This window comes from Paralichthys olivaceus, chromosome 22 (genome assembly GCF_024713975.1).
Source record: "Paralichthys olivaceus isolate ysfri-2021 chromosome 22, ASM2471397v2, whole genome shotgun sequence".
NCBI lineage: Eukaryota > Metazoa > Chordata > Actinopteri > Pleuronectiformes > Paralichthyidae > Paralichthys > Paralichthys olivaceus.
Window position 1 is genome coordinate 1,797,970 of NC_091114.1, and position 124,783 is coordinate 1,922,752.

Genomic DNA, 124,783 nt, shown 5'->3' on the forward strand with positions numbered 1-124,783 from the left:
AGCTGTCCTTATATGCTGAGGAACAGCCCTGAGGGGAGCCAGTGCTGAGTGTCAGAGTCGAGGAGCAGATGCTGGTACTTGCTTACCATGCTGTGAATGGATTGGGTCCAGTCCACATCCATGACATTGTCAAGCCCATCCACTCCGCTCTGCATCTGCCAATCGGCTTACTGCTCCCTAACTGCAAGGTAACCACTCAACAAATCATGACTGTTTGCTATCCTGGTTCCTAAATGGTGGAACGAGCTCCCCATTGACATCAGGACAGCAGAAAGTCAACACATCTTCCACCTCAGACTAAAGACTCATCTCCTGGAATACACCTTGGTTAAAAAAAACAACTTTACTTTCACTTATATGGCACTTACATGTGGCACTTGTAGTTTGGCTTTTTTGAAGTTAATTGTACTTACTTGATTTTTATTGTTCTGAGTTTGTACCCTAATGGTTGATTGCACCTATTGTAAGTCGCTTTGGAGAAAAGCATCAGCTAAATGAAATTAAATAATGGTTAGCAGAAGGCTAAAGGATTTAGATAAAAAACAGAAGAGCTGGTTTATTTGCATGACAAGATTAAGAACTTATTTAAATCCTCACATGATCATCTGAGTTCCTTATTTCTTGTTTGTCACATCTGTCAAGTCAGTAGTCACAATGAACAAAAAACATTTTATAGCAACTTCTTTCATACCCCTGATTGTGGAATGCACACAAATCATTTCTTAATTTTTTAAAGGTTTTCTCCATTTATATTCCTTATGTAATTGTATTATTTGAACATTTCAAACCTGTTTGTTTATTTTCATTTTCAATAAGATTTGCTTTGTTGTTACTTCCTGTGAGTAGCCAATGGTTATGTTTTCCCTCTGTATTAACTGATCTTTTCTCAGGATGTGTGTGTCTTGGACAGGAAACTTTACTTTGCAAAGTTTTGTAGGCTCAAAGTACAAAAAGTACAATAAAATCTATACATATCTTCTGTTATAAATTCAAAAGTTGTATTGAAAAAAGGCTGAGTGTAAGTGGAGTCAAATTTTCTCTGCACAATAGTTCTCCTTTCCTAACGATTTCACGATGTCTCCTTCAATGTAACATTTGGATCATGCAGAATATACTAATTGCTGGATCTTTCGACATCCTGTGAAAGAGAACGGGCAATGAGATTCTGAAAAAAGATTTCTTACAAAAATAACAAAGATTCTCAGGATATTTTCATCTCTGGACCACTTACAACCATCACCAAAGGAAATTAATTGAAAAATGAATGAAATTCAGTTGACTCCAAAACATAAATATATATACTCAAAATCAGCATGCCTCAGGCATGTCAATTTATTGACAATTTTAATGTTTTCGGGACCGATTTCAACATGATGGTGTACATGTAAACTTCAATGGATTCAGACAAGTCAGCGGCAACCTGTGTCATGTCCTTGGAAGACCCTGTGATTAGCTTTGGTGCCAAATCAAAACAAGATAAGGGCAAAGTCCTCTTGTCACCCAGGCAGACGGTCTGCATCTGCATTCTTGTTACGTTTTGGAGGGAGCAGGTAAGGGAGCAGGTGGACCCAAAAAGGCAGAACAAAAAGGTTTTAACAAAAAGTTTCCTTTAATAATGAAGGCAAGGCTTTACAAATCAAACAAACAAAATCCAAAATAACAGCAACTCAAAAAGCTCTTCAGCAGAAAAGGGGAAGACGCAAGGAGACACTAGAGAACTTAATGGAGGGAGTAGAAACAATGATGAGTGGTGAAACGACACAAGGGATGACATGGTATGCCAACGAACTGACAAAGACCAAGGCAAGCACAAAGACTTAATCACACACTGGACTCATTACAAACTAGATACAGGTGCCACAGGACAAACAGGTGAAACTGATGAGGGCAGGAAATCCAGGGGGAAAACACACAAGGAGCAGAAACTACAAAATAAAACAGGAATAAGAGAGGAACAAACACAGGGTGAAGCGCGTGCTTCATGGTGAAGGACACAGGGTGAAGGACACAGAGTGGGACACGGAGAGGGACACAGAGAGGGACACAGAAAGGAACAGAGTGGGACACAGGAGAGGGACACAGGAAGCAAATCTTAAAACACAAATCCAAACATAAGAAAAACACAGTCCATAATTGAAATGAAAACTGTCTTTTATATAAATGAGGACCTAACACAGGAGATATGACAGATTGTAGCTGGTTGCAGATCCCATCCCAAGCATAATCCAATGACCCCAGCTCCCCCACTGCACCTGTTCGCGGCCGCAAAGGACCAACAAAGCTGTTCCGGCTCCACAGTCAGCGTTGAAGCCGACAACCCCCCGCTCCTGATCCTGCTCCTTTTCCTGTCCCTGTATCTGCTTCGGCTGTGACATTGGCAACTAGTCCTGTCTCCGGATTTGCATCGGCTGTGACGTTGATGACTGGTCCTGTCCCTGGATCACCGTTGGCTGTGATGTCGAGGGTGCTGTTCCTGGTTCTACTGGTCCTGCATCCATCCAGGTATAACAGCACCTGTGCTGCTGCGCAAAACTTCTCTTCTCTAAGTTCCATGGGACCTGTGTGGGGATGAGGAGGTGGGGGTAGGTCTGAATTTGGCAATAGGGGTATTTGGTCATGGAGGTGGCTCAGAGAGCACCTCCAGGTGAACCAGGGAGAAGTGATGGGCACAGCTGAGACTAGTTGGCCAATCAACTCTCCCTGGTTTCATAAGGCAGCAGATGAGCTGCCAGAAGAGAGACATGAGAGGAACACAGAGACTTGAATAGAATGGACAGAGCCAAGCTGCAAAGCTTAGATTGTTAACCAATTTAAGTTGAGTTGATTTAATTAATTTGTTTTTTTTAGTAAAATTAAAAAGAATGCTAAAACGCAACATGTTTGTCTCTAGTTGTTGTGGTAAGACCCCGCCACACAGACATTTCAATGCATCTGTCCAGAAGCCTGCCCCCTATAGATCCAAGCTCTAGTTTTCTACGTTCTAGCTCTCTACTAAAACTAGACCCTCCAATTAAATATTTGGAATCAGCTAGGGCTTACATAAGGAAAGGATTGACAACTTCTACTTTAAAAACCTACAATTTTGCCTGGAGCCTACTTGCAGTTTTTTTGCTTCTATTTTCTATATGCCTTTCAAAAAACCCATTCACATAAACACATTCTGTTCCTTCATTTGTTATTGTATGGACGTCCAGCACATTAAATTTCATATGTTCATGGACTACTTGCAGGGATTCAGTTCAACGCAAGATGTCATGACCCTTCTTTACCCAGTTTATATTTACTGTATATCCGGCAGTTAAATTATTATTAATTCCACATAATACATACATTGTTTAACATGCACTATATTAATCACTGGTTCTGGTTGTGGAAGTAATATGAGCAACATTTCCATTTTCAATATGCACTTTCTTCAGATCTTCACATTTGGTCACCCCCCCACACTCATTGCATACATGGTCTTCATGACCTTGCATGGTCTTCGGTCCCCATACAGTCTTCGCGACGCATGCATTGCGCAAATTTTACTTTTTGTTCGTCGAGCTGAGTTAATTTCTGTTCAGTTGCTGTTTGGTCCTTGCCAACCTTTTAATTCAATCGATTTTCTATGTAGAGTGCCAAATCATAATACACATTATCTCAAGGCACTCAACATAGAAGGTCAAAAATCTTAGAGAAACCCAACAGTTCCCACAATGAGCAGCACTATGTTGACTGTAGAGAGATAAAACCCCTTCATTAACTGGAAGAAACCTCTAGCAGAACCAGACTCAATGTGGGTGACCATCTGCTTTTGACCGGTTGGGGTGAGCAGAGAAAAGTTTTATTTCAATAGCTTCCATGTCATGAGGCCCAGTGACCATAATTCCATGGTAAACTGTAGTGCTTCTTTGGACAAATAGAACATACCTCTTTGTATTGGATTTTAGGACTTCTTCTATTTGATATGAAATATTGTATCAGAAGTCAATACTTTTCTTTCAAAAGCTTCATTGTCATGTGGCCCAGTGACTCCAAATTAAGGCCGAATTGTATTACTACACTTAAAAAATAGAACACTTTTTGTTTTGGATTGTTTATTGCTTCTTCTATTTTATATTAATGTTTTTATTGACAAATAAGGCTTTTTTCAATAGCTTCTGTTCGGACCTAGTATTTGTGAACCACTTCACTGGACTTCAAAAAACAGATCAAAAAGGACATTTCCCACTTTTTCAATGGACGGGTAACACAACTGAGCTTTATTATTACACTAGGCTAAGCAAAGGACTGTTTAATTCTATTTCATGTGATGTTTATAAGTTTGACTTGTGTTGTTGTGATATTTGGTAATGTTATTTGAAAGCTAATGTTAGTTCTGTTATGCTGTTCAAAGAATCAGACTCTTTCTATGCATGCAACTAAATACTTTTTCTAACCTGGCACCAACACCTCCCCCACTCATCTCAATAAATGTTTTTCTTAACACACATGTTGTCTTTAATAATGTTATATATATGTAAAAACCTCTACACTGTCAAGAACAGTAAAATATGTTATTTTTCATAGCTTCCATTGACTCTACATTAAAGCCAAATTATAATAATACACTTGAAAAATGCAATACCCTATTTTGAATTGGATTTAATTGCTTCTTCTGTTTTATAGTAATATTTTTATTGAAAGATAATGATTCTTTCATGTCATGTGACCTAATGACTCTTAATCAATGCCAAATTGTATTACTCTTTTAGTAAAATAGAACACACTTTGTTCACACCTCTTTATATTGGATTTTAATACTTCTATTTTAAATTAATAATTCTTTAGCACATGTTTGTAGTTTTCTTTCAATAGATTCAATTTCATGTTCAGTCTTTTGCAGTGGCCCTAAATCAATGGTAAATTGTAGTGCTTATTTTTACAAATGGGACACACTTTGTATTGGATATTAGTACTTCTTCTATTTGTCATCAATAATTGTATCATAATTTCACGAATTTCTTTAAAACAAATTCCATGTATTGTGACCCAGTGACCCTAAATCCGACATCCAATAATACTATGGCTGAGACTTCTGAGTTTCTGTGGATGTCATTTAAGACCTTAACAAGAGCAGTCTCAGTCTCTCCAAGATCCAGACTTATTTTTAGTAATTCCTTATTATCATGCTGTACCAATAAGTCTTTCAAGACTCTGCAGCTTGTCCAAATGCTGCAGTACATGTCCTGACAAGAATCAAGAAAAGAGATCACATCGGGTTCACTACACTGGCTTCCAGTAAATTTACATAAGATGTGACAAACAGAAGAGAAAAGAAAAAGTAATAATACAAAACAGGATCAAATTTAGCAGCAAGGTGGAGCATTAACTGAGGCCAAAGGCCTTAGTGAAGGATTGGTGCTTGAGGAGTTTTTGAAGATTTCGACAGATTCAGCATTGCATATTTCGGCAGGGAGAGAGTTCTAGAGGGTGGGGGCTGCAACACTGAAAATTCTGTCTCCAAAAGTTTGGAGTTTGGTATTGGGGATGGAGAGCAAACCTGAGTTTGATGATCACTGCCTTCTGAGTGGACTGGAGGGATTTGTAAGTGAGAAGGAGTAATTTGTAGTTAATGCAGGCCTTTATAGGGAGCCAGTGGAGGTAAATGAGGGTTGGGGTGATGTGCTGCCAGGGCTTAGTGCGGGTGAGAACCCTGGCAGCGGAGTTCTGTACATATTGGAGTTGTTTCAGTATGTTGTCAGGGAGAACGAACAGAACTCTATTGCAGTAATCCAAGCGGGAGGTGATGAAGGCATGGGTAAGGGTTTCTGCCACAGAATCAGGAAGTGAGGGCCGGAGTATGGAAATATTTTTGAGGTGGAAGAAGACAGATTTGATGTGGGATTTGAAGGAGAGGGTGGAGTAAAGAATAATGCCCAGGTTGCGGACCTCTGGGGATAGGGAAATGGAGCAGCTGTTGATGTTGAGGAGGAGACATCCAAGCTTCTGGAGAAGAGCCTTGAGGGTCACAACCATGAGCTGTTTCTTATTACCGTTCAGTTTTAGGAGGTTTGATTTCCAGATTTTGATGTTGTTTAGGCAGTTGACTATTGACTGGTAGGGGGAGCTGAGCAGAAGGATGAGGGCTTAAGTAGAGATGGGTGTCGTCAGCGTAAGAGTGGAAGGTAAGGCCATGTTGGCAGATGATACGACCACGGGGGAGCAAGTAGATGGTGAAAAGAAAGGGGCCCAGCATTGAGCCTTGCGGCAAAGGTAAGATTGGAACCATGTGAGAGTTGTTCCAGTGAGGCCAAGGTGTTTGGATAGGTGATTGAGGAGGATGGTGTGGGAGATTAAAGGATATCTAAGGCCAATACTGGTGTCAGGACCTTTCCTCTAGCTGTGCTATAGGGGGCTGGACCAAGACATTCAGGGGCTAAGAAAATATTAATTTTCAGAGTTAGTTTAAGAAGAAGTTCTCATTTTCCCTATAAAAAATAGTACACAAACAATTGATATAGAAATTGTTTTTAATTGAAGTAGGCCAAACAATATTCAACAAACTATTAGTAACCACAAGGAAAGGAAAACAATGTCCTAGAATTCATGAGACAAACACATCTGTGGAGGTGGTTGCAGCTGCCTGATTGGTGAAATGGACATGGTACCTATGGAAGCCACTACCTCCGAAAAGTAAGGCCATGTCCAGCATGACAGAGAGATAAACATCTCTCTCAGATCTCCTAGTGGGAAAAGCCAAGCAAATGGTGTCTCAGTAGATTGAGAAGGCGAGGGCAAATTCGGCTAGAGTTGAGTCCTTGGAGCTAGAGCGGACTGGATTCCTGTTTGGTGGCTTATCCAAACCAGACAGTGACGGATGTGCAGATAACAGATTGGATGGTGGCAGTGTAGAACTGGATCCTGAGGCAGGAATTGAAGGGTTGTACTTCCTGAGCTGGCACAGAAAATACATCCTCTGCTGGGCCTTGTACATCCTCTGCTGGGCCTTTATTCATAGTTCTGACAATGATGCTCATTATTAATGACTTTGTCCCTGTGACCTTACGCATAGCTCGTAGCAGTGAACAGTTGCCTATAGAACCTGTAGAAGCTACTGGCCAGTGAACTTAATTTCTTGCTGCATTCACTTGTACTTGGACATCATTGGAGTTTCACTCTTGTAAATTTCCAAACATCCCAAAATGATCCAAAACTGTGATGGTAGCTGGGGTGGCAAGGCATTCCCTATGCCTTCCTGAAAACACCACGTTATTTGATGTGTCATATTTATTACATTTTTAAAACCCCATGTTTAACCCTTCGCCCCGAAGGCTGGCCAAGAGCCACAGCTCTATTGAACCAACAATCCCATTGTCATTGAGCAGCAATGATTTTATTCACTTAAAATCCTGATCAGAGAGAAAATTCACCTTTACTCCCCAAACACTCAGTCAAAAACTGTCACCTATGAAAAAAGTGTAGACCTAGACTCACGATTAGATCAGTTCTCCCAAATAACCCTTTCATAGTTATCTTCAATAGTCTCATCCACTAAAACTTCAACCTGCTTGCTGGACCCCATCCCTACTCAGCTCTTTGAAGTCGGCAGCACTGTATTCAATATTATCATTAGCTCTTTGTGGGATTACTCGGCCCACTCCGGGAAAGTACGGGAGGAGAGAATGGCGTTTTAATAGTGTCCTTTTATTAATTGTCCGCCTCGTCAGGCCACCACACAAATATACACAGGCTTGTCTATCCACACACGTCTACACGGCTGCTCCAGCTTCCCGAACCCAGCCTACTGCAAGAGAACAGAACCAGGGTACGTAAGAGCGTGCTCTTACTGATTGCCTGATTACCTGATTCTGCACAGCTTTCAGATCACCGGCTGAGCCACTCCTCACTGTTGTCCAGCAGTTGGCGCCCTAACCACACCCCGCCATCATACTCTTTATTAACTGGCTATGTACCACAGGCAGTAATTAAGCCTCTGCTAAAGAAGCCTAGTTTAGATGCAGGTATCTTAACAAATTACAGACCTATATCAAACCTCCCCTTTACTTATAAGGAGCTGTTGTAAATCAGCCCTTCTGTCACCTCCAGAGAAATTACCTGCAGGAGGCCTATCAGTCTGGATTTAGAATGCATCATAGTACAGAGTCAGCACTTTTAAAAGTCTCAAATGATATTCTCCTAACCTCTGACCAGGGACTTGTCTTCATGCTGATCATGTTAGATCTCAGTGCTGCATTTGACATCATTGACCATGACATTCTCCTTCAAAGATTAGAGCAAGAGGTGTCATGCACAGGACTAGGAGGAAGGACTCAGATGCAGAGTTAGAAGAAGCTGATTCAGCTCAGGTATTTATTGTCACACAAATACAATAACTGGAGAACAGAGGGCGCCTCGATAAAGAGGGAATGATTACAAAACTTGCAAATAAAAATCCTACCTTCCGTGAGGGGATAAGGGAAGGAAAAAACAACACTTAACTAAGATCTACTCTGAAGGGGAAAAAAGCTATGAAAATTAGTTACAAATCAAATCTCCTCCGGAGAGGGAATAAACTACAAACAAAACTCCTACAATGAGGGATAAGACTTCTAATATATATAAACAAAAATCTCCTCCAAAGAGGGACTAGATCTAAAGATAGCTATATTTATCAATTAGATTCCACTTTGTTCATGTTAATAATGAATACTCATCATACACTAAAGTTAATCATGGAGTTCCACAAGGTTCGGTTCTTGGTCCAATACTCTTGTTGTGCACAAGAAGGAGCAGGTTTGATAATTGGCAAAAATATAAATAATCATAAAATATGATTATTGAATAATAAAGTTATTAATTATCATTAATAAGATGGGGCACCACCCTGGTATCAGGGACCAATAATCAACCTGTAAAAATCAATTTTAATTTGGGAAAATTAAATTAATAATCAATATATGTAATATTAATGATTTAATCAAACAATGAAGGTTTGAGTCCAAGCACTGACTATTATAATCCAGCTGTATTCATAGACACATACACAAAGAATCCAATTAAAGCTAGTTCCTTACAAATAATTTATTCAACATAGCAATATCAATTCACATCAATAATACTAGTTCAACAAACAAACACACATGTGGCACTGTGTATGCGTGTGTGTGTGTATGGATATGTGTGTGAGGAAGGAAAGGGGGGTGAAGTAAAGATGGCGTGCCAGGTCACGTTGGTGACGTTGTATCGCCAAATCCAAAATGGCGGCAGTGCCGCGTGATTCAAAAGAAGTAGTGGTAGAAGAACAAAGGATCAGATGATCTTGTGACTCTAATCACAGAATGGTGATCTATGACGTGGCTCAATCCTACTATATGTCCCCTGAATGTATACAAATGTGACTTTGTATTTATCCGTGTCTGAGGGAGTGTGTGTAGGGGGAAGAGAAAAGGAGTTATAAAGATGGCATACAAGACCACGTTGGTGATGTCGTGTTGCCAAATTCAATATGGCGGTTGGACCACGCGGTCTAACAAAGGTTTAACAAAGGGGAGGTCGAGAACAACAGACAATGTGACCTGAACCGTGGCTTTAGCCGCGGGAATGGTGATCGATGTGTGTGTATGTGCGTCTGAATGTGTGTGTGTGTAGTGGGTTAGTGGAGGAGAAGAGTGAGAGGAAAGAAAACATATAACAAATAATCAGAGTATATCTAATCAACCCTGTCAGTAATATGCTGTGATTTTACCACACAGTGATGGAGGTCTGTCCAGCTTGACACCGGTCTTTTAACAAGTAAAATCCCAGCTATGTCTCTAACGGTAACAATCACAGTGCATAGGCGCTGTGTGCAAGCTCGTAATCTACACACGGAGCAACAAACAGTAAATACGACGTAATAACGAGGTCCGACACAGTACGGTATTCAGCAAAACTGTTAACTATTAAACTAGTCTCTGCCCAGACATAGGCCTCTTAATTGGCGTGGCTCTGCGTTTCGTCTGTGCGTAATTGGCGCGGTCCATGAAAGCAGGCGGGGGCCGTTATCTCGTTCTGAGAGCGGCGGCGATGAGCTGGTTTCCTCACTGGCAGCGGTGGGGAACAGCGAAGTCGACAAAAAGGAGGGAATTCTGTCCGTTCTCCTTGACGAAGTCTTTCGTCCTTCTGCAGCACAGATGACTGTACGTAGCTGGCGGTGGATCCTTTGGTAAAAGTCTGTAAACTCGATCCACGAGTGAAAGACGTGTGGCCTAGGTCTTTAAAGATAAAATAAAAATAAAATAAAATGTACTCAAAGTAAAACTAAGAATAAAACAAACGTTTGAGGAGTTGCTCCCTTTTAGCAACCATGTCTCATTGGTGGTAACAACGGCGCACGGGAAAAAAGCAAAGGAGTTGCGGAGCCTGGTCCATTTTATCACCTGAGTGACATCACGGGCCGTTCCTGGGGGGCTCCAGGATGGTCTGTTGGCTCTTAGCCAATGAGAGGCTAGAATTGAAATTCAGCCAGCAGTTTACAACTTCAGGGGGGGTCTAAAAGGAATGCGACCACACCCTAGCCTAGCCTAGCTATCCTGCATTGTATTCTTTGTTCTTGCCTGCCTGTTCCTGACCTGACTGCTACCCCGTTTGGATTTTTGATTCCCTTCTTGCCTGCCCCTTTGGATTTGTTTGCTGTATGGACTGATATCCTGGTTTTGACCTCTGCCTGTCTTTTCTCTGCTCTGTCTCATCACCCTTGGTGATGAGACCCACCAGAGTTGTGTCGTCCGCAAAATTCACTATGTGGTTGGTGCTGTAGGATGTTGTGCAGTCGTGTGTCAGCAGGGTGAAGAGCAGGGGGCTGAGCACACAGCCTTGGGGGACCCCTGTGTTCAGTGTGATGCTGCTCGAGGTGCTGTTGCCGACACGTACTGCTTGTGGCCTCTGAGTGAGGAAGTCCAGCAGCCAGTTGCAGAGGGAGGTGCTTATCCCAGGTTTATCCAGTTTGCAGATGAGATGTTGTGGGATTATGGTGTTGAATGCTGAACTGAAGTCTATGAACAGCATTCTCACGTATGAATCATTTTTGTCCAGGCGGGTGACGGCTGTGTGCAGGGCAGAGCAGATTGCATCCTCTGTGGATCTTTTGGCTCGGTATGCAAACTGGAAGGGCATGAGTGAGTTTTTCCCAGGTCTGTGAGATGAAAGACCTAACATTGGTTATATTTCTTAAATGATAAAAACACGATTGCACAACCTTCTTAATGTGGGGTTCAAAGCACAGGTCAAAGACCAAAACCAGATTTCTGGCTGAGAACTTGATAAATGTAGTTAACCAAGAATGTGTTTTAATTTATGCTGGAGGTGGGACCAAAGACAATTATATCAGATTTGGAGAGGTTTAGTTGGAGGAAGTTGTTTACCATCCAGTGTTTTATTTCAACAAGACACTTGTACAGAGTTGCAAAGTTTGATTGGTCATTAGGACTGATACGAATATAGAGCTATGTGTCATCAGTATAGCAGTGAAATTGGACATTATATTTGCAGATGATGTTGCCAACAGGGAGCATATTAATGGAATATTTAAGGGCATGTGGGTGATTCCTGACCACTTTTCCAGTCTGTCAATGAGTATCTAGTGGTCTGCAGTATCAGAGCAATGCTGAGGTCCAAAAGAACTAGGATGGAGGATTTACCTGCACCTTTAGTCAAAAAAAGGTCATTGCAGACTTTTAGAAGCAAATGGATTGGAATGTTTCAGATATCTAATTGTGTTTTGGGTGTGGTACTAATGGCTTTTTTGGATAAAAAAAGTGAGTTTTGAAACAAGTCTGTAATTATTGAGAGAGGAGGGGCCTAGGTTGGGGATTTTCAGGAGTGGTTCAAGTTTTGATGAAGCCATAAGTCAGGGAGGTGCTTATATTAGCTAAAATAAAAGACCAAAAAGTAGGCAAAGTCCTCTTCAGTAGTCTGGTAGGAACTACATACAAGTGGTAAGTAAATAACTACATGTGCTGAACTAATAATTGAGTTCAGGTAGAGTCACTGGTGAAAAAGGGCTGACGGATGACACAAGAACTGATCTAGAGGTTGAAGACTCGGGAACAAGCAGGTTATGGGAGGGGCTGCTGTCAGTCATGGATCGAAGTTTTGGAATTTTTCTGTAAAGAATAGCCTGTTATAAAATGTTTTCAGTTGTCAGGTATTGCATGCAAACAATTGTTTGTTGGGACTCCCAAATTCCAGTCAGGTATTTTAAAGAGCACTTTTGAGTGTTTGGCTTTCTAACAGATCTAGGTGAGAGAGTAGTTTGTCCATGCCACTTACACTGCAGCATTGTATTTTTTCATTAAGTCCTTCCTTAAGTGTGCAAAATAAATATTTTGTAAAGCTCTACATACCTGCCTCTTTAGAGGGTTTAATGTAATCTTTAAACCATGGTGTCAGATTTGAGACTGATCTAATTCTGGTTCTGATTAGGGCAAATTAATACAGTGCTGCAAGGCAGATGTTATATGAAAATTTTAAGTAAACACAATACTTAAGAGAGCAGTTACATAGATATTCCATACTGTCGATCTTCAGGCCATAAGATAAAACAAGATCGAAAACATGGCCCTTTTCATGGGTAAGCCCAGTGGGTTGTAAAACAGAAATACAAGACTCTAAAAGGTAAAGAAATTCCCCTGCCAGAGTATCCCTATACAACACATGAATATTTTATCACCAATAATTCATCTAATCATAGTTAGGCAGATGTAGAGAGAGCAGATCTGAGCATTTAGAGAGACTACTGGCATTGGGTTTGAGAGGCTGATAAACTAAAAGGAATTCAATAGGAAGATGTTTGTTAAGACAAAATTTTAGGCTTTCAAACTAAGCAGATTTTATGGGTACATCTGGAAGGGGAGGAGGCAGAGATTTTGGGGGAAAGTAAATTAAAATATGCATATTGACTTTTCCTACTCGTGAAGGCAAGAGTATGAGCCCTGAATATAACACTTCACAACTGAACATCAACCAGTGGTGAATTTGCGCAATCACGCTGGCTGTGTGACGTGTGGAACATCTTTGCTTTTCATTTCAGCTCCAATTTTATCAGATAACATTGTCCACACTGCCTTGGCGGGCACCAGCTGTGTTGTTGTTGTGAACACGTCTGACTAGAGAATCTCCTGCTAGTAGTTTCTGTCACTAAGCAAGCAACTGCAGAGTAGACAATCTGCTTCCTGTTTACACTGGTCCAGTGTATGTAACTGGTCTCATAATAAATGTTTTCAGCAAGACATTTAATCTCAAAATGTTATTGTATCATTTTCCTGATGTGTCTAGGCTGATATAAACTGAATTACACCTGACACTATCAGATATAGGCTAGTTGACTGCAGTTAAACTTTTAAAGTAAAAGTACTCATTTGCCAAATCATTATATATTTCACTTTAAACCGTTTTATAAGAAAGGGTAAAAATATTGATAAAGTGTGAGAGCTTGTTTCTCTCTTTGATTTGTGGTAAGGTACTGGATCATTAAAGCATTTGAGAACGTCAGAGGGAAAAAGATTTTAACAACTCAGACATTTGAAATAACAAAAAAAATTCTGAAAATAAATGTAGTGGAGTGTAAAATACAATAATTATCTAAATACTGATCAGAGTAGAAGAATAAAGTAGCATAAAATGGAAATACTAAATTACAGGTTTTATATTTTGTGAAATAAAAAAATCTATATTTGGGATTTACAGTATTTGTGACATTGTGCAGTGTAAGCTGACCAGCCTGCAGAAGAAGAGCTATCATGTATATCTTGGGGTGTTCTTCTCTTAAGTGGGCAACAAAATAGGCTTGTTAAGTGTATAGATAAGTTTATTAATACAATAACAAGCAACTGGGGCCAAAATATTGAAATCTGCATTTTTGAATAAATAAATCCTGGGCATGTTGAACTCACTCAGTAGTAATCCTGGAAACAAACAAACACAAATGCAGATGAAAACATAATTTCCTTGGTGGAGGTAATGAAACCTCAATGTGAGTAATAAATACAAACAAATATTATAGCGTACTAAATTAAGTGTCATCCCTAGGAATATTATAAAATAATAATACTGCCCAACTGCCTTGTCCGTGCGGTATCTCAAAAGAGAGAGAGGGGGGAGGGGGAGGGGTGCAAAGATGCTGAGCCCTTCCAGTGAGGCCAGTATGAAAAGCCTTAACGCAGGAACTGGGAGAGGCGGGGCTTGTGGTTCGTGTTGAATCTCCCGTGGATTACTGACAGTAACGGTCTGTCTGTCTTTCATTCATCGCCGGAACTGTGCACACCGTACATCAGCCGTGACTCTTCGCACGATCCCGTCTCCTCCAACCACCGACATCAAGGACACCACCACCGGCCATCATTCCCGGTAAGACCTGCAGCGCACACGGCGGGAGAGCGTTACATAACGGATGGTTCAGTGTGTCCGATACGATGTCTAGAGGAAAATTACCAGCCTGCGGCATATATGATGGAGGGAGCGCGTGCGGTGCTCAGTGGTGCTGAGGGCCCGTTGTTTTCATTGTCACGGATCAGATTAATGCTTAATGTTAATTTCGCGTTATGCAATATTATTAAAATGTGATGTATGCTCCTCAGTAATGATGATATGGGGATCTTGTTGGATTGTTTCGTCTCTTTTCCATCTGCTGTGCTCATTTATCTCGGTGGTATCACTAATGACGACATAGACCACTGCTGATCAGGCCTATGGAGCTTAAACCTTGAACCATTCTCACACCATGATAACTGTCCCTGCAAAGACAGCCTGTCCCGCCACAGTCATTTGAATGCGGCGATAAGCATTTTTAGCATTATGACATTGCTTAAAGGTCATTTTTTTCAGCTGTTCCTGTAACAGTAGGACAGATGACATTAAAAAACACACATTCAAAACAACATCATACAATATTTACGTAGGTTACAACATTTTTCGATGAATTTTGATTTTGTCAGAATTGTCTTCTGGTGCTGTAGTGTGTACAGGATAACATTTTGTGTTTTGTACATTTGGATTCAGATTAGCCTCATCGGATCAATTATTTGACTCATTTTGGAATGGGAAATTAAACACCAATACATACCAAAACATAGAACAACTAAAATTTAAATATATTTGGTTTATTCAAGACTGATATAGTTACACATTAAACATTTTTGAGGTTTGGACCATTGATAAGACAAAGCCTGACCTTGGACTGAGAGAAATTGTGATTGCACTCTTTTTTTTCTATAATACTGCATCTAGTCAAACAATTTTCAAATAATACTGTAAAATGTATGGCATTAATGTCCTATCTTTATTCAAGTTAAATTGTCCTTCAAACCTCTGCTCTCTCTCTCAAATAGCTCCTGTTTAAGTGCAGATTTGCTCTTCCCCTGTTCTACACTGTCAGTCCACTATCAGATATACTTCTGTCCTCTGCTTCTGTGTGTTTGTGTGACTTCTACTCTTGTACTTGGATTTTTATGACATTACCCTGTCCACAGTCCTGAAGAAGCAGTATAATATGTACTGATATGAAGGCTATTGTCTACTTATGGCTGGTTTTTAACGATCCATCATTTATGTAAAAATTATCAGGATGTAGTGAGGTTAACAGTCTAAACTCATTAATGATATGAATCTGTGTTCATATTGATTATATTTTCTGAATAAACCCAGGCAAAGAAGGAGTTTTGGTGTGTTAGCAAAATATTTGGTATTGGTACATTTCCCATTCATTACCCTGAAATACGGATAACTAGAAATATGTTGTTTGTTGCCAAGCAACGGTCTTTGCATAATTAAATGGATGCAGTTATCAATCCATCATGTTATATGACCAAAAAAATCTGAAGAAAGTAAACAGAGAATTAAAATTAAAAAAATATGAGTTATGTTGATGACTGATTTGCTGAAATTTGGTTTAACTGTAACTGCCTGAAAAGAAAGCTGTAAGAAGTAAAATCAATCCACCTGCAGTGAGATATAGTGGTCAATGCAATACCTGACTTTCTATTGGTTTTAACAGGGTAATTTCACAAACATCTGTTTGCAAGAGCAGAAATGTGAGAACAGAAGTTTGGTGAGTGCACAGAAGCAGCCTGAGAGTTAGGGAATGAGTTAAACTGAAGCTCAGGGCATTTGTGCAGCAAAAGTATATCTGAGTGCAGACAGTTTAGAGAAGGAGCAAAGCATATTTGCACCAGAGAAGGGGGTCTGATCGAGAGAGGGCAGGGTTTGAGGTAAACCCATTTCAGAATCTGTAGGCTGAATTGAAAAAAAGAATGCCCTCAAAATAAAAAAACATGTTCTTGAATTAATATAAGAAAGAAAATCATATCAACAGTCCTAAAGTAAGTCTAAATATTATGCTATTACGTTATATTTCTTATAACGTACATTACGTAATTACGTTATATATTTTTCTGATTGTTTATTTAGCACCTTTAATGAATATACCTTATTACTGACATGAAGAACCAACACTGATTTGTCTGCAGTGATTTGAGATTTATGAACCAATCTGCTTATCTTGATTCAGAACCTCTCAGAGGAGGATGAACACCTATTTAGCAGGACTGGACATTTCCTTAAATTAGGACTGTGGCTATTTATTTTCCCTATCAATTTATTAGTTGATTATTTGAAGGGACTAGTCAGCGGGGCGATACAATTTCAGAACCTTAGTTATTAGGGAAACGCGTCCAAGAGTTTATATAAAACTATGTAGATGACCAGAGAAAAGCAAGAAATAATCGCTGGAAAAGCTGGAACCAGAACAGAAAACAATAAATGATGTGAACACTACATTTCTGTGCCAGTACAAATTAATGTATTGGATATTTTTAATCGATTCAATAGCTTATTGATTAATTAATATTATTATTATAATATTATTAATATTATTGTGGATTTAACCTAATCCAGATCATACCAGATTGGGATTTCTAATGACATGAAACATTTTCAAACTTTTTCAAATCAGAGCTACTTCTTAATTTCTGTCGATTAACTTAATTGAATAATTGACTCATTCATTTTTGTTTCAGCCATAGATAACTTAAATACTGTAGACACAATATTTGTATATTTGAGAAGCACACAGGATAAACAAACATTTGCAGTCTGGTTTTGATTAAGACTGCTGTTTGATTTGGATCATTTATTGAGTCATGTTGACCTGTTGTGCTGTAGTACTTGGACTTAACTCTGAATATTTAATTTTCCCTTTGAAACTTAATGTAAATTGATTAAATCGGTATAATCGACTCTCAGCATGGGCACCAAGAACTAGCCTGTATGGAGTCTTGCTGGCCTTTAGAGAGTTATTACAATGGATTTCTAGTCATTATTTTGAAAAAGGACACATTTAGAAAGTGATCTATAGTTTTAGACATTACACCTTGCAGATGTGGTCATTGAGGAATGCATCTGCTCACATAGAAAACAAGCACCCAGTGAGCGTCAGACCAGAGGTAGAGCTCTATTAGCTGTAGTGCCACCTACATATGTATGTATGAACCTCAAAAAACAAGGAAATACCTATGTAAACAGATTAGATGATGAATTTCTGATATCTGCAAGTGGTGGTTCTATCTTATACTAAGAGTGCAAGCAGATATATTAGACTTGTGTCATTTAAAATGGATCATATCTTATTGCTATTCCTGTTACTCTATCACCTGTCTCAAAGTGATCGTGTAGGGGGGAGTTACAAGGGCCAGTGGGGTCAATTTGCAATTATGAATTAAGATGTCAATTGCAGTAGTGATATTTGAACATTGCGTAAGTATCACAGCTGCGAAGAAGCTGCAGTTGTTTGGTATCAAATAATGATTCAAATGAAATTATCAATAACATACAGACATTTAACAAAAGTAGTTTTACATTAGTAAACAAGATTTTTACACTTTTCAGTTCCCTTCTTTTATATATTTTTTATTTTTAGATTATCCATTTTAGGTCTTCACTGACCACCTGGTGTGATATTGTGTTTTGCATTATCTTTTGTGGAAAAGAGAGCTTGGTTAATCTCGGCCCTTAGACAAATGGCTGATTCGTGTTTATATACAGTGAAGGAATCTTTTCCATGACCACTATAGTATACATTTGTGCCATTTTAGAAGATTTCAGATTTCCTTTTCTGTTTTTCTTCCTGACAGAGTTGAACATCACAGACTCATCAATTTCTTTAAACGTTTTCATTGCCTTACAGACGTCTCTGGCTGAACAGAGCCAGGGCAATGTTGTGTTACCTCACCTGACTATAGCTCAATAGTTTCCTGGGGTTGTTTTCAAGAACAGTATACGTTTGCTGCTATAAAACATGAATTTGATAATAATAATTGTTGGGTTTGACCAACAGTCCAACCCAGGGTCTTATTCTGACTATGGTTCATATAGTAGTTTGCACCTAGCCACATTTACATTGGGGAAACTCACACACACACACACACACACCATCATCATATTGCTTACATTACATGATAACTAAGGAATTAAATACTTTCCACTGTCATGAGGGAGAGAAAGTGAGGTAGAGATTTTGGCTTTGATCTGATGTCTTTTGACAGTTTGGTATTTGGAATTGAAAGCATGGCCTTATTGTATTAATCATGGAAGGGAGAAAAAAAATAGGAAAACACAACAGGGAGATCCTATTCTTTTCACACTGTCAACACATTTATTCACACAGTCCAGTCTCTCTGTCTTTCTCATGGGCAGCTACGGCTAAGGAGGTAAAGTAGGTCGTCCACTAACCAGAAGTATGTCAGTTCGACCACCTTATACCTCATTTCGATGCAGAAGTGTCCTTGGGAAAGGTACTGAACCCAAAATTGCCCATAATGGCTGTGCCCACTGTGTGATGTTTGAAAAATGTGTGTGAATGGGTGAATGGCAATGGTAATGTAAAGTGCTTTGAGTCATCATTTACTATTTACAATGCAAACACAAGCAGGATAACATGCCATCTATAAAGACATGGGATGGGCACATCTGTGTCTTTTTTGTGTTTTAACAATACAAAATCTTGATTGATTTGATTCAGATTAGATTAAACTTTATTGTTATTGCACATAATAGTTAGTACAGATAAAATGAAATGCTGTTTTACATCTAACCAGAAAGTGAAAATAGTAAATTTGTATTTAACAATACAAAATCTGGTGTTATAATTATCAGAATTTCCCTGTTGGGTGGCGTCTGAGACGACATTGAATGTATATTATTTTCACACATTCCTATGTTGTTAAAAGGCACCTTGAGGGATTAACCGCATAAGCGATGGAGTTTGTTGAAGGTTCCTCATGACGCTATTCAGACTGTGTAAATAATACAGTTTCTCTAATGCTTGGACAGCCCACACATATTGTGCACCAACAGCAGAGTTGAAAAGCTGCCAGAAACATGCTACAGGTGTTGGGCCCTCCAGGGACACTCTTGTTTTGTCTCCTCCAGTCGTCACCATCCCTCTTTTCTATATGTTTATGTGTATGAAGTCAGAAAATGCATCACTCTCTGGAGCTGATTTGAGTCATGTTTTTAAGCAACAGTGTTTTTTCTGCCAAAGAAAAGCGTTTAAGGTAGACTGTAGAAGAAGTGGAAACACCCTCTTTAATGTGACACTGCTGCCATTTCCCCAGGGGGTTGAATCCAGTTGTATTTCTGCAAATTTGGAGGAGAGGATCAGTTTCTTTGTTTGACAGTCATCTCATAATGTGCTTCACACACTGATGTTTGCAGATGACTAGGATCCTTTTTAGGTTTTCCATAATTGACTGCAGTTGCTTTCACATCTTCCAATGTGACAGGCTTAAAACACAAACTAAACGTATGTTTACACACTGTGAGATTAAATAAGAAGCCATTTTAAAATCTAGATCAGATCACAGTTTGGTTTTTTAATGTCTGAATAAAAAGTATGTTGTAAAAAAAATAAAGCAACAGCAGTATCAAGTGATTTTCTCTATTTTATACTTAGTTTTTAACTCTTCTCAGTTGTTAACCCATGTGTTGACTTTGCTTTACCTTTGCTTTACATCAGTATGTGATGTTCCCATGACAGGACACAGTTCTGGTCATTTATCAAATATTGAGACTCATGATTAGCACCTGAATCTTGAATCCGATCTGAGGGGGTGCTGCTTCCATATCCTATCATTGTCAAAATCATCTCGTCAACAATTATGTCCTTACGGTGGAGGGGCTTGAAAATGGATCAGTTTGACAGCAAGGTCTATGAATGTTGAACATCTGTAATAAACAAAATCAGAAAATGGTAATCTTAGGTGGAAAAGGGGATCCAGGTGGGTGGTTTTTGCTCTGTAAAGTCTGCAATCCAACAAGAGAGGGGCCAACCTTAGGGTCGGAGCAAGGTTTTCTTTTTGAAAGGTTTTCTTTTTGATGTAGAGATAGAATCGAAATGACCGGTCTGTAGATGGACCAAGAGGGAATAAGAACTGATGTGGACAAAGGTTAACAAAGTTTTCTGTATGATAAGAACATAGCAAAGACACACAGAGAAGGTGAGTAAATATGGAGTGTGTGAATGGAAAAGGTTACAGTGTTTCAACCAGGAAATTATCACAAAGTATCATGATTCCGAATCATTTTGGGTTGATGACATTTCTAACAAGTGACAAGACGCAAAAATAAAAAAACAATAGGAATACAGATTTAGTAAGCTTGCTTTCATTGTCAATGTTAAATGCCTCCCTAGACAAGCTGCAACACATTCTGAACAAAACACACCCTTCTAATAGCACTAAAACCTCAGAGATTAATGACTATGTTGGTGCTGCAGTGCAAAGAGAAGGCCAGGAGAGGAGGACAAAGGAGAGAAAAGAGAGACGGACAGATTTAGGAGAGCGGGGGGGGGGGGGGGGGGGGGGGGGTCTAGAGAGGCTGGGAAGAGGAGGTTTCGGGTTTGAAAAATGAATGAGGAAGTTAGGATATGAGGAAGGCTTGAATTAAAATAGAGGGAGGCAAAGAGGAGAGGTCAAGAGGAGGCTTGGAGAATAGTAGGTGGATATTGTCTGGTTTAGCAGACAGCCATCTACTACTGCAAAGCCAACAAGGGCTTTGTGTGTGTGTGTGTAAGAGAAAGAGAGAGAGGAAGAGAGATAGAGTCAAAGAGAGTACCTATAGTAACAAAAGGAGAAAATCATATATCATAAATATTTTTTTCATATCAGTAGATATCGATATAAATCAAATAACCAGAATTTATTTTTTTGCGTATTTGTTTATATGTACAATGTTCTTCTTATGTACAAATGTTTTGTCTTCAGCAAAAAATTATTTTACTTGCTCATGCAATCATCCTATGCCAATGCACATTTCTTAGAAACATGTCATACAAACTACTACAGTGAAATTGTATATATATATATATAAGCATTTTTTCTTAAAATGTTTTTTTCATATTGCCTCCTTATATTTATTTTGCCTACTGCTGTAACAACTGAATTTACCAGTGTGTGGATTAATATAGTTTTATCTTATCTTAAATCAGCGTCACTGCACTGAAGCACATAATTTTACTGGTCTATTGAGGAAAAGTTATATCACAACAATTATTGATATCGTTTTATCGCCCAGCCATAATTAAAAGACGCACTACAGCAAGCTGTGATGATTTTTTATCCTCCCTCACTGTTTTATACTGTGTGCTATGAACACCCTTCTTAGTACATGCTCCTGGTTTACATAAATGCTACTGACCCATAAATTCACTCATTATCCAATCCACTAAACACATTTTTAGTTTCAGGGGTAAACAGCATTGCAGACAAATCCAATGCAATTGAAATAAATGGGGACCCCCTATGTCAAATTTCCTGCTGCTTCCACCTCCCGACAAAATTCTAGTACAATGGAAACCCCTTATAGGGATCATGTTTTTCCTGGACCAAATTCATTATTATAGGTGGTTGATACTATAAAGAATTGCCTAGCTTCTGTATGATAGTCCCTTGAGGGTAAGGTAATGCGCACACATACACACACTAGAGCTGCAGTATAATAGTAAAACATGCGATATGCAATATAATTTTAAACAAATCAACTTTTAAACTGTAGGATCAGAGACGTCAACTGAGTCTTTGAGAGAGAGAGAAAGAGAGAGCAAGCAACAAAGTCAGTGTATGTGTGTGTGGTACTTCCCTCAGGTTCTGGGAATATCATAGGTAAGCTACGCAATTCTTCAATATCATCTACCACTCATGGTGATAAATTTGACCGTGATCATAAGAAGTTTCCTCAGCGGAATTTAGTCGGGAGGAGGAGCGAGATTTGACGGAGCCTACTTGCAATTCTCTCTCTATTCTCTTCTTCTGACAATTGACGGAAAAAACCCGTCCATGATCGGAATATCTTTTTCTTTCTATTTATTATCTTGGGTAGCAGGGCTCCATCTGATTGGCCAAATATACTGACATGCAGAGTGTGAATTCATGGCACATGGAACACCATTTATCTCAGTTCAAGCAGTCTTTTGCGATTATATATATTATATCGCGTAGGTTGATATCGAGATTAGAATACATTTTGCATATATCGTGCAGCCCTCACACACACATGCACACACACACACACACACACACTGTTCTGACTGTGTGTACTGATCAGAACTACTGTATTATTACAGCTATATACACAACTAAATGCCAGGACTCTATAAAGCTGTGCTTCTTCCAGTCCTGCAGTTACAATTAAAACCTTGTTTAAAATTAATAGATTCAGTCAACAGAAGTGCGAGTGCTTATACTTGAAACAGGTAAAGGAATTATTGCAAATATTTATATTTGTGACATAATCGACAAATAGACATTAAACCTGTGGTGAAAGATCATCTTCACTGTCTATTTCAGCAGGCAGTGTGGCTGCTCTAACCTGATAACATGGACACTGAAAAGAAAAGCATGTTTTTCCACATCGTACATGTGCTGCTCAGGCAGCAAGTGTGGCCCAGGTGGGAGATGGTTGTGAGACACGCCTGAGACATGATGCTCACACAATGTAGACACTCTGATCAGATAACATGGGCTGAGGTATGGGCCCCCTCATACCTCAAAAACTATTGACCAAAGAATGCAAGTGTGCATCTTGCGAGAGGTCATACTGCTGTTATGTGAAATATCTGTGTAGCAGCAAGCATGCTGCTAACCTCTAACATTACCCAGAGAATGCAGGCACGTGTTCTGCAGAGGGTCATACTACAGTTATGTGAATTATCTGTGTGTGGCAAGCATGCTGCAGACTTCTAAGGTTATGACTAATGATTGCAGACAGGCATTCTGTGAGATGTCATACTACTGTTAAGTGAAATGTCTATAGCAGCAAGCATGCTGCAGACATCTTCGAGAAATTGTTCTACAGTTATGTGAAATATCCATGTGTGGCAGCGAGCATGCTGCAAACCATAAATTATTTACTCAGCAGAACAATGCACCCAGCCATCCACCTCCATCGTTGCAGCATTTATATGACTAAAAATTTTGCTGCTCAGGCATTAGCACTCATGGTCTTTTGAGCTGAGATGATGAAGCCCGGGGACTATGAAGTTTGCTGAAGACCAACGACCCATGGCTTTTACTGTGGATTCAGTGACCAGGGCAACAGCGGTGGTAGCAGCACCGATGTGAAGGGAGTGCGAGGTGTACTGCTGGGACCCCAGTCTGGATAATTTGCAGGGTTGGCGAAGGCGAGATGTGAATCAACATCCTGACGTGGCCTTTCCTTTTTTAGTCGGGAATAAGGGTACATTTTGCTTTGCTTGAGGGTGCCATTGGCAAAGGTGTGTCCCTACAGTTCATAAGAACACCATGGCACTCCAGCAGAAGGTGGATCAGCATGTCTGCAGCTGTCAGCTCCTGTGCTGATCCACACTCATCTCATCAAAAAGTGTCTGAAAACATGAACAAAGGAGGAACTCAGATAAGGCTTCATTATTAGCTCTATATTATGTTGGTTATATGATAATGTCAGTTTTTAGGGGTTGTAGGCTGTAATGTTTTTTTATCCCACATATGCAAAACAATAACAAAATATTCCTGTAACATACAGTATTCATATAATAATTGTTCAGTGGTGTCTCTGAAGTTTTGCAGTCAGTGACTGACGTGCACTGCACAGCTAATGTTACAGTAACATTACTCAGTAAGATGTGAACACAGAGCTGTGGTATAGAAACACTGTGTTGTGTTGTTCTTGTTGATATCAAGCAGACCATAATATAATGAAAACACAAACCTGTAGCTTCATTCTGCTCCCAGTGGTTCAGTCTCTCCTCCTCCTCACTGCTGCAGCTCCAGGATCTCCCCCTCTTCTCTTGCTCACCTCAGTACAGCTCGCAGCTGTTTCAATGTGTAAACAGAGAAGACACATGTCACCTGCTAACGCCGTCTCCCTGTCAGGCCTGCATTAGCATTCAGCTAATTCAGCTACCTAACATCAGTAATAAAGCACTACTTTTTACCCCAGGAAAGGCCCTTTATATTTAAATACTTTACATCGAGGGGTCCTGTCTACGGTCCACTCTAAACCTATATTCATTGTTCTGTGATCAGCATAACTTAACTTAACAGAATTTTACTTTAGAAATGCATTCCAATGGCATTCTTTATAGTCAAACCTTACTGTTGGTAATATATTTGGTAATATTTTTAATTTGATGCTGAAACAACAAAATTATTTAATAAATAAAAGACAAACACAATTACCTCATTTACACCTGCAGAATGTTCTCTGGGTGATCAGATAAAGAAATGATAGAGCTTGACCACATCAATAAATAAATGCACCCAAGATACACCGAGAACAGATTATGATCTGATTGCCCAAACCACCTCCCGTATACTTTGTGACCACATTAAACACAAGTGTAAATGTAGCTGCATTGTCAATCCACGTGGGTGAAAATAATTACCCCAAATGACGAAACAAAATCATTGCGGTAGCAGCTGCTAGGCAGCTAGCAGCCATTCATTATATAAAACGCAGCTGTCTCCTCCTTAGTCATCACATTATTCAAGACCCCTGTGAAGTAAAGACGCTCAAAAAGCAAGAAAACACAATAGCACAGCTTTGTGAATGCTACGAATAAATCCACCATACAAGAAATCCACTGGTAAGCCTATATTACTACTATTTCTATTCTGAAGTATACATACTGCATTTGCTATCGTCAAGAAAACCATATTCATGAATTGGAAAACTAGATATAATGTTAGTATGCCATTATGGGTCAAGCTAATTTACAGAGCACATACTGTATGAAAAAATTATAGCGTCTATAAAAAAACATTCAAAACTATTTCTTTTACTAATCTGGAAAACCATTTTTATTTGTCAAGCTCCAGTGTGTAAGATTTAGTTGAAAGGGATTTTTGGCAGAAATTTAATATGAAATAATCCTAGTAATGTTTTCACTGGTGTGTAATCATCTAAATTGTATGAATTGTTGTTTTCTTTACCATAGAATGAACCTTGATATCTAGAAACTTTGTATTTACATGGAGGGGGGTCCTCTCCATGGAGCCTACCATGTTTTTTACTGTCATCCAAACTGGACAAATTAAAACCGTTTTAGTTTTCATCCAAACTGGACAAATTAAAACCTTTTGAGTTTTCATGATAACTGAAGTTCACCACAGGTTCTCTCTCATGTTTGGAAGGGGAGGGTGAGATGGGGGTATCCGACTGGAACATGTAACTTCACCACTAGACGTCACTAAATTCTACACACTGAACCTTAAAACCTTCTTGTGAGCTGACCTCACTGCTAACACACCCATGCCTATGCAGACACACGCACATAATAACAAATAACCTGACTCTCATACATCTAGGCACAAACACAGCACTCAGCACTAACCCATTCTTATACAGTCGACACAATTCATGCAATCATTCTATTTATTTCATTTTAATTACTTATTTATTTCTCCTTGAACTTGCATTTGAAATGTCAAATGTATACGTATAAAGATGTCCTCCAAAGAGGGTTGGGGTGGCGGGTTATTAAAAAAAAGAAATAATAATCATCCCATGCCTTACTGTTTGTTTGATTGGTAAGTTAGGATAAGAATATTAGAGTAGAGGCCCAGTGGGAAAAAATATCACCTTTCCTTTACCTGAACCACTGATTAACAGAACTCAATTAAGAAAACGCAACTAAATTTGGATTCTGATGAAATTCAAATAGGAAGCGAACTACCTAAACAATAGTTTCACCAGATGTTTCATGACGTTCTGCTACCTCTGTGCTGCTCGCCAGCAGCTCAAGTAGTGATGGTAGTTCAAAAGTACGCAAGTACACACACTGTCCCCAAATCCCCCACCCCTGTCAGAGAGGATGCTGATGGTGACACAGATTCTACCTCTTTCATAACAATTTAAGGTGAAGACGTCAACTATGTTGAGCACTTTTTAATGGCAGAACCGTGTAAAATAATCTGAATCAGAATTAGAATCACTTTTATTGCCAGGTATGTGAACACACACAAGGAATTTGACTCTGGTTTTACTTTGCTCTCTTAGTACAAACAGTTAAAAAAAAAAAAAAAACATAGAGATAAACAAGAATGAAGACAAAAACAAAAGCTATGAACATATAAAGCTATGCACATATACAGTGTGCGCAGTATATTGGTATGTACAGATGATGTTACTGATATTTGAGTCCGGTTTTAGCTGTTTGACACAGAGACAGCCTGAGGGAAAAAACAGTTCTTATATCGGGATGTTTTGGCGTACAGTGTTCTGTAGCGCCTTCCAGAGGGGAGAAGTTTAAACATTTTGTGTCCAGGGTGTGATGGGTCTGCAGAGATGTTACCTGCCCGTTTCCTGACTCTGGACAGGTACAGGTCCTAGATGGAGGGCAGGCTGACACCAACAATTTTCTCTGCAGGACCTTATTGTCCGTTGCAGTCTGTTCTTTTCCTGTTTTCTGGCCAATCCAAACCAAACAGTGATTGAAGAGCAGAGAACAGACTGAATGATGGCAGAGTGGAATTGTGACAGCAGTTCCTTAGGTAGGTTGAGCTTCCTGAGCTGACGCAGGAAGTACAACCTCTGCCAGAGCCCAGAAACTTGAAGGTTTCAACAGCAGTCACAGTGTTGTTGGTGATGGTGATGGGCGACAGAGGGGGGGGGGGGCGTATCCTAAAGTCCACTGTCATCTCCACAGTTTTGAGCATGTTCAGCTCCAGATTGTTCTGACCACACCAGCAGACCAGCCGTTCAACCACCCATCTGTAAGCAGACTCGTCACCGTCCTGGAGGAGGAGTTTAACAGACGGGTCTTTAGAGGTGCAGTCGTTGGTGAAAAGGGAGAAGAGCAGTGGGGAGAGCAGGGGACTTTGCACAGTTCCAGGGATCTGTTGAAGATCTGAGTGAAGATGGGAGCCAGCTGGTCAGCACAGACCTTCAGACAGGAGAGTGACACACAGTCTGGGCCGGGTGGCTTCCTGATCTTCTGTCTGTGGAAAAGCTGACATGGTCTCCTGTAGTTTGTGATGTTCTGCAGGCCTCGCCACACTGACGCCGGATCGTTGACTGAAAGACTGTTTTTGATCTTTTCAGCGTGGCTCCTCCTAGCTGCTTTCACCTCGGTTGTCAGTGTGAACCGGATTTTGAATAATAATAATAAAATAGTTTCACCTTTATAATTGTAGCACATTCTGGCCTACAGTGTCTGTTGAAAATCAACTGATTCAGAGTTTACAAAAGAAACTACTGGCCCATAGACAGCAGAGTTGACTCAAAATGCATCATCTTATACCTGCATCACCCTGAAGATTGTGGTCCAGTATTGATGCAAAATCTGCATATCTAAATCTGCAGAAATGAAATGGCATTTTGAATTAAACATGCAAGAGTAGTCTTACATGTTACTGTTTATATCCTTTGCTAGTACGGGCTGAGAAAAGACTTCTCCAGGCACCACTACACTGCTTATCCTCTGGCTGATTCACGATTTCACTCTCATCACTAACTTCTGTCAAAACCAAATGTCAGTTAAGGTAAAAGACAACATGGGGACCACAGTTGTGGATTAAGGAAACAAAAGTTAAACAGTTTTTGTTTTCAGTTATGATTGTTTAAAACATAAAACATAAAATGTAAAAAAAATGCTATAGCTTTTAAATTTGAAGAGGCACTATAATGTTCATTTTGAAAAGGGATAATTACATTTTCAACAATTGGGAAACTTTATGAGTTCATTTCAGCAGCAGGGACTCAGCACACTATGACCTAATTAACAGACTGCTGCAGAGTAAGAGCCAGTATTGGCTGGCCTGGCATGCCTCACTTGTCATTGAAGGTATTGATTTACAGATGGTACATAAAGGTCACTTTCCGTTGGATTAAATGGAACTTATAGTATATCACATAGATGTTGTTATATCTACACTTGGATCTAACCACAAAAGGTAATATATATATATATATATATTTATATTAAATTTTTTTGTTTGTTTTGTTTTGAACATTAAACAATCAGTGCTGTGAACAATACAGGTGTATGTGAGACTCACAAGGTGTAACAGTTATAACATTTTAGAGTTACTATTTAAAATGTTATAATAATAATTGAAAAATAATCAATTAAAAATAGGACTGTCAAAACTGACCCATATTTTGGATGAAAAAACATCTAACATAAACTCATTTTTTTCCTCACTCAAACTGAGGGTCTAAGGACAGAGGGTGTCACTCCATGTACAGATTGTAAAGCCCTCTGAGGCAAAATGTGTTTTGTGAATTTGGGCTACGCAAATAAAATTTGATTTGATTTGATTTGATATATATCACAGAACTGGGTTATCCATGGCTGAGGAAGTAGAGTGGGTCATTTACTATCGATTGTGGTTTTGTCCCCAAAGAAGCGTGCTTGGGCAAGACACTGAACCTTAAATTGCCTGTGACAGTTGCAGTGTGTGAATTGTATAATAGAACAGCAATGCATATAGAACCACTGTATGAATATGGGTGCATGGGTGAATATGTGTTTGGAAAAGTCTGGAAAATTGCTACAAAAATTGAGCATTTAACTTTATTTTAAGGTTAAAATGAAATAAGCTTGCCTTTTCTAGAAATCAGTGGTGAGTCATCTCAAGGAGAAGGAAGGAGAGATTTCAATACCAGTAAATCTATTGGTTAGCAGTAACAATGACCTCTGTCCTCATAATGTCAAGCTATGGAGACCATTGCTTTATTTTATGTCAGGTAATAATTAATCAAAATGCATTTAAGAAGAACATTTGTCATGACAACAGTTTGGATTTTTTGTAATTTAAGCAAATATTTTCAATATGATTGAGAATAACAGGTCAGATACTGCATATGCAAATATTCGCATATGCATTTTCTGAAACCAACAGTGTTGGGGACAATGTATATATCATATAGTTTTTGCATGGCAACAAGCACAGAGGGATGATTTTCAGATTTACCAACTAATCATTTTCTGGTGCCTGTGTGTCACTGGTTTGTTTCATGTATAGGCGGGGCAGTGAGGGAAAAATGACATGGAGCCTGCTATCACACAACAGGGTGGTATGCCTACTGGCATGAAGCACTGGAGCCAAGGATCTATCCTGGAGACATGAATGATTTTGGTGTCCATGTTCTCATCACTTGACCAACAGGATATTCTACCGAAGACATGGTGTGTTCCTTTGAGTTTTGTATTATTCAGGCACTCAAGAGACTTGTTATTATTATCATGATGGTCTTATCTGTTCTTTGTGAAAGTGGGGGAATACAAAAAGGAGAGCTGGCAACAAACTCCAAATAAATCAAAGTTGGCACAGTAATAGAAACAACATTTTTCATTGATGAGGAATATGTCCAATACTTTCCCCTTCAGATTGGAGATTCTCATGCAATTTGGTGGAAATTTGGTAGAAAACCAATCAATCTCAATGAATCTGAGCTGTTATTTGTGACAAATATATATAAGTTATGGAATTAGTCTTATACAGCCTTCGATCAACAAATGTGGGTATGCAAACAAAATGTATTATTGCCTCTGTCATAACTAAGTATAGTAAATTTTCACCATGAATTTTAACTGATAATCCTGACTGCTATTCATGTGAACAAAATGACCGCGAACGAGAGAGAGAGAGAGAGAGAAAGAGAGAGAAGCAAAATAGCATTGCTCTCATTGGCAGGTCTGGGCAACCCAGCCTGGCAGCTCATCTCAAAGCATTAAAGCATAATGGAAAAATACCAGTGTGTGTGTGTCTAGGTGTGTGTGTCTGCTGTGACCAGACAGTGTTTTCATTACAAATACCCTCACAGCACACATGGCTGATTGATAGATTATTGGACCATGTCTAGCATTTTTGTGTTAGCCTCTACAATTCCCCTAAGGGACTGACTGGCCCCCTCTGATCCTCGCTCTTAATGACATCAAAAGACTGCTTAAACAAACATAGGTAATGAAAAGAGCTGACAGTAAACCATGTTTAGCCACAACTAAAAGTAGAAATACATTGACTGTTGTCCTTGAGGTTGTGTTTACTTTTAATGGTTTTCTTCCTTTTCAGAGACACTATATATCCACGAAGCACTGTACATTTCTATTTCTTTGCCAACCAGCCTAATGGAATAGATGTACTTAGATTTTATTCTATTTTTCTCTCTACACTCATTAAATAATATAATGCACCTCGAAGCTTCACACTACTGTAGTAAACTAATGCAACAACCCAATGCACCATCCCAAAAATTATGTATGGGGTGTATTTTGAAAAAAAAAAATTGACTGTTCTGCTTCAGAGTAGGGCTGCAACGATTCGTCGACGTTGTCGACAAAAATCGATAATAGAAATAGTCGACAATGAATTCCATTGTCGACTATTGTCGCCAGACGTGTTTTTCCAACAGAGTGAGGCATCTCATTTAATTACAATCTCTGCCGAGAGTCGCACATAGCATCACGTACACAGAAATGGCGGCGTCCAACACAGTAGCTACGCATACCAAAACGTCTAAAGTTTGGGAGCATTTTAGCCTGGTTACGGCGAATAAAAAGATAACTTGCAAGGTTTGTAAGGCAGACCTTGCGTATCACGGCAGCACCTCGGTGATGCAGGAGCATTTAAAGAGAAAGCACGTCGGGCAGTTGAACGAAACGGAGTCTGACTCGCCTCGGTAAGATTCAAGTAACATTCAAGCCAATACACGTTTTGTTTTTGATGTACATTGTACATTTTATAAGCATTTTTTTCGCCTGACAAACGTATTTTAAATTAAATGCATGCAGTCCGAAGAAGAGAGCCACCATGGACCCCTTTCTGCAAAAGAGGCAGATGTGCACCCCGCAACGGGCGACTGCCCTCACTGAGTCAGTATTGCAGATGCTGATCTATGATATGAGGCCGCTCTCCGTGGTCGATGGTGCCGGGTTTCAACAGATGATAGCCCAGTTCAACCCAGACTACATCCTGCCATCCAGAACCCATTTCACCCACTTGATGCAGCAGAAATACAGTACAACGTTTCTGAAGGTAATTGTTTAAAATACACACACACACACACACACACACATTTCATAATTTATATAAACAATCACATATATTTCATACAAGCAATCACAAATTTCATTTAAAAGCAATTATATATTTCATTCATATATTATATTTACATATATATATTAAAATAGCTGAAATACATAACTTAATTTTGGTAAAATCATAGAGTAGCTGCAATTATTAAAACAGTAAAACTCGTATGTTGAATAGTTTCTGTTGACATGTAGGTTTTTGCACTTTAAATATTTACAAAAATCAACTTTTGTGTTTAAAGGTAAAGGAGATCCTAAAAGAGGTCAACAGCTCCCTCACACTGACGTCTGATGTTTGGACCAGCCGTGCCACAGAGGCATATCTTGGAGTTTCGTGTCACTTCATCACCAAAGACTGGCAAATGAAGACTTTGAACCTCGCCACTCTACCTCTGGAGGAGAGGCATACTGCTGCGAACATCATGATATGGATGGAAGAGGTGATAGAGAAATTTGACATCTTGCCTAGCAAAATTAAAGCAATAGTACACGACAACGGGTCTAACATGGTGGCGGCAGCTCAACTCCTGGAAGAAAAACACGGTTGGTCTTCAGTCCGCTGTGCTGGGCACACCCTCCAACTTATCGTCAACAGTGCCCTCAAAGAGCCCAGCATCAACAAAGCTACTGGTACTGCAAGAAGCTTAGTGGAGCACTTTAGGAGAAGTGAGCTGGCAAATTCAAAACTGAAGAAGAAGCAGCAGCAAATGAACACCGCAGAGCACAAGCTGATCCAGGACGTCATTACACGATGGAATAGTACTTATTACATGGTGGAGAGACTCCTGGAGCAGCGCTGGCGAGTCACTGCAACTCTCTCTGACCCTGAGGTAACACCGAGAGGCAAGCACTACTTTGACCTGAAACCAGAGCAGTGGGTGCTACTTGAAGAGCTGGTGCAAGGGTTGGGGCCTTTTGAATGTGCTACCGTTTTCCTCAGTGGACAGGAGTATGCTACTGCTTCATGTCTTCCACAGCTGGTCAAAGGTCCATACAGTAAACCCAGTTTGAGATGAGCTCAGGAAAAGCCTTTCTAGCCATTGCAGGAAAAGGAATAAGTGAGAGATGGGAGAATCTTAACACTGTGTCTGCAGAGAGAGACAACCCAGTTGTTCTTGCAGCTGCCATTGATCCAAGATTCAGAAAGATGAAGTTTATCTCACCTGAAGATGGCACAAGGGTGCAAAGTACAGTTGAGGTTCTTGCCATAAAAGAAGCAAAGGCCGAGACTGGGATACATGATGACCCTGAGCTACAGCAGAAGAGGAGGGGTAATGTCCCAGGGGCAAAGTCAGCGCTGGATAACCTTCTTCAGTCTGACACTGACAGTCTGAGTGACGAAGAGGAGGAAACCCAGGAGGACAAAAAAATCCAAATGGTGAGGAGGGAAGTTCAGATGTTCTTCACAGAGGCACCAATAGCCAAAAAGGATGACCCTCTCAGCTGGTGGAGAGAAAATGAGGGGTGATTTCCCACACTGTCAAACCTAGCAAGGTCTCTTCTGTGCATTCCTGCAACATCCACCCCGGCAGAGCGAATCTTCTCAGCAGCAGGAAATATCTGCTCCCAGAAGAGAGCAAGCCTCACACGAGAGCATGTGGATATGCTGACTTTTCTTAGTATGAATAAACTGAATGACATAGCCTGAGCCTCATTTTAAACGTGGTCTGTCCACCTTGACAGGTTTGTGTCCAGGTTGTATCACACAGTCCATGTTTACAACTTGAATTTGGACAACTCTGAATGCTTTATTTTCAGCTGTGTATCTACAAACGTCAGTTGTTAAAACCGTTAGATTTCAAACTGTTGAGAATTGTAAAGTTCTTTTGCAACAGACTGTGCAGTTGACCACTGAATGTACTTCACAAAACGCACTTAATATTTGTTTTATATACTGTTTTACTGCTGCTAATGTGCCTGTCCTTGGTTTACAGGAAAAAATGTTTACTTAATTTTAATTAATTATTTATTTTTTATAAAACACATTTGTCTGTCCTTAAAAAATGGACAGAGGTTTATTTATTTATGGATTTATGTCTATACTGACCGAGCACTGTGCCTAATTGGTTTTAGATAGAACATTTTTATTTACTTTCTGTATGAATCAGCAGCAAAGTTGAATAAAAGATGCATTTTTCATTGAAGTACCCATCTTTCTTGTGTTAATTATCATTTGCCACATAATTAAAGCAACTTCATGCTAAATTTAAGAAAAAAATAATAATTATCCGATTAGTCGACGAATCGTTTCAATAGTCGGTGACTAGTCGACCATTAAAATAGTCGTTAGTTGCAGCCCTACTTCAGAGTGCCATGAACATTGCAGCACCGCTCTAATTGTAGCATTTAGCAGCGGCTATGTATTATCTTCAACAATAAGTTTTTGTATGTCTTTTACATATCATATCTTTTTGATGTAGATATTAATAGATACTGCTACTTTGTAACAACATTCTCAATGACCCTTCCAATTCTTTCTACCAATAGTACCTAGATGATATAACTGTCCAGCACTGACATTCCTCCACTTGATTTTTTCAACATTTTCTTGCCACATTATGCCAGGTCATTTGCCCAGTCTGCACCTTGGGTCCACCATCAATCCCTTGCTTGAGGTCTTGATATTTGCAGTTGCCATGTTCCACATTTGCCATACTAAATGGAAATGTGATGGCTGTTCCATTTTATGTTGATGACTTGTGGATGTTCTTCTTTCTATTGAAGTGACACTTATATATAGTCCTACATTTTCCTTTTCCCATCCTGTCTTAAACTATTCCATGCTGTGGATAGGGACATTACATGTCAGTAGTTCCTTTTCATCATCTATTGTGTCTATACTGGTATACTGTCACCAAATACTCAATTTGCAGTGGCTGTAAGTCAAATGAAGGTACATCTCCAAAGTCATTCTGGTAAAACCAATGGCAGGTGAAAATACACTCCTTGACCATTATTGTGGATATAGCTTAAGTGGAGAGAACAAGGACTGCAGTGCATAGGCAGTCCAACATTCTCACTTGCAAAATGAGCTGAGTTTTTATTTCACTCAATCACTATAAGAAAATGTTATATTTTCATGTGATCAAAGTGTGCCAACTCAGTATTTGAGTTTTTAAAACTATGAACACTATTCAAAACTAGTTTCAATACCCAGCCCTACCAATATGTTATGGTACATTATCATATACTTACATTTTTGTATCTTATCATATTGTATCACTTATCTTTTGTATAATTATTGTGTTGCATGTTTTCTTTCTGCACAAGCTTGTTTTATTGTCACAATATACTGCATCATGTGTTCCATAATTGTGCTTTAACCTAATAAATGCTACACTTATAAGAGTAAACTTTGTTTTTGTTTTCCTTAGTGGAGAGGCCGAACACCTCGCACCTGTAGAGTATTTATTTTATGTGGTATATACACATGTTACTACATTTTGTTACTCTCATAGCACTACTGCCAGAACACATATGGAATTTTGTATACCTACTCCAGTGACCCTCACCCCATTCCAGTATTGAATACACAAATAATGATTGGTATCTCTTATATCCTCATATACCTCACCTAGATGAATTAACAGGCAACATGATGGTTTTAAGGCAAAATTTTGCAATGTAGCAATTTTTGTACAGCTAGCTTTCTCAAACATATCTTGAGTGTCTGAATTTAAATTTTAATTATCTTTTAGCCAAGCTATGGACAAATACTTGTCATGTGGAGTAGGTATCAGAGCGTATTAGTGTACAGATTAGTGGCATGAGGGTATGGATTTACCAGATTAATGGGAAAAAAAGGATCAAAATAGGTGCCAGTCTTCCACTTCCTGTGTCTATTAACTCCGTGTTTCTGTCTCTTTTTCCCTATCTTGTCTAATCTGAGGTTTGTTCTTTGTTTCATTCTGTCTTGGTTTATGGTCTCTCTTCTTCTCCACCCTTTCCCTTCCCTTTTGCCAAGTCCTCTCTTAAGAGAGAAGTATTCAGTAGTTGTATTGGTTGAGAGGGTAATGATGTTTTGTACCCTGTGGCACACATAACACAGCCTTGATTTGTGGGCACGTGGCAGGATTAAGCACTTTCTATCCTGTGTGTTATTCATTCCTTTACAAATCTCATCCCTTTCCGCCATTGGTTTTTCCGTTCCAAGTAAAAGTTGACCTTAAAATGCTCAGGCTCTTATTTTCAATCCTGCCTGTTTTTTGTAATTTGTAAACTGAGGCATTTTTCTCTAAATTGACATTTTACCGAATACACAATATAACCCCAAGCTGAAATGGATGTCAAATACAAATTTGTCCCACAATGTCACCCAAGACTTCGTACTATCTCACTCCTAGTTACCCAATGTTCTCCATCCATCCCTCTAGTATACAATTGTGTAGGCTCAGCATGGATGGGAATGCACTTTGAATATTTTTTCCTTTGCGCCAAGAGCCATCTTTTACATTTTTTGCATTATATCACATAATTTAGCACTTTTTTTTTAAATCGATTATATCACGTGCAGTGGGCAGTTGTTTTTTGTTGCTGGAGTGATTACATCTTGAACAAGCTCCAAGAAGACATTTAGTATCTTTGAGGCTTTGTGTTGCCTTCAATCAATTAATGTTTCTACATCACCAAGAGTTTGCCAACTATCTGCCAGTCCAAGATTAGGACAGCTCTTCAGAATGCCTTAATTCAGGTTTAAGTAAATGGGAAAATGCATTTGTACCACTGTAAGGGCATCCTGCTGTGAGACACAGATAAATACAATCTAAAATAATCTCTCTACCACTTTTTATCTCAGCAGTTGTTTCAAGATGAAAATTGATACCAGCCTGACTATGCCCCAGCTCCCAGAGGCCATGTCCCAGGCTGGCCTACAGTTTGCTGTGGCCACTGAGGAGGACTTTGATGACATCATGGCTATGAGCCAGGACATCTATGGAGGCCTTGACTACTTGCCCACTAGATACACCAGTTGGCTGCAGGAGATGAATCGTACAGTCATATTGGCTCGCAAACATGGAAAAGTGGTAAGTTCAATAAAGAGTTTGAAAATATTGCAAAATTATGTGGTAAGAAAAAGACAAATATTTTATCTTCCAGGATCAAAGTCAGAAACAAGTGTAACCCCCTGAGAATAGTTTATTATGTCATATCTTCTTATTAGGGCCCGAGCTGCAACCACTGCTATTATTTTTTCTCCTCCCAATGAATTGCACATTTGGCTGCCTAAACATGTGTAACTTTTGCTCAAACTTTGCATGAAATTCATATATGTGAGAAATGTAGGTGTCAATTTCTATTGAAATAGTCTGAGTGTGAGGTGTCTGTCAGTAAACCGGCTCCTGTACTTTGATTTGATATTTTTAATCTGTGAAAATGCCATTCCACAGAGGTAAGTGGATCCAAAGCAAGCTCTCACACAAGGAAACTTCTCTCTGATGACAAGTCCCCAAAAGTCACCTTCCCTTGATCTGGCTTTCAGCTCTATGTCATTTTACAAATCTCCACTTGACAAAGCAAATACTTGCTGGAATTTGGCTGCTACCTGTTCTATATCAATGTGCAGGAATGGGTTTGAGAAGAATGCAGCAATATCTGACATGACGTCTAACTCGCCAAAACGCTGATTGAACTTTGTCCAGGTGAGCACAGGAGAAAGAGTGAAAAGCATCCTTTCTTCGATGGCTTGAGACATTTTCTTCAGGTTGGGAGGTTAAGTGTGTCATCCTCCCATTCTTTAGATTTGTGGTCCAAACACTGAGCTTGGATTTGAATACAATCACTTTGCTTATCATGTGGGGCAGTTGTCTGTCTTTTGCTCGATTGAGCTTATCAGTTTGACATGAGAAAAGTCCAAGACCTTCCCAGCCAAGGCCTGCTGATGAATTACACAGTGATATTTTAATTTAAGTCAATTCACTTTTGTTTGTATAGTGGCAAATCATAATATACATTATCTCAATGCTGAAACCAAACAATTTTCACAATGAGCAGCACTTTGCGACTGTGGAGAGAAAAAACTCCCTCATTAACTAGAAGAAACCTCTAGAAGAACCAGGCTCAATGCAGGCGGCCTCCTGTGTCAACCAGTTGGGGTGAGCAGAGTAAAATGGGGAAGAGAGGAGAGATGGGTGGAGAAGAGGGGAGAGAAGATAAAGAGATGTGGGGGTGGGGGTGGGGCAGGAACCGTTGTGTACCATTGTGTTTAAGCTCTGAGAGACTAGTTGATGTAATGAAAACATTAAGAGAGATATTTATGGATGTAAAGATGTAATTAGTGATTATAGCAACAGTTCATTTAATACTACTACTACTACTACTAATAATAATAATAATAATAAATATAGCAGCAAGTGGCAATGAGCGGGTTTGTGCCTTAATTCGCTCAATAGGAGGAAGCGGCACAAATGTCATTTAGCTGATGCTTTTATCCAAAGTGAGTGGCCATTCGGGGGTTCAATATCTTTCCCAAGGATACTTCGACATGGGCCGGGATTTGATCCACTGACCTTCTTGGTGGAGGACTACCACTCTACCCCTCAGTGACAGCCGACCATAGGGGAGCACAATTTGGGGAAGGAGCTCAGTAAGAAGAAGCAGCTCAATAGGAGGAAGCTGCTACATAGGAGGAGGCTGCTCAATAGGACATATTTTGGTATTTTTGGTGCTCCCTATGGGTAAAACTCAAAACACTTAAATAACCATATTTTACAATATGATATAAACATAGTTCATTAGTTTCATGAAGATCGGACAAATATTTAAAGAGTTATGGCCAATTTCACATGAAGCCAAATTTCATGTGAAATTTGGTGAAATTTGGTTCATTGGTTACTGCACAATATATCGAGGGTGATAAGATCAAATACCCAAAAGAAGATGTCACATAACTGTTTTTATTAATGCAAATTAGCAAAAAAATTGATAGCTACAGATTTCTATGGTCCAAGAGGCTTTTTTGTACAACACATTGAGCTGGACTTGTGTGTTGAATTTTAAGACAATCAGTCTTAGGGTGTGAGGGGAATGCCTTCTCATAATTTGCCTTGTCTTTGAGGCCTTATGACAGTGCCACCATGATTGAGCTAATGTTTCAGAAAAAGTTGATGCACATCAATTCCATTTATTGTGCTAAGTTTTGTGTTTCTAGCTCATAACAGCTCACCGGAAGTTGAGCCGAAGCGGCAGACTAAAAATACTAATATTAATAACAAACAATAGGGTTCTGACCTTTCAGGCCTCAAACCCTAACACTAATAGTCATTGTTGTCTGAATCGAGCAGCTCTGGAGTCAGAGATACTTGCAGAGCTCTCATTCTCTCCTTTAACTGCAAGCTAGCTGTGTCCATTACATCCAGAGATTCATCGAAATGATAGTAGTGATAAATATTCACAGTGACAAGTCCTTTAACACTTGTCCGTCTATGTCCTCTGATGGTGACTCAACACTCCTTGTCACTGTTGTAGGCCCAAGCGGTCCACCACGGAGTGTGGTTTTGATGTCATCTTTGTTTTCTATCTTTGTAGTCAGAGGGCGTGTTTGTGGAGGAAGTTGTTATAACTTCAGTGTACAGTATCCAATTTGCACCAAATTTTACATAAGAGTCCCAGCCTGAACAGATCTGCATGCCAACAAGAATACTGGCAACAAGAAATCCCACGATTTATACGTACTATGTATGCTTCCTAGCAGGTTGACCACATCCAGCTGAAATTTGGTCATAATACCCTTAAGACGTATGATAAGTGATGAATCTTATGGATTTGGTTGAATGCTTTTGTTGATTTTAGTTTTTACAAGTTTAATGTTTCGCCTTGAAATACTTAGTTCTTCCAACTTAACTTTATATTGTCGAATCTGCACCAATCTTCATAAGACCAGATCCAGCTAAGTTTGAGTATAAGTTTAAGTCAGAGCAGGCACAGACAACCAAACCTCACAAACATTTAACCTGCGGGCAGCACACTTACAACAGAACCAACCATGATCATTGATTTAGATGGGCTTTGCTCTGTAAGGAAAAAACAGACACTTCCAAACCATACCCGAAATAGAACAACCACAATCAATCTTCATTTTAATCAGCTGCATTATTAACAAGCAGTAGCTGCCTACTAGCTAATGTAAATGAGTCCGAACACACTTAATAATGACAACCATTTGATGACAAAAGAGCACTCACTTCTTTTAATTTGTGTTTTCATAATTGACCAAACAACTCTGTGGTTCTCAGCACAAACACAGGCTTTTTCCTACCATTTTATTGTATGCTGCTGTAACAATAAATACACTTTGCTGCATGTGTAAAACATACCCATGTTTGATTGCCATGCTATTTTCATGGTCTGATCTGCATGTCATGCTGAAAAGTAATACAGCCGCAGTACACCTTTGCACAATTTGATGTTTAATTTCTGCTCGATTTCTGTCATTTCCATGACTTTGTACTTTAACAAACATCTTCTATGGAATAAATCACACCAACCTCAAATTTGGTCAGTGAAAACAAACAACCTGGACAATCGTACATTTTCCTTCAAAAGCATCCCTGTGGGGAATGATGCAGAACCATTTGCATGTGCATTGAGCCTTTACATCAGTAGATAATTTCAGTATCAAGTGTACCTATTATGATATGCAGTGAAGTAACAGATTGGCTTTAGGAGGATGCCTCTTATGATTAAGTTTGACCAAGGTCAAGTGGTTTGATAAAATGTTTTTTTTATTTTTTTTATGTAGTTTGAGGTTGCAGTGGCAGCAGGCTTAGCTCCTTGTATAGGTGGCATCCGAGATGTGATATCTCTATCTCAATTTTGGTTTCCCTGAGTTCACTTCCCAGTTGGATATGTGCAAAATATCTAATAAGATGCTTACCTCCTTTTGACACAAAGAGTAGCAGCTCCACTCCAAGTTCCTTACAATTATTGAATAAAGCTTTGCTTCAATATGACAATCTAGTACAGAAATCTATTCAATACAATTTTCAATTCCATTTTATGTCTATAGCACCAAATCATAACATAGGTTATCTCAAGACACTTTACATAGAAAGAGTAAGACCTTACAAAATTATAAAGAAACACAACAGTTCCCACAAAAAGCGAAGTGTGGAAAGAAACAACTCCCTCATTAATTGGAAGAAGCCTGTAGCAGAGCCAGACTCAATGCGGTGGCCATCTGCCTCAACCGGCTGGGGTAAGCAGAGACAAATGGGGAAGAGAGGAGAAGTGGGTGGAAAAGAGAGGAGAGGTTAGAGAGAGACTAGGTGACATGTAGTAAAATAAATTGGAGAAAGCGAAGTGGTCAGTGCATAATTGGAGTTTGTCCAGCGGTCTAAGCCTCTAGAAGCACATCTACCACCTTTTTGAGTCAGATTGCTCTGCCCACATTTTAGGCATTGGGTAAAGTTCTAAAAGGATAATGTTAAGATGAAAGCTTGTCATTATTTATCTTCATTATTCCTCTGTGACACTTGACAGATTGCTCTGGAGTCGGTGTGTGTGATTGATGATGGGGAGACCATGCTGGTGGAAGGTCTCCGTGTCGCCCCGCAGGAAAGGGGCAAGGGTGTGGCAGGAGTTCTGCTGCGTTTTTGCTCTGACATGGTCAAGTCCAAGTACCCAGAAGTCAAAGTGACTCGTCTGACCCGTGATGATCAGCTGGGACCAAAGGATTTCCAGAAGTATCGTGTTATAACCAAGCAGGTACCAACCACAAAATAGTAATACAACTTTTTGCTAGCAATAATATGCTTTGTAGTGCTTTCTTGTTTTGTAGTTCCTCATCAGCTCAATCACTGGTTCTCTCTTCAGGGTATTCTGCTGGTGCGCTTCAGAGCAGAAGATCTCAAGTTCCGTCTGACTGAGCTTGGTCTGGGTGGAGATACTCTATCCTCTTTGTCCACCTCCTCCTCTGATTGTCCTCCAACACGTCTTGACCATACAGCTATCCACCGGCTGTATCTGACTACTGACCTAATGCAGGGGGTCCTTCCTAATGCCACCATCATTCAAGACTGGCAGCCATTCAAGCCTTTGCCCAGTAACATGGCCATCCTCCTGAAGAAGGACATAGATTGGATGGTGGATGATGTGTCCAACCCTACCGTTGCAAGCCTGTGTACCTTCCCTTTCAGAGTGCCCATTGGAGATGACTGGTAGCTGTCATTTGTTTATTCATACATAATGCACAACAAAAAAGTGGCATGTACGCTGCCTCCTATAGTCTAATTAATAGTAGCATAAGAAGGAGGCAAATAAATAAATTAAACTGTAAATTAATTAGATAACATAAAACATCAAAATAATGACTTTAAGCTACCTACACCATTTAAGAGAGAAGTACATTTTCAGATCAGCCAACCTTTACACAGTGAACTAATAGGCCTATCTGTTTGTTTCAACCAGGTATTACCTGAATATTGACATGTTTGGTAAAGACCTGGACCTGGTTCGGCAGCAGTTCCTGTGCCACCTGCAGCGCCACACCGCCACCCTAAACGGCCATGTGATGTGCCAGATGTTCCTGGACCCACTACTCTGGAAGCCTATGGCCGAATTCTGCCACAACACCTTAAGTTTGGAGCTGGTGAAGGAGTACACTGAGCAGTGTGTGGTGGAGTCAGACATCATTTAGTTACAGAAGGTGGATGGAAAGGTGTAGAAGATTAAGAAACCAGAAAGGAGTAAAGACAAGGGTCTAGACAATAATGAATGGACACAACTTAATCACACTTAAAAGAAAAACACACCCCTTTGTACTTAGGAGACAGAAAATAAGCAAAAAACATTTGTTTTTGCAAAACAAAAATTCTAACAATGCAGTGAGTTAAACTTACAATAAACATGCAAATACGGAGCATGGGGGGGGGGGGGGGGGGGAACATGTAATCAGCTAGGTCTGTGACAAATAATGAATTTGTTCCAGAGATGAAATGGTACATCTATTTTATGTAATATTTTTAAGGCTGTGTAGTTTTGAGGTGTAGTTAAAATTTTGTGCACCCAAAAATAATGAGGAGGGATTTACTAGCACAAATGGGTCAAAACTAATCCAAGTGAAACGACCTAATCATTAACATAAATATCAATAATTTAACTTTGGATTAAATAAAAGGCCTAATCTTAAAATAGCCTTTAAGGGAAGTCATACTAGTTGAATAGACCAGAGGGTATTTTGGTCAGCTGGGTGCTTTTTAGCTGCAAATTATTGAATGGGAAATATTTATATATGCTGATGTGACTGGATGCTAATGCACTCCAGCACCACACTACAAACTATAGCCTCAAAAATGATCACAGACCTGGATCATCATCTTATTAGTTTAGCTTGGACTTAAAGGAGATCTATTATGCTGGTTTTGGGGGTTTATAATTTAAATTTGGGGCACTAAGGTTTACAGGCTCAGAAAATGCTTGAGTTTCTATATTATATTCATTGCTGCAGCAGCAGGAGATTCAGCTGGATTCAGCTCCTGCCCCCCTGGCTAAAAACCCCATTCTGCTCTGATTAGCCAGCTGGTGATGAGTTCCTGTACATCAGGACAAAAGGAAACTGTGAACAGACGACGCTGCATTTATATATATTCATTATCTACTCACCTCTATGATGATGGAGGGGTCGGTGAAGTGTTTGAATCCACAAAACGCTTTTTACACAAATGTAGAAGAACATAAATGCCTCCATACTCCTCCTGTGGTATCATCCAAGTGTCTGTAAGCCCTGACATTCAAATTCGACTCAAAACTGGGTCATTTACACCATGTTTTTAGCCTAAATGTCAGCCAATTTGAGCATCAGGGCTTTTGCAAGTTTTTTTTACGTTTGAAGAATTGGTCACCATTTACTTTAATTGTTTTGGATTTGGCTGCAACACTGTTTACCCCTGAAATTCCAAAAATGTTTTCTTGGACTCAAACACCCACCCCTCCATACTGGTGAGTAGATAATGAGTGAATTTTCATTTTTGGGTGAACTATTCCTTTAAGCTTGGTTGTACTGTGTGGTGTATTTATTTTTGAACAGCACCTGAAGGCAGAACCAAAAAAACGAAACTTAAAGGGATGGCTCACCGACAAATGAAAATGAATGAATTATCTACTCACCACTATGTTAATTGAGGGTTGGGTGAAGTGTTTGAGTCCACAAAACATTTCTGGAGTCTCAGTTGTTGCAGCAGTACAACTGAAGTCAATGGTGACCTACTCTTCAGACGTAATTAAACAGAAAAAACAGAAAATGCCTCCATACTGCTTGTGGGGTGTCCTCCAAGTGTTCGCAAGCCCCCAACATTCATATTTGACTCAAAATGAAGAGATTTACACCAAGTTTAAAGCCTAAAGGTCAACTGTAAGTGGCTGTGCTAGTAGATATAGCTATACAATGGGGTGTTTGAAGGTCTGTGAACGCATCTCCTAGTAAGATATTAGGGGACATTTAGTCTTAAAACATTGTGTAAATGATGCCGTTTTGAGTTGAATATGAATGTTGGGGCTTGTGGACACTGGTATGACACCACATGAGCAGTATGGAGGCATGTTATGTTTTTTCTGTTGTTTAATTACGTCTGATGTGTAAGTCACCATTTACTTCAATTGTATTGCAACGAAGTTTACCCCTGAGACTCCAGAAGGGTTTTGTTGACTCAAACACTTCGCCCACTCCTCCGTCGGCATAGTGGTGAGTAGATAGAGTGAATTTAAATTTTTCGGTGAACTATCCCTTTAACTGTCGTTACAAATGCTGCTGCTCTCTTCTGCCCCCCCTCCTCTCGACCCATCTTAATGACCCATGTTGTGATGTAGATTTGTGGCAGAAGTATTAGAAAAATCGAAGATGAGACACTTCAGCCAGCCTCTGGAAAATTGTTTACTCTGGGAGAGAAGAGCTCCCTCTGCTCTGGACTTTGTGATTTTGAGCCATGCACTCAGAAAGACTGAAAAAGCATAATAGATCTCCCTTCAGTTTTATTAAGTGATTGCTGGTGTTTTTGATAATATGTATGTCTTGGAAACATGGGAAGGTGTAATAAGAGTAGTGGGTCAACATGCAAATCATATTCTCTGAGGAAAAATGAATCTCCATTCGGTCATCCCAAATCTCTCTGTTCTTTCTGTAAATATACAACTTTTAACAATGTACACAAGCTGAGTTACTGGGTTAATTAATCTGCACACCTTTGGGGGCACTTGATCAGAATTATGCAGATGGGGTTGTGTATAAGTTAGGATGAAAATGAGAAGTTCAGAATCCAAAAGGGGTAATTTACAGATCCCATCTCTCTATGCTGTTAACTAGCATTACTTTCGGAAGATCAACAACAAATAACACCTGAAAGTAAAATGAATATGCTCTGCCACAAAATGGCTTTAAGCTGACCCTTCTTTACAGCCACAGTTATGCATTAGGTTTTGTCATTTTGTTTATTATAATCAAATAAAATATAGTAATTGCTACAGTAAAATATTAGCATACATGATTAATAAGGCTGTTAGATGTAATCTCAGTTTACCATTGTATATTGGTAGCCTAATGTCAAACAGAATGTTAATGCTTGAAATTGTTTCACAGACTACTGTGCAGTTAACTAATTGTTTCAATTAATGCAGGGAAAGGTAGTGAAAATATCTGTTCTGGAATTAACAGGAATATAATGCTATATAGACTATGTAACATCATTATTATTACCTGACAATTAATTTTGAATGATAATGTTCCCTCTGTGGCTCAGATTCAGCTATGTTAGAGCAAACTAATCTCAGTTTATTGTCTAGATATGAACAGAATATTTTTCACAAAAACAATGGCCAGGACAATACTAATTTTTGCTCACCTAGAATGTCAATTGAGATCAGGACACTGCTGTGTAGAGCTATAGTCAGAAGTTTGATTAGCAACATTATTGACTGCATTATAAAAAAAAGTAATCAAATCTCAATACCTTAAATAATCAAACATTTGAAATATTGCGCCTTATTCTAAAAAAAGGGGTGCAGCCACAAAATAATTAACAGAAATATATTTCTTTCTTTCTTCTGAAGCATCTCATAACTGAGAATATAAAATACAAATATGAAAACATGCAAATAAAAGTGCATTTTTTTATATTCAGCACTTTGCTGCCATTTTCAACCTCACTACTGTGGCAGATGCAAATAAGCTAAAGAGCACTGCAATGGACATAATTGAACAAAAAGCTTAACCCATCCTTCATATTTTCTACATTAGCTAGCTGAATAACAAAAAGCTGAAAGTTTCTTCAATTTTCAAGTTGTTTAGTTAGTTATAACAATCTAAGTGCATGGCACGAGTGGGTTTAGTGCGTGTCCAAATTCACATGTTGGTTTAACGACAGCAAAACAGTCTCTGCACTAGGCGTATGGTTCAAAAGGGTTGTTCTTAACCTGTTAATGATAAAATGGTGTGTTTGGATGAAACATGCAATAAACCAGAGTGCCATCTCCAACTCCCTTTAAAAACCAGGTAAGCTTGCACTTTGGTGGATTGCTATTATAATGGTGGATTTGCAAGGTAGTAAAACAAAACACATCTCTGCAGAGAAAATAGAAACAGACAAAGAGGTCTGTTGTGCGCAAAGTGAAAGCTTGTGAGCATACTGTGTAACTATAGTCTAATTACATACTTTTAAATCCAGTTTGGGCTGATAATAATTTGTTAGTTTTTATAATCTGATTACATAATTACAGAGACATGTGATCAGTTACAACCCATCTTTAAGTGTTGATCCACCATGAGCCCCCAAATCAGCCTCAGGGCTTATTGTCATAGATTCACCAATTGTATGGTGCTCTACTAGAGTGATAAACAACATTGTACCAGAAATGACCTCATTTATTGGGCGGAAGCACTGTCTGAGACGGCACTTAAACATCCCTCATCTCAATACCTCAATAACTTTTAGATTGTTATTGAATTCAATACGGACATCCTTGGTCCCAGGACAATGAACTTGTTACTCTCATAAGCCCCCCAATACTTTTCATAGTGCCTCAGACACAATTAAGTTTCCATCAGAGTATATTTTAATAACATCGGTTATCCTCTGACTTCAGGTAGCACCATCATCAGGTCACTTTTTCATTTTTTATAATACTAAAGGCCAGCTATCATTTGTAAGTGCTGATTATCAAATGTTAGCGTGTGATGACAGAAAAATAGGATTACAAACATAAATATAAGACAACAAAATAATACAAACCTGTCATTGTGTGCATGATGGCACACTGTCATTAGCAGTGTACAGCCTCACAATCTAACTATGACTAATAGCATTGCTGTTAACCATATAAGAAAAGATGAATTTAACACTTGACTTGACTCTATGGGCAATCTATGAACCATTATTTTCATATACCAGGATACCAACCTACGTATTCAGCTGCTACAAGAGGCATTGTAACAGGCCTAAAATGTTTTGTGTGTAACACAGAGGCATTATTCTGAACCAAACATGAATATCTCATTGACAAAACACCTCAGTTTGTATAGAACTATTTTAGCTTCTCATTGCCTTGGCCAACTTCTTCTGGTGTGCAAAGTGGGGATGACTGGGCCTGTGTTTTGAAGAAATATAAATAATGGGTCGGTTTTTAAAAGTGGTTACAAAGAGAGAGTACATTATAAAACTGATTCCTTTTTAATAAATATTAGTATTTATGGGCCACAATCCTCAACATATTCCAAGGACCATAAGAAAAGAGGAGGCCACTTAACCCTATTGTTTGCAGCCAAAGAAAATTATGACACATCTAAAGTGATGTCCTAATAATTGCTGCCTGGTGTGAACGTGAAAATATGCAATGCTGGAGAGGCCATGGGTGTAATTATTTATAAAAATTGTTTTCTTGTGATTGTTATGATTATGATAATGTATTTATTATTTAGATATCTTGGCAAAACATAACCCAAACTGTGTTGTCATGAGTCTGACATGATCCTTCCTAGATGAGCTGAAAATACATAATGTTCTGGCTCTCTCCGGGAGATTCCACCATCCAGAAGGCATTCCTGATTATAGTGCCTTCTTGATGTCTGAGATTCTCACTGTCTTTAAAGGTTAGACCAGACACTCCACGAAGGAACGTATTTTAGGTTGCTTCTATCTGGCATCATATATGTTTTGGATTATTGATGATTGCTAGTGAATTGAATTCCTTGATGTGTGGCAGTTAATCTCTTTCAACCCAAAGTGAGCAGCAACCATCATGATTTTAGGTGAGGTTGTATCAGTTTATCAACTGATAAATCCAGTGCTCGGCTTCCAAGTTTATGTTACTCTGTTACAGCTTAGTACAGCATCTGCATGACTGTTGTTGGGAGACCAATCTGTGTGTCAATCCCAATTCCATTTTAACCTCAGTTGTAAATAAGATCCCACTGAAACTTAGACACTTGAGCTTGGGTTTCTTGTAGGCAGCTACTGACTCCCAACTCAGACTATTTTCCAGTACCTGACTGCAGACTTGGAGGTGCTCATCAGAAATGAAATATCACATATGTCTTTTCTCAGTTTTTTTCTCATGATCATGAGAAGTCAGTTTGGTATGTGTTGATTATGTGATCACAAGAAAACAAACAAATTGTTATTTCAGGACTATGAGAAAATAAAAAAGACAAAATTCATTATTTTAACCCATGTGCATCTTCAAGGTGCAAGACTTATAAAGTCTTTGTCCAGCAATGAAAAAATTACATATGCACCCCCCTCACACACACATGTGCGCGCACACACACACACATACTGCCATTTAATATAGTGAACTCAGCTCATTAATCTTGTGCAATTAGCTTGTGATCGTTTCCCATTAGAATCACAATGTCTATTAAGTTTGAAGTCAACTTAAAAAGTTAACATAGCAAATAGGGAAGTACATCAAGAGGAATATATAATAACTTATTTTATGTTTTGTCATGATATGTCATCCCTGTAAATACTGTACATTGCACCATACTGTACTGTGCTAAAATAAGAAAAACAACACAAGCACAAAAAAGTGCTTAGTTTAAAGGGATAGTTAAACCCAGAAATGAAATTCATTAATTTTTCTACTCACCACTATGCCGTAGAGAGGTGGGTGAAGTGATTGAGCGCACAAATCACTTTTGGAGTTTCAGGGGTAAACAATGTTGCAGCCAAATCCAATCCAACTAGAGTAAATGGTGACAGATTCTTTAAACAGAAAAATACTGCTCCTTTGGTGTCATCCAAGTGTCCGCAAGTCGACATTCAAATTTGACTGGAAATGCTTTAATTTAGGCTAAAAACATGGTGTTAATGATGCCATTTAGAGTCAAATTTGAATGTCAGGGCTTAGGGATACTTGGATGACACCACAGTAGCGATATATCTTCTTTTGTTTTCTTTCATTTGAAGAATCGGTCACCACTTACTTCAATTGTATTAGATTTGGCTGCAGCGCTGTTTACCCCTGAAACTCCAAAAGTGTTTTGTGGAGTTAAACACTTCACCCACCCCTCCATCGGCATAATGGTGAGGAGTTAATGAGTGAATTTTCAATTTTGTCTGAACTATCCTTTTAAGAGTACTGAGGTTCGGTTTTGACTTTAAATCGTTCAAGTATTTTGTGTACAAAGTCCCTTTGACCTCGAGTTGCTTGGGTAATGGTGGCCTCAATACATTGGTCTGGTCAGTTCCAATCAATGTAGAGTGGCCAGTTTGAGTTTTGTAAACAACTAAAGTTAACAACAAATTATTTTTTGTCTTTACCTGTGTGGGCAGATTAACAATAATCCTCTTGAGTTGTTCGATTCAAATTTGTCCTGTAACTCTACACAATTTATAGGGCATATTTTGTTGAGCCCAAAAATACGGAATACTAATCATCAAGCTTTTTAGACCTCCTATAAATTTGACCCAGTCATCATCCCAAGTAGGTTTCTGTGATCTACAATGCAAAGTGCTTCTCTTACTGAAAAAAGTAAGGAATATACTTCCAAATTTTGTAGATTGAGATTAATTTAAAAAAAAATGATTTCATGAAAATCAGATCCCTTATTAATTTTGAATTAAAATGTTGATAGTTATTACAGAGAAAAGATGTGGATTTAAGCCTGTATTTTGGAGTTTGGAAGTGGATATAATTGCAGTATGGTTTTGTATGACTTTCACATAGCCACAACAGAAAGAAGTGTTAGCCATTTTCCATTCAACATAAGGGATGGCTTTTAAATAGTTCTCAAATTTACCTAATGGCTTTGTTAATATGAACATAAATAGGCCATTCATCAGTACATTAATGTTGTGTTTGTTTGTATGACAGCAGACACAGCTCTGCAGAGGTCTTGGATTAACCTTGGATTAATACCATTTTCAAAAGTTATATTTTGTAAAGGTTTTACAAGTTGCAACTTATATACTTAAAATATTTAAGGTTCCAGTACAAGGGACAGTATTTGAGTAAGAAGATAGTGAAACACACATTTGGTGAAGTTTATCATATTCACACATAATATAGTTTGTGTTTTGAAACTGACCATGTACTCTGTGGAAAGGGACTGCTGCCAATTTAACTGAATTTATTAAAACAATGTTAAGCTTTAACACATAGATTATTAGAAATTGAGGCCTGAGCATGCTTCGCGAAGCTGCCTTTATGTAAAGATACTTGGTTGTCATTTCTTTCATACTTTTTGTTTGCAGATTTAATGTGTTGACCTTTCTGTTTCAAAGGTGGTATCACTCTTCTATACTTAGATCTACAAAGAGGTTTCTGTTTACTTTCACTAATTTATCAACTGAGCGACATCACTAAACCTTCAGCACAGAGATTAAACCTGGAGAAGAATATATACCATCCTATTGCATTTTTCAGAAGCTGATAATCCAAGTCCCCTGCACAATGATTTATGACTGCTTTGTCAGTTTATTAACCTTTAGCAAAGCCATTAGTTTAAACTCGTAAAACTTGGCACTACTGTTAAATTACACATATATAAAGTTTATTTAATAATGGTATGGGCAAGACAGGGATGAGGAAGATGAGAAACTTTTAAAATTGGCTAAATCACCCAGTAGTGTCCCCAATTTGAATCAGGTGAAGTATCTTCTTCTGTTCAGAGTCTCAGGTGTGATTGCAGGTTTACAGACAGTTTGGTACCTGTATTTAATTCAGACTTGTGTATACAGAAAATGATGCACAAATACACTGTATAATATTTTCAGAAGACAACATTAATTTTTGCAGTGTATTTCTTTACTGAAATAGATGGACTGTGTGCTTAAAGAGAACCTCAGAGAAGTGCCATATTCAATTAGTATAAGATTTCCAAAAACACAACATTTCTAGAGTGTTTATTCTCGAACGAATGAGCTTTTTAGTTGAACATGAGTCAAATGTCTGACTTTGTATTTTTACACAGAGGGCCTGTAGCACACAAACAAAACCCAAAGGTGATAATATCAGTGGTTCATTTTGAGAAACATATAACTTTTTTGTCATTTGGTTACTTAGAGCACTTTGTGTTAAAAAAATGTTATGATGGTGTACTTTGTACGAACGTTAATGAAATGCAAACACATTGTGCAAATCGTTTCAGTATTATAGGGTTATATATTATATTATGTTTGTTTTATGAATAACTGTACAAGCCATTGAGTTAGTGGGTACAGCAGCATGCACTTTAGTTGTCTTTGGCAATAATAGATGTGCTCCTTTCTCCTGTAAAGTAGCATCAACTTCAATGAAAATCAAATTCTTGTCACACATCTTGATGTCCAGAAACAATCATACACTTTCATGTGCGATAAGCCTTTCACTGTCATTTTGACAAATGTTTCTTCAAAGCTGAACCATTTTACACATTTGTACATTAATTTACAGTAAAATTGAAATCAACTATATTTTATTTTAAGAACAGACTAACACGATTACAGGTTGTAATGACTGTGTTCTGAAAGAGTATTGCAGGTTATGCTAGTTGAGTTGAGATATGAAATAGTGACTAAGTACATTTAGTAATAGTATTAGTACTAGTTTAAAGTAGTTTTATGTGTGTAATTCCATTTTGTGAGACCTCATACTTTTACATTTCAGAGGGAAATATTGTCCATTTTACTCCACTACATCAACCTTACAGCTTTTAGAAGTTAGAAGTTTTGAAGTTAGACATTTTGAAGACTAACATTGTTACATGTAAAATAAGATGCAATGCTAGACTTCAACTAACCAGTGTGATGATGCATAGGCTTCAAAGATAATTTTATTCTAATATTAAATCAGTGATGCAAAACCTTTATCTCTGTACATTAAATCTCCTTCTGTACTTGATTTGTAGTGACTGCTTTATCATGAATTGACAGGTTATGCCTTGGACCTCCAGAAGGGGGAACATGAACAAACTTTACTCATTTGTTGTATTTTAAGTAAAGGCAAGCAGCAAGTCTGTGTTTTTTGTTTCATAATTTTTCCGCTTTTTAAATGAATACACTTAATCAGCAAGCAACATAAGTTAATGACGTGAGACGGTTGATTTCAAACTTGTTTCACAGCAAGAGTCAGGAAATGTATGGCTAGTCTAGTTTAGCATAAAGACTGCAAATATAAGATCAGAGGTAGCCTGTCTGTGTGACACACTGGAATCACTGATTGTGAATAAATATGGACAACACATCTCCAGGTGGTGATGTCATTTGGAGCCAGAGTCTGTGCAGTAGTAATCATGGAGTGGTAATTAAATATCAACGTCCAACCAATACACCTACCTCACCACCAAAAGTCAGTCTCAGCCCTCAATCATGACATCTCAGCCTGTTTCCTAAGCAGCGAAAAACCAATTGCAACTAAACCTCAGAAACAAGTACACTTGAACATAGGACAAAATATTGATACAGTAATATAGCGCCATCCTGACTGGTGAGATATGACTATCAATATGCTGTCGCTAAATATCAATATTAAAAAAAAATTTAATCTGGTGCTTTGAACCGATTTCTGGCCAGTTTGACTTACCAGCATCACTACTTCATGACTCCTCACTGTGGTGTTTATTACTGGAATAGGGGTAGCGTGATAAAAATTTAACTGACTGAAGAAGTCGACAGTGGGACAACAGCTGTGAAATAAATTTGATGTTGAGTGATGCGCTACTTTCAAGTGGAAAGACTGTGCCCACAAAAACTATGCAATATGCAAGAACTCTCTGGTGAAAGTAAAGTACACTGGCAACACCAAAAACATACAAAGGAAAGGTGGAGGATGCACTCAAGTCTGTAGAGGGTAGACTTCATTGGCCTATGAGACAATCACTGTCCTTTTTATTGTATTCTTTATGGGAAAACATGCTACAAACTAGGGTGATGCACAAAGTTAGTTGTAGTTAGTTGTATGTGTACAGGATTAAATACACAAGTTAGTTGTGCTTGTCAAGCACTAAAATATTTAGTCTCATATGTGCCTACTAAAACCTAAATTTTATTTTTTACACTAATTTGTTATGTAGTTTTATATATCTCTAAATTTAATTTGAATACAGAAACACTGCTGTAGAACTGTTTTGCTTTCTGACTGGACTATTGCCAGTTTATGGTTATTTGACATTGGAATGATGGCACATTGAAAATTTACATTGTGTTTGTTTAAGACTAAAGAGGCACTAAGATAAGACTTGATGCACTTTTTTCTACATTGTTTGTGTCAAACTCTGTGAAACTGATAGCAAATCGCAGTGGATAAATCCAAAAACCCTGCACTCTACCTCTTTAGGGAAAATTCGTATTCTTGAGTGTGACAGATATCAAGATGTATTGTTATATGATTGTCTTGCAATATATCAATTATCACAGAATCACTGTGTGGTGATATTTTGTTAATGTGGACTATGTGTCTCATATTGCCTAAGTTAGCCTGTGATTCCTACCCACCTTACATGAACATCAAAATTAATATAGCCCATGTCCCATCTGTCAACAGGGCAAGGATTATGATGTATACGCAGCCAACCACCAAAGGTTAATTGAAATGTTTTGGCTGTACAGAATCAAAAGTGAAACAAAACAAAAGTGTAGAATTGACCATTTGTGGTTTGTGGGGAAGCTCTGTGCTTGAGATGGAGAAGCTGCAGTGTGGCCCTAAACCATTCTTCAACAAGATATAACATGTTGAGCTATTGAGCCAGACTGCTTCTTTCTCCCTGCTTTTATGCTAAGTAAAGAGCCAATTTCAGACATGACCTCCAGGTAAAATCCTGAGAATTGGCTATGGAGTCTACCCATAGTCTCACATGCACAACACAGCGGGAGTTTCTCTGCACAGACGCATTCACAACACCATCAAATCCTCTGCATTATTCATGCGAGAGGTGGAGCAGCTGGGTGCAGCAGACAGAGACAGGAAGAGACATATTAACTTTGCGTTGATCACGTGAGTACACTGACAATGCACACTGACAATGTCGTTAGCTCTTATCACCACAAAGCCTCTTGACCTCTTTGTCTGTCTTCGTCGGGCCGTTCCATAGAAACTGTTGAGCATTCACCTCCTCCAGAGAAAAATACCAGTCCAATTACTTAAATAAAGGATCTAAGTCATGAATTGGCTACCTATAATATATATTTTTTAATTTACATCATTTTAGTTGGCGTGTTACAATCATAGCATAATTCGTTTTTGGACAAAATATCGAATGATTAATTTGAAAAGCCAGAGTGCCAATGAGAAACCAGGGACAGGAACAGGCATCGGTCGGACTGCTGACGGCCAACCAGGAGCAGGCATCGGCTGGACTTCTGACCGCAGACCACGAGCGGTAACAGGTGTTGGCCAGACTGCTGACAGTGAACCAGAAAAGGAACAGTTGCATCACTTGTTATAAAATGGGGCACCAGCTCCTTTTGTAGCAAAAGTAGACAATTTGTGAATTTATAATAATAAGAACTTTTTTTGTATAACGCTTATCTAAAGAGGGTTACATAGTGCTTCACAAACAAATCCATGGCAAAAAGAATGAATTATGATAAAAGGTATTTAATTATATTCAATTAAGGTCAAAGGCCAAATAATAATACAATAAGGTCAAGACCTTAAAATCTATAGATAAACCCAACAGTTCCAACAATGAGTAAACACTTTGGTGACTGTGGAGAGGGAAAACAACTCCTTAACTGGAAGAAACCTCTTGCACAACTTGACTCAATGTGGGTGGCCATCTGCCCTGACCCATTGGGGTGAGTGAGGAAATTGTGGAGAAGAGGTGTGTGGCAAAGAGGGGAGAGAAGAGAGAGAGATTGGAGGGGGGTTGTTTCAGCCTTTTAATCACAATAACATTAAAAGTCGAACCTGTGGGTATGCTGAGCCTTAAGGTAAATCTGACTGCCATTGGTTTTTATGGCAGTCGTGCAATGTTCTGTTTCTCTCTCGCATATAAAAACCCTGAGCAGAGCTTCAGATGGGGCCAGTGGGCCCAGCAGCTGAGTGAATCAAGCGGAGAGTGGATTGAGTAGTAGGAGTAGTGTTTATTGGTTGTTGTTGTTTCTGGTGTATGGTTGAACATATTCCATAGTGCTCTTTGATTTACCATTTTCATCTCCTTTCTTTGGGAGATTGTTTTTAGTTAGGTGGTCGGGGGTAGCTTATTCCCTCCTCAGTTTTTGAAATGCGTTTTTGTGTAGATCCGATGTTTATTAATACAAATACTTGTTTTTCCTTTAAGGCATCTGGCTGGTCAATTGTTTTTCCCTGGTTTATTCATAATTGTTTGTCCCTCATCCCCTAGACGTCTTAGGTACATAACAATTTTGGGGGTTCATCTGGGAATCCTTAAAAACAGGATTTGTAGATGATTGAAAAAAAAATTAAGTATCGTCTGATATTGCCCATTGTGTAGCCTTGACTACTGTTTTAATTGCTTCCTCTGTCTAGGTAGGGGAGTGTCCAGCTTAGCTGTTCCAGCTTTTCCTTCGGGCACTCATTTATTATTTTTTTTTTATTCGGAGTCAATCCTGTGCGGAGATGGCACTCTCCAAGGAGGCAGGCATTTCAGGGTTTTGGCCACTGTTTTGGTGCCTTTAAATCACCCCGAGCCTGGCACGGTGTCAGAAGATAGTTAAGGACAAGTTTTTACTAGGCAGGTTCCGGGAAGTTTTGTTTCTATGGGGCAAGACTCGGTGTTTACTGTTTGTGTGGAATCGGACATTAATCTTTTCATGTTTGTACATTTTTGTACCGTTGAATGCTGTTTTGCAGTGCGTCTTTGAGATGGCAGCGTTTGATTTAGCTGGGTTCATATCCAACCTGACTTTAAGTCAATTTGATAGGTGTAAAAAGAGTGATTTGTATAAACGTGCATTATCAGTTTATTGGCATCCTCCAATCCAGAGGTAAGTCGAGGGAAGGGGCAGTCTGTTAGTGAAACTCCTGTTGTCCGACCTGAGGGAACGACACGGAAGCCGTTCTCATTGCCACACTTTGACCCATTGTTTGCAGAATTGTCTCCTGGGTCTAAGTTAGATGTCCGATTCAGTTGAAGAAGGAGGAGTGATAACGGGATTTTCAGGGAGTTGGAATTAAAGAGACTGGAGGCAGAGACTGCTATAAAGATGCACGAGTTAGAAATGCAGGAAGGAGTAGCCCGTAATGTTACCACGGTTGCCATGGGGTTTTTGAATTCTGCTGTGGCATCTGATGTGACCAAAAACATTTATTTAGTTCCTGTTTTCTTTACAGGCAGCGTTTTCGCACTTCGCAGAAAGTTTCCAACCTAAAGCAGGCTGCCACTCTGGCTGACGAGTTTATGCTCATACATAAAAGTGTTTTTGATAGATGTGATTCCTTTAATCGCAAGTCTTCACAGAGATTGGAAACTCAGGTGCGTAACAGTATTTTGACAAGCCCAAAGACAGACAAACTGTGTTTTTTTTGCCGTAAGTCTGCTCATTTAATTGCGGATTGTGAAGCTTGGAAGCGGAAGCAGCAAGGGTCAACCCCGAGACAGCCAGAGGGGGTGGGGTTGATTAAAATTTCTCCCTGAGTCCAGTCTTTGGACTGTAGTGCCTGATGAATGTTTTAAACCATTTTTCTTTGACGGTTCTGTGTCTCTTTCAGGAAAGGCTGAGGATCAGTGTACAATTAAGATACTGCAAGACACTGCTTGCTCGCAGTCACTTATCCTCTCCGGTGTTCTCCCCTTAAGTGTTGATTCTGATGTGAGTGCAGTGGTCATGGGTGCTGAAATGGGTTTTGTGCCCACACCTCTGCATCAGATTCATGAAGTCAGGAATAGTGACTGGGTGTCCCGTCATGCTTCCCTATTAATGGAGTTGACTTAATCATGGGAAATTATATAGCAGGAGGTAGAGTTTACCCTGTCCCGGAGGTTGTTAATGTTACCATCCCTGACTCTGATATTGATGATTTAGCCACAAATCACCCTTATGATTTTGTAGCAAGTGTGTTAACTAGAGCTCAGGCCCATATACAGGCTCATGATGTTGACTTGGCCCACTCTCTATTTGCTTCTGTTCTGTCAGAAGAAGAACCCCCTGGTGGTGGTACAGGAAGCTGCATTTTAGAGGAGCCGATGAAAATAACAGAATTTGATTCTGCTGTACCATTGCTGCTAACTTGTGAGGCTCTCATTAAAGCTCAGAGGAGTTATCCATATTTAACCAAGTGTTTGACTGCAGCTGTCAAAAAGTCTGAATGTGACCAAAAACAGCCTTTCTTTGTGGAGAATGGTGTGTTGATGTGCAGGTGGATGTCACAGTCAGTGTGTGGCAACTGAGTCGGGTGAACATTGGGGAGTGGTTTTTCAGGTAGTTATCCCTGTTAACTGTCAGCAGCAGGTGTTATCGTTGGCTCATGAACATATGTGGCCAGGTCATCTAGGCATTACAAAAACCTACAACCGTGTTCTTAAACAGTGCTTCTGGCCAGGACTGAAATCAGATGTAATGCTTTTTTGTAAGACCTGCAGTACCTGCAAGATTGTTGGTAACCCAAATCAGCCTGTGCCCCATGCTCCTCTGCAACCTGTACATGCTGTTGGTGAGCCTTTTTAGCATGTCCTTGTTGACTGTGTAGGACCATTGCCTAAAACCAAATCTGGGAATCTATTTTTACTCACCATGATGTGTGTTTCCACCCATTTTCCTGAGGCAATCCCCCCTACGAAAGATAACTGCAGCAGCTGTCACTAAAGCGCTGGTTAGGTTTTCCACCACTTACAGCTTGCCAAAGACTGTGCAGACTGATTAAGGTACAAATTTTCTTTCAAGAGTTTTTAAGCAAACTCTGCAGGCATTGGGCATCTCACACTCAGTGTCTAGCGCTTATCATCCAGAGTCACAGGGTGCCCTTGAACGCTGGAACCAAACGTTAAAATCAATGTTGCAGAAATATTGTCATGAGACAGGGAGGGACTGGGATGAGAGTGTGCCATTTGTCTTCTTTGCTATTCGTGATGCAAAGCAGGAGTCCTTAGGGTTTAGCCTAGCTGAGCTTGTGTTTGGTCGAAATGTGCTTGGCCCATTGAAAGTATTGAAGGAGAAGTGCTAGTGTGCAGTTCTCCTGAAAAAAAACTAATGTGTTGGACTTTTCCTCTCAAAGTAGGGAGCAGCTACATCATGCTACACATGGATTCAACCTGAGTTGGACTCTGATTTGGTGACAGCCTGTGATAGTTATCAGTGTGGTAGGCTAGCTAATTCATAGTTTCTGTCTACCATAAACCACCAATTGTCTAATCTTTCTGCACATAGGAAACAGGATGTGATTAACTTGCTTCACACATATTCTTCTGTGCTGAAGGACGTGTTTTCTCTCACCAATGTGTTAGTGCATAATATTGAGGTGGGTAATGTTACCCCTATGAAACAGCATGCTTACCGCTGTCCACTAGCTAAGAGAGAGGCCATGAAGAAAGATGTCAGCTATCTAGTAGAAAATAGGCAGCTGCAGCACCTTAAGTTCTCCATGTCTATTGGCACCTAACTTGGACATAACTCCTCATTTGTGTACCGATTTTCGCAAGGTAAATGCAGTTACTGTGTCAGATTCTTTTCCTTTGCCCCGCATGGATGACTGTATTGGCCCAGCTGTGTGCATTTCAAAGTTAGATTTACTCAAAGGGTACTGGCAAGTTCCTTTGACTGTGTTAGGGGATTTGCCAAATTGTAGTTATTATCTTGATGATGTGGTAATCTAGTCCAGTGACTGGGAGAGCCACATGTCCAGTTTGAAAACAGTTTTCCAGCGCCTCTCTGACTCTTAACTTGGCCAAGTGTGAGTTTGGCAGAGCCACTGTTCCCTACCTTGGAAAGCAGGTTGGCCAGGGGCAGGTTCGGCCGGTGGATGCAAAGTCTGTGGTGTTCCCAGCGATAGGCGTGAGCTAAGACGCTTTCTGGCAGGATACTAACGTTGTTTTTGTAAGAACCGCTCTGTGGTTGTTGCTCCCCTTACCAGGTTGTGTAGTCCTCTGGTTCCATTTATGTGGAACGAAGAGTCTGAACATGCTTGACTTTTCTCTACCTTTCCAGCTTGAGGTGGATGCCAGCGCCACGGGAGCTGGTGCAGTGCTGTTGCCAGACTGTGGTGGGGACGTGTGCCATCCTGTATGCTACTTCTCAACCAAATTTAAGTGGCATCAGTTAAACAATTCCACTATTGAGATGGAGACATTAGCCATGTTGCCCTACAACATTTTGAAGTGTATGTAGGCTTGAGTTCATGCCCAGTGACAGTCTACACCGATCATAACCATCTTGTTTTTCTTGCCCAGATGTGTAACAACAACCAGCTCTTGATGCGTTGGGTAGTCCTGGCCCAGAGCTACAACATCAATATAAAGCATAACAGAAGAGCAGACAATATGGTAGCTGACATGGTATCCTGTGGGTGAGACCATACCAATGGACATTGTGAAGTGGTTGTATAATGATGGGTGAGGTGGTGGTAGATTTAGTGTGTTAACAGTTAATGGGAGGGGTTTGTTCTTATGGGAGGGGGGTGGGGTACGTGCCATTTTAAAAATTATTTAGCGAATAATATAGCTAATGAACTAAAATATTTATTTTTATCATCAACATCCAGTTTTTATAGTGCAATGTTTGGCTATTTAAAAGTAATTTATGTAAGCTATTTTATCTTGTTTCCTTATAATGGAAGGTTGGTGAAGTTAATTTTTATTTCCTGTCATCATAAGCAGTTTATCTGTATGGGACTTTTATTGTGAAGGGTCACCGACTGAAATTGTTCTGTTATGGGAGCAAAGCATTGACTAGTTGTGACAAAGTAAACAGGTAAACTGTCCTGGTTCAGGCCACATTTTCTTGTTCTTATTATTCTATTACTACTTCCAGGATAGGTCAATTAAACTCCTGGCTACATTTATAAAGGTTAATAGGAAGAGCGACAGAGAGAGGTATTTGTGTGCGTCAGCCGCTCCCACAGAGCTGGTCAGAAGCGGAAAAGTGAACAAGAATTTCTCTTCTCGCTAGGAACTCCTTCGATGAAGTTGTTTGTCCAAAGTTTGCAGAAATAAGGCCGTTAAGTCAGTTCGTTCTTCTCAACTAATCTTTCAGTGGCTCACGCACACAAAATGGGACTTGCAAGAGATTTCCCCGCGTGGCGCACACACAAATTATATGACTCACAAGAGGCAGGACACCATAGTTAGATATCATAGTTTTTACAATTCTTATGGTTGTGGAATTGTGAAGCTATCAAACCATGGTTATCGTAAAATCGGTTAATCTCTAATGCCAGGTAAAGAGAATGATGGAGGGGCCTACATGTAACCCAAGAAGCCTGAGCCATAGTCTACAGCAGTTGGTCCAAGTGCACCAGAATTCCTTTGTGGACCCCCGGAGTTGCAAAGCGCTATTTGAATTCAAACTCTGGCCTCTCACTGGCTGAGAGCCAACAGACTCCCCATGATCCCCCAGGAGCTGCTAATGACGTCATGCAGGTGATAAAAGAGACCCGGCTACGCAGCTCCATGCTTTTTCCCCTGCACCGCTGTTACTACAAGGACCTCTCCAAGTTGTTCTGTATGATCCGGTCGCTAATAGGGAGCAAACACGCAGATGTTTGTTTAACTTTCAGTTTCGTTTTGAGTTTACTTTTTATTTTTAAAAGACCAAGGCCACATGTCTTTCACTCATGGGTGGACTTTACAGACGTTATAGGATCCACAGTCAGCTGTTTTTTCCTGCAGAAGTACGAATTCCATACTTTTTGTTGACATCACTGTTTCCCACCTCTGCCACGGAGGAAACCAGCTCATCCCAGTCGTTCCCGGGACAAGATAAAGGCCCCAGTCTGCTTTCAGCCACAGACCAGCCATGGACTGATTATGCACGGATGCGGAGGAGCACCAAGTAAGTGGTTCGGCTTATGTTTGATCAGAGACGAGTTTAATAGTTAGTTCTACTTTTGAATGCAATATTGAATGCAACACACGTCTGTTTACATCGACGACTACTGATGACGTGTCAGTTTTTTCCACGACGACTACTGATGATGTGACGGCTTCTTAAACTGCTGCCCAAGTCATAGGAGAAGATTTCTACCTGGGTTTTTGAGTCAATTAATGGTTTATAAGAAATTATTTGCTCTTGCTATTTTACTTTTATTATTATAGAAATCAAGGTCTTTCATATACAGGTCACCATTTCAATTTACTACACATAAGTTCCAAACCCTGAAAGTTCTGATTCTCAACTTCACAAAAGGCAACAACTGTGTACAAACAAAAATATATTTGTTCAAGGGTTAAAAAGGGAATTGTGGAAATGAATTGACGTTTAAAAACATGCAATATAATATGGGTGATTTATCAATATGATTAAATGAGTAATGTTGTTAGTTGTTGTAGTTGTAGAAATGGAACAAAAACAACAGTGGAGAGTTGTTACATTCAATTTGACTTGGAAAATCAAAGTAAAAAAATAGAGAACACTCACAAACTTAAAAGAACAAATGACGTGCAGAAAAGACACTCATGCGAAAAAGCAAATAACGCGAGCAGGAGTACTATACTGTGTTTGTTTGCCTCCGCCAACCAGTCCAGTTTCAGTCTACCTACATTTCTTTTTTCAGACTCATATCAATCAAAATCAAATCAGTTCTAAGTGACCATTTGTGCCAAATTAAAAAATATTCTCTTCAGGCTTTCTTAGGATAATGTGTTCATGAAGCAAAAAAAAAGGTTTTTGAACTGAATTCTAATCAGTTCATCCTCTAGTCATAGTGAATGTTTGAGCCAAATGTAAGGTTTGACTTGGACTAGTTATGCCGCTAAAAGCTTAGATTGTTTTCGGACATATATAACACATGGACCTTCTGTGTCCTCCTCTTGCTCTTCATTACATTAATCAAAAGATGTAACTGACTTGATTTCTGCTCCAGGGTCCTTGTGCTTTATCTTTGATAATCCTGGATAGTGACTGCGGCCACATTGAGGATTGTGAATATGTGGATTGTGATTATGAATTGTGACCATGATAGATCGTGGCTTGAGGATCATGATTGCAGATTGTGATCATGATAGTGGATTGTGATTGTGGTGGCAGCTGATCGTGGCATTATGATTACAACAAGATTAAAAAAATATATCTATTTTGTTGTTTCTTGTAGTTTTTCCTTACTTTTGCAGAGGGTTAAGTGAATATGGGTAATTTGTGAATATGGGTTATACAAATAAAATTTGATTGATTGACCTTTAACCTTCAACAACTAAAATCTAAACAGTTAATGGTGAATGTTTATGGCAAATGAGAAAGGATTTCCTCAAGGCATTCTTGGGATATCGAGTTCATAAGAATGGGGGAGAAAAACATGCCTCCAGCCACTGGCTGTTGCCGGCGCAGAGGCATAAATGGAACAGAGGTCTCACATAGTGATGTATCCGAGTTGTCGTTAGATGTTTTTGAAAGGGCTAGTTCACCTAAAAATTTTAATTCACACATTATCTACTGACCACTATGCCGATGGAGGGGTGGGTGAAGTGTTTGAGTCCACAAATAACTTATGAAATTTAAGGGTAAACTTGCAGCCGAATCCAATACAACCCCTGGTTGCTGTTGTGAGACCCCGGTGGCAACATCTACTGCCACAATAACATACTACGACCACCCGATTCTTCTCCACCTCATCTGTACTCAACCTCTTACTGTCATTCCTTAATGTCCTTTAATGCCAAAGTTGACTAATGTCACCAGCAACTGACTCCTAACTCCTCCTATAGTCCATTCTCTGGCCTCCCTAATAACTGTCATCATACATTCCTCCCTCCCCTCTGGTCTGGTTTCCTCATCTTTCAAATCAGTTGCAATAACTTCTATACTTCTTAAATCTATCATTGGCATGCAGTCAAAAAAGAGTTCCCTCCTTACCTTTCTGGTAAGTCTGCCTCCGAGTTTGCTGATGACCAGACATTTTTTAAACAACAAACTGACTGTATATAGTAATGCTCCTCCAGTAGAGACATAAATACACATTGATAGTGACACTGTATTTAAACTCTTCATGGGAGTGAAAGAGCAGAAAAGTCTTCGTCCAGACAATGTAGGTGGCAGACTTCTAAAGAACTGTACAGAGCAGCTGGCTGTTATTCTTTCTTCCATCTTTCCAGTTTCAAGTCTTTCCAGTTTTACAGGGTTCCTCATCTCTGGAAAGACTCTGTAATTGTACCTGTGCCCAAGATGACACCAAAGTCCCAAAATGACCTTCGGCCTGTTCTTCTCACCTCTTTCATTAGGTGAGGGCAACACTTCAGGTGGAGCCAAGTCTCATCTGCCCCATCATCCTGTGTGACTACCCAGTTGTCACCGTAAAGTCACTCTTCTTCCTGGGCACCTTCATCACCCAGGACCTGAAGTTGGAGCTGAACGTCGGCTCCCTCACCAAAAAAGTTCAGCAGAGAATGTACTTCCTGCAGCAGCTGAAGAAGTTCAACCTGCCAAAGCAAATGATGATGAAATTCTACATTGCCCTAAAACTGCAGTCCATCCTCACCTCCTCCATCACCGTATGGTACACTGCAGCCACTGCCAAGGTCTGGGCCAGACTGCAAAGAGATAAGATAAGATAGACTTTATTCATCCCACACTGGGGAAATTTGGACATCACAGAAGGAGAAGGGCATTAAGATAGAGCAAAAGAGAAATAGAAGAAAAATAGAAAATAAGAAAACAAATATATATATATAGATATAAAGAAAAATGTAAACACTATACAAGGATACCGGAAATTCACAGTGATATTGCACATGGGAAGTGGAAATATACATTGGATGTAACAATTCAAAAAGTATTGCACAGCACACCTGAAGATTGAATATGAATATTGTACATAGGTAGATTCAGATTACTGTCCATGTTCGTGCATGAGAGGAATTATTATTACACTGTTTTTAAATGTTTGTTAAAAAGTCTTATGGCTGTTGGGATGAAGGACCTTTGAAACCGCTCTGACTCTTTTTACCAGCTTGTTGAGCCTTTTTCTGTCAGCTGCCCCCCAACACACCACAGCATAGAACACTACGGAGGCCACCACAGAGTCAAAAAAGTCCTCAGCAGAGTCCTGCACACTCTGAAGGACCTCAGTCCAACAATAGTTGTGTCGTTGGAGAACGTCTGGATGTAGCAGTACTCCGAGTTGTACCTGAAGTCTGAGGTATACAGGGTGAACAGGAAAGGGGAAAGAATAGTTCCCTGAGGGGCCCCTGTGCTGCAGACAACAACATCAGACACATGGTCATGAAGCCTCACATACTCTGGCCTTTCTGTGAGGTAGTCAGTGGTCCATGCATCCAGATTGTGGTCCACTCCTGCTCTTCTCAGTTTCCCCCTTAGAAGTCAAAGAACATGACTCTCACAGTGCTCCCAGGGTTGTCCAGGTGAGAGAGGGATCTGTGCAGCCGTTATAGGACTGCATCGTCTACCCCGATGCCCGGACAATACACGAACTGCTGGGGATCCAGTTCGGAGCTCGTAAGGGTCTGTAGGTGGTTCAGCACAATCCTCTCCATGGTTTTCATCATGTGAGAGGTCAAGACAACTGATCTGTAGTGGTTAGGCTCCCTTGGATCAATCTTTCGGGACCACACAGGAAGTTTTCCACTGGATGGGTACCCTCTCCAGAGAGAGGCTCAGGCTGAAGATGTGCAGCAACACCTCACAGAGCTGGTGTGCACAGTCCCTGAGCTGTCTGGGGCTGATGCCATCTGGGCCAGCTGCCTTTCTTGCCTTGATCCTCCTAAGCTCCCTCCTCACCTGATTTGTTGTGATGTGGAGTGTAGGAGGCAAAGTTGACTGATGAGGGTGAAGGGTGGAGGTAAGAGGAGCTGTTGGTGAAGAAGGAGGGGGAGGGGGAGTTGTGCAACAGGTCACTGCCGTGCAGGGTAGAGGAGGGGATGGGTGTGGAGTCAAATCTATTGAAGAACATATTTAGATGGTTAGGCCACTCCCTGTTTCCTGTTTCGAGGCCTTTCTAACTGTCCTTGCTGTGGCCGGACATTGTTTTAAGGCCTCTCCACACCTCTCTGGCATTGTTTTGTTGGATACGTTCCTCCAACTTCTTCCTGTAGCTGACCTTTCCCCTCCTGATCTCCACTTTCAGCTCCTTCTGGACCCTCTTCAGCTTTTCCTTGTCTCCTGATCCAAAAGCCTGCTTCTTCTTGTTAAGCAGTGCTTTAAAAGCAGGAGTCATCCAGGGTTTGCTGCTGGAGGTAGTATGGCCGCATGCTAACCGCTAGCAGCTCAATGTATCTAGACTGTCTCCACCCCCCCCTCCTCTTACCGCTCTCAGCCACTCTCCTGTCCGCCCTCAGAAGTTGACAATTGTCCAGCATAATCACTGAGTCCGGAGTGTTATCATTCAGCCATCTCTCTGTGAAACACATGATGCTCGCCGCCCGGTACTCTCTCTTCTGGCTGGAAAGTGACGCTAGTTCAGTCATCTTATTGGGGAGCGATCTTACGTTTCCCATGATGACAGAAGGTAAGCATGTTTATACCTCCTTTTCTTATCCCGGCACTTAACTCCAGCTCTGCAGCCCCTCTTCCTTCTTCTGATCTCAGAGGGGATCTCTGGTCTTTCCATGGGGAGTAGCCTGGGTACGCTCAGCGCCAACAGCTGGTCGCAAGTGTAAACAATGGAGCCCCAACTGATCGGGTCTCCCGAGTCTGGTTATTATTAAAATAAATAATAACCGGATGCTCCTGCATCCACAGGAGCATAAACTCTGCTGAGGTTAGGCTTAAAAACAAAGCAAAAAACTAACAAAAGAAGACAATAATACACAGGGGAGATCGGAGCCACTGTAACAGGCTGCCACTCATTTGGCGCCATCTTACAATACATCATTTGCTCCACTGAGATGGTGATCGGCTGCAACTCGCCTTCTTTCCAGGACCTGTACATCTCCAGGACTCTGAGGCATGCAGGTAAGATGGTGGCCGACCCCTCCCACTCTTGACATGAACTCTCAGATCCACTTTCCTCTGGAAGGAGGCTGCGCGAAACCAAGACCAAGATACCTAACCACTCGCTACCCTATCACTGGACTGCACTGAATTTGACACTTTAATTTCCCATGGCAAGTAACAGACTAACTGTACTTGTACTTTATATTTACTTTATACTTGCACAAATACACCACAGCAACTTACACCTGTAAGTGTAAACCTGCTTGGCAATAAAATCCAATTCTGATTCTGACAAAGTTCATAGTCTTGCATCTTTGCAAGATATATCTGCAATCAGATGACAGCAACTTTTATTCCATGACCAGCAAGTGACTATGCTTGGCAAGTATAGACTGAGCTTTCCTTGTGGCTCTGTATAAGAGTAAAAGGTTGTTATCCTGCAATTTTGCTTCACATCTGTCCCACTCTCTTCTTGTTTTTCAAGGTTAATGACCCAAACCAGTAGATAAAAGAGAAGCTTAAAACAGACTCAATAAAACAAAAATAAAATTTATGATAAAAGTACAAATGCTGGGAGGCCTTTGCATATGGTCTGTATTTATGTAGTGGTTGAAGTCTTGATGACCACTCAATGCATTATGTTACATTTTTGCCATTCACCTGTTCTCACACACATTAATACAGCACATCAATGGGCAGAACTTTTTCAATGAGGGGCCATTCTGTATCAGTATCTTGCCCAATGACACTTCGGCATGCATATGGGGAAGACTGGGATTTAACCACTGATCTTCTGGTTGTCAATTATTATTCCCAGATTAGGTACAACTTCAACAGCGTAGCCTTGAATAAAAACAGAAGGAATAGAAGTCTATTATTATTTCTTTAGTTTTGGACACATTAATATTCAAGAAAGTGCTTTAACACCATTAAAATCATCCACCAGCAGGCTGTGATCCGTGTCATTGTCACTGAGTAGGGACACAGTCACAGAGTCATTCGCACACTTGATGACAATGTCTGTGTACACTGAAGTCACCTGATTGGCACAGTGCTTCAGGGTGGATAGGGAAACAGAATCAGGTCTGGCTGCTTTGGGGGGCTCTGGCAATTAACATCACAGTCAATGCAGCCCAAACACGCTTGAATGTCCTCAACAACCTCCCTGGTCCACTTCTTAGATGTCCTCGCAACAGGTTTGGAGAGCTTTAGTTTCTGTTTGTATTCAGGAATCAGGTGGACCATGACGTGGTCATAGTGTCTGTCACCACCCGTGACAAAAGAGAGGGAGATGCTGGTTGAATGCCCAAAACAGTAATTTATTTAAATACAATTATCTGAGACAACGAACAAAGCACAAGTTAAGAAGGCAATGAGGTGTGCTCATCAGTGGGATCAGTAGTTAGGATTTGTGGATGCATGCATGAAGCATGTGTGTGGTGCAGGGATGATGTTGGATGGTTAAGAACAAAGCAGCAATGAGGCATAAAAGTCAGTTAAGTGAGAGTGAGCGTCCAACTACGCTCCAACTCCAACCTCCCTTTCCTGTCTAATATCCTCAAGAAGGTTGTAGCCAATCAGCTGTGTGAGTTTCTCCAGGAAAGTAATGTATATGGAGACTTCAATCAGGGTTTAGAGTTCATCACAGCCTTGGCAAAAGTCACGAATGACCTTCTAATAGACTCAGATCAAGGGTTTGTGTCTGTCCTTGTCCTGTTAGACCTTAGTGCAGCATTTGACACTATTGATCATAAAATTCTATTACAGAGACTAGAACAGTTAATTGGCATTGAAGGAACCGCCCTAAACGCGTTCAAATCCTATTTTGAGATCAATTCCAATGTGTGCAAATTAATGATGAGCCATCTATGTGCACCAAAGTTAACCACGGTGTTCTAAAGTGCTCAGCCCAATATTATTCTCATTATCATTCATATCCTGTTTCAAAAAGATGCAGAAACACTAGTCCATGCCTTTGTCACATCCAGACTTGATTATTGTAAGTCCTTATTATCAGGCTCCAGCAGTAAGTCGTTAAAGACCCTGCAGCACATGTCCTGACAATAACCAGGAAAAGAGACCAAATATCTCCTGTATTATCTTCACTACACTAGCTTCCAGTTAAATTGAGAATAGAATTTAAATTCTCCTCCTCACCTACAAGGCCCTTAATAATATGGCACCATCATACCTTAAAGTACATAAAGTACCATATCACCCTACTAGAACACTGCACTCCCAGAATTCAGACTTGTTGTCCCAAAAGTATTGAAAAGTAGAGTAGGAGCCAGACCTTTCAGCTATCAGGCTCCTCTCCTGTGGAGTCATCTCCCAGTTTCAGTTTGGGAGGCAGACAACCTCTGTATGTTTAAGAGTAGGCTTAAAACCTTCCTTTATGATAAAGCTTATAGTTAGAGCTGGTCCAGGGTTGTCTTTAACCCGCTCTTAGTTAAGCTACTATAGGTCTAGAATGTTGAGGGACACATGACACATGGAGCTTCTCTTTCCTCTTCTCCCTCCTTATCACATCAAATAACTTAATGTCTCATCAATACATGTTACTAACTTGACTTCTTCCCTGGAGTCCCTGTGCCTTATCGTTCGCAGATCCAGGGCTGTGACTGTGGCCACATCGTGGATTGTGATGGTGGATCGTGAATTAGAGATTGTGATCATAATGGCGGATCCTGTATCGTGCTGGCTGATCGTAATAGTAATGGCGGATCCTGTATCGTGCTGGCATCTGATGATAAATGTGGACCATGATCAAGTTGGCAGCTGATGATGGATCCTTATGGTGGCATTAGATCATGATGATGGATTATGATGGTGTATCCTAATTGTGGTGGATGCTGATCATGGACTATGATTACAACAAGACTGCTTGATATACAATATGTCTACTCAGATACCATTACTGACAATAATTCCTCAATTCATTTACATTCCATCATGCTACAAATTGAATTAATTTTATTTTATTAAATTGGTAGGTCAGGCCGGATAGCGCCCTGGCCTGAATATGGTGATGGGGGTATGTGGAGGTGAGGGGGCTGGGAGATTACCTATATCTGCACCACAGAGGATCAATTAGCGCAGGTGAGAGCTGTTAGCTGATTGATACTCAGATTGAAAAGGCAGTGGCGGAGCTGCCTCAAGAGTGACACTCAAGACTGAGAACACTGGACATACACAGTCATGTAGCTGGAAAGCTATTCATCCAGGTGAATCAGCTGGAAACTTTGAGTTTGTATTCTGGAGAAATTTGTTTAAAAAGTTTGATAAAAAAATGTTAAAACCTGAATGGTTTGTCTCTGGCTGCTGTGGTGAGAGCCCCGTGGCATGGTCAACTGCCAAAGACAAATTGTGATTTGTGAATATGGGCTATACAAATAAAATTTGGTTGATTGGCACCAAAACATACATTTCAGTCAAAAAAATCTTCTACCAACACTCAAGAATAATATTACCAAATTTGTCATCTGTTGTACCAGGATCTATAATGCAACAGTAGCCTGCACCGGCAGTCCAGCATCCCTTACACATAAGTCCTGCCTCAGCCACTGAAGCACCTAGAAGCGATTTAAGAGGCAAAAAACTGTGGAAAGAGGAGAACCAAGAAGAGGAGCACAGACAGCCGTTATACGTCTGCAGCCACGTTGTCAGTCCCCTTCACATTACGGATGTCGAGGCAATATGACTGCAGAAACCGCGACCACCTAATCAATGTGTGTTCAGGATGGTTAGGGGGTTGTGGTCAGTGTAAACAACCAGAGGAGTACCATTACCATTGACATATACATCAAAATGTTTAATGGCTAGGATTAATGAAAGTTCTTCGTTTTCGATAACGGAGCAATTCAACTGGTACGAGTTAAATTTTTGGGAAAAGAAGCTAACAGGCGTGTCTATCCCCAGATCATCAGCTTGCATGAGGACAGACCCTGCACCTACATAGCTGGCATCCACATACAGCTTAAATGGTCGGTCAAAACGTGGAGCAACAAGGACAGGATCGGAGCAAGGAAGGGCTTATACCTGTTCAAAGGCTCGCTGGCAACTGAGCGACCAGATGCGTGAGATCAGTTGAAACATTTCAGGAAAAATGTCTATAATGGCTGACAAGGCCAAGAAAGCTAATTTGCTCTTCTTTAGTTGTTGGCAGTGGCTTGAACTTTTGCCCAACCAGCTCCTTTAACGAGGGACCTGCCTGCTGCTCTTTAATCACTGCAGGACCAGAATGATTGAGGCAAACTAGAGTGAGGAGGAGTCGAAGGGATTTACAGTTTTTGAAAAAGGTTTCCAGAGCTGAAGAGCAGTGTTGCTGAATCACTGTCACAACATTGCAGCAGCTGCTGTTTGTATAAAAATAGATTCCTCCACCTTTCGTTATGCCGGAGTGTTTCCATGTTGCAATCCACTTTGAACAGCTGTCCAGAATCTGGTGTTGATCCACACAGCCAAGTTCCTGCGAAACACAAGACAGAAGATGAAGAAAAGTCTCTTTCTCTTGCCACCAGGAGCGGAAGTTTGTCCAGTTTGTTGCTCAGTGAACACACATTGGAGAAAAATATTCCTAGAGTTGAACAATATCTGTGTCTGCGGAGATGCAAGAGAGCTCCAGCACGTCTCCCCTTGCTGCTTTTCATTGTGTTGGCAAAGGTGAGTGCACCTTTGAATAGAATGTCCAATGTATGTGTAAGGTTGGTCGAGCGGTTGTGGCTCAAACACTGAGACAAACCAAGTTATGCAGTCCAAGTGTATTTATTTTCTTTTTCAGTGGAAGTTGTTTTCCCAGCCTGCAATGGATGTTTTTTAAAGAAAACAAAGACAGAAAGAAAAAATCTAAAACATAAATCCCCTTTGAACCCCTTGTTCATAATTGGATGGTACCCTCCATCGTGGTTTCGTCAGTTACAGGTCCAACAGCGGAGCACATGCACAGCAGTGAGGAAGCAGGTGACAAGCAATTCCATCATTCAGACTTTGTAAGACTTTTAACTACAAATAAAATGTTTAATGTGGACAATAGTCGCTGTGTCTTTATTGACAAAATGTTTTACCTGTCTACTATGTCTCTAAATATATCCTGCTGTGTATCTTACTCTTAAAGGGCACGGGCTAACCCTGTGACAGTATGACAAATAATTCCACAGATAATCACAAAAATTATTGAAGTAAATCCAATGGAGTTGTCAGGTTAGGTTAGGTTTCTTTATCAGTACCCAAGGATACATTTGTTGTGCAATCCATGGAAACAGACCACAATACAACATTGGTTTAAAAGAGGACATCACAACCTTATCAATTCATAAAAAAAAATCATCAACACAATACAGACAGCACAGAACAAAGTAGAGCCACAAGTCCCGACAAGTGCCCCCCCCCCCCCTAAAAAAAAGTGCAACAAATGAGGTGCATCCCTCGTACCTATTTGTTAAGAAGCACAATTGCTGCAGGTACAAAGCTCTCTCTGTAGCGCTTTGTTCGTCCCTCAGGAGCCACATAAAGATGGCCAGAGTGAGGAGCTGAAACTCGCTAGTTAAAGGCTGAGTTGGCCTTGCACTTAAGGCGGCCGTCCGTGGTGCCATCTTAGAATTCCCTGCTACCATTGGCCTCATTTATAGAATCATGTAATTTTCTGTCCCGTCTGCACAGCTACATAGTGTGTACTCTTGTGTGTGTATGGAATTATTACCTTCTTTTATTTTCTGCTAACTGTAACACAAATTGCCCTCCTTAACAGTCAGCCTCTCTTCTTGTAGTCTCTCCTCAAGCTGGTCTTTATTCACGACAGAAAGAGCGAGACTTGCTTTGAGATGCTTCCTCTTTCAAACAAGATCCAACAGCAAACTTAAACCTGAAGAGCCCACTTACCATCCTTTTCAGGCAGATCCATGAGGAGAATTGATTGAGAAAATGCATAACTGGATCAACTCGCTAATCTGCTTGACTATCATTCACAGACATTATGGACTTGATCTCAGTAGTCTTTTCCAGAGACATCAGGGTTTACTAGCCACCTTGATTTAGGCTCAATAAGAAACATGGGTCCAGACAACCAAGAGTCAGACTTCAAGAATTATTCCACCTTAGAACCTCTGGAAGCCAAGTCTGCATGATTACTTGACTATTTACATATCTCCATTGGGGTAAGTCACAGTTCCATACCCATCCTCACTTGCATCTTCAAAGTTGTGCAGCTGAGCAGAAACAACTTTTCAAAAGTTGGGAGGTGTTATGCACCTGCCAATCTTAATATCTTATGGCACTCCTACAGCCAGACTGTCCACCCATATGCAGCAGCATCTGGGAACGCACCATCCCAACCCAGTTGTCTTCTTCACAAGTCTTGAAGAATTATTTTGGCCGACAACACAACAGGTGCCAAGAATCCTATGGAATCGTAGATGGAACTGATGGTGTATAAGATCCCCCTCCTTGTCAGCAGTCTATCCTTGTGTGATCCATAACTCTAATGAATCTGACTGGAGACATCACTGCACTCCCAAGTCCAGATCATTGGCCTATTTACATCTTATCTCCTTAATGTAAGCAAGCACAGTGCAACAACCTTTAAACTGAACTGCTCCTGATTGAACCCGCACAACTTGAAGAGGATGTAGCACCCATCAAATGTTATTCCCCAATACTCCTGACAATGGTCTCCATCAGGCCAAATAAACCTTAGCAGCTCTGCGTCCATACTTGATACTCTAACTTGGTGGAACACAACTTTAATGTCTGCCATGAGTATAACAGGCTCCTTTACTGAACCTAGTTATTTCTCTGAAACAATTTCCATTTTCTTGGAGTGGACATGCAACATTGTAGGATGCTTTAGATTGCATACCTTTCATTAATAGTTAATAAAACAATTAATAGTCAAAGCATATGCAGTTAATTCTCAATTGACATTTTAAAAATTTTATCAGGGAATCACAAGGGGTATTGGGAACATTACAACTTATATTAAAGACAGATGGGGAAAAGACCTGAACGATTAAAAAGACAATGAACAATAGAGTAACATGTGTAACACTGTTATTTCTACCTCCTGTTCTATGTATTGCTGAGAATTCAACTGGAAGAACCTTGTTTTTTAATCACTCCTAGAATGAAAACACATCTAATAAAGATGGAACAGAAATATTGGCGAAAATGTTGGAATGAGCAACCAAATGACCACCATATTTTTTGGAGAAACATGCAACATATTCTTGGTTGACAGATTCCACTGGAATGCACGTCACTTTACTTCGGTGACCTGTCGGAAGGAATAACTGGTCACGATAAACATTTCTAGAAAATACTGACTGTAGCAGCAAAAAAAAGCAATCACACTTCTATGGTTGAAACCTGACCCACCTACAGTAGATAATTGTCTCAAAATCGTTATAGAGATTAATGAGATGGAAAGATCAACTCTCCAGCTAAGACTGAGAACTGATCTGTACATGGCATGATGGACAAAATTGTTAAAATACCTGTTGGAATAAAATATCTGGTTTGTGGCTTGTGGCTCCTTATCATTGCTTTTCACCTTCCCTTTGATGTGTGCCCCATCGTTATACACAATATCTGTTATTTGGACACTCTCAGTTGTCTGTATATATATATATGCTGAAAAGAAGGATGTGAAGGCCCTGATGGACTCTCTTGCAGCATTATTGGCAGCAAGTCTTCCCAGAGCTGGCAGCTGCTCCACCTCACCAACCGCCATGGTCCTCACTGCAGTCATCTGGGTTGACCCCCACAGGAAGTTATGGAGAACACAAGTAGCCTTTACACACTTCTCTGCCACCTCCAGATGTACTTCAATGACCTGCCTGTACAACCTTCACTGGGATGAAAGAATTCCACACGTGTTCTCCACCAGCCCAGCTTTTGACAGACAGTAGTTATAAACCCTTCCCTCCAAGTTAAATCCAGGGAATGGCCTCGTGAGGTTCTTTCAAAGAGCAGAGGGTTCATCTGCAACAATATTGTGTGACTGGGGTCCTTGATGCTAACCTCTGCTAGTGGCAGGTAAGCAGGCAGTTGGAGATTCCCAGATGTGAGTGGCCAGATTCCCACAATCAATGGTTCTTTGATAGCCACCATCATCGATCATCTGGAAACGATATTGAGCATCTACAACTGCCAAGAGAACCAATTAAAATGTTCCCTTGTAGTGGTAGAAATGGAATCCATCTGGCAACATATTAAATACATTGTTTGTTACATGAACTGAGCTTTAAAACCGAACATTATTAGGAACTGAGTAAACTATTTCTACATGCAGCAGTGCTGCAATGTTACTGTAAATGTGTACTATAACTCGGGAAGGTAACAAAGGACTGTAACCAGGAAGTTCTCCTACATCGACTGTCCTGCTAAAACTTGAACAAACATGAGGTGGTGTAACTTACAGTTCAGAAACATCCCGTTGTAACCGACTGTGAATGTGTGGCTGGTCTTCTACAGCTGTATCCAAACATATAACCGTGAAACTCGCAATTTTTGTTTGCCAGAGAGTGTGTCAATGCTCCACAATTAGACCGGTGATAGGCCTGGTCGTACGTCAAGTGCAGTAAGTCAGTCAGCGAGCTATACCAGTGAAACACACAATTTAAGTTTCAAATATATGACTTTTGATTTAATTCATTACATTTATTATACATAAAAAATGCAGTAAAATATTAATTCAGGCCATCCCCTTTGTAGTCTAAGATCATCAATATTTCCTTTTAGGCTTATGGTATGTTTATCACAGAGAGGAAAAAAAAGGTATTTGAGGATATATCAGAAATCTGATTGGGCATTCAATTGTGCATGTTTGATTGAGCAAATAGGAACAGCTCTGAGCTCTGAGTTACAGTGACTACAATCAGAATAGTAAAATCACATAGGGACCATTTTCTTCAATGCTGGACTGTTATTAAGACATTTTAAAAGAAGACTTGCAGAGATTATATCAGTTCATTATTTTTATGACAATTTAACTTGTTGCTGATACATTTTCAATCAGTCGAATAGTAGCATGTGTCTGGCTTCTAGAGTTTTGGACGCAGAGATCCGACTATAGGTTTGTCTGAGCAGAACTCTTTCCACCAGGAAGGACGATCCAGCACTTGGCTGCCCTGCAACACTGTTGACCAGAGGTTCTTGTAAAGCTGTGTGGAAGAGAAAGGAGATGAGTACGAGTAGTTTTTATGCCCTCCTATGGGGGTTTGCTCAGTTTATATAATTTCTTTATATTAAGTTAATATAAAATACATCTATTTATGAGGTTAACTGTATGAAATATAAATGTGTTGTTTAATCATAAACAAATTTAGTTAAGTTAGTTCGGCTTGAGATACTGAATTCTGATATTCTGAAGGTTGCAGTGATGTGACCCCAGCTGCCATAAAACCCCAAAGAAAAAGAAAACTGCACCTGCAAAAACAGCTCTGCTTTAAAAATTGGTTAGTGGGGACTTGCTGCCTCAGGTATAAGTGAAATTATAAAAGTTAGGTTTTAAGTTACAACTTTAAAAAAAAACTGGAAGCCACTGTTGTATTTGTTGTTGCAGTGATTGATTGTAGTGATTGAAGTGTGCTGCTTAATGCAGCATATGACACCATAGATCATAAGATTCTGCTACAGAGACTGGAACAACATGGAGGGATCAAAGGAACGGCACTTGGCTGGTTTAAATGATATTTATCAGATAGATTTCAATTTGTTAATGTTAACAATGACCCCTCCATGCACATGCAAGTTAGTCATGGAGTTCCTCAAGGTTCTGTCCTTGAACGTTATACATGCATTACTTAGGCAATATCCAATGATACCCAGCTGTACTCTATCTATTAAGCCTGATGAATCCAACACTTAGTTAAACTTATGGAATGTCTCCTGGACGACCGATAACGTTTTACTTCTCTTAACTTCTAATTCAGACACAACTGAAGTCATTGCCCTGAGCACCTTAAAGAAACATTGTCTGACCAGATAGTCACCTTATATGGTATTAGCTTGGCCCCCAGTTCTACTGTGAGGAACCGTGGAGTTACGTTTGACCAGGACATGTCATTTGACCCACACATAAAACAGATCTCTAGGACAGCTTTCTTCCACCTGCACAATACTATCAATATTAAAAACATCCTGTCTGAAGGAAGCTGAGAAACTAGTTCATGCATTTATTACATCTAGACTATAATTCTTTATAATCAGGATGTCCAAGTAAGTCTGTGAAAAGCTTCCAGTTGGGATCTTAAATTCAGAATATAATTTAAGATCCTGGTCCTGGGCGGCTGTGGCTGATCATTCTCCAACCAGAAGGTCGGCAGTTTGATCCCAAATCTTCCCATCTGCATGCTGAAGTGTCCTTCGACAAGATGCTGAACCCCAAATTGCCCCTCATACATCAAAAAGTGCTGCTAAAAGATGCACTGTATGAATGTGTGTGTGAATGGCAAACTGTAGTGTAAAGCGCTTAGAGTGGTCATTCAGACTAGAAAAGCTCTATATAAATACAGACCGTTTCCTAAATAAACAAACCCCTTCATATATCAAAGAGCTCATAACACTGAATTGTCCAAATAGATCACTTAACTCCCAAAATAAAGACTCACTTGACACTAGTAGAGTGTCCTGCAAGCCAATTATTTTCCTAGGACAGCACCACCTGCCTTACTCTACCTCTGTTCAGATAGTCAGGATAAGAATATCAGAGCAAGCCAAAAAGAAGCAGAATAGGGAGGGTCATATCTGTGTTTGTCTTCCTGGTATTAAAAATATCCCCTTCCCTTTACCTGACCTACTGATTAACCAAATTCATTAAAAAAACGGAACTAAATTCAACCTCTGAGGAAATTTGAATATGAAGAGGACGTTCCATAATGTTCTGCTACCTCTGTGCTGCTACGGTCAAAAATAATGTTAATTTCATAATGGTGGCACTCTCTCTGGCCTACCTGTTTGTTGAAAATTACCTGATCCATATGAGAGTTTACAAATGAAATTACTGGCCCATAGACAACTGAGTTGACTCGAACTGTATCATCATATAGCTGCATCATCCTAAAGTCTGTGGGCTAGTACTAATGCAAAATCTGCATCAGAAATTAAGTGACAATTTGCCCCTTTCTGGGTGAACTAAATATGTCACAGGGGTGTTACAAGTCACTGTTTCTAACACTATTTATATCCTTTGCTAGATGGGCTGCAAAAAAATGATACCCACTTCTTCAGGCACCACTTCTTTTGACTCCTATAGTCTGTAAGAGTAGAACAGAAGGTAGAGCCTTCAGCCACCAGGCTCCTCCCAATTGAAACCAGCTCACATTTTGGGTTCAGGAGGCAGAGACCATCTCTACATTCAACTTGACGTTCCTTTTTGATAAAGCTTGAACATTCCCTCAGTTTTGCTGCTGTAGGCCTTGACTGCTGGGGCAACTCCCCTCATGCACTAGGCCAGTGGTTCCCAAACTTTTTCTGTCAAGCCCCCCTTTGATGATAAAGGAACATTGTGAGCCCCCCCCCCCCCCCCCCCCCGCCGACTTTAGATTGCTTTCAGACATATTGCATTACATTCTTAAATATATTTTCAAGTAAAATTAACTTCAAATGTTTAAACTGAAGTTAGGAACAGAACAACAACTTACATTTGCCCATTTAATGGTAGGTTTTTCAAACTGAATTAGTGTAAATAAAAAACCCTACATTTAGAACATATTCTTTATATATATATATATATTTATATAATGTCTTTATATATTCTATATTCAATGTCTTTCTTTGGAGGGGCTACTTTTTGACACACTGGGGTCTCTCTTCTTGGCTGACCATAGTGCTTGGAAAGCCCAGGGGCAGATATACTCTACTCCAGTGGTTCCCAAACTTTCTCTGCTGGCCCCCCCTTTGGTAAATGAGAAAAAAAAGAAGAAAAAAACAGGACACACATACACATATTTTGCTTTCAGACTCCATTGCAGTTTATTTCACACATTGTAATAAATACAAACCTCAACCTTTTTTTAACAAATAAAAGTAAACTGCCATAAACTACAGGTTGCAATGAATAAACTATATAATTATTTTAAGTTAACAACTAAGGTGCAAGCAAAACCAAACCAAGCGTAACTGTTTTCAAGCACCTTATTAACTGTGTAATTGTGTTCAGTGTAACAGGTTTCTTTTATTTAATATTAAACATCGCTATGAATGCAATTGTCAAACATTGACTCTCTGCAAAAATGTGTTTTAAAACATGACCAACTCCCTGAGAAGAAAAAAAAAACCTAAAGATTTGTTGTGCAAAAGTGACACCTTTAATCCTCATATCTTTTCAGTGACTGGTGTGGGCCTGCTTCATGCTGCAGATCTTCTCAAATCTGGGTTGCAGTTTTGAGATTGCCACTCTGAGTTCATTTTCAATGTCCAGCTTTGATCTGTATTTTGTCTTGATTGAGGCCACAGCAGAAAAACCTATCTCACATAGGTAGGATGTGGCAAAAGGAAGAAGTATGGCCAGGGCTCTCTTACCTAGCAGTGGGTAATCTTTTTCCACTCCAACCCAAAATGCAGCCAGTGTCTTTGACTGAAACTGCAGCCTCATTGTTGAATCAGAGGTGATATCAATGAACTGTTCCTCCTCTGATGTGCTGAAGTCGGCAGGTGGTGTTGCACTGAAGGGGTCACGGATCCAGTCATATTCTTTGGGATCCTGCATCAGGAAATATTTCTGGAAATGTTTCTGAAGGGCAGAGATGTGTGCTTTCATGCATGGGGTCACTGTGTTCTGCAGTTTGTTGTCTTCAATGAATGATTTTAGGTTTTCAAATGAGTCCACATTTCCATCCTTCACTCGCTGCAGCCACATCTCAAGTCTTCTGGTGAATGATGTGATTTTATCTGCCAGATGTGGGAGGTGCGTATTTGTGCCCTGCAACTGCAAATTTACTTCATTGAGTTTCAGAAACATGTCACTGAGGTATGCAAGTTTCATGAGGAACTTGTTAAAGTAAAATTTGTGGGCAAGATCATTGCCCTCTTCTTTCAAAAAGATGGGGATTTCATCTCGCAGTTCAAACACCCTGGACAGCACCTTCCCACGTGACAGCCATCGGGACTCGCTGTGAAATAGAACAGCTGTGTGGTCGGAGCCCATTTCCTCGCACAGTGCCGAAAAAATACGGGCTTTGACAGGTCGTGTTTTAATGTAGTTGACAGTGGCAATGACGTTGTTCATTACATCATTCAGCTCGGGACTCAGCTGTTTAGATGCCAGTGCTTCGCGGTGTATCATGCAGTGCGTCCACTGCGCATTGGGGGAGACGTGCTTGATGAGCGCTTGCAGCCCTGCCCGTTTCCCAGCCATAGCCTGCGCCCCGTCAGTGCAGATCCCCACACAGTCCTCCCATTTCAGGTTGGCCTCTTTCAAGTACGAGTCAATGATTTTAAACAGTTCTTCTGCTGTGGCTCTGCCGGTAACTTGTTTGCAGAAAAGCAATTCCTCCCTCATGTCATCTCCATCTATGAATCTGACGTAAGTAATCAATAAACAGTCTTTGTTACTGTCAGTGGCTTCATCCATCTGGAGTGAAAAGCGGCTGTCACGCACCTTGTCATTAAGCTGCTCCTCTATGTCCTTTGACATGTCATAAATGCGCCTGCTGATGGTGTTGTTGGACAGAGGAATAGCCCTTAGTTTGCTGGCTGCAGTGTCATCAAGCATAGTTGAAACCATGTCCATAGCACAGGGAAGTATTAATTCCTCCGCTATTGTGTGCGGCTTTTTACACTGTGCCACTCGGTAAGCAACTTTATATGAGGCGAGTTGAGCATTTGCCGGCACGGATGCAGCTTTAGTAAATAGGGACTGTTGAGCACGGCAGTTAACGAGTTTTTGTCGGAAAAACTCAACTGGCTTGTCTTTGTGCTCTGGATGTTTTGTCTCCAAGTGGCGTCTGAGCTTGTTCGGCTTCAAGCTGTCACAAGCTAGCACTTTAAGACAGACAACACACTGCGGTCTCTCCTCGTTACCCACCGTTGTACAGGTGAAGCCAAAGACAAGATATGTGTCGTCATATTTTCTTGTCTTTGCCTTAGAAGGAACTTGCTTTGAAAGCGATGCTTCATCCTCTGCTTTACGTTTACGTGGGAGCCCCACGGCCCCCGCCAAAAACTTGTCCATCTTATGCTAGCAGTGTCATTTATTGATTGACTCGTTCCATCCGCGCCCCGCGCCCCCCCTGCAATGGCTCTGCGCCCCCCACTTTGGGAACCGCTGCACCAAGCAATCCCCCCCTCTCTTTCTCTCTGCCCCCAATTTATTTAACTAAATATGTCAGAAACCTTTTCTAATTGATATACTGCATTCACATATGTTTTGTTAAAACTAATGGGCAAGAGGTCGGGGTTACTTTTCCTCTTGCTGAAGATAATCATCTTAGTTGTGCTCCATAAAAAGATTTGTGTTAATATTGCATTATTTATAAAATCTTTTAAAAGAAGCTAATACCTCCATTACATTCTATGGTATAATCTTCTTTCTGTGCCCTGAATGGCAGTTGTGTTTTTGATCTCATAGAGTCTAAGTAAGTTTCTGAATTTAGCAGGTTTGTAAGATCTGAAAAGGTATGAACACTGACACTCACTGTTTACTGTTACAATAAAGCAGAGATATTTTACAGCTGACAACTTCAAATGACCACGTCAGCTTAAGGATAGAAAAATGGAGCTTCTATGCCTCACTCTTTATTCTTACCAGATATATATATATATTTTTTAAAAGAATAATCCATGTTGTGGTTGTACCATATATTGACCTAATGGAAAAGACCAACTGTCAACAGCGCTCAATATAGTATGACATGACAGCTCTTAGGTTTGTGTCTGTTTACCTGTCCATCGGCATTGCCAAGGGTTGAGTTGAGGATGAAATCAGTGGGTGCAAATATGTCCACCAATGCTACTGCATCATCTTTTAGCTGGAAAAGAAACAGAGAACAGATCAGGTTAAGTCAGGTGGGTGAGCTACATCTACTAAAGCCATAATTGTATCATTTGTTGAAAACAAAATGGCATAACAACTATCAATGGAAACCAAAATCATCAAACCATTGAAGGCTGGATTCACAATCATACTGAAAATTAAAGAAAAAAACCCTGAAATTACAGGATTATCCAACTTGCGTGACCTTTATCACAGCAAATCATAATGTTACTCAGTACTGTGTATGGCCCCCGGGTGCCTGTATGCACACCCCACAACGTCGGGGCATGCTCCTGATGGGTTGGTGGATGGTGTTCTGTGGGATCTCCTCCCAGACTTGGATCGGGGCATCTATGAGCTCCTGCACAGCCTGTAGAGATACTTGGCGGCGTCGGATGCACCGATACATAATGTCCTATAGGTTGTCATCCATGAACTGCCTACACACTCTGGCCACATTAGGCCAGGCATTGTCCTGTACCAAGAGGAACCCGGGGCCCACTGCACCAGCATGAGGTCTGGAAATCTCTCTGAGGATTTGATCCCGGTACCTAACAGCAGTCAGCTGGCTATGACATGGAGATCTGTGCGACCCTCCAATGATAGGCCTCCCCAGACCATCACTGACCCACCGCCAAACCGGTCGTGCTGGATGATGTTACAGGCAGCATAACGTTCACCACAGCTTCTCTTTTCACATGTGCTCAGTGTGAAACTGCTCTCATCTTTGAAGAGAATAGGGTGCCAATAGCGGACCTGCCAATTCTGTTGTTCTCTGGCAAATGCCAATCGAGCTGCATGGTGCTGGGCTGTGAGCACAGGTCCCACTAGAGGTCTTTGGGCCCTCATGCCACTGTCATGGAGTCTGTTTCTGACAGTTTGGTCAGGAACATGCACAGTCTTGTGTAACTGCTAGTCTCCTTGTGTCTCCTCAATGCTTTTGAGATTGTGCTGGGAGACACAGCAATGTATGGATGTTTCATTCTGAAGGAGCTGGAATACCTGTGCAACCTGATCAGGCTGCAAACACCGCCTCATGCTACCAGTAGTGACAAAGTCACTAGCAGAACACAAGACTAAAGAAGAATTAGTCAGGGAGGATAAAGAGAGAGAAGCTGTCTGTGGCCAGCACATGCACATTGGGGGTTGTCTTGGTTTTGCCTCTCCAATGCACTTTAATTTTCACCACAGCAGGAAAAACTCATTCATAATCACTTGTGTTTCCTAAATGGACAGATTGATATCCCTTAAGTTTAACTGTCCTGGTGTTGTAATGTGACGATTAAGTATTGAGCGTCTTATATTTTTCGAGCAGTCTATATATATACACGGATCTAAGGTTTTCTTCTATTGACCTAAAAGGCTTATTTCTCTTAAATGTAAATGGTCAACATATGTTTCAGGGAAGCACATCCGAGTACTCATCGGCCTCATCAGGGACCTACCTGTAGTACATCCTCATAAACGACTTGATTGGGAAAATAATAATGATAATAATAATAATAATAATGGAAGTTCCTGGTTTACAATGTATCAGGCAGATGGCAGACAGCTGGTTTGGTGTCAGGGGGGCAAGCGGTTTCCTGATGTCAATGTTGTCAACCGACTGGCCCATGGTGTTCATAGGTCTATGGTATGAGCAGGCATAAACTATGTACAACACAGTTGTTTTTTATTGATTCAATTTGAGTTACTGTGATGAGGTCCTCGGGCCCAATGTCATTCCATTCATCTGCCATCGCCAAATGTTGCAGCATGATAATGCAAAGCCCCATGTTCTTGCATGGTCTGCATACTCACCAGACATGTCACCCATTGAGCATGTTTGGGATGCTTTTGATTCCTGCCAATATCCAGCAATGCATAGAATATGTGTGGCACTGCGTGAGGCAAATAGTGGTTATACCATATACTCACTGGTTTTCTGCTGCCCCCTCCCTAAAAATACTCTATGTGAAACTGATGTTCAGTGCCTCATTAAAGTCATTCTTCAAGATAAACTGCACATTTTAGTGTGACCTTTTACTGCGACCAGTCCAAGGCACATCTATGCAATAATCATGCTTGATAATTAGCATATTTTGATATGTCACACCTGTCAGGTGGACAGATTATCTAGGCATAGGTGAAGTACTTTTTTTGCAGTGTATACACATACACATGCATTTGTTTGTTTTTAAGATTTAAGATTTTGCTGATGATCCAAACCCAAATAAAGACATATTGCGTGTGACTTCAGTATCCTAAATTTACAGGGTTCATTTGTTTACAAGTAGCTGAAATAATATCTATAATGCCTCTTAGTGTATCTTATGCAAATGAGAAGTACATGGATATGGTGAAAGATAGAGAGATCAATGTTCCTGTACCTGGGAGCAGAGAGTGAGAATGGCCGTCTGAACCAACTCTGCTGGCTTCCTTCCACTCATGTAATTACCTTGAAAAGAACAAGTGCCATGTAACAAATACTGAATCAATGTAACTGAATGGGTCATTTTTATTTCTGTGTATGGATGCATTATACAGAGGACAGTACATACCCTGATATAGTGTAGCCATGTGGTTGCTGAGGCTCCACAGGCCATACAAGGCACACAGTTTGCTTAGTACTGGTCTGAGACAAGCTGGTGTGTCCTGATCCATTGTCTGCTCATGAAACCTCTGGAGGCAGTTTTGTTCGATGTAGGCAATGGCAAGGGAACGACAGTAGTATACCTGAATTCAAAAAACAACCACAGGGGGTGAATTGTAGAGTTATTTTTTTATTTCCACTTTTTACTCAGGTGAGGAAATAGAAAATAAAGCCAAACTCATGCCACAAAGTTAATGGGTAAGTGGTACTTTTATGGTAATCAGTTTACACAGCAACAAGGGTCTGAGTTCAAACCCAACTGAGGACCAATTCTGTATGGACTAAATGTTATGGCTTGTTTCTTCCCACAGTGATTGACTGGCGACCACTACCCCTTGAAACGGAGTCACAAAGGGTAGTGGTCCCCCACGAATTGGGACAGCCCTTCAAGAAACTGTTACATCATCAGCAGTCGTCACGAAAACCCAACATGTCATCAGTAGTCGTCGATGTAAACATATGAGAGATGTCATTGTAATAACATAGTTGAGATCTTAAATAAACCAATGCTGCTGTTTGCAGTTACTAAAGTGACAAACCTATAATATCCAAATAAAGTCTCTGCTAATGCAGCTGAATCAATGACATTTCAAATTTAAAAGCTTGGTCAGTGACTCGACCCAACCCTTCAATGTGCCTTGTGGCAAATGCTACGCAAGACTGCCAGGCTAACCATTAAATCAATGCATCAAAACTGTGACTACCCTTCTGACTGACTGAATAATGGTCTGATAAATTATATCACGTGAAGGACTGAGCTTTGGAACCTCTGGCACTCTTTTTCTGTGTTTTATGAATTGTTTGCTGAAGCTGCTGACACATTAACCTACATTCACAAATTCAAAAATACTAACTTGTATTGATTAACTTAAATGTGATTTTTATGAACTATTCAGCATGTGTAATCTGACTGTATTATCAGGTGAAACATTTAAATTAAATCTTTGTTGTTGTTGTTGTTGTTACTGTAATTTGAACTGCACGTCAGGAGAGAGATTAACTTACATCCTAAACCTTAGATAAGGGACAATTTAAAACTGCTAAAATGTTACAAAAGGTGAGTGTGTCTCTAGTGGTGTGTGAAGCCACTTTCAGACATGCGCTAAAGACATTTTCCGGAAATTTCCCAAGAGGATGTATGTGAGAATGCAACTGTCACAGTCAGTTGCTATGGACCTTTTCCAAAGTTCATGCTTGAAAACAGTTTGCGTGTGATATCTTTGTGAATACCATTTTAAATGTACAACCTACAGTGTGAGCACTTGTGTGTGTTACCTGGCTGTTGTTACAAGCCTCAAACTCATCCTTGCCTAAAGCCCTCTGCTGTTCAAGCCTCTTCTGACTCTCCTCTAACAGGAAACACACCAGCCACTTATATGCTGCCAGTGGCACTGATATGAAAGACAAAAAGATAACACAGTATAATGAGAAAACAATTTTAAAACACAATTGAATTGTAACTACTTTCAAGACATTTAATTAGAACATCCTATATTTAATAAGTGGACTTTCGCATAATTTTTTAGGTGCACATAAGATCTGTCCCAAACCAATGCTGCCATTGAAATGAAGCTGCAGACTGGAGGTAACATTTGCATCTATACTTTTCTAAACCATTGTAGATCATGGTGGTGGTTTCTGATCATGGTGGCATTAAATAGCTGTGAACATACATCTTCTGATGTATGTTCACAGTTGTTTAAAAAATAATATTTTTTAACAATATGAGTGATTGATTGCTCTGCAGATGAACAGATGTTTCTGTAAAAACCTTGTTGCCTCAAGTTTGATTTTTTCAATGAACAATGTTTTCTGAATTCTAGTTCTGTCAAAGTAAGTTTGTAGTCAACATTTTAAGTTGATCAAATCTGCACCAGCTAAAATAATGAAATACCTGCAGAGTCCATACACTCCTCCATTGTTGTTTGTTCAAATTTGCTTCCCAGAATCTTTTGGAAATCATCAAGGAAATCCACAGTGTGAAAGGGAGACTCAATCCGCATATCATCTGAAACCAGACAATACATAATTTGAAGCTGTACAAACTAATCAAATATTTCATGTGAATTCATCATGCATTATTAATGTGGTTGTTTTTTGTTCCCTCTAAGGTCAAACTCCTTAGCAATTACCCGAGGTTAGTAATTTTAATGCATCACCTCTCAGTGACACCGAAACTATTAGATAATGTACATAATGTTTGTAAATGTGGCCACTGGTCTCAAATGTTGTAGAGAGTCCAAAAACTGCTTTAACATTGTAAACCACAGCAGCACTAGTAACTGGAAAACATTCACAACCAATGAATAAGCATCATGATCACCAATTAGCATAACTGCATATCTTCCTCTCACCACGGTCCCTGTCTCTGAATATTTGGATTCTCTCAATGAATTTAGGACTGACCATGAAGCTTGGCATGGAGCCAGCTGAGCAAGTAGTTGCTGGTCTGCTGCAGCAACAGGTTATTGTCTCCTTCATAGGTGCAGTTTGGGTCATTGTCATTCCGAAGATCACCCAGCCGACTCACTGAAAGAGAGAAAACCTCAAGTTAGGAATCTATGTGCGTGAATGTGCCAAGGTCTGCTTACCTGCTGAGAACATTTTATGTTATTATTAGTGTTTTTAAAAATTCTGATGATCATGAAACTGTGGCAGGACAAATTAGACTATGGTCAACCTCCACTGTCTAGGTAATGAATGGAAAACACTGGTATATGTGAATATGCGTATGATTGAGACTGACTGGCAAGGTATCCATGTCCACCGCAGGCCTCCCTGCATTCTTGGATCCCCTTCTGGGCAGTCCATGAACCCAGTGGTTTACTAGAGCAGCCTATGGCATGGATCTCCCTGCCCATCTCTGCCTAGCAAACACATACAGCAGCTAAATTAAGTCCAGATCATAATTATTTTTGCTCTTTAGGCTTAATCGAGCTGCACAGTCCATTTGAACATAGTGGCTACTACATCAAAGTGCCAAGTCTCAGCTTTAATTTGTCAAGGTTTACTTCAACAGACACGAATGGAGTGTGAGATATAATATCCATCATTTCATTTCAAATAATTTCAATGTTTTAAGGTAAAACATGCATAACTGTTTAACTTATATTAAATGGAGTAGGATACTCTGGATATAGACACATATTTTATTTTACTTACTTGAATGTCACCTTTGTTTTTCATCATCTGTCCAATTTGGAACTCAACAAAGTTCATGAAGATAGATTTGGTAAAGTGTTCAAGAGCATATGCTGCTGCCAGATACGGGATCAGACGCCATTGCTAGAACACAGAACACATATATATTGCGATTTTAACACTGTGGCACATGGCAGTGTTAGATCCAAATGGTTCAGGATCTTTTGGATGTGCCATAAATCATTGTCTAATGAGGCATTGGATATTCCATCAGCATAACCCTTCCGCTGGATATACTTAGTGTACTTAACTATCTCCAACAGCTATTTTTTTATAAAAATGTAAAGTGACAGGACTTCCTTCAAGCTTTATGTAGACAAAGCATCAACAAGGCTAAAAATTTACTTTGTGAGGTCAAAGCGACCTTTGATCACCAAATTATATCCAGTCCAAGTGAATGTTTGTGCCAAATTTGAAGAAATTACGCCATGGTGTTTTTGAAATATCGTGTTCATGCGAACAAGGCGAACAGGCAACCCATAATGCTTGCATCCACTGTCCGGAGGCATGAAAAAGCCTTTTGATCATCAATTACAAAGTGCCCATATAATCAGTGTTAATTGTCTAATTGTGACCATGACAGGGTAACACAAACTCAGTGCTTTCTTTTACTGCATTAGGGTCGGGTCAAGTTTGGACATTAAAAACATATTGCCTGACAGGTAAGGGTCAGCTTGGTTACTACTCTTTAGGACTCAGGTTTGATTCAGACAGAAATATGCAGCTTAAGTGGCACTCAAACATCTTTAAGTTATTGTCTGTGTCGATCATCTATAGCCACAATTCTGACCTGCAACTGGTACTCCAAAACAGGAATCTCATCTGCGTCCTTTGGTCCAAACTGTCTCCTGGTTGCTGAAAAGCGGATAGCCACAACCAGAGCTAGCTTCAGGTTGGTCAGAGCCATTCTGGTGATATACACCCTGCCCCCTGACAGGGCACCGAGAGATGCCCCAAAACGCTTGTTTGAGTCCTGGAGGAGATGACAGACAAATATGCAGAAGCAATAAAATGAAAAAGAGAAAATACTTTATATACCCTTTCTTTCAAAACAAACACAACTGTGACATGCATAACTGCATCATCATGCAGGAATCCATACCAAAGAACCTGTATTTTTCTGGACTTCAACGACTCATGTTTCACTTTTCTAACAACCAAGCTGTTAATCATCATATGTAGTCTTTTTTAACTCAGGTTTTCAAGGTTACGACTGTACTCACTATCTGCACTTGGCCACCAGAACAATTTTATAGCCTAGTTCTCATTACCAGTTATCTTTTCAACATGTGCATATGGACATATCTGTAAATGCTGTCAAAAAACCTTAAGACCTTGATGATGGTTATTGTGAAAATTGTTTTTAGTTTTTAATTGAAGTGCTTTGACCTGTGGTGATGTTGCACCATAAAATAAGAAAATGTTGATGACACACTTGAGGTGCTTGAAAACTCAAAAAAGCATGGCACGTACAAATTGATATCTGATATAGGACTATTATTGTGTACTCAATGTCCACATCTGGCACACAGCATGGTCTTTCAGTTTAAGCTCAAGACTTGTTGAATTTATGTTTAGAATGTGCATTACTTTTCATCAAAACCCTGCCCTTGCAACAAAATAGCTCCTGTTTGCACTTAAATTTGCTCCGCTTCTGCTCAGAGAGCCACTGAGAATCACTGTGCTGTCTCCTCGAATCTTAACTTCTGGGGTTTTACTTCATACTTACGCACATACATCACCTCTTTCTGTATGAAAGAGGATGCTGGAAAATGCTTCTTTGTCTTAACCATCTTCACATGCTGTAAGATCTGTTTGACCTTCTTTGCCAAAGAATAAACATGCATTTAAAAGACCATTATGATCAGTTCTCTTTATTTCAGAAGTCTCGCAAATTCAGATTTCCTCAACATTGGCCAATCAACTCTCCCTGGAAAGGCAGAGGGAGATACATGGGAGAGACACAAGGAGACATGCATTGGATGGAGCGAAGCACGAGAGCCTCATGAGAAGGGTTAGTGGAGCTGCTAGGCCAGCAGAAATAGCTGGACCCATTCTTCAATAAAAGTATGGTGAAAAGCAACTGGTTTGTCTCTGGCTGTTGTGGTGAGACCCTGGTGGCATCATCATGTGCCACCGTGACTTTTATTGCTCATATTATTGTTTTCAATTTATTTTTGTTTAATTCAATATTTGTCAGACGAAACTTTGAATGGTACCCTAGATTTAAGTGAAAAACACTCTATAATCTTACTAACCTTGAATGGTGTAATGTAGTGGCCATCAGTAGTAACATCTCCTGTCTTATTCAGTAGGTTCTCCCGTGGGATCCTCACATTGTTGAACATAACAAAGCTGATAGGAAAAGAGATTGACAAAAATGAAATGCATTTGGTCAATGGACTGTATTAAGATTGCACGGATTGAGTATTCCTGAACACTCAAGTGGTTTATATCATATTCACACATTATGACACACATGAGCAAGTGGGCATGTTGGAATGGGAAAAACAAAAATAATTCTCTCTCCAATTGAATGAAATTTTTTTTATCTACCTTGGACTTTCTCTGCAACTGTAAAAAACAATGTAATGATTTCCTCCACTGTCGCCTACCCATTATCCAGTCCATTCTGGCCCAGCTTCTTGCCAATATCTCCAGCCATTACACCCGGCAGAACCAGCAGGGTCTTAGGATCCCTCACCTGTAGCACAATGGTTATAGACTTAATGGATTCCACTCAGGGTGCTCAGTCATTTACAACCTGTACAAAAGTAACACTTCATATTTCTTGGATAATTACTATGATTTGGTGGCTATTAAGCCTTGTGACTCTGCAACTTCCAATCTCTTTTCTGACTTTTACCTTTACCTTGTGTATCATTAAACATAGTAACAACAATTCAATCCAGAGTAAGTAATCAACCAAATGTAACAATAATAAATAAAGACCTCTCTCATTTCTTTATAAAATGCATGGAGCAAAAGACCCCCTTTGTCACACAATTTCAGATTTTAAACAATAAGCTTTATTTGTATAGAACAGGGGTAGGGAACGACCAGTCTCCAGGCCGTATACAGCCCGCAAGATTGTTTGATCCAGCCTGCAAGGCGATTCATAAATACAAAAAAACAGTGCAAATAAAATGTTCCCTGCTCGCACCAGTTTGCATCTGCGCCTCAATTAACTGGTCTCTCACATCTTTGGGAGCGAGGCAGAGTTTAGAGGGTGAAATAGACAGTGAAGCGGAGATGATGGAGGAAAACTCATTAACAAATACAATGACATCAGATAGATACATATACTGTACACAGAGTGGGTACAAACACATGTCATCGGATCTCTATGGACAGACGTTAATACAAGGTCCAAACAGAGCCTGTGTGACATCACATCAGATGAAAGCATCTAATAATGCAATCATTTGTCAGTGGTCAAAGGTCAGAATCTTACCGGGACAATGAAGGAGTGCAGGCCATGGCAAACCTGGTCAGGGGTGTAGAGCTGAGCAAACACCACTGCATGGGTGGCAGTCTTACCAAGGTTCCCCACCCAGAACTTGGCAGCCTCAAAGTCTGGAGAGTTGATTACAAACTCCTACAGACAGAAAGGTTATTGTTTACAAGAGCGATGTAGGGTTGTGATTTCCTAATTAAATTTTACAAGGCAAAATATCCAGTAAACTAGGAAAAAGAATTTTACTAGATGAAGGCCTGAGGACCAAAATATGGTAAGTAACATGGACAAGTCATTAATAGTAAGCACTGTGATTGAGAATCTTTGTGTTGTGGTATTACATTTTGCTGAATAAAAACAATTTCAGTAAATCTCAGTCTCACTGGGTCATGCCCTCCTTCCAATCTGTTATAGTATAACTATAGAACTTTTAATTCTAGAATATTTTGTGTTACATGACAACATTGGTGGAAAAGGTCATAACTGAGAGCAGTATTTTCCATACAGGGGTGTGGTATACTATTGCTATCATTACTGTCATTATAAAAAACAGTCTGTGTTTAAATGACGTAGGTTTGAAAGTGTCTATCTGTAGTAGTTAGTTTACCACCCAGCAATATTTTGAACCTGTGATGAAGCATCAAAAAGGCCCTTATATACAGTATTAAGACATTATTAAGGTATCAAAAGCCAAAACGTTTGGGAACCACTGGTATAAAGACTGATAGCTTTCTCCATATTGACATCAATTTTTTGATGAGAAATACTGAATCCTTTCTGGTTTTAGTAAAAGTAATATTTAAGGATGACTAATATAAATATGTCAGAACCTGACTTAAAAACCCACTAAGTGTAATATTCTGTATATTTACAGGACAGACAAAAACACAATGTTTAAATACTCAAATTGTGTATGCGCTAACCTGGGTGGAAGGGTCGTACGTGGCTGTGGTCCTCATGGCTCTTGTGTTGCTGCCATGACTCAGTTCAGTCAGTGCAAAACATCCAAATGTCTATAAACAGATACATGCAGTAAAAGGTAAGTTTGCAATGACTGATGGCAACTTTATAACACTGTTACATAAATTAGAATATTTGGAGAGGCGGCAGAGATGCTGTGACGTTCTGCATGATGCAGCCAGCAGAGGCTGGACCAGACGAGAAATCTGGAAGCGCTCAAGAGCAGTTGTTGTTGCTGTAGTGTTGATAGAAGATGAATATAGATGAAAAATAATTTTTTATTGTCGCTGTGGAGAAAGGGAATTCCTTTTCCTTTAGGGACCTTTGGAGGCAGTTGGCGGTCCAGTCTCTGATGTTGAGCTCAGTTTGAGGATGATGAGACGGTCAAAGAACAAACACACACAGACTCTGTCTCTCTCTCTCTCTTTCTCTTTTTTTCTCTACCTCTCTGTCGACCTGCTACTGTTTAAATGATGATTTGTTTAAAATGACGCCACAATATCAACACTGGTCATCACATAATGATCAATACTTTTCTTAATGAGTTAAATCTTATTTTAATGCTTGCGCCTTTATCAGCTGTCCTGCTTGATCTTTTCCTCTCACACACTCTCACACTCTCACATTCTCACACAACACACACACACAGAGGAGCAGTAAATTACTTTCAGAGCCTCAAAAGCCACGGTCCAAACATATGGAAGGACCCAAGGTGTTGAGGCCACCTCAAAAAAGGTCCAGCAAAGCCTGAAGAAAAGGAACTCTATTCATGTCTCTTCTGAGATGATAACCCTCTTCTACAGAAGTTTTATTGAATCTGCTTTAACCTTCTGTATTGTTGCTTGGTTTGGAAACTTTAATCTGGCATGTAAAGTAAGACTAGGGCCCCTGTCAAAATCACTAGTAGGATCACACAGTGTAGTCAAGCCTTGCTTTTTTAACAGGCAGGTACATCGGAGGGCAAATGCTATATTGGATTGTTGTGATCATCCTTTTAAGAGAAGATAAGTGACTCTGGGAGACAAAAAGTCTTGATGTTTCTTTTATCCCAAGGGCTATCTATATGCTCAACAGCGATTAGCAGTCATTTTGTTTGTCTTTAAAAAAAAGTTTTTGCGCAATTAAAGGTTCTTGAAAATTGGCATCTATTTTGCATATTTGTAAGTGGTAGGAATTTTTCATTTCCCTGTACTTTTTTGATTATGGATGCTGTTAGTGGCAAAGGACGCAAGGTACAAAGCCAGGGTCTCCCAACAGCAGCCAGACATAAACCATTTGCATTTCAGAACTTTTATTTAGCTGTCAGAAAATTGAAATGTAAGCAGTTTGGTTTTAAGTGCCACCAAAGAATCATAAAAAACTGCCAATTGGTTTCATTATAACTTTTGCTTTTCAAGATTTTGTACAAATATTTAGAAAGAAATCTATCCTGTAATTTGTTTGAGAACATTGTGCAGTTCACTGTTAACCTCATTCCACACCAGCCCTATACAAACCTATGGAAAATTAAGGAGCAGGGATGTGTGATATCCCTGTAAACGTGCCACACTGGATTTTTCATATTTAGCCATGGCTAAAGACATTCACACAACTATAAGGTGGTTTTCCTGTCAGTGTGAAGCTTACCATCATGTCGTCAGTGTTTTCAACATATTTGTGATGTCTCCCTGACCCAGAGTTGGCAATAGTTGCTCCGAACATCTAAAACAAAAGATTTGCTTTATTCAGAATTGTTCAATACGCAATACTTCAGTTCAACAATATGTTTTGTGGAGGAGCTGCTACTGCAGGACAATGTTTTTGCATAGACTTTGCATGAGTATGGCCATACATATGACTATTGTCCTGTGTACTCAAATAAATACTAGTACTAAACAGTATGAAGCCATGCATCTCCTGCTCCTGCAAATATTTCAGAATAAAAACACATTTTTAAACAAAAGAATGGATTTGGTCAACAGAAACACTGAAGTGCTTTTATTTTGACTGTGTCTATGTCACTAACACTTCCTGAACCCGTTTCAAAGTAAAAGCACTCCAGGGTTTCACTTCTGAATCCATTCATTGGTTATAACGGGGCTTTGATAGTTATCGACAGACCGGAAGATGCATGTCTTCATACCATAGAGTCCTGACATTTAGTTTAGTGCATAATCCGACATGTATGGAAGGAGACGCATGAGATAAACCGGCAGTGTGGACATTTTTCCTGTGATGCAATCAACAATTAAAATGCGTTTCTATAAATATAGATTGAGGACTGAAGTACTTTGTAAAATGTATGGAAACCACGTGCTTGTAAGAACAGGTCAAGGTACATTTTTAAAGGTCTAGACCTAAAGATTGTTTATCAGATTTTGTTTATACTTTTGCTTACCCTGGTCCTTCACATAGGTATTAAAAAATAAATAAATAAAGTTTATAATCAAAAAGGTTATTTGGTATTTATACATTTTTTTATTTATACATCGAGGTCCCAACCACATTCTCAGCTCTATGCTTTTAAATGTGATGTGATATGATGTAATTTATACTATGTGTCAAACTCTTCTTAAGCACAAGTTCTTTAATGTGTCCTAAGGATTTTTTCATCATTCATTTTTTATCTGTTTGGTTCAACCTCCTGCATCAAGGAGCTCTCTTTAAAATAGACTCATGCAATGATTCTATTTTGAATTTCAAGACTAACTGTTCGAGAAAGCTTAAGTGGAGTAAAGTAAAAATTTTCATCATGTCCAGTGTTAGATTTTGCACGCCGCCAACCACAGCCATGCATACTCACCCCTTTGTTGAGGGAGTACTTAGAGGACATGGACCAGTCATACATGCCCAGACAGTCACTGAGGACAGCGGTCTTCCAGGGATTGGCCATTGCCTCATCCTTTGATATGAAGTCATAGCGGAAGAGCTGCTTCACCCTACAGATTTTTACAAGCTTTATTTTTGTCCTACATGTACAATACATAAATATCAAATACAGCATATAACAGATTGTTTCTCGTGGTAAAAATAGATATAATCCAATTGTACAATCTGCCCTATATTCACTAGCTACAAAAAGAGAAACTACATCTTATGTTGATACCTGAGGAAGGTCAGCTCTCTCATTTTCTCCACAGGAATATCCTCACCGGGTTGATGAGCAAACACTGGATCATTCTCCAGCGTCTTGAATACATGTTGCTGTAGAAAAACAAGAGTATAAAGTTAAAATGTTACAAAATATATATTTTTTAATCTATGTCAGCAGTAGGTGGTGTCATAATATCAAAACCCACTGTACACTCTGTACACCTGATGTGGAAATACTGACACTGTCATTATACCCGCTCTACCTCCCAAGGGAATTCCCCACTGTGGTCTTCAGCTGTGTTTACATCTCACTGATCCTATCAAAAAGTTAGCTGCCATGCTGGCCAAATACCCAGAAGCCCCGGTGTTTATGGTTGGTGACTTCAACAGCTGCAGACTTGAGGACTTTCTGCCTTCTTTCCACCGATATGTGAACTTTCCCACAAGGTAAGATACCATTCTGGGTTTGTGGAATGGAAACATAACCGGTGCCTTTAGCGAAAAAACTGCACTAAAAAAGGGCACTAAAAATGATCTCCACAATGATACCTAAGAATGAACAGCTACTAAATTGATCTTGTTGTGAGACTATTTTCTCAAGTGTGAATGATGAACACCCACACTCTTTTATTTTGACACTGTTCTGCTGGCCAACATTCTAAAGTACAAAAGGTTGATTAATCGAGGCCAATTACAGAAATCTGATGTTACCTTGAATGTCACTATTTCCTCTCCCTCTATGAAACGGAGCATGTCCTTCCAACTGAAAGAGGCTTTTTTCCTGTAGATGTCCAGGGGGCCACAAGGGAGGTCAGCTATTTCTTGCTCCATGATCTTTGTTGAGTGTGAAGGGTTTGGCATAGTGGTAGATTAATGACAAGTTATGAATTGCTTGAACATATAATTTCACTATAACAGCCGTTGACAGAAGAGTTGGTTCAGACTCAGAGTTTTGTACCCACACTATTACTACACACACACACACACACACACACACACACACACACATATATATATATATATATATATATATATATATATATATATATATGCCAATTAAATAGGTGAGGTTAGCCTGCACGCATTTGGGTGATTATTTGATTAACTGTCTATTTAATATCTAATAAGCATTTGCCAATCAGAACACTGTATAATGGCATCAAAACTAGTTAAATATGGGATCAAATTAGTCATCAATATTTTTGGAATTGTGCAATAATGTTGGAGTTGTACTTCATCTTTTCTGTGAGTATAGTTGTGGAAATATGTTTTGCATTGGTGAAAAGAGTATGTGTATTGAGATTTCATTTCTACATGCGTTAAAAAAAAAGGTTTTGTACACTACTGAGCCAATCAGCACCTTGCCCACTGAAACGACAGTGTCGTATAGACAGGTAGGAAATGTGTTTATCTGTCTCTTGCTCTGTAAAAATATCCCTGCACAAATTTGAATAACAAACAAACACATTTTTTTTACTGCCTCAAAAGAATTGTACACACCCTCTGTCCACAAGTATTTATTTGAATGCAAACAATAGGTGAACTACTGCATTATTTAACAAGAAAACTAATATTAGTGATCTCAATTCGATACCATAGGAATCAAAGGTAGGTCATATTCTGGTATTCTAAGGTCACTTTGCCAGAAAAATAATAATTCAACAGCACAGTAAATGAAACGCTTTCAAATGTTCTCTATCCAAACTGAACATGTAGACGTGTTATTTACGCAACCTTTGAACTGCTCTCAAATTAGAGCAAAGGTCATGGCTTGTAGAATGTGAGGCCTGCTGCGTCAATCGGCTCACGTCAGTTGCAAACTACACAATCGTTTCTGCTCCACTGATGGTGAGATTCATATTGGACTATCACATTATACCCTGTCCCACTGTCACCACCAGTCACACAAACACTGCTGCCCAGTGAGATGAGAAAGGCGACGTTACTAAAGTGCGCTTACAGTTTCTTCTCCTTTCACTTCTGTCAGGAAAGAGCGAATGTCTTCGTTGCCATCGGACCTGGGACGTTAAGTCTTACCTTTAAAATCAAATGCACGAGTGGTTGTTTCTTCTTCTCGAGTTGTCCAGATGACCAGCTCGAGTTATAATTTAAAAGACACGACTCTGTTCTGATATCAACAACTTCCGGTTCACGTCCTTCAAAGTGATATCTTCACACGTCAAGTGAATTAAAAACTGTCTCCCTGGTTAGCTCCTATAGTGACAATACGGTGTGATCTATTTTCATAACACCAATAATTTTAATGCACAGCAGCTATGGAGCTAGGGCCATCCATTAGTATGACATACGTTGAAACATTTAAAATAGTTATGCTTTAATTCTGAAAGCAGAAAGTGAACATGGGAACTCTTGTGGTACTTAAAGGAGAAGTTGTGTTAGCGTTCTGTAGGTTTTTTTGCATATTCTATATTTTTAAGAAAAGACAGAGGGGAATGGCACGGAGTCACTTTGGTGACATGTGGGGGGAAATAATAATCACAGAATAATAACGCATGTGAACAAGTTAATAAGTGGGAACGAGATCAATTACTCGTTGATCACTGTGGTGGAAATGTTTGCAATTGCAAGTCAATAAAAACATAGGGCCCTATTTCATGCGCCGTGACTGTGAGCATTTTGGCTTTGTGGTGACAGGAAGCGCCTGGTGCATTTAGAAACACAGAGAGATTGAGATGAACCGGTGGATTTCGCCACTTAAAGAGTTATATAACATTGAATCTTTAATAAGAAACAACAGCTTTGATGATTTACTTTTGGGAAATATTCAGAGGCCTAATCTATAACCGATGTGTACACGCAAAACGGGGTCTGGACGATGCGTACGCCACTTCAAACACAAACGTATGAATCAATTAAAACAAGCTTCACGGGAGATTGCGCGCACTTCAATGCTAACTGTGACCTATGCATACGAACATGTTGGAGACGGTGAAATGACGACGCAAAAGTGAGGTGGTGAATTGATGCCAGATTATTGACCCACTTCATCATTAACATGTAAAAAACAAAATTCAACCAAATTAAGCATAAATTCTAAGATAAAATATTAAAGAGTTGCTAAATATTTCTAATTAATAGTTTAATGGCTTAGTAGGACTGTAGTTAAATATGTTTTGTGTATAAAATTGCTAATGTGAACGTGAGTGTGCTCTCAGGTGCACGGAGCACACTGACGGCATTTAAAGTTAAACTCGGCATTTAAAGTTAAACTTGGAACGTTCCTTTTTGGTAAAGCCTACAGTTAGTTCTGGATCAGGTGAGTCCTGAACCATCCCTTAGTTATGCTGCTATAGGTCTAGACTGCTGGGGGAACTCCCATCATACACTGAGCACTTCTCCACTTCTTTCTTCCCCCCCCCCCCCTACACTCATTTATTTATTTTAATACATGTCTATTACTATTTCACTTTTTTCTCCCATAGTCCCCCTCTCTCTTTCTCTCTCTCTCTCTCTTTTTGTCTCTCATTTCAGATATCTCTGACCCCGGAACCTCAGGACAACAACTTTTACCATTATTACTATTATTAACAACAATATTTCAGTAATTAATTATTATATGAATTGTGACTGCTATCAATAATAATTAATAGTCTTTACACTGTTACTGTTTACATTTTAACCAGTCAGATCTGATACCTGATGGCACTCAAGTGTTCCCGGTCTCTCTCACCTCTCTCTCTCTCCCTCCTCCCCACTATCACTGTCTCTTCTCTGCCGTCTTTTCCACCCATCTCTCCTCTCCTCTTTTTCTTTGCTCACCCCAACCGGTCGAGGCAGATGACCGCCTACATTGAGCCTGGTTCTGCTAGATGTTTCTCCCTGTTAATGAGGGAGTTTTTCCTCCACATTCACCAAAGTGCTTGCTCATTGTGAGAACTGTTGGGTTTCTCTATATTAATACGATTTTAAGGTCTTGACCTTCTTTGTAAAGTGCCTTAAGATAATGTATATTATGATTTGGCCCTATACAAATCAAATTGATTTTAATTGATATATGATGGATGCACTGGCTCAGTTAGAGGACATGGCCAATAGGTGAATTAGTATTAGTATTAAATCTCACAATTCAACCCTGATGTATAACGAGTCTCCACCTGCTGTGACAGGGGATAGCCAACGTCACAGCAGGTGACAGTGGCTATCCCCAGTAAGTGCGCTCCACTGCGGAGCGTGCCACTGGACTCCTCAAGTGGTGCCTTGATGCCGCAGGTGGCAGGCTTCCTGGAGTGTTTTTTCCTGTCTTTAATCAAGAGCGTGGTCTTTCAATTCGAGCGCATGACTTGTTGAATTTATGTTCAGATTGTGTATTACTTTTCATCAAAGCCCGGCCCTTGCAATAAAATAGCTCCTGTTTGCACTTAAACTTGCTCTGCTTCTGCTCAAACTGTGTGCTTGCACTCAGATATATCATAGATTTCCCTCATAGATTTTGAATACACAAATTGAGAGTTGTTTTGGATAAAAGCATCAGCTAAAAGACATGTAATGCAATGATACCACTGCTGTGGCTTCCAATCAAAATACTTTTCTGACCTCCACCTCAACTTGATTGTCAGTAAAATTGCATTTCTTGTTTTCTTGCATTTCTTGATTCACTGTAAAAATCCATAGCTCAGCAGGTTCATTTATATGCATTAGCATTCATGAGGTGTTTTGCATGGTGGTTGAATGTAGAGGCTGGGAGATGAGGCAGATCCACGTACGTGCACGTTTTCAGGTGGACGATGTATTAACTAATGACCAGCCTATGAGGGTTGAGTGTCACAGCATTTTGAAAGCAAGTTGAAAATGATATTTGTGCTTATTTGTAAAACTTTAATGTCTCAATCAGATCAACTGCAGACCGAGAGACATTCCACAATATTATCTGATGTACGTAAACAAACACTACAATTTCAGTCCCCTGGATTAAGAGGCAGGACAGCTGCTTGATGCTTTTGACTACAACGTCTACCAGAAAAGACAAACAATGATACCTGCAAAAGGTAAAGAGATTTATGTTTTACATTTGAAATACTCATTTTTAGTCAATGAAGGAGGAGCTTGCCTTTCTTGTAGTTTATATACACTGCATATCACTAATGTACAAAGCCAAGAACATAATGCCTTCGGCCACTGGCTTTTGCCAGCGTTGAGGCATAAAAAACAGAACAATTCAAAATACCAGTCCCTGCTATTGTCTTTTGAAACTGTTTATTTCATAGTATTAACACATACAACACCTGTAACATATTGCCAGAGAATTCATAATCATTGTCGAGTAAGAAGGAAAGCTCACTATTACACTTAAGAAATGAACATTAACTATACATACAAAGTTCAACACTTGTAAGCTACATTTTAAGTGTGTATACAGGATGCAGAGAAAAGCATGCATGGTGTTTATGTGTAGGAAAGCAGTGTACAGGATAAGTGAGTATGTGTTGTATGTGACAAGCCAGTAACTCAAAAAAAGCCAGCCCTCAAATACCAAACAAGTAAGTTTGTAAGTAAGTCATTTTTCACTTTTGGTTTTCAGGGAAAGAGACATAACTTAATGACAATGTTAAGGTGCAGAATAGTGGCTTTACATGGCACGTTGAGGCACTAGAGCGAGGGAAATGCAGTGCAGGCACTTGAGTGTACTGCAGTAGACAGTCAGGGTGGCAGCAAGCATGTTTGACAGGTCATTGTCATGTGACTGCTCCCAAAAAAGATCTCAGGCACAACTGTCATAATATACACTACAGATCTCATTCAGAGTCATGAAACCAGGGAAATGTTTAACAAAGCAAACTAACCAACCACTATCCAGGCTTATTATCAATTAGTCTGCTTTAGTTGATCAGTTTAGGAGTAAGGCTTGCAACAGTGAGAACAAAACGTTTAAATCTAATCCAGGGTCCTACCCTCTATATAGGGAGTTACCCTGATTTGACACAAGCAATCTTTAAGTCCCTCAAATCTGTCTTGAATGTATACCTACTGTCAGTCAATCATGAGTCGAAGAGTACAATCCACACTCTTTTTGTCACATCAATCGGCCCATTATCTATACCTTCTATAAATTATTATCCAAGATGAACTGATCAAACCTACATCTGCATGTATAGAAACAGATTAGATGATAATTAACTTGGTTACTTGTGTCACATAAATAAAATAACAATATTAACACTAAGCCTATACATTTTACATTATGCAGTTAGCTGGTATTTTGCTCCTTCATTGCTGCCATGTTTCTGGTTTAACAGACAGTTCCTGGGGGCAAGGTTATATTTAAGAAGTCCTATAAATCCAATAAATTAACTTTCACAAATGTGGGATAATAATAAATCATTCAGTTCCATATACAGTCTGTAGTCTGCTTTTTGTCACATGAAAGTCTTCATTATGTTATAGAACTCAAGATGGCTGCACTCTACTTTCTCTGACATACTGGTTCTGCTAGGGCTGCACGATATTAGGAAAACATGCGATAACCTTGTTGAATATCGCGATGACGATATGACTTTCGAGAAATAAACAAATGCTCAAGTATACGGTGTTAAAGTCTTTCTGATTTGGATTCACTACTAATATAGACCCAATACAGTAAGGGGTCTATGAAGACACTGAAAAAAACACAACATCCATGGAAAGCTCAAAAGCCAGAGGAAGATTAAACTCATTCAGAAAAGTATTGATCATTATGTGATGATCAGTGTTGATATTATGGCGTCATTTCAAACAAATCAATGATTAAACTGGTAAGTCAGAGACGTCAGCTGAGTCTGATAGAGATACATACATTGCACACGTTGATATTGCATTGACAATACATTTCTGATATATCGTGCAGCCCTACTTTGAAGCTCTTTATGGTTTAAGAAGCCACAAGTGCTTTGATGAACACCAATTAAAAGGTGTTGTCTTGATGTCACCATGATGTTCTGGATTCATTCAAACACACTTTGTAAAACACCTCCCGTCTTCAGGCCACTGCTTGCATTTGTGGATCCACTTTTGATTCATTGAAAGTTCAATTACCTGCCAATTGTCTGCCGGCCTGATAAATACATTTACAGTTTCTGTTATAATGACCACACCTAACCTTTGTGACCTTGGCCCACAGGCCTTCAGCAGCAGTAGGTTGGACTGGTCTTCATATTCTTTTTTCAGACCAGTCTGGAAACCACATGCAAACAGCAGAACTACAGGTGTCTAAAAGCATCCACAGTGCCACAGTGGGAGTTATTCAAACACTTTCTACATAAACATTTTAAAGGTGATTACACATTATTTGTAAGATATCAGGTGTACTGTCTTTTCATGAACGTGAAGGGGATTTCTATGTTTTCTACTGTGTCATTTTCCATCTAACTATCAATGTCAATGTTGCACTTGAGGTGTGAGGACATCTGCGTTACATTCAGACTTGTGATCAGATTCAATGTTTGTCCTTCATGACAATTTCAAGGCCTTGTTCTCGCAAAGATTCAAATTTAACTCCAATACACAACAGCAAAATCAATCTTAATTATCTTTGGTCAAATCTGTATTTTTTGGCTACAAGCCAAAGGTTTTTGCTACAGATCAAGAAGATTTTTAATACATTCAGTAAACAGTGGCTTTGTGGTTTTTTGTTTGCTTTGTGTTGAGTTCAGCTCTCAGCACCCACACCTTTCATTGGTACCCAAGGGACAAGGTAACCACCCAAAGGATGGAAAGCAGTGGGTGTTGATCATGTGCATGTTGGGGGTTGTTAGAGGAACAGTGTGTCCTTGTGGGACTGAGCAGTTTATAAGGCAGAGAAAATCACCATTTGAATTACAGCTGCCAGGGCAGAAACAAATGTTGGGCGGTGAACAGGCCTCCAGACTTCATCATGGTCATGGGCAGTTTTGTTGAAGCGAAAGTGTATTCTGAGCTTTAGTTTCACAGGAAACAATACGTTTGTCACTATGCATGATGGTAGCTAGTTAGCAATCACTGTCTATGCCAAGTTCACGTCAATTATGCATGTGTGTACTTGCTCCAAAGAAACACATGAATTTGCTGTGTGAGTGGCAGTGTATTTTTGGAGGTGGTGGAAGAGCAGTTGATTGGCTCTGTTCATTCATTGCCAATGACCCATTCGCATTTCAAGAGACCTCACCCAAAATGACTCAATTGTAGAGATTTACAAAATATCAAATACACAAGACTGTAGATATCAGTGCAGAAACCATTTTAAAGGCCCAAGTTATAGGAAAATAAAGTGTTGGCAGGACACAACAAACACAATCACCAAGACATGCATACTAAAAGTTAAGCGAAGTTATTAGGAAAAGTAATTTGGGTACAAAGTGTAAAAAGAACCAGCAAAGCATGTCGACACACACACACACACACAGACAAAGACACACACACACACACACACACACATGGATATAATCAAATGTGTTATCTTTTACATGCTGCTATTAGTACAAACACAGAACTGCTCACAGAAAAATGTACAACCATCACAGTTTTTCAATGACACTAGTCAAGATCCTAATGCAAACTACTGATGCTAACTTCATTTAAGCAACTAAAGCACAGCTCTGTTTTTTTCTAAATGCTAATTTGTGGCAGTGCAAATGGATTCACAATATTGTCTGCCTTCATTAATCACTCAACCTTCATTCTTTTTATTTCCTGTCAGTCCTTCTCTGACTTCCTTTCACCATCACCTTTCTACTCACGTAGATCCTATTCCCATGGAGGCCATTTTAAACTGCCTCATTTGTCTTCACTACTTTGTCAAGAACAGAGGTTCCCAAACTTTTCAGCCCTCGACCCCCAAAGTTACAGCCTCATACACTTGTGACCCTATTATCCCTTGAGGTGGTTGAAGCATACATGGATATTGATTTAAGTTACTTTGCAAAAAATCACCCACTTGCACATGTCACTACTGAAATGAAAGGACTTCAAACTATATTGTGGGAGAGTCATATCCACCCAGATGAATGGGCTGGAGCAAAGTTTGACCAGGATTGTTGCATTTTAATATAAACGTTTCCAGAATTGCATAAAAAAATAAAATAATGCGGGGGCTTTTTAATAATAATTAATAAATAAGAGTACTTATTACTGAAATGTTAGTCTATTTATGCCTCGACACACAATGGTTTCATGCATTTGCCACTCTTCTGTTAGGATTTCTCACACTGATGGAAATGATGGCCACCATGGGATCGAGATACATTATATTCTGTACATACTGAATCTCAACGCTTACACGATAAAACATTGATGGGTCAGACTCCTTTGTTATTTCGAGGGAGAAAAAAACACGCTGTGCACTTTTCAACTCAAGCCAGAGCACAACTGATTTAGCAATCTTCATTTCATCCTCCTAAGTGTTGATTTGACTCTTGTCAATTCCTTGTCAACCACTTAGTCCTTCACAGTTCTTATCAGAATTATTTTACCATTATCACCTTGAAAAAAAACTGTTGTTAAAGGCCAGTTGAAAAAAGCGCCAGGCTATTTACAGTATAAAAGGTCACAGGTTATGATTACAAAGAAATATATAGATGCCATATTTTCCCCACTGCAAAGGATGCAACTCTGTACTTTATATAGAAACATGAACAGCGTGTAACAACTAATGATGAAACTGTCAGTTCACATAAGAGAGGTTCCCTGCAGTTACTTCAGGCCTTTGAATAATAACCTTGCCCACTACTGGACAAGTAGCTCATATTGAAGCCCATTAAAAAGCAGTGGTTTATCAAATGTTTAACTTCAGAAACCCCTGATCATGTTCTTCACAAACAGCATTATAATCACCGATTATGACTTCATAATAACACATTAAACAGAAAAACTTATAAAACAAATGAAATGTCACATTTTCTAGGAATAAGCTAAGTTTGTATCATTATTACATGATTATTACCATGACAATGTGTTCATTCATTATCTGCTAACTGACCATTTATGCATTTTATCAACATTTCCCCAGTGATTCCATAATTACTTGCCACAAGGCTTGGAACAGAAATCTAGGGTCTATGCTTCCTTAAAAGGATAGTTCACCCAAAAATAAATGTCTACCCAAATTTGAATGTTGGGGCCGAAGGACACTCGGATAACACCACAGAGGCACTATGGAGGCATTTCATGTTTTTTTTTACATTTGAAGAAGTGGTCACCATTTACTACAATTGTAACAGATTTGGCTGCAACACTGTTTACCCTTGAAACTCCAAAAGTGTTTTGTGGACTCAAACACATCACTCACCCCTCCCCCGGCATAGTGGTGAGTAGATAATGAGCGGATTTTCAGTGAACTATCCCTTTAAAACTATGCAGTGCACAGACAGGATTCTGTGACATGTTATTCCACTTCAGGTGGATTCCAACCACAAAAGTAAGATATAATATTGGACACAAAAATCAGTTATGTGTCAATAGGGAAAAATGCAAAAAATTGAAAAAGCTGCAACCTAGTTGGATGTGATCAAATAGTAAGCAATAAATCCCTATATACACGTACATTTTGAAAGGTTCTGTTTGGGAGTGTGTGCAGGATTTAGGTGAGGGATTTTGTGAGGGGATATGTATGTGGGTGACCTTGTGAATGTATTCAGACAGCATTTTCTTCAGCGGGAGGCTCAGCATTGGATGGCTCCAGGAGAGTCTGTTGGACTACAGAGACAAAATAAAATCTATATCAGCCATTCCAAAATATAAACTAGACTGCACCTGCTGGTGAGAAGTGCAACCAATTAACAACCAGGTTATTTTTCTGCATCCTTTGGCAAAATGTTCGGAAACCAGTAAGTGACAGGTTGGGAAATACAGATATGAAACCAAAGCAATAAAATCAGCAGGCACAAGGAGAAAAATAATGTATGTTCTATATAAATCATAAATACCACAAAGTGAAAAGGACAAGCAAAACATTGATGCAACATATATCCATTATTGCATTTAGCCAACTAGAGCAATAAAGGGTTTGACTGATTCACATTAGTGCACAATTAAGAAAGTGTGTACTGGATAACAAATTGGGATGAATTCAAGGTTGACTGGTTTTCAAATGTTTGCATCAGTAAAATCCAATTAATTTATATATAATTAATAGAGGGGATGTGCTTTTATTCTTTAGGAATATGAATAAAGTGTAACTGGAGAAAAAGAAAAATGCAAAGCCCTTCATGAATATGACATTTCCCAGCTGACCAATGGGTTTTTATAGAGAATGACAGCATGAAGTGATGAGAGGAAGCGTAACTCTTTTGACATTGAAATTGAGGCGATTGTGAGTGAGCTGGAGGTAAAAAATAACAAACTGGTCATAGTAGTGATATCACTAGTAAATCCAGAGTGTGACATGTTGCTGCTGCAGTTAAAGCAGTGAGTGAGTAAAACATTTAAATACAGCTGCAATATACAGTATACTCCCAATTGATACAATTTAACAGAATCATATAATTCCCTAAAGGGAGTTTAGGCAAAGAGGTTAACATAATACAGTGTTAATCATTTAAAACACATACTGTACCTGTTGGCTATCTCAGAGTGGTGAGTACTTGTGTTTATACTGGGACGGTGTGGTTATGTCAGCTATGTTTGTCTAATGCTGGACTCAGTTCAGCAGAAAAATCCAAGATCCAAGAGAATCAAGAGGAGTCTAAGTGTAATTGGTTTTAAGTCATTTTATATCTTTTACAATTTGAGGTTCTTATGAAACAGTTATTTAGAGCACAAATAACACTGCTGGTTTAATGTTTATGATAAAGTGGATATGTATTCTGACTTCAATTCCCTGTCTCACATCTTCATTGCCTCTATCCCATCTCCAAGTTTGTACGCATGGGTCAGAGTTGGTGTACAGGTGAGCCCATTGTGTTGTCAATTTCATTTTATTTGATCAGACCTGAGGGCAGCACTGAGCACTGACTCCACACAATGTTAATTTACAGCTCAGTGTATCAGCTGTTATTCTACTCTATTCCACCTTTCCGACTTATAATCACAAACAATGTTTGGTCTTTGACAGAGCACCATACCATAGAGTAACACAACACTGTCACAAAACCGATTGACACTGGAAATATCAAGTGATGGCAGCTCCACCAGTAAAGAAACATTTTCTATATCATCCATTACACAGGTTTTATATTCAGGGCCATTATAGGAACAGATAAAAGAAAAGGGTATACAATATGCGTGTGTGTGTCTGTTTACCTTGTGGTTCTGTAACCACCACAGTTTCAGGGTTCTCAGCCTTCACATTCTCAGTATTCAGGCTCTCTGTTAGAAGAGAGGTGCACATATCAGCATATAGTGTGCTCTGCCATACTGAAACTTTACTATTGCTGGTATCACTATTATTACTGGCACTAAAGTTACTACTATAACTGCAACTGCGATACACCTGCTAATAAACAGTACTACAGCTGATGAGTGTGTGTTATCTCTGAAACAGCAGATTGTAATTACCGCATGTAATTACTCATTCATGTGCAATACCCACCCATCCACTGTGCAATACAGCTTCTTGAACAGAGTTACATGTATATTTGTAAATGTTGTCAATTTCCACTATTTCAAATAACATATTCTTTTTTACTTTTAGTATTTTTGTACTTATGTATTTGCACTGTATAGGAGTGGCACTATAATTTTGAGATCGGTCCTTTCTAAGAGTTTTGGGGTATTTTATTTTACTCCCATCATGCAATTTCTTACATGTCACTTCCTGTATAATCAGCATAAACGGACTCAACAATATTTTCTACTCACAAGTGTTAACTAATGTTGGTTTGTGCATTAAACAGCTGTGAAAAAGGAACTTGAGCCTTCTCATTGTGACTAAGGGCGGCATATGTAATCTGAGTGAGTCACACTCATATGACACTCGCTTCTTTCTCTGTGTCTGACAGCTGGTCAGATCTAATTTCCAGGTGTCAACATACATTGAGGACACATTTCACATCTGATCACTCAGACCATATTCAGAGGTGGTATGGGACACATGTTGCCACATTCTTTTAGCATTGTGAACACAAATGTGTCTTAGGCCACATTAAAGGATCAATTTAACTACTCAGATACAGTTTGTATGTTTATTGTTTTTTAGCAAAGCATTGATTAAATGTAGAAACTATAACTTAGTTAAAGCGTTAACTGCAGTCACCAGGAGGGATTCCTTCAGAATTGGTTGACTTACACAGCTCCAAACTGAACTGCTCATTTTTCCTCCTCACCCGACACTTCTACCAGCAGCTCACAGAGTTTTCTATCGCATTTCTATTGTGGGGAGTAATTAAAGAGCAAAAAGCTAAACAATAAGCTTAGGGAGGCTAAAAGGTGCTAGTGGAGCCGAGGGGAAGAGTAGAGTTTGTTTGTATACTCCGTGGGTTCATAATTATGATCGGCAATTCACACTGAACAATTGTTATTGATTGACTGAAGGTAGCTACTAAAAACCAACTTAATTATAGCTGGTGTCATTGTGTCCATATGCTTTGGTCCTACTGCAGCTGCAGATCATACATGTGGCCCACATTACGCTATAACAATATATATAAATATAACCTACATAAATATAACAATAGTTAAACATATAATATAGTATAGATTTAGTATTACCATTTTAGCTGTAGGTGTTCAAGCAATGTAGCCACAGACAATGTCCTCAGAGAGTGTTATGCACTGTAATGAGGGGCCTTACGTTGTATACCGAAGCACAGTTTCTTCTTCTGATAGGAGATGTAACTGCTTATTGCACCCACCAGTGCCATGGCAACTGCACTGACAATCCCTGCAATGGTGCCCACCTCAGCTGTGGTCTCTGGAAACACACACACATAGTTGTACAGTAACCTCAGACAGTCACACATTCATGAATAAGCAGACAGAGAAAACTCACCACTGTGGTCATCATGCTGGTTAATCGGATCACCGTCGCCTCCTGAGATTCCACCTTTGGAAACAGTAAGAGTAGATGTTCGCATCTGTTTCAACTGTTAAGTGGTCTCTTCTGTAACAGTAGTTAAAGTCCAGACTTTACCTTTGCCTTTGTCAGGTTTGTACGTGTCATCTTTACTCACATCAATCAGATCACTGTCAGAAAATCTATCTGAGAGAGGAGATACGATACATAATCAGTGCACTGACAATTAAGAATGAAATCACTGTGGTGTCACTTCTTGTTGAATTGCAGGTAGTGAAACTGCTCTCTTGTGTTTTCAGTTCATACTGCTGTGTGGGGTTTCATAAACGTTGTATGTATCAAATGATTTGGATAAACATCACATGTCTATTTATAAACTGACCTGTTTCTACATCAGGTTTCCTGTATCTTCAAGTTGACAGTGATTTAGTAAAACCAGATACTGATATGATATTTGGGAGATATAATATTATTGATAATGATAAAAAAAATTAAGAAGAAGAAGAAAAGTGGTATATTTAATTGACACGATCAAGACTTGTTTAAAGGTCCAGTCTGTAAGATTTAGGTGAAAGGGAACTATTGGCAGAAATTTAATGTAGAATAATCCTCATGATGTTTTCACTAGTTCATTTCATCTAAATTGTATGAATTGTAGTTTTCTTTACCTCAAAAAAGACGCTTTATATTTAAATACTTCATATTTACATTGAGGGGACCCTCTCTTCGGAGGCCGCCATGTTTTTTACATTAATCCAGACTGGACAAACTAGACACCTTTTGAGTTTTTATGACAATTAAAGGCTAACCCAGATCCTTTTTAATGTTTGGAAGGAGAGGGTGAGGTGAGGGGTGTTCAGATGCAACATGTAATTTTAACACTAGATATCACAAAATTCTACACACTGTACCTTTAATAAACCTTTTTTGGCAGCAGCCCAATAGATTGTGTAGATAATTATTTGAAAAACAGTCCTGATGGTGGAGTTCATGTCGAGGCCATGTCTAGTTAAATATCAAAGCATTTTGATTTAAGGGAGAAGTTTGGTTTTTTTCAACCTGGACCTTATTTCCAGCATATGGTATGTAGATCTACTCACCCATAAAGGTTTGGAGTAACTTGGAGTCCTTCGGACGCTTTTAGATCCACACGCGATCGGTGTATATCCATACAACGCAAGTGATTGGGGCATCCACAATACAGCCTACCTTATGTCAAAGCGGGACCAGCTTACTATAAATACACTCCTACAAAAAATACTGTACTGTAATGTAACTGATAAGTATTCTGCCATGTTGCGCAAAACTAGCAGCAGCAAACTCTGTGTAAACAAACACAGCTGATTGTCAGCTGTGCTGCGGCTACACGCCTTGGTGACGTCACCCCAGTGAAAGCAACAAAACAAAGCAACTTGGACTCACAGGGGACTAGTGCTTGCGATTCATAGTAAATAAAGAGTCTCGCGGCAGATAATGCGTTATTTAGAGGCTGTATTGTATTGTGATCAGATCTACATACCATATGCTGGAAATAAGGTCCAGTTTGAAAAAAAACAAACTTCTCCTTTTATACCATACCATGATGAAGCGATTTCCTGACTTGTAGCAATGTTTGCCTATAACTGATGAAGTAGATACACGGTGGATGAGGAGAATCTCATCTCTTTTATTGCTTAGTTTAGGTTTAAACTACTATTCATTTTTTTTTCAAACACATGACATGTTAGGTCTACAATAATGTAAAGAGTGAGATTAAATCAAATGTTCTTAATGAATGTTTTGACTTCTGAACACAATTAAGACATTTATCCTCTGAATAAATGTATGGTCAGGTGAATGGTCACTGCACCTACACATAATGCATCCTGTGGCTCCACTTCGGACAAAGGTAAACCCTTAAAGTTGTCTTGAAACTAGAAGAAATATCTTTGATAAATTTATGAAAAGTTGGAGAAGTTGAACAGAGGCTTGCGTGGCATGTAAGAAATCCAGAACAAGAATGTGGCCAAAAAGAAAAAGACTCCCACCCACCTCCCTGTCCTTTGTTTTTTTCCTTGCCATCAATGTCATTGTTGGGGTTCAAGGCATCAGCAAGGTTTAGGTCATCATTAGCTGTGAAGGTCAGTCAAAGATCAATGTTATTGTTTAATAAAGGCAAAATCAGGAGATTAATGCTACGTTCAAACAGCAGGCCCAAGTGGCCCAAATCAGATTTTCCCCCTATTTGACCCGGATCTGATTGTTCAATGACAGTGTGAACAGCATAAATCACACTGAATCTGATCTTTTTAAATCTGATTTGGGCAACTTTCATATTTAGTTTTAAATCAGATACAGATCACAGTTTTTGAAATGCAACCTCAGTCTGAACAGCCATGTAACCCATTAACGCTAACATCTATGGCCTCCATGTTTATTACCGACTTCTTCTCCTTGTGACGTCTTGTTGTTCTTCTGTGCAAGCAAGTCACGTCAGGGCCATGACTAGTTCACATTCTAACTCTGATAATGGCCAAATTCTTCAAGATAATGTGAACCACTATATAAAAAAGTCTGAAATGCTTGCAGTGTGAACATTGTCAAAAAATTCAAAACATTTTACTACCTATTCACCACAGTGTCAGTTACTAAAGGAATCACTTATACATGCTCTGATTTGAAGTTGTATCCTTAAATTTACATAGTAACTAACATGTAATTAGGTGTATTATATTTCTATTCAATTACATTTTATTTGTATAGTCAAATCACAACATACATTATTTCAAATCACAGTACTTAAAATGTCATAAAGAGACTGAACAGTTCCCACGGCAAGCAAGCATTAGTGACTGCGAAGAGAAGAAACTCCCCCTTAATGGGGAGAAACCTCCAGCACAATTTCACTCAATGTGGGTGGCCATCTGCCTCAACTGGGTGGGGTGAGCGGTTCCCACTCACCTGGCTTGGGTTTAGGCTTGACTGGGGCCTTGGGACTTGTTGTACCCTTAGGTATAACCCTGGGTGGGGCTTTGGTGGTGGTGGTGGTGGTGCCACTGACTTCCAGATCAAAGTCTGCAACAATGACACCAGAGAATAATATAAATATTTAGACTGTCAACCAACTCTCTTTATGACACTGTAAAATGTTAAGCACATGTAGATTTGACTAGAAATCATAGCTGGGGTAAAAATTCAAAATTCAGGACAATGTAGCAGATGAAAAGTGTCAAATCAACACAAAGTATTAATTGTTTAATAGTAACAGACTGGTTAGGTGGCAGAATCCAAAACGGTAGACAGCTTTTATTAGAAGACCAGTTGTCTGGTACTGTCTCATGTCTACCTTCGGTTAACAGTGAGATGGAAAATGGTAGACTTATATTGTATTATATCATTATGATTATTGGTATAGAATTATTGTAAAACATAAATCTAATTCAATTCAATTTTATTTGTATAGCGCCAAATCATAATATACATTATTATCTCAAGGCACTTTACACAGAAGGTCAAGACCTTAAAATCTTTTTTAATATAGAGAAACCCAACAGTTCCCACAATGAGCAGTACTTTGGCGACTGTGGACGAAAAACTCCCTCATTAACAGGGAGAAACCTCTAGCAGAACCAGGCTCAATGTGGGCGGTCATCTGCCTCGACCGGTTGGGGTGAACAGATTAAAATGGGGAGGAGAGGGGAGATGGGTGGAAAATAGGGGAGAGAAGATGGCATTGTCAACAGGTCCTGTGTGCTGCTTACCTCCTCCTGCAGGTATAGCTGGTTTTGGTGCAGGGGTCACTGTGGTGAAAGTGAGAAATTAATTATGTCTTAAAGATATTATTTTATCTGGTGTCTTTTTTACGTGAATATTAGGTTTCCTAAAATCAACTACCAGTAACAGTAACAGAGTGTGGACTGATTTGAGAAGCACATAATGATAAAGTAACTTATACGAATGAATATAGACTTAATGTTACAGATGACACATGTTTCAAGAGTTTCCTGTTTTCCTACTAAATGTTAATTTTGTATAAAATAAATAGAAACAAATTGAGGTAGGAGAGTTTTCAGATCAGAGAATTAAAAAAAATGCACTGATGGACTGAATATGAACGTGGACTGGGATAAATTAGTTTTTTGATATGTAGGGTCTGAGGCGGACTAGCTTAACCACACAATGACAAATGCTTCTATTTCATTCATCATTTAATATTCATTTTACTGATATGTTAGCAAGACGTTACGCAATCGTGTTTGTGTAAAACAAAGTAAATGTTCAGTCTTTATTTTCTAATTCCTTATCCTCCTTTACCGTCATATCAGAGGCGCCAAATGTGTGCTTTTACATCAATTGTTCTTTCTAAAACTAATTTTCTTTTCTTTGTGAATTGAGATCATACAGAATGCGAGGACTCAAACTGCCAATCAAACACACTCCTGAGAGCTCCTTTGTGAAAGTTCACCTGTGTGTGGTTTTTTTTTTGTAACTACACTGAGCTCACTTTGTTTGAGAAAAGTTACATGGCCAACCTAAGAGTGTCATGACTTCTATCAAGAGTGAGGTGTTCCATTGTACTTACATGATTTACTGTCATCGTCACCATCCAGAGCATCAGCCAGGTCGAAGGAATCCTGAGAAAGAACTAAAGAACAAAGAAGAGGGGGACAGATGAGGCAGATATCTTTTTGTATTAGTCCTTGGTGTGAGCACCTAGGATGACAACAATTCTGTAACAAAAATACACATCCAACATTCGTAAGAAACGGTTTGAAATTTTTGGAAAATTCACCAAGTTATGAATGTTTTAATTGTGGATAGACCTACTGAGGTAGAATTAAAGCAATGTGTCTGTCACATCTTTTGTTTTTAACTGTGATTTTATCGTTTCTAAAGAGACACAGAGTGTGTGTGCGTGTATTCGCATTTGTGAAAAACATTTTGAGCAAGTCAGGCAGATAAGAAGCAGTGGAAAGCCTCATTGAGACATTTTTGTTCACACATGCATCTCCTCCAGAGAACATACGGAGGATATGCGGCGTCCAATGCATGTCTGAAAGCAGCTCAAGAGTGTCAAGAGGAGCATCAACTTGTTGCTGTTTTAAATATATGATTATGATTTTATTATTATTGGCATGAATGTTTGGCATGAATACTCTCAGTGAGGTCAGTTAAAATAGCCTGAGTCAGAATAAAGCTCTACAAGGAATGATTGCTTGGGTATAATACCGGGGAATGTTTGTGATCTGTGAGTTGGATAAACCAGTAAACTGTTTGATCAAATATACAAATACTACATTTAGTAAAGAGAGATTAATGTCCACCTTTTTGTCCATGCAGCAGTTTGCGGGATGTGTGATCATGGATCGATGGTGACGTGACTAAGGACAGCTGGGTGTTCCTAGCTTTGTGTATAAAAGCCAGCTTGTCAGAAGAGACATTTGTCAGATTCTTGAGCCTGCCATGGCTTTAAGAACTCTGTCCCTATTTGGCCAAATAGTAATACTTTAACTTTTTTTTGTGTTCAATATACTCTGTAATTCTGCTTTTATCAGTATTAAAAGGTCCACTGTGTAAGATTTAGGTGAAAGGGATTTTTGGCAGAAATTGCATATAATATAATCCTCATGATGTTTTTATTGGTGTGTTTCATCTAAATTGTGTGAATTGTTGTTTTCTTTACCCTAGAATGGGCCCTTTATATTTAAAAACTTTATATTTACATGGAGGGGACCCTCTCTGTGGAGGCCGCCATTTTTTAAAAATGTTTTCCAAACTGGACAAACTAAAACCTCTTTTTCATGACAACTGAAGTTCACCACAGGTTCTCTTTCATGTTGGGAAGGGGAGGGCGAGATGAGGACTGTTCAGCTGCAATATGAAACTTCACCTATAGATGTCGCTAAATTCTACACACTGAACCTTTAAATGCTTTGATGACAACTATTCAGTGCAATTGTTTATTTCCTCACTGGGGAATTAAATGCAAATTCCCACCACAAACTTGGTGACGAGGATGGGATTGGACACGTGATCTGGACTCTTTTGGACAGACAGAAAAGAGATACAATAGGTAAATTCCTCCTCAAGGGTGAGAAGCTGTCATCCAGCGGAGAACGGATTGCCGATCCAATCTAAGTGGACTGCAATGCGAAAGCACACGGTGAGGAAATTCCAGATGAAAGTCACAGTAAAGATTAATGGTAAAGGAAATTCCTCACAACCAGAAAGATTTTTTTTGTCATGTCTTCTAGTAGTGTTGCATGTAGCAATATCAGGTGCAGTGTAGCACGAGTTTTGTCCTACTGTGTGTAGGACAAATCTGGGTTGTTGACTTGTCATAGTTATGGTGGTAGTATTGTCAGGGTTCGTATGCATCGAGTGGATTGTGGCAGTTAACTGAGTACAGATAACTAGAGATGAGCAACGGTTACAGTAAAGTGGAGAGAAATGCAGATACGGGGTCCTGTCACCACTGTGTAAACTTATGTTGGAGCACTATCCTGGCACTTTGAATCAGATGCAAGACTAGTTTCCTGCCAGAGGGAGTCTGAGTGAGAGTCATCTTAAACAACTGAAGTCACAGCTGAGGAGATTAGAAGTGAGTAGTGCAGTCCAGCATTCAGCTCTCTCCAGGTGGAGGCGGAAAGGGAATGTAATGTTTAAAGCGCACTAGAAGGCATTTAAAAATGTGGAAATATGCGGCAGAAAAAGGGAAAGACAGAAATTAAGAGCATTTAATGCACTCAAAACTGCTAAGATAACAGATTGTGATTGAGGGATCCTGACCTGGCCTGGTGGCTGCAGCATTGTCTCAGCCTTCTGGAGTTTGGACCGGCTGCAGGGGATCCCACGACTGAGTATCGTGCTAGTTGTAATTTACATAGGACTGCAGTAATGACAACATTATTGGTACAACAGTCAATTGAGCTCATAGAGGAGCATACACACAGATCTGTTTTCCACTCTCAGCAGTGGATCAAATCACTGAGCTATCTCAGGTGCCAGCTTCATTGTGGGCCACTCATAAATATGATGGACTCATGACAAGGCGACACCCTTGGTAGTACATCCTAAATCTGAATATAGGCCGTGCCTTAAAAAATACCCACTTGAACTAGAAGCCATCGATGGAATAACAGCAACGTTTGAAGCGCTGTTAAGAGCAGGCATTATTGTGCCCTGCGATGATACACCTGTACGCACACCCATTCAAGAAGGTTCGGGGAGAAGGTCCCTTTACATGGCTGGAGCCTTAGAGGAGGCATGAGCCTGCTTCTGTTGCTAACCACATTAATTAGGTCTGAAACCCTGGCCCTCCAGGCTGCAAGGCTGTTGCTCTACGAACTGAGATAAGGTGGCCCTATAGAAGAATAGTGGGAGGTGGGCTACCAGAGAAGAAGAATCACCCACTAGGGGTACCGTTCACATTTGAACCAATACTGGTACCTGTACCTATCTGTACTTTTTTTGGGGTACTTTACTCTCACTGTATAACCAAAAAAAGTCAGATGAGGGTTTTTCCTGCAGGGAGAATTTGCAAAGCAGGCGCCTCCTTCAAATTTTGTGCCATGTCGCGACAAAATTCCAGTACACTAGAAACCACTTAAAGTAATCACGTTTGTCCCAGGCCAAATCGATCACTTATTGATATGAAACTCTCTTTTACTTATGATTTTAAGGAACACATCTAGTATAAAGTAACAATAGCATGCACAGTATTGTTATCATACAAGAACACTCTGATGGGCATTTCCGAATTTGGCATTAATTACATACCTTTTACATTGTAGTTTTAATTAAATTGTTTTAATCAAATCAATCATTGACAATTAAAGATTATATTTTATACTTCCCTCATCCTTATGACATATCACATTTTAGACAATGAAAACAAAGTGTTATTGTAAGGAAAAAGGTAAAAGTGCAAAAACCAAGCAAGTCAATGGAAAATGTTCTCAGTACTGTTTAATATTAGGCTCATGTGTTAAACACACAGTTAAAGGAGAAGTTCGGTTTTTTTCAACCTTGTCCTTATTTCCAGCATATGGTATGTAGATCTACTCACCCATAAAGGTTTGGAGTAACTTGGAGTCCTTCAGACGCTTTTAGATCCACACACGATCGGCGTATATCCATACAACGCAAGTGATTGGGGCATCCACAATACAGCCTCTAAATAAGTGATAAGTATTCTGCCATGTTGCACAAAACTAGCAGCAGCAAACTCTGTGTAAACAAACACAGGTGATCGTCAGCTGTGCTGCACCTGCGTGCCTCGGTGACGTCACCCCAGTGAAAGCCCGGGATCTAAACAAAGCAAGTTGGACTCACAGGGGACTAGTGCTCGCGATTCATAGTAAATAAAGAGTTTCGTGGCAGATAATGCGTTATTTAGAGGCTGTATTGTGGATGCCCCAATCACTTGCGTTGTATGGATATACGCCGATCGCGTGTGGATCTAAAAGCGTCCGAAGGACTCCAAGTTACTCCAAACCTTTATGGGTGAGTAGATCTACATACCATATGCTGGAAATAAGGACCAGATTGGAAAAAAAACGAACTTCTCCTTTAAATTAGTAAAATATGGCTACAAAGTGTTAAAAACAGAAGAAAATTAAGTCAAGGCAAGAAACTGAACCTGTGGATGCAGAGAATGACATACAAAGTTATGTTGTGGTGGTTTACTGACATCATCATCATCACATCTCCTTAAAGAATTAAGGATGTTGTTATCCGGTCTCTATCCTTAGCATCCTGACGAATGGCACCACACTTGCTTCATACATAAGGTCTTCCTTCTGTTGACACCAGCCATTCAGTTTTCATTGTGGACACCTTTGAAATTAAAGTAAAAGACAATCACTTAAGGACTGATCCCCTTAGTGTGAACTGCACAGATGGGATGCGATGGATGAATTTTTCATGTCATCATCAACCATTTCTTTAGCCTGTCAGCCTCTGGTGGATTGATTCCAAATAGAAAACACACAAAGGCATGAGAGCATAGTCATACAGAAAATCTATTAATATATTAGAAGATAACAATCAGATAACAATCAGGCACATAAATCAGATTGGGGTAGAACTATAAAGATGTTTTAATAACTCAAATTAATGCAGCTCAAATCCTTTATACAGAGTCACATTTGGCAGAAGCAAAAAAAGACATCGTCATCTAAAAGTTACAGTGTGTAGAATTTAGTGATATCTAGTGTTGAAATTGCATGTTGCAGCTGAACACCCCTTATATCACCCTCCTCTTCCAAACATGAAAAAGAACCTGTGGTAGCTTCAGTTGTCATAAAAACTAAAAAGGTGTTTAGTTTGTCTAGTCTGGACGACTGTAAAAAAGATGGTGGCCTCTGGAGAGAGAACCCCCTCGAAAGTAAATATTTAAGTATTTAAATATAAAGGGAGTTTTCTAGGGAAAAGACAACTACAATTGATACAATTTAGATGAAACAAACTAGTGAAAACATCATGAGGATTATTCTATGTTAAATTTCTATCAATAGTTTCCTTTCACCTAAATCTTCCACAATGGCTAACTAGCTAACTGATAGATAAAAACTGAAGATAAAAACTGTAAAACGTTAGGGAAAGTTTACTCACCAAAGCAACTGGATATCAGCTCCTCTGTTGTTATCGAAGAGTCATCATCGCGGTGAACATTAACAAATCCAAACAAACTAACAGTAACGCATAGGGCGTCCGTGGCTCAGCGTTAGAGCAGGTCGTCCAATAACCAGAAGGTTGGCTTGAGCAAGGCACTGCCCCCCCCAACATCTGCTCCCCAGGCGTTGGCAGCAGCAGCCCACCGCTCCAGTATATGTGTGTACATGGCATCTGTCAATGTGTGTTTCATCCAGGTGCCAACTGGATGGGTTAAATGCGGAGAACAATTTCATGTATACATGTAAAAAGTGTTAAACGTGACAATAAAAGTGTATCTTCTTCTTCTAAACCTGCTGGCATAAAAAACCTTCTCCACCGACAAATAATGACAGAGAAAGGATAAATATAACACAACTGAGTGAACACGATGTAAATAAAGCTCCAGTGTTTTCCTACTGCCTGTCAATCAATCGTGAGTTTCTGTGTCAATCAAACAGACACGCCCCTAAATATACCACACTTGAGCTTTAATATCTAATTAATAACGATATTATTTTCAGATGGACCACCAGATCAACAAACGTATAAAGAAACATTAAATTTGCCAACATCCTTTGTAACTAATGATCATTGTTTTTCAAACACAAGGGGCATAAGGGCATAAATTGCCCTTACAGGTGACTTGTTATAAATTATTATAGCATTGAATGAAAACATGACAGTGCTACTGTGCATGGCAGAGTAAATACGTGTGGATATGGTGGTCAAAGCTGCAGACAATGTGGAATTTAAGACACTGATGCACATGAACATTTTAAAACAGTCTTTAAAGCCTGTATAAGGAGTTTGTAACTGGTTATGAAACAGTCTCATTTTAATATTGCTGCCTCTTTATGACCTGAAAAAGCAAATGAGACAATTGGGGCGAAATTTGGCCTTTTCTATAAACAACAATTACAGCTGGCATGAAGTTCCGTTTTAACAATTCTTTTATCTCCTCGGAGATACTACGTTCCCCAGAGACCACTTGCATTACCTTCCCACCAGCAAAACCACATGGAATTAGAAGCAGCGGAATGCTACATGCTAAGCTCTTTAAAGGTACACATGCATAGTCAACTACTTAAGTTAATGAAAATGCAATTGTTAATCATTGTGGCCGGAACTTCAGTCTCCTGTGAAAAAGTAAGTTTGTCTATAATCTCATCCTTTACCCTGGCCTTTATAAAATAGTTTCAACACCTCTACATAGTCATGTACTTATAACATAATAATAATCAATTACCAAAAAACTATTTATCAAATAAATAATCAAAACATACATGGAATACAAAGAATACAATACAATGCCAGGTGCCCCCTAGATGTAATCATCACAATGGTCTTTAGCCAGGTTTAGATCATAATTGTATTATTCTTACCTTTAAGTGAATAACTTCTCATTCATCACCACTGAGGGGCGTTGACATCGTTGTCAGACAGACAAACCGGTCACTATGGGTGGTGCCACACCACTCTGGTCTCTCATAACTGTCATATTTAAGAAAACTGGCTCCCCTCGAACTTAAACACAACTAATATAATATAATAATAATAATATATAGAATAATTCATTTTAAAATCTGCAGGCCCTTTAACAGGATGTCTAACATCTGGTTCAAATGGAACCGCAATACCTGAATATAAAAGATACGATCGACAACACGTGGATCTGTGAGAGGTCCATCATTCAGATTGATATGTAATGAATCACGAGCAACTGATTGATATGTAATGAATCACGGGCAGTGTACATTTCAGTAACACGTGTCTCCAGGTCGGAGGACCGTTACCCGGCCTTGAATCAAAGTGCGGCACAAAAGGAGCGCAGAGCATGTGAGTGAGCTGCTGAGACCTGGACAAAGCCTTACCTTCCAGCGGCAGCAGCAGAGCCAGCAGCAGGCTCACAGTCCACAGACAACCGTTCGTCATGTCTAGAGTGACCCAGAACACACCCACCCAGCGGATCTTGATAGCACAGCGGTTAGACAGGGGCTCTGTTGCCGTGGGCTACTTGCCGTTCCAGAGAGCCGCATCAAAGGCGTTCCCTTTGGCTTTGTAACACTCCCAAACGCAGCAGCTTCTTCTCTGTTCTGTACACTGGACGCAGCGAAGGCCGTTGCTGCCCCCCACAGGTTGGACGTTGCAATTGTACAAATCTGTATGCATTGCTCTTTATATACAGTATATGATTGCTACTAACCTGTCGCGTAATAATAATCATCAGTAAATAATTTAAATATTGTCCACCACAACAAGCTAATTATACCATCTGTTGTGTAAAATCTGACTTTGACACTTGGTCAGTACTTTTGAACTGTGGTCACAGAAGACAGAGGTTGTGGTTTCAGCTTAAGGTCAGATTTCCAGGTGCCAAATCTTTGTCTTAGTTTAGCTGTTCAAGTTGGTTGTCCTTGACCTTGCAAATAAAAAAAAATTGCATGAAACAAGTTTTGCATTCAGTTGTTGATGTTATGTCTTTGTTTAGTTTGGACCCCAAAAAAGAGACTGAATACAGGTGTAGATAAATAAAAGAGTTTATTGCTCAAAAAGCAGCAACAAAGAGCAGGCTGGCTGGATCCCAAAGACAGCAAGAGTGCACAGCACACGGATGGACAAAACTCAGCACTGCGGACACTGTGAAGGCAACAGCAAGGCACAGGATAACCCGAGTAAAAGGGAGAAAAAACACTGGTGAGGTTCTACAAAAATTCAACACCAAAGATTTCACAAGGAATGAGAAGTGCAATTGCTGAACTAGACGGAATTATCTGGCAAAGCAATGGAGTCAAGACCAGGGGTCTCATTTATAAAACAATGCGTAGGATTCATACTAAAAGTGTCAGTGCGCACAAAAGCCGGAAATGGCATACGCAAAAGAAAATTCAGATTTATAAAACTGTGCACACACACACCTGAATGCAATTTTCACTTTATAAATCACAGTGCACCTGGAAAGGTTCGTACTTGGAGCTGCCTCATATCCTGCCCTCTGCACACCCACATTCAACTATAAATGGTCAATGCAAAACATGTCATGAATATTAAATTATCCTGCTTACCAGTGGGTCTCCATAGTTTCTCTTTATTTTTGTGAGTGATCGCCAGTGCGCTCTCTGCGCCTGATGGCACAGTCACGTTCACTGCAGCGATTTTTACACACTCATCCTAATGATACACGCACAGCGTTAGAATGTATTATTATTAAAACTATTAATGACTTGGCTCTGCAACTCTGCTGTTTAATCTGAACATAATTTGCTGTAAATTGTTTTATATCTGTATTAAAAGTTGTTATGAAGCTTTTTTCAAGCACAACTAACATTGTGCGTTTCATTATAAATGATGAAGTGGATCAATAATCTGCTTCAGTTCACAAGCTCACATCTGCATCGCCAATTTCCCGTCTCCAAAATGTTCATACGCATGGGTCAGAGTTTGCGTGGAAATTTCCAAATTCTCCCATCAAGTTTGTTTTTAAAAATCCCAGTGTTTTGAAATCCCCATTTTGTGCGTACGCAATGATTATAAGTGAGACCCCAGGCTTTTATGGGGCGGATGATGAGTTGAGTGAGAGCATGTGTGCCTTGTTTACTGTAGAGAAAGAGAAGCCAGCTGGGCCCCCTGCCACACACATGCTCTGCAGGACAAAGAACAGAAAGGGGAGGGGGAGAGAGAACACAAAAAAACAAAACAAACACAGAATCATCACAGTTGAGTTTGGATTACAATATCTCCCTCATTAAAAACAAATTGGGCGTAATGGTAAACAGCCCTATGCCCTATGCTCTCTACTTACTCTCTCTCTCTCTCTCTCTCTCTCTCTCTATATATATATATATATATATATATATATATCTGTGTGCTCTTGAATGCATAGAGGCCGGGGGGCTTATTTTGAAAATCTAGGCTCCTTACAGGTTTCCTGATAACAACCTGTTATTTTGAAAATCCAGGCTCATTACACGTTTCCTGATAACATCCTGTTACTATGGGGAGGGGGGCTTATTTTGAAAATCCAGGTCCCCTGGTATCATCTATGGGGTGTCCTCACTCAGTCTTGAACTCTTGACGTTGTGTCAGTGGTCATGTGATGTAATCACTGGACTAAATCAGTAAATATAAAGAGGAGCCCTCTCCTCTGCGTGTGTATTTCGTTGCTATGAATACTCACTTACTTGATTGCGTGCACCTATTATCTCCCAGTTGGGAGAGAGACGAAGAAGCTCTGGCGCAACCCTCAAACAAATGCTTCTAACTCAAAAACTGTAAGTCCTACCTGTGAAATAAAAACACTGTGAGACTTCCCTGAACATGCAGATATTTTTATTGGTTAGAGTTAAGAAATGTGACCTTGGGAGCGAGTTAGAAAATATTGATTGTTGTTCTCCTCTCTGATCTTTTTTTTCAAAATTAACATGGCATCCAATGGAGAGGTGAAACCAGAAAACCGATTTCATAGTTACATGTCTGCGAAGGAAACAGACTCTGTTTTATTTTGATGTAAAAATCATGTCTGACAACCTCCATTTGTGTCTTTGAGAGCAATTTGAGCACACAAAAAGTTGCTGAAAACAGCCGTTTTTTTCACACTTGCTCTAATTGGGCGAGAGACCTTGACTACTTGCTCTAAATGAGCGAGAGACCTTGACTCCCATGCATTTTGTGTGAATGTGCATCAAACATTGTGGGTTTCCTGATAACTTCCTGTTACTATGGGGGGGGATTATTTTGAATATTTCATAAGAATATTGAGGGGGGTCACTCCTTGGATTTTTATGTTGCCCTTTAAGTTTCAACTTTACAACATTCGGAAAAAAAACTAACAATGACCTATATCACATGGCCATATCCTTGAAGGACACCTGTTCTGTGATTACATCACTTGCACTCAGTGATGATATGGAATAAGTAACTTACTGAACACAAAAGGGGAATCATTAATCGTTGTCACTGTAAATCAAGAAGCCATTGTTAACATACCTAAGCCTGTGAATAAGAAATGACTCTTGTCATTCATTGGTACATGTTCTTTTTCCAGGACGTTCATTCCTGATTTTGCTCTTCTTTAAGCCTCTTTAGGTGCCCTGTACCATGGCAAGTCACTTGCTCCTCACGACCATATTGTCTGTACTTCAGAGGCCGACGAGGCATTTGTCACACTGAAGAAGATGCTCCAGCAATCTCCTACTCTGGCTCTTTCCCTAACCCTGACAAACCTTTTGTTCAGGCTGTGGATGAAAGAGGCTGCTGCAAGACTTCCGTCCTCCTTCAGTCTCATTGTGACAAATATCATCCCACCACTTACTTCTCTGCCAAACTTGACCCAGTGGCAGCTGGCATTCCACATTGCTTGCATTCTCACTGAACAGAAGACCTCACACATCGGTCGCTGGCTGCATTATCACACAAATTGGCCACTGGTAAAACACTCTAGATATTCATTCGGTGTCACACATGATTTTCGTGCTCTCTGGAGGCACAGAAATGTCCTCACATCTTCTGGTAAAAAGATTGTACACCATGGCCTCATTACAGATCTCCTGTCAGCCATTTTACTCCCTCAAGCTGTTGCTCTATGCAAATGTACTGCACTTACACGTGCTTTTGATGTGGTGTCTGGGGGGAATGCCAAAGCTGAAGCTGCTGCCAAAGCTGAAGCTGCTGCTAAAGCTGCGACTACCACTTCCTCCTTCGAACACACAGGCTGTTGTACTCACATCTGACATGCCACTTGCAGCTACACTGCTCTCACACTTCTACAATAGCAGGAAGACACCAGAAGACCACATCCCAAGCAACCATGGAGAGAGCATGCCCATAGCATCTATTTCGATATCCAGGGTTTTGTGGCTTCAGGGGCTCACTATGTGTGTTATTTGTGATTTCCTTGATTATTGTTTTGCCAATTATTCGGCTTAGATGTACTCTTATTAAAGTCTCTGATGATCTAATGAACTCCGCTTTCCCAACAGGACAACATCGTGATGTTATACTCCCCCCCAGCTTGCTTATGTGTTTCTCAGTGATTTCACTTGACAAAACAGCTACTATTAACTTTTCAACTTCATATTTAATGATGCCTTCATTTGAATCTCTGTGAATTTGTATGGTTGATGTGTGTTGTTTATGAAGTTTGTACATACTTGTGATCATTGTAAGATCAAAAGGCGGCAGTAATGGAAAATTCCCCTTCCTCTTTCCCTTCTACTGTTATGATGTTGCTGTGCACCTGGCTGATGCAACCTCAGAGTTCATGTCTTTTTGTTGACTCTGATCTGTGAAACTGGGTGCTGGGGTTCATTTCCTCTTTCTGTAGAAGAAACAGCAGAAGTTTTCCTCTGTCTACCAAACTACAGTGCTCATACCCTTATTCAGTTTTCTTTAGCAGCAACGGTAGGTGTTTCCTGTCTACCAGACTATAAAAACCTTCTTCTTTGACTATTCAAGGTTCCACTCTGAGCAGTTCATGCTGACTGTGAAACCCTCTGCAGAGCTTACTCTTAAAAACTCAAAGAGAAACTCTTTATTTCACATATCGAGATAAATTCCCACCACACACCTGTCTCCACCTCCTCTTGGTGTACATGTAGTGCTGTGAAATACTCCAGGTGGTAGCACAGGCTGTCTTTTGAGGAGTAGTAAATGGTTAAGCGTGAGTGCCTCTTAATTGTTTGGATAATTTGACACTCTTGGTATCAGCCTTCCATTAACAATCTCCTCTACCTCACAAAACAGTGTCTGGAGGCATTCATCATCAAGGGGTTGCTGTTTCAGACTCTGGGTCATGATTTTCCTCTCAGAACATATCTGTCTCTCCCATATGCCACCAAAATTAGAATCCACTGGTAGGTTAAATATTCAGGGAATGCCTTTTTGCATGATCATCTCTGAGATTTTGGAGTGATTCGAACATTTGACAGATACTTGGCCTCTCCTGGCAATAAATCTCCTGACTGCATTTATACAGGAATCAGTATCAAGTGAATGTGC

At 39.7% G+C, this 124,783-nt stretch overlaps 3 protein-coding genes and 1 long non-coding RNA gene across 13 annotated transcripts; 2 read left to right on the forward strand and 2 right to left on the reverse strand.

Annotated features, from left to right (window-relative positions):
- The first annotated feature begins 14,118 nt into the window (after positions 1-14,118).
- Positions 14,119-46,133, forward strand: nat16 (N-acetyltransferase 16). 5 transcript variants are annotated; one of them, XM_069518355.1, is made up of 6 exons: positions 14,119-14,349; positions 29,478-29,641; positions 36,342-36,570; positions 41,024-41,248; positions 41,357-41,700; positions 41,951-46,133. In XM_069518355.1, exons 2-6 carry the CDS (start codon positions 29,583-29,585, stop codon positions 42,177-42,179), a joined length of 1,086 nt encoding a protein of 361 aa, XP_069374456.1. In that variant the 5' UTR covers positions 14,119-14,349; positions 29,478-29,582; the 3' UTR covers positions 42,180-46,133. The 5 variants fall into 5 exon arrangements, with proteins under 5 accessions (XP_069374456.1, XP_069374457.1, XP_069374458.1 ...); XM_069518356.1 differs by having other exon boundaries at positions 36,345-36,570; XM_069518357.1 differs by lacking the exon at positions 29,478-29,641 and having other exon boundaries at positions 14,120-14,349.
- Positions 46,134-56,786: 10,653 nt separating this feature from the next.
- LOC138406343 (uncharacterized) lies at positions 56,787-70,797 on the forward strand. The gene is made up of 2 exons (XR_011239816.1): positions 56,787-60,894; positions 63,276-70,797. It is a non-coding gene; the product is annotated as an uncharacterized lncRNA (long non-coding RNA).
- acox3 (acyl-CoA oxidase 3, pristanoyl) lies at positions 60,973-96,419 on the reverse strand. 6 transcript variants are annotated; one of them, XM_069518350.1, is made up of 20 exons: positions 96,274-96,418; positions 94,948-95,070; positions 94,250-94,347; positions 93,947-94,082; positions 92,791-92,865; positions 91,128-91,217; positions 90,202-90,345; positions 89,363-89,451; positions 89,006-89,102; positions 87,538-87,720; positions 86,709-86,831; positions 86,293-86,413; positions 85,953-86,075; positions 85,441-85,554; positions 84,822-84,937; positions 83,455-83,629; positions 83,284-83,351; positions 80,823-80,909; positions 70,330-70,414; positions 60,973-63,584 (listed from the first exon to the last, which is right to left on the reverse strand). In XM_069518350.1, exons 2-20 carry the CDS (start codon positions 95,065-95,067, stop codon positions 63,541-63,543), a joined length of 2,088 nt encoding a protein of 695 aa, XP_069374451.1. In that variant the 5' UTR covers positions 95,068-95,070; positions 96,274-96,418; the 3' UTR covers positions 60,973-63,540. The 6 variants fall into 6 exon arrangements, with proteins under 6 accessions (XP_069374451.1, XP_069374454.1, XP_069374449.1 ...); XM_069518353.1 differs by having other exon boundaries at positions 63,336-63,473; XM_069518348.1 differs by lacking the exon at positions 60,973-63,584 and having other exon boundaries at positions 67,245-70,414; positions 96,274-96,419.
- Positions 96,420-99,433: 3,014 nt separating this feature from the next.
- cd99l2 (CD99 molecule-like 2) lies at positions 99,434-119,887 on the reverse strand. The gene is made up of 10 exons (XM_020107348.2): positions 119,662-119,887; positions 112,716-112,778; positions 111,895-111,933; positions 111,095-111,208; positions 110,186-110,266; positions 108,272-108,340; positions 108,131-108,184; positions 107,933-108,052; positions 106,444-106,509; positions 99,434-104,898 (listed from the first exon to the last, which is right to left on the reverse strand). The coding sequence occupies exons 1-10, from the start codon at positions 119,720-119,722 to the stop codon at positions 104,837-104,839; spliced, it is 729 nt and encodes a 242-aa protein (XP_019962907.2). The 5' UTR covers positions 119,723-119,887; the 3' UTR covers positions 99,434-104,836.
- Positions 119,888-124,783: the final 4,896 nt, after the last annotated feature.

Excerpts from the sequence above, each read along its gene's own strand:
- nat16 (XM_069518354.1), top strand. The coding sequence starts at position 30,932 with ATGGCGGCGTCCAACACAGTAGCTACGCATACCAAAACGTCTAAAGTT. Across the intron at positions 31,135-31,246 it reads ACGGAGTCTGACTCGCCTCG|TCCGAAGAAGAGAGCCACCA; the intron begins GTAAGATTCAAG and ends AAATGCATGCAG. Across the intron at positions 31,491-31,788 it reads ACAGTACAACGTTTCTGAAG|GTAAAGGAGATCCTAAAAGA; the intron begins GTAATTGTTTAA and ends TTGTGTTTAAAG.
- acox3 (XM_069518348.1), bottom strand. The coding sequence starts at position 95,067 with ATGGAGCAAGAAATAGCTGACCTCCCTTGTGGCCCCCTGGACATCTAC. Across the intron at positions 89,452-90,201 it reads TGCACTCCTTCATTGTCCCG|GTGAGGGATCCTAAGACCCT; the intron begins GTAAGATTCTGA and ends ATTGTGCTACAG. Across the intron at positions 87,721-89,005 it reads ACTACATTACACCATTCAAG|GACTCAAACAAGCGTTTTGG; the intron begins GTTAGTAAGATT and ends CATCTCCTCCAG.
- cd99l2 (XM_020107348.2), bottom strand. The coding sequence starts at position 119,722 with ATGACGAACGGTTGTCTGTGGACTGTGAGCCTGCTGCTGGCTCTGCTG. Across the intron at positions 111,209-111,894 it reads AGCTATACCTGCAGGAGGAG|ACTTTGATCTGGAAGTCAGT; the intron begins GTAAGCAGCACA and ends TCATTGTTGCAG. Across the intron at positions 104,899-106,443 it reads GGTGGTTACAGAACCACAAG|TCCAACAGACTCTCCTGGAG; the intron begins GTAAACAGACAC and ends TTGTCTCTGTAG.